Source organism: Agelaius phoeniceus, chromosome 2 (genome assembly GCF_051311805.1).
Source record: "Agelaius phoeniceus isolate bAgePho1 chromosome 2, bAgePho1.hap1, whole genome shotgun sequence".
Lineage (NCBI taxonomy): Eukaryota > Metazoa > Chordata > Aves > Passeriformes > Icteridae > Agelaius > Agelaius phoeniceus.
The window spans coordinates 49,035,775-49,179,953 of NC_135266.1; the positions used below are offsets into that span (position 1 = coordinate 49,035,775).

General features: G+C 37.2%; 1 protein-coding gene and 1 long non-coding RNA gene across 6 annotated transcripts; both read left to right on the forward strand.

Moving 5' to 3' along the window:
- The first annotated feature begins 26,954 nt into the window (after window positions 1–26,954).
- On the forward strand, window positions 26,955–75,168 carry RBM26 (RNA binding motif protein 26). Of its 5 annotated transcripts, none has more exons than XM_054628537.2 (22): window positions 26,955–27,084; window positions 37,727–37,845; window positions 38,544–38,680; window positions 39,604–39,692; window positions 40,259–40,497; window positions 42,339–42,599; window positions 44,742–44,981; window positions 46,462–46,629; window positions 46,985–47,125; window positions 48,164–48,275; window positions 49,053–49,212; window positions 50,598–50,762; window positions 54,233–54,364; window positions 55,352–55,423; window positions 58,547–58,675; window positions 60,821–60,895; window positions 61,547–61,717; window positions 62,386–62,490; window positions 65,003–65,212; window positions 66,845–66,931; window positions 69,635–69,748; window positions 72,985–75,168. In XM_054628537.2, exons 1-22 carry the CDS (start codon window positions 27,014–27,016, stop codon window positions 73,072–73,074), a joined length of 3,087 nt encoding a protein of 1,028 aa, XP_054484512.2. In that variant the 5' UTR covers window positions 26,955–27,013; the 3' UTR covers window positions 73,075–75,168. The 5 variants fall into 5 exon arrangements, with proteins under 5 accessions (XP_054484512.2, XP_054484514.2, XP_054484513.2 ...); XM_054628539.2 differs by having other exon boundaries at window positions 46,462–46,602; XM_054628538.2 differs by having other exon boundaries at window positions 40,259–40,470.
- A 3,328-nt stretch (window positions 75,169–78,496) lies between these two features.
- Window positions 78,497–87,523, forward strand: LOC143693340 (uncharacterized). Its single transcript, XR_013180898.1, has 2 exons — window positions 78,497–80,344; window positions 81,312–87,523. It is a non-coding gene; the product is annotated as an uncharacterized LOC143693340 (long non-coding RNA).
- The last annotated feature ends 56,656 nt before the right edge of the window (window positions 87,524–144,179 follow it).

Below are 144,179 nucleotides of genomic sequence, written 5' to 3' on the forward strand. Positions count from 1 at the left end.
TACTTATAAAGGAAAAGTGATAAAAACAAGGTTATTCTAGCAGCTAACTGTAAGGGAAACTATGTTTTCACTGGCTACCTCAGAGAGCTACTACATTGTCTGGCATTCCCCTGAAGCAGTGTCCTTGTCTGTACAGAGGCTGGATGAAAGGTCCTGCATTGCACTTTGTCAGAGGGAGGCACAAATGCTGACAATGTTGTGCCAAAGTACACATTGGTATTTGATTTTTTAAAAATGCCATTGTGTCCAAAGCTAAGGAACAAATACAATTTTATATTTTCCTGTATATTAGTACAGAAAAAAGCCTATGTTGTCACTTCAGCAAAGTATGAATAATTGATTCAGTGAGTCATCACAATTTGTTTTAAAATAAGTCTAGAATAAAATAATATTGCCTTTTGCACTAACAGTTAATACCGCAATAGTAGAACTTCCTATGTTTAAAATAAGCAAGGCTAAACTAAACATCTTTGAACATGAGGGCCAGATACTTTGCATGTCCTTAACTGCTTTCACATGCTCAAAATAAGGAAATAGCTTTAAAAACATGATTCATAAATCCCAAAGAAATAAACTCACGTGTTATCAATCTGCTGTTTTGCTCCAGAACTTTTTTTTTAAATATTATTTTCTGGAACGGAGTTGATTTCCCATGGAACAGAACACAGACTACTGGATTTTAAAAAAGCATAGCCGTGAAATAACTTGTGGCAGTGATTAGATTTGCCCCAATTCCTGGGAAAATAAGGCTGGATGACTGCAATTACTTCCTTTCATTGTCTCCCTTTGCTTAGTTGTGCTACACAAGTTACCAAATCAACTGGAAGTGCTAGATTAAAAACAGACAAACAAACAAAGAAAAAAACAAGCTACTCCCACTCCCACCATTTACCCATCATTTGAGGCTCTATGTGAGACTCATCTGAAATTCCCTGGGATAATCAAGACATCCTTATAGTACTGGCCAAACCTAGGAGATATCTCAGCTTCTAGAGGTGTCTGAAGTCATCTACCTCAGAAACCACAGGGCCTTTGAAATAGCAACTGAAAGTTAAAGCAACTGAACAAACCTTTCGGATTTTTTCTGTCTGATTATGTTCCTTCTGCCCACTCTGCTCAGTAAACCCACACAGCAGCCTCATGTGAAATTAAGATATTCACAATAGCAATTCATTTTTTTAAAAATCAATAACATGATCTTTCTGAAATATTTTTTTAAACTTCTCAAAGTTTATAAACAGATAGACTGGTTTAAATTTTCACAGAAACAAATCATTAGTAAGTGAAACAGAAACATGATGACAATAAAGGCACAGCAGATGAGTAAAATACTGTATAGATCTGGAACTGTATCCATTAACAATGTGCTATTATTATAAGAAAAATGCCCAGAAAAATAATGGGGATTTTAAATTATGCAGCTATTAAAGGAGGAAAAGCATGTAGATAGAAAGAATATCCTGAAAAAATAACTAGTTATGCCTGCCTTTTTCCCTGATCTAGCAGTTATCTATTAAATTAAAGTCTTTCCCCCACAGGTCTTGCCTAATTTCTATTCTTAGATGGACTGTCATGAAAATCTTAACACAATTTCCACACATATTTTACCAATGAAACAAACAGTAAATTCTAGAGAAGGGAAAGCAAGCAATCAAGAATACTGAGAACAGCCAGTACTTGAGCTGTCAGAGTCTCTTTTCTAGCAGTTATCTGACTCTGTTGGAAAATAGCATTTTTCCTGGATTTTTTTGGGTAATAAAGTATCATAGAAACATAGAATGGTTTTGGTTGAAGACACCTTAAACATAACATAGTTCCAACCCACTTGGCCTGGGTAAGGACACCTTCCACTAGATCAAATTGCTCAGAGCTCCATCCAACCTGGACTTGAACACTTCCACAGATGGGGTGCCCACAGCTTCTCTGCACACGTTCCAGTGTCTCTCCACCCTCACAGTAATCCATTGCTTCCAAATACCTAACCTTCCCTCTTTCATTTTGAAGCTGTTCACCCTTGTCCTGTCACTGCATGTTCTTGTAAGAAGACTCTCTCCAGCCTTCTTTTAGGCCCCCTTTAGGCACTGTAAGGCTGCCATAAGGTACCTGCAGAGGCTTCTTTTCTCCAGGCTGAGCAATCCCAGTTGTCTCAGCCTTTCCTCACGGGATATACAATTATGCTGCTGGCCCTCCTCTGGACTCACTCCAACAGGTCCATGTCCTCCCTGTGCTGGTAGCCCAAAGCTGATGCAGCCCTGCAGGTGGGGTCAGAGCAGAGGGGCAGAGTCCCCTCCCTGTCCCTGCTGCCCACGCTGCTTTGGATGCAGCCCAGGACACGTTTGGTTTCTGGGCTGTGAGTGCCCATGGCTGGGTCATGCCCAGCCTCTCACCCACCAGCACCCCCAAGCCCTTCTCAGCAGGGCTGCTCTGCATCTGTTCATCCCCAGCCTGTGTTGATGCCAGAGGTCGCCCTGATCCAGGTGCAACACCTTGCACTTGGTGTATAACAATCCTGTAATTGGTTCTATAATATTCCTTCCTGGAATCTGGCTGGGTTGCAATTAAGTATTGATGATAAATAAAAGCTATGGATAGCAATTACAGTGGCCTAATAGCCTCTACCTTCACAAGCATTTAATGTTTGAGGGATATCTGTAGCTTGCATTATTCATGACTTTTTTTTCTATATCAGTTATGTAGAAGTTATGGATATGCTTTACATTTTCAAAATGATGAGTTCATAAGATGCTTTAAAATATTATGATGTTAGCTGGTGGCAACTTTACTTTTTTTGGTCAGACTACTAATAAGGGAAGTTGACTACCTTGATCTGGCTCCCAAAAATCTGCCAGGTGCTCAGAGAGGGAAGTAAGAACAAGACAAGCACATAGTGACACATCACAGAATAATTGTCCAGCCTGTAGCTTGCAAAGTGTATGCACTGTCTTTGTGCCTAACAGTCCCCACAGAATTTCCTTCAATACATTTGTTCATTGCTTTTTGAATTCTTGTGACATTTTAATATTCCAGTGTGGCATGGCCAAAACTTCCACATTGTGTGAAAAAGTATTTCCTTTTCTGTTTGGGTTTTTTTTTCTCTCCTTTTTTAATCTGACCCTCACCACCTTTATTTGATACCACTAATTTATTTTTTTTTTCAAAAAGATAATCAGCAGTTGAATTCTATCGATACACTTCATCCTACTTATGTAGACTGCTTCCTTCTCCTTTTCAGACCTCCAAACCAGTGAAGAGCTGGCGGTAGAATCACTGGCTAAATAGATCTGAAGGAGATGAAATGGGACAGAGGGAAATATGGCAGACACTATCACTGAAGTGGAGAAGATCTGATGGAGAATGACAATGGATATCTTTTTATTTCAAAGAATACAGTTAGAGAAAAATGGAGAGAATGTTTGCATAAGCTTCTTAATTATCTCATAAGCAAACAGCTTTTTCTGGAAACTAATATGGCAAAAATATTTTTTTAATTAACAAAAGGAAATCAGACTGCTTGGAAACAGCAAAATGACATGCTGGTAAATCTCTTGATTAATTATAAAATGCAAAACAAAAGGACTTAATAAGCTAAGTTTAGAAGTCAGAGGATATCTCAGTGGAGCAGATGAACAGTTAGACATAACAACTTTGGAGAAAGTATGATTAGGTTAATTTGAAAGATTGTCTTAGCATCTCTATCATTAATACCATCTTCATCACACAGTCCCAAAAAATAAAGGAAAGGAGAAGGCAACATCAATAGGAGATTTAAAATAAAGCTACTCCTAAGGGATCAAATGTTTTATATTTGTCAGCTACTCAAGAAGAACATGGAAATTCATTGATTTTATAAAATCGGTGGCAAGGGGGAAGGCATATTGTGACATTTTGTAAAATAGCCTTGGGTTGTGATGAAAAATTAGTAATCTTAAAATACTTGAATGATAAAATTAGGTGCTAGAAGCTGAAAAATGTACTAGATAAAGAAGGAAGTCTCTTCAGTATATAAATTTAGGAGTATTCTGGGTTATACAGTGGCTTCTTCAAAATGAGTACTGAAATTTTTTTTAAAAACAATATAAAATTTTTAGAATATCCCAACTACAGAAGAGTTCCACCATCTTTTTAGATATGCTAATAATTTGGTTATGAAATAAGATACATAGATTGTGAGGGGGGAAAAAAAAGTTACTGGATTTAGACAAAATAATTTGAGATTAATACCAGCAACAAGTAGAAACTTATTATTGTAACCTGACAAATTACATTAGCCACCAGCCTGTAAACATAAATATTAGTAAGTTCAAGCAATTGAAATTACTACAAGCATTAACTAAGAATAATTTGGGGACAGAGTAAATGATGACCTGGGGACAAAAACAGAATGCTTATAATTATTCTTCAGATAGCATTTCAAAATTAATTGTTGCTATTGAAGTTTTCTCATATACAAGACTTTTAACAAGGGTTTTTTTGTTGTTATTTTTACAGATAGAACATTTGAATAAGAAAGACAATTCAATAGTGTTATCCTTGTATTGCAAAGCTCTCATACCTTCTGGGTGATTTCTCATGTGCAACTCCTTAGAGCACTGACTCCTTCTTCTTCACGGCACAACCAACAAACCCCAACTCACTCCTCACAACCACCTAACCCACTCTTTTGTAGCACTCATCCTCATTGGACACAGCTGTGGCCTGTTAAGGGCAGGCCTGTTCCTAATCTTTGGTGATTAGCACATCTGCAACTTCTCAGGTGTGAGTGAGATTGCCTTCTGCACTATCTTTATTTTCTTACATTCTATCCCTCCACACAATATATTATAAAATTAAGTACCAGTTTATATTTGGGTCAGTGAATTTAATTTTTTTGTAAATTTATAGAACATAATTTTCCTTTAAATCTTTAATCCCTTCTTCAAGAACACCTTGAAAGCATAAATAGGTTCAAAAGGAAGAGTACACTCAAATGTCATTTTATAGAAAATAAGCTGATTTTTTCACTTTCCCTAAAAAATTTTCTGCTTTGAGTTATTAAAGAATCATCACCTCATAAGGACCACTGAAGATTTCTGTTCTTTAACAGAATTAATTAATTGAGACAGTCATACCAACAGAAAAAAAGAAAGTTGAAGCATGTAACACATTGCTGTACAATACTGATGCCACTATTCTTCTCTAGTAAAGCAATCTGAGGATTGATGAACATCAAAATACTGAGTTGTAAGTTATCCCTTTGATATTTTCATGGTTCATTGAAGCCAAAAGAAGCTGTGCACTTCAAAGAGTGAAGTGTCTGTGCAATGTCTTTTTCTTCCAACTTTGAGCATTTAACATGAGGATATATTTTACGTATTTTCAGCCTGAAACTTGTTAGTTTATCAATTAGTTTTTAGGCATGACTTGTTAGAAGGTGCATTGCTGTAACAAAGACAATAAAGGAAGATAAGCAAATCAAGTCAAGTTATTAGCATTGCTGTTTTATTCACAACAATTTGCTGACCGTAACCTAAGTCTTTCTGTGTGCCTAAATTATAACAAATGGGCAATGGAGGGAGCATTTCTGGGCATTTACTGAGCAGCCAGAGGAGGGGAAAGCCAATACAGTGCTCAGAAGGAGTGATCCAGCTGGCAAGTGGCCTCTGGCATGTCTCCTAGCCATCAAGTTTCCTCCCGCATTAAGGAAAAACTCTTTGCCCTGTACTCATCCAGTTATTCAGGCCAAGGTATTTTTTAAAACAGGTCTATAATTAGGCCCTAAATCCATACATTCAACTTAAGCAATCGAACTTTCTAAATTATCAGGCACCTGGAAATTTCCACATCAGCTTGCTGGGCTATATTAAGAAATCAAATGTACCAAGGACTCCTTGCTGGCACTGAAGGCAATTGGCATGGAGCAGCCCTCACCCCCATAGCTATGTGAGAGGCTGTCCTGAGCAGGGTGTCCTGACCTAAATTGCCTGTTGGGAAAGGTCCCTTACCCATGCTGTTCCCCATACCATGCCTAGGAAATGTTAGATAGCTGGACAAACCCACACTTCTCCTAGGGATCATAGTTGCAGTTTAATGATACAAAGCATTAAATTAAAGTGCCTGAGGATTCTCTCCAGTATTCTGAAATTGCTAGCACAGTCATGGCTAGTAAGCACTCCTCGGTGCTCAGGATTTCTAAAAACAGAGCCTCTCATTTGGCTGGGTTTTGTACTATTTCACAGTTCCTGTTTGCTAAAGATTAGCCTAATCCACTTGGTTCATTCGTACTAATATCAGTGAGAAAAGACCTTCCCACTATATCCTTCTCACAATATCTTTCCCACTAGACTAGGATGTTCTTTCCAGCTTTTCAGCACCTCACTTTCTCAGATAGGATATTAAAATATTAACCTGTGAAAAGCAGACTTTGATTGCGCAATCCTTTGTGGATTCAGTCTTGTTCCTTGCATTGTATTTTTTAAGCAGGCAGACCATGATCCTCTTGCCTGTATTAAGAAGTATCTCACTCTGAGTAGTCCACTGGCACCAGTGTGATTACCTCTGCTGGAAATAAATCACAATGGTAAAAAACACAATGGTAAAAAAATGGTATATGTAGTTCTTGGGAGTCAATCCTCACTTTATTTTCCATGAATTTGTGATTTTTTTTCTGATATCTGCCACACAGTAGTTGAAACTTGGGCATTTCACAAGGTAATAAATCAATAAAGAAAAGGAAAAACAGATTGTGATGCTGGTTTAAAAGTAAAAAGTTTAAAATGTTCATGGTAAGACCAAAGCTATTTTAAAAGGAAGAAAGATTAGACAACTATTTGCATCTCTTCATGCTTGTTTAAGCTTTAGCAAAAAAAAAAAAATAGTTATTTGGTTTGAAAGGCAAAACATAATGAACTTTTCAGACAACTCTTACAAAGTTACCTTTGTGAATTGCTCTGTTTCACTGTTAAGCAGAAATATGTCCTTAGTTCCTCAAATATTTCCAGGCACTGCCCAGCACAAGTGAGTGGTGTGAGATGTACTGATGAGGCTGTGTCATGGAAGGACAGATGGACTAATCAGAAAGGAACTACGATCAGGATTACAGGAAAGGAAACTTAGAGACAGGACAATTCCATTATCCAGTGGGCATTAAAGAGTTGTATCAGAGTCTAATGACACGTTTTAAGAAAACAATATTCTCTCAGACCTCAGATTGCTTTGAGATTCCTTCTATTCAATATCTAGAAAGACTGAGAAAGAGAACAGTGGTCTACCTTACATAAGTCTAATTATGTGATAGCTGACAACTATAATCTGAAAGTTGATTCAAACTGAATTAAATAATCTTAAATCAAAATTTAATTAAGGAGATTTCCGATCTTCTGTTTGAATGAAAACTACAAGGAATCATAAAAGGAGCTGCTATTCCTCCTGGTTTGCTATTAAAAACAATGTATTTTGTCTAAAATGTTTACTTCTGGTATGATTTAAGGAGAGAATTATCTACACATGAGATGTTGAACCAATGTTTTTGGGTTCTACTGTAAAAGAGAGCAGCTAAATACTAACAAAAGCTAAGATTAAGGCTTCAATTTCCTCCATAAGTAAGCAAAAAGGCACTGCTTCCTATTGAGAAAGCCTTAGGATCTCTCAGAGAAAGGAAAAAAAATTCTTAACAGAACTTTGAGGAGAAGCTTTTAAGCATCTGGTACAATTATTAGAGTGGCTGCCTATTGTGCTCACGTCTCCAATTGAGCAGCCTCAATACATCAGCTGTACAAACACAGATGGAAAAGGAACTGGAAAATATTTACTGTATTTTTCTCCATTCTTCAGAGAGGTTTTTGGTCCTTTTCTTTTTTTCTTTTCTTTTCTTTTCTTTTCTTTTCTTTTCTTTTCTTTTCTTTTCTTTTCTTTTCTTTTCTTTTCTTTTCTTTTCTTTTTCTCTTTTCTTTTTCTTTTTTTTTTTTTTGCTCTGAAATGACATGCAGGGTAAAATTCATTCTTTCATTATGCCAGTGAAATAAGCAGAACTGAACCAGAGATTATTTTTCCCAAAGAAAATATAAAGCTCTAATTTGAATATGTTTTATAATTTACATTTATAATATTGAAAACTTCCTTATAGGTTATACTGTGATCAATCAGACTAATGAAGATAGTTCATGAAATGAGAACTACAGAAATCCTGATTCTCATTTTTTCACTTTCATGTTCAGACTGTGCAAAGGACTGTACATGGATTTTGAGACTCCAAATTCCATTTGAAATATTATGTAATACTCAAAATGCATTTTACTGTTACTGACAGCAGTAACATAATTACAAAAAGAGTAACACCTAGCAAAGTAGAAAGGCATTATTACAAATAGGGCGTAAAATGGTTACATATTCTCATATAACCATAATATTTTTTTATTTAGACTCATCAGAACACAAAATGGAAAATTAAGTGGCAAACCCAGTCACTAGCATTTGTTTTTCTAAAAAATAAAACAAGCAAGAATCTAGAATGGGGTTTTCATTCTTCATGGACACACAAAAAAATCTAGCTAATTACTCCAGCTTACTGTTTATCAAGTCTTTAGCAAGTCTGAAATCTGTGTTTCTAAACATCTTTTCTCTCTGAAATAGTCATAGGCATTCAAGTGAGAGTGCCTTAATCAAAGGTCACTTTCTATTTTATCACAGCATATTTTTTATGTGTGAGGCATAGGCATAGTTGCTTGCATATTTGAGCAACACCTTCTTTAATAAATAGACATGAATATCAGTTTTAACAATCAGGCCTTTAATGAAAAACATAGAAAGCTTGTATGAAAGCACATTTTAATAGCATTTATTTTAATTTCTGCCATTAAAGTAGGAGGTTGTTTGGCATATATTAACAAAAAAGTACTGGCTGGTTCAATGTAATGGAAAGAGAAACTGCAGAGTTCCATATCTAGAGACTGCTCGAACGAAATAATTGGACTGAGTTCAGTAAAAATCATGAATAAAGACAACAGAAGGCTGACATGTAAGTCTTGACTCTTTTTCCTGCAAATTTCTATTGGAAATACATTCAGTAATTTTACCTATCACAGCTGCAAGAAAAATACAAAGGAGAAAGAGAAGTCTTTTAATCCTAAATAGATAATGATAACAACACCAGCCTGAAAAAAGTAAACCTAGGCTAGTAAGATCTGTCCTAGGCCACTTATGGTCAAGAGCCAATATTTGAAAGAAAAATTCTGGTGACATAATGGTAATTAATTTTACTGAGTTCCCAAACTCAGTAAACTGCAGTTCCTAAAGAGAAAATGTGACTCTTCTGCAGTGGCCTTCAGGCAAATAACTGAAGCATGTTAGCAAAGAAAGATTCCTGTGTACAGCAGATGTTCCAATGAAGACCTTGCAACAGCATTTATGTTGTCAAGTAACAACAATAAAAAAGATTAGGTTAAGTTAGAGTTTTCTGTAATAGACTAGTACAAAATAAATCCGTCAATATATCTGAAGTCTACAGTCTGCAATAATTACAGGAGAAAACGTACATGTCTGTGAGTGAGATGCCAAAATAAAAGAACGGTAGCCAGTCCTTATTTCTGTGCTCAGGAATCCTGACTTGCACCCTGTTGTGAATTAGCAATGCAAACAAAGTTCAAAAGGAAGTACACATTCCCAAGGTTCAGTCACACATGTGCCTCAGGGTGCTAATGTTTGAAGACGAAATATACTGAAATATACCGCATAGAAGGAGGAGTTGTGTTAGGAAGATGGAAATTTTCAAATGCAGGATCACATTCTTGCTTTGAATTATTCTGAGCAGAGATGATGTTGCTCGGATCACAAAAGAAAACGGTAATAAATGCTAAGTGATAGAAGAAAAGCAACACAAAGTGCCTTGGTATAATGAATACATATGAAAACAAAGGTCATAAAGCACTGAACACTAAGAAGGCATGAAAAACCATGAGTATTATTAAGCTAAAGGCATGGTTTTGAGAAGCCTAGAAATCAAAGGGGCATTGACACTCCATGGAATTATGGACTCTGTAATAAAAACAGGCAAGAATGGCAAGGGCACTTCTAGCAAGCTTATCTTTGGGATATTTTTCTCCTGTGTAGTAGATCCATGCATTGAAATGGATGGAAAACTACTAATCTTTTTCATACAAATAACCTGAATAGAGTTTTCAGGGGAAAAATCAACAGTATTATCCTTATGATAATTTATTGATGTACTAAATTGTATTGTTTGTTGCCAACACATTATTAGCAACATAAATAAACATGTCACTGTTTTTATGTCTATATATAGAGCTACAAAATATATTAAAGAGTTCATGCTGAGTTAAAAGGACTGGTAAAAAGGACAAGATGCTGTGGTAACATGGATGTTATTTCTCTAGCCTATTGACAAATTACATGAAGAAAGATATTTTTAAATAATTCAATTTAAAAATCAGATTGTGTCCCTTTGCCATAAATCAAAGTCCCAGCAGAAGTAGCTAAATCAGCTATTTATAATTTTTCTGGTGCCAACAGAAGCTAGTTTTAGCAGCAGCCATAGCATTCCCTGAGCAACAGAACTGGCCCTGTGGCTGGTTCAGGAAGAAGCCATGCATCCATGGAAGAGAGGGACAGAGAGCATGGCCTTGTGCAAGGTGTAAGGGGCCAGAGATGGAAAAGTGAAAAAAATCAGACAGAATTAACAGAGATGGAAAATTCCATGCTCTACACATTTATTAGTTTGGTATCAAAATATAAGGATTTGAGGAATGCATTCCAGATTTCAGATATCTTTCTCTTGGAGGAAGTGTTTCAACTGCTCTAAGGCTGTACAGAAATAACTCCTTCCTTCCCTCCCTAGAATCTAATTGGGCCCTTCAGGGAGCACATACACCCAGATGGGATCCACCTGACCTAGTTTTGGACACTTAACATCTTGATAATTAGATCTGAGTTAGCTGTCTGTGCTGTTTTCATGGTGAAGAAACAGTTGTATAGCACCATTCCTCTCAGTTAAAATAAATACCCATAATAAATAGGTCCAAGTAATAATTTCCTAGAAATGTTGTTAATTATAAAGGGAGACCAAGGTGACTAACAGAGACACAGGGTTAGTTCATGCTGTAAAGGACTTCAATAAGTCTCCAGACCAACCTCCTGCTCACTGAAGCCAGACCAGGTTGCTCAGTGGGTGTCCAGTCAAGTCTTGACCACCTTCAAGGCCAGAGATGGAAAAGCCTCGCTGGACAGCCTGCTTCCCTACCTGATTTTCCTCGTGCGGAAAAAATTCTTTCTTATGCCCAGTCTGTCTCACTTTGTGCTTGTCATCTCTTCTCACCATGCACCACTGGGAAGAACAAGGCTTCAACTCCATGCTCACCTCTCCCCTGGCACTGTTAGGTGAGGGCTTCTACTAGATGCCCCCAAATCCATGATTTCTTCAGGCTGAACAAGCTCTTGTCCGCAGCATCTTTTCACAGGCCCCAAACACTGATGGTTTTCCACTGAACTCACTTCAATTTCCTGTACCAGAGAGTCCAAAACTGAATGCAGTTCTTTCAAAACCATTGAATGTTTTGAGTTGGAAGGGATCTTTAAAGACCATCTGGATCAACATGAGCAGCCCCCCTGCTGTGGGCAGGAACACCTTTCACTGATCATGTTGCTCAAAGCCCCATCAAGCCTGGCTTTGAACTCTTCTGGGGATGAAGCATCATAAATTTTCTGTGTAGCCCACCAATAAGTGTGTGCAGCAGGAAGGGGCTAAACACAGGCTAAAACTAGGGACTTGAGGAGTAACTGGTGGCAGGAAAAACCTCAAATCAAAAAGTTTTTCTGCTCAGGATAAGATCTAAAGAGTCATGTTAAGTCTCTGTGTCTACGTCTGGTCTGTCTGACCTGCTGGGGCCATGCTGTGCAGTCTTGAATGCAACAGAACAGACATGGAAGCACTGTGGGGCTCAGGTTTTTGTCTAGTCTTAGTACCTCTAAGCAGTGTGGGGCTCAGGTTTTTGTCTAGTCTTAGTACCTCTTTCTTTCCCTCACAAATGAATAAGAAATTGATGCCACAATCTGCCTGTGCCTTGTCGCTGGCTGTGCATCTTCCCTGAGAAATATGAAAATATTCCTGGGTTTGATAATGCAAACATTATTCTTGTGATCACACAATGCTCAAGCAGTGAAAATGGTTCACCCAGTTTGGTCAGAGAAAAGAAATCCCCTAGTACTGACTCCAGGTCTGTGTCATGGCCACTTCCAGCCAGGAATATACAACTGCTAGTCACAACCAGGGAACCTGGACCACTCATCAGCCAAATGATGGACAGAAGAATTGTCTTGCACAGAAATTGTGAAACAAAAGTTTAGGTCTTCTTGTATAATTTTGGGTGAGTGCTTCTTCTCACTTGGAAAATAGGGCTAATATTGCTATTTTCTGTTCAGCTTTTGAACTTTTCTACGACAATCTTTTACTAAGCATTGACATTCTGACTTCTCAGCATCAGCTGTGACTTGTAGGTATTTCAAAAAATAGGAACAGTCAAATAGAAAAACAGCAACGTAGCATTTTGCCATGTTGCTGGCAACAACAGTGTTTCAATACGCAAGATGAAATGCTGACTAAAGCAAAAAAACAACCATTTATCGTTATTTTGAATGCTTGCAAGAATCCTTTTCTGATCGACTTGTCCATTATACCAGAACCATGACCTTGGATTTTCCTCACCACTATAGGCTTACCTGGAGATCACTAGGTGGTAGCTGACCTTAATAGTTTGTCACAGACACAATCCCCACGCACTTCTCTTGATTTCCCTGACCCCTGCTTCATCCCCATGGACATGTCTAGTTGTCTGGATTGCTGGCTGACCTGGTTCCCATCACCACCTCTCCCCTTTTCCCCTTGTCTGGGTGATGGGAATTGCTGTCCTGCCAGCCCCTCCATCCCTCCCTGCTGCCACCCCACTGGCATTGTAGAGTATCCCAGGGCTGCTGCTTCCCGACAGAGCCTAGCTGTAAAGCAGGCAGCACACACAGCTGTGGATTGAGCACCAGGAGATGCAGATGGATAATTTTATTATAGGTTGTACTATGATATTCATGGAAGTGCTTGCAATGTTATGAACCAAATAACCCTTCTTCCTCATCCAACTCTCTCCTTACAACACCGTCTCTCTTCCCCCATGACGGCCTTGTACTTCACTGCTTTGTGTATGCCTCAAGGTATCAGTAGCTAATGCTTTGGATAATGTTTAGACATGAACACAGCTACTTTCTATGTATTTGCACAAACACAAACATGCATTTGAGGATCAATAAATAACAGAGAAATATGACCTCTACCTGTAGAAGATGCCAGAACTACAGTGTAAAAAGGCCAAGTATAGACAGTTTATCTGGCCGACAACTTTTTTATTGTCTAACTATATGAAAGTCCTTTGTCATTCTTCCTGTTCATTATCCTATAGTAGAACAATCATCCAGTATATATTGGATTATTTTGGTCACATAGATGTTGGTCTATATATAGCCCAAATAATCTTGGGCTATAACCTTGAGAAAATCAATAGAAAATGTCTGCAGCTTTTTTTTAATGCTAAAATGTTACTTGTTTAATTTCACTTATTAAAATAGTTTTTGTGTGTGTGTATGTGTGGGGAGATTAATTATACCCCACTTAAGTTAAAATTTATTAACTTTATAACTTTTGCCAAAGAAAAATGAGATTATCACTTCTAAAGTCATTTCATGCATTTAGCTGAAACTGCCCATTGACTCCATATAAAAATTGACTTTAATAGGGTCTTACATTAATTAATTTAACCCACTCAAATCTGGCTGGACTTCAAAGTCAGCTGGTATTTTCCTCGCATGGCTTAGCTGAGACCTCCTCAGTCAGCAGAGCTGGGTCTTCCTCTTACTTTCTCCTAATTTGACATGGTATCTACCCACAGGCTTTCAACAACCTCTTGAATAAATAGTGAGGAGCACTGTTTTTTAAACCAACAAGATTGTAACAAATGTAGACAGGAGTCAGATTCTGGAGCTGAAAGATATCCCTTTCTGTGTGTCTGTGTCTATGTTTCATTGCAAATAAATTTAAAGGAATTATTTCTGTAGAAGTGCTGTTGTAGCCTGTGACTGCGTTATTATCAATATTTTAAAAACTTCTGATAGAATTTTATGTTTGAGTTTTGCCAAAGCTCTTTGAGAATTAAGGAAACTTCTCTGTCTGACCATCTAGGAGTCACTCTGGCAGTCACATTCCCACCACCTGAGACTGTCACTGCTGGGACGGAGGTCCCTTCACAATGGGCAGCTTCAGAGAGCTGACAGCTGTTGGAGCTGTCTTGACACCCTACACAGCCCACTCTCACACACTCAGATCAGGTTTCCATACTGGCCCAACCCTTGGATTTCCACAGCAGAACCTCAGACATCTGGATCCCTAAAATAATTTAATCATGGTGCAATCACAGAATAGCAGGCCAAGCTGGTGCCTCTGAGGACAGACCCTGACCAAAGGACTCCTGGGCTTTCATGCCCTCACAATTGGTGCATGGTAAAGTCTGGGGTCTTCCAGCTGAGTGTCCCTGAGTTCGCGGTCACCTGGTTGGGCCACAGGCCCCTGTGTCCCTTGTTCTGCAAAGGGTCAGCAGTTCACATCCTCTTGGCTGGGGAAGCAACACCCAGAGCTCAGCCTGCACCTCGAACTGCAGCTGCACCCTGACCTACCGGCACTGAATGTATTCCTCACCGTGAATATCAAAGTGATTTCTAACCATGATTTCCTGATTACAGATCAACATGGAAACATAAAAAGAATATAGAAAAGAAGTAAATTATTCTTTTTAAAATGCTCTCATATCTCTAACTCCATGGCCTAAATTTTAAAATGCCATCAATTATTTTGCATGGGTTTTTGGGAACCTCACCTGAATTATAAATATGCCTGGTTTAGATAAAATGCCAAGTTTAGAAAACTAAGCAATCACCCTCTGAATACATCTCCATTTTCAAGTATCTCAGGTGGAAAATTTAAATACTTGAAACCACAGGCTGATATTTGTAGATGTAAGATAAATATAGAAGAAATACCATTACTGTTCAAATTCTTCCTAAAATTGATTGAATTATGTAGGGACAGTCATGTACAAGTTCTTAATGTAATAGTTGCACAACCTACAAGAAACCTTTTTGTTGCTTTTTTGTTTTTAATTAAGGCATAATATTAAGGAGTTTATCTAGCAGTTTCCCTTGAACTTCCTTTTCTTTTCATCCTACTTCCTCCATTCAAAGGAAGCTCTCCGTTGGTTTGTTTACATACACTTCATTAGATTAAACTAATCCACATGTATCTTAGTATATTTATAGTATATGTCATTCCCTCGTGGATACCCTTTGCCAGTGACAGTAATTTCTATTTTTAGTTGAACAACATATTTACTTAGTGCTGGTACAAGTGCTTGGCTTCAGATTTGTAACACAGTCAAGGTTTATTGAGCCAAGAATTTTGTGCACATATTAATATGGCTGATAATGAAGGCACAAATACTTTTGTACAAATTCTGTTTATTCTTACATTTACAAGAATTATATATCTAAAATTCTGCCAGCATCACTTCTCAGAATGTGCATAGGATTGTTGTTTTTTATTTTCTTTAAATTAAACCCCAGAAAATCCATACCTACATAACAGAAAAAAAAAAAAAAAAGAAGAAAAAGAAAAAGAAGAGCAAATACCATTACCCAGTTCTTTTTTTCCCCAAAAAAACCTGTCAGAAATTTCATTTCTTTACATTTCATTACATATCATTTCATTGCAGGGTAGACCTTACCATTAGACGTAAACATTCCTAAAAACGTTTGTTTAGAGTAGAAGAGTCAGTGGAACGGTCTCCCATGAGTATTTTGGGAGAGCCCTCCCTCTAGCGGGAAAAGAGGAGAGTTTTTGGAAGGGGTGTTTTTCTGTCACACCACATGACACAAACAGGAGATATACACGATTGGTCGATGTTGCAATATGGGAAAAAGTAAGAAAAAAAGGCATTAAGCTAAGAATCAGAAGTTGGATGCAGGAAACAAACCATTGTGGACCAGATCAGAGTGTTTTATAAATAAAAAACGGACTGTATAAATAGTGATTGTCATCTTCCACCTTTCCTAAAGGGAAAAAAACCCCGAACAAAATCAACAAAAAACTCCATACAAAACTAGTTTCCTTGTATCAGAAGTGCTGCATCTTTTATATAAAAATATATCTGAAAATCCTTCAGAACTTTGCATAAACAGCAGGTAGAAAATCCTTGTATACTTACTGATTATTCTAGGAAGTAGTCCACTCTTAGATTAGCTCCTGAGAAAATTCTGTGTTCTTATATCAGCATTTAACATAACTGTCTTCCCTTCATCCACTGTGATTCATCAATTTTGATAAGCTTCATCTGTTTTGATAAGCTTTACCTTCCTCAGAGGCTGCAGAAGAAAATGTAAACATACTCTGGAAAAGTTGTTAAGAATGGGAAACCTTCATTTACTTTGTGTTGCTATACCTCCTATTCACTACAATACTTTGAGCCCTTCCATTTAGGCAGTTCTTGACCCAGTGCACCATGTACTGCTCATCCCACAACTGCACAACCTTTCCAGAATGTTGCTGTAGGACGGTATCCAAAGCCTTACTAAAATGCAGAACTCTACATCCACTGCATTCTCTTCATCCATGAGGTGATGACCTTGTCATAGAACAGTATCAAATTATAGTTAAGTAGGAATTTCTCCTTGTGAGCCCATGTAGGTTGTGACTGATGATTACATTATTCTTTAAATGCCTTTCAGTAGTACCCAGTATAATCTTCTACAGTGTTTTTTACAGAAATTGAGGGTAGAATAAAATGTCTCTATCTTCCCTTGCTCCCATCCCAGAGTAAACTGGCTCCCTTAGCAACTAAAGGCTGGGAGCCTTTATATATATATATATTTATGAATGAGAATAACACTGGCCAATTTCCAGTCAGTAGGGACCCCCCCAGACATCCAAGGCCTTTGGTAGATGGTCAAGAGAGGTCCTGCCATAACATCCACCGGCACCTTGAGAACTCTAGGATGAATCCCATCAGGTCCCATGGACTTGTGAACACTCTGCTGATACAGCTGGTCCCTTAAAATTCTGGTGTCCACAAATGGAGAACCACTGTTCCTGCAGCCCTGTGACTCAGTGACTCAGCATCCCAAGACTTACCAGTAATACTAAAGACTGACACAAAAAAAAGCATTCAATGCCTCTGCCTTTTCTTTATCACTATTTGTCAGGTGCCCAGCTTCATCAGGTTTTGGTTCAGTATTTTCCTTAAACCTCTTCTTGCTATGAACATACTTTAAGAAGCCATTTTTATTGTCTTGACACAACACTGACCAATTTCAACTCTTAGCCTTTAGTGTTTTCTCCCTACCCACGAGAACTACAGCTCTATGATCCTCCTGCAAAGCCTGACCTTGCTTCCAGAGAACATACAATTTCTTCTTCCACCCAAGTTGCAAAAGGAGTTCCCAGTTCAGCTAAAATGGTCCTCTGTCCCACTTGTTTGACTTACAGTTCCATGGCATTACCTGCTCTGGGCTTGCAGAAGGCAGTTCTTCAAAATCAACCTGCTCTCACAGAAAGCCCTGCATCTTCAAAAGGCAGGGCACTGTAAACTGGCTGCCTCAGCAACTAAAGGCTTGCTCTCTTCTAGTCCAGGGTAGTGACTTCACTGACCTTTTCTCTCATTACACTGCAAATTTTAAACCCTACCATTTCGTGATCAGTGTGGCCAGATTATAATTTGTGTTACTACACCTATCATCACTTCTCCTAGGAGTCCTCTACACACAGATAAGAGGTGATAAGGTCCTATCTGTTGAGTATTTAAGCAACCATGGGAAGACACACAGAGCTATGAAGTGACCTGACATATTGCCTCATGTCTCTGAGGGAGAAGCCAGCCTCCTGCTCCCTGAGCACCTGGCTGGCTCTGGGATAGAGAGTTTGTGGCCCTGAATGCCAGAGCTGACCATCAGGACAACTGGCAGCCTTCACTCGGGCATTGCCTGACTTGCAAGATGTCATCCTTGTAATGCTGTCAATGCTTTTTGGACACAGATCTCAAACCAAAGACACGAGTGAATATTTTTTCAGTACTACAAAGCCATCTCACACATTATATATTTTTATTTTATTTAGGGAATTCTTACAAAAGCTTCACCCAAGTTCTGCCACAGGAAAGCAGTGCAAGCCTCCTATGTCAATTGATTAAGTAGTAGAAATTATTATCAGGGTGAAACAAGGCACTTTTGGATGGTTTTGTCTCTAAAGTCAGGAATATCTAAGTGGTATGAGAAATTATAACTGAGAAATTGAGGAAATTATAACAGAAGAGAGATATGGGAAATTCTAAGAATTGCTATTAAAAAGTTGGAAAGAATTTATGTACCCTTTGTGTCTTTAAAATAATCTTTTTAATACCTGAAAATTACTGAGTTTACATATAATCTGAAGTTAGGCTAAAACTATGAAAACACACTGAAAGACACTTTCTAACGTTAGACTGCAGTGAATCAAGTTTTTCTCCTATATTTGGATTCTCGTAAACTTCACCTTCCTCAGTGTCTACAGAATAAAATGCAAAAATACGCCTTAAAGTTTCTAAAATGTTAAAATACTATACCAGCCATTCATAAAAATTGCAGGGGTTTTTAATTTCCCCTAATTAAATATTATTCAAAAACTTGGGAGGAAAAAGAGTATAAAAAGAGGATTCCACAATGCCTCCTCTTAAGTTTAGTGATTTTCCTCTGGAAATAATCCAAATTACCTCTAAAAGCATTACCAAGAAGCGGCAATGTCTGTGCTCCCTCTCCTGGCTCTGCAGCAACATTGACCTGGGCAAATACTAACCAGGATAATATCAGGGCTGAAGCCTGTGCACAACAGAAAGAACAAAAATGTGAAGCACTGAACTGTTTCAGCTTCCTCAATGAGAAAAACAGAAGTTGCTTCAAATGGAAACTAAAATTATTTTAAAATATTTTCAAGCTTCTTGAAAGTTTTCCCCAATATCTGACAATTAAAAAATATAAAAATGCCTTGAACAAGGGACAACAGCAGTTTTCTCAGTTTGTAATACTGCAGGTAATTTTTAAGAATAGTTAGTTACAGATATCCTGACCTCCATGGTGGGCAATCTGAAATATTTAAAATAATAGTTTATCTAATAAATTGTTCACAAAGAAGATTTAAATAACTTTTTTAATGCTAAAATTAGATCCTTTTTCATTGTGTAATTGTAAACCCAGTAGCTCCCCAGAACCAAACAGTACCAGAAATAAAAAGAAGACAGCTTCATCCTCTCAGGTGCAATTTATTTCTATAGAGAGAACTCATAGGACCAACACCTTATTGCATCACCATACATGATTATGTATAGTCTACTACGAAGAAGAACAGGTGGTGTGAACAATACAACTTCTACCTCAAATATGACAGAAGGTATCCTTTAAAATTCTTTGGAGTGGTTCTACTACATTCAACACAGAGCTCTTTCATCTGTAGGATAAAGTCATCCTTGCTAGATTAGTCATGTGTCTTCTCAGCAGCCTTTAATAATGGCTGGTTATTTCAGTCTTAACTAAGAAAATATATTCATTTATGATTAAAAATAAATTAGTGGTTTCACAATAAACAGATAAAGTACATTCTGGCATTTGAGATTTCTTTTTCATTCATTACAATTTTATTATGCTCTTAGATAGCTGAGCCATCTCAGAGGCAATAAGGTTCATACTGTGACTCAGGAATCCCTTCTCTCTAGTGTGGTATACCCTAAACAAAACCTAGGAAAAACAATTTTCCTCTCCTCTGTGGAGGGATAGAATGTAAGAGAATAGTGCAGAAGGCAATCTCACACCCGAGGAGTTGCAGCTGTACTAATCACCAAATATTAGGAACAGGCCTGCCCTTAACAGGCCACAGCTGTGTCCAATAAGAAGACGAGTGCTACAAAAGAGTGGGTTAGCTGGGTGAGGGGAGAGTTGGAGTTTGTTGGCTGTACTGTGAAGAAGAAGGAGTCAGTGCTGGGACCTGCCCATGAGACATCACCAAGCAGGTATGGAACTTTGCAATAAGATGATAACACCCCTTTTGTTCAATTTAACAGGGAGGTGAGCTGGGCATGAGGGGTAGCAGGAAGGGCAAAATAAAGATCCTGCCTTCTTCCTCCTACATTTTTTGTGTTATTAACATCTGAAATGGAAAAGATACTTTTTTTTTTTTTTCATGAGATTTGGGAAGAAAAATACACTAGACACCCCTAAGCAAAAATCTGCCACTCCAGGAAACAACTGTCCACATACTGTGTAGTGTGACCAAAAACTGGGGCAGAACATTAGATGATGTCTAAGACACACTGCAGACGGGACTTAGAAAATAACATCTGGGATGGACCAAGTTAATGACTAGGGAGGCAGCCTCTCTTCTCTAGCAGTAAATCCCAACCACAGCATGTGTTCTCCATGACATGACAGCTGAGACCACAGCACCATCAACAGCGTCACAGTTGCCCCCAGCCTCAACCCCTCCTTCACAGTGTTTTGCCCAAGGGAATTGGGGAATGTGGGCAGCCTCTTACTCCACATGCAGGCATCAATTCAGGTGTGGCTCTGCCCCATAATCATTTGCTTGTGCAAACCAGAATGACACAGTAGCTTGAGACTCCATTAAGGTTTCTGGAAGAAGTTGTTCTGCTGGTTGGTGTCATAGGGGCAGAGTTATGAGCTATGTATTTCCTTTCCTGCTACTCTGCAACTTGGGAAGAAAAGGAAAGAGGTATTAATTACACCCTGGCCCTTTTTTCAGTCATCCTTCCCCATAGGCACAAGCAGGGGCTAAGGTTAATTTTGCTGCCATTGGCAAAGTGGAGCAATCCTGCCTCTGTGCTGAGGCAGGATGAGCAAGTCCACAATAAGCTATCCCTGCATTAATACAAGATGATGAGATTCTAAAACACCAGTATCTTGACTTACAAAACCAACACTTCCTACTTTTCAAAGCACAAAGCCATTTAGAGTTATACAATACACACTTAGAATAGTGTGACTATAGAAGTGTGATGTATTCTGCTAAATATCAACTAAATATCTCACTTCTGGTCTCTGTATTTAAACAATAATTAAACCCACAAAATTTGTAGGTTTGACTTCTGACAGTAGCAATTTGTTGCAACCTTGGCTTTCAAGAAAACCTGTCAAACGACTGTTAGGTCATTTCAAAAAAGCAATGCTTATTCAATGACTTGCAATCTCAAGCTAAATGCTACATGCACCAGCTATGAATACTTCAAACACTTGTGGCTTTGGGACACTCTTGCACAAAGTCTTTCCTAGAATTGTAGGGTGGTTTAGGTTGCAAGGCACCTCTGGAGTCCTACCCTGCTCAGCAGGGCCATGTAGATCCCTTTTCTCCAGCCATGTCACCTATGTGCTTCCTGTAGCGAGAGAAAGCCGGAGAGATATATAATCCCAAAGTTTAGGGCTGTTGTATAGAAAGACTACGGACAAGGAAGCTGTCTAATGTCCAGAGCTTATTTAATAATAAAATTTTGGTTTCAAGGTTAGAGGAGGATATTTACATCTTACAGACCATCTGCTCTGTGAGTTTCTACAGACCCTGCTTTTTAAGTAGCAATTGTACTGTTTGGTTAAATTCACTATTTAAGAGTCAATAGTAAAAAAAGCAAAGGACTAAACATTCCTATGAACATTGATCTTTTTGAACCACAATCAAGTGAAAGTATTACAAAGCTGACCTGCTTTGTTATACCTGTGGAATTGTTATACCTCTGGAAGCACTAGTAGGTGTATTCATGGAGAAAGGCAACAGTGCCTCAGCTTTCAGATGCTCAAGAACTGATAAACATTTTCTGTTTGTGAAGGATGGAAGGGGCAGTCTTCAGGTCTGGATCACTTCTGTGAAGTGATTCTCAAAACTCATATTGACACCTCCAGAAATGAAACTTACCATAGACAAGGAGCATCAGGAGAAATATCATTTGATCCTTTTACAGAGAGTAAAGGTAGTGCATGTACAGATATTTGTCTAGATAGCAACCAATGGCAAGCCCCAACACTCAATGACAATACAAACTAAAAATCTGAGCTACATACAAAATGGTTTAGCTCATTGACCCATGTTGATGCTGGCCAGTTTCAGCAGCCCTGCTTTTTAGCCTGTGTGTTGATGCTGGGGCTTGTGATAAATTTCAGGGACAAGGAACCCTTGATAACAGGTCTGATACACCTGAGGTCTATAATACTGAAATGCTTTTTCTGGGAAAAAACAGGAGCCCCTGTCTTCTCACAGAAATGCTCTTTCTGGGAGAAAACAGACACTAGGAGTCCCAAGTCTGGTGTGTTATACTCACTACACAAAACCAGAATCACGTTTAACACTAGAAGAAAACCTCCAGTCAGAGATGAATGTTTAAATGCAATTGCATTTTCCTAAATAAAAAGGTGAAGTGTTAGAAGCATAGATTGAAGAATTTTTTTAGTAACATAGACCAGTCTGGCTTGTCTTCAAAAGAAAATTAAACTCAATAAAGAAAAACCCAAGCCAAACCAAAACAATCAAACAATAGAGAAACAAATAAAAAAGAAGAATTAGCCTTTTTTTTTCCCTGTATGGCAGAAATAGGGACTAATGAAGGCAGTATAGGTTTGGCAAAAAGTTGGATGATGTGCCTGAAAGTTATTCTCTTCTACAGCTGCTTTTTGTATTTAAAAAAAGAGGGACAAATCTGGGTTAAAAAGACATCTATGGAAAGTTATGAAAATTTCACCTTTCAAATAAAAATCTTTAACACTTAAAAATTGCAGCTTTACACATTGACAAAGATTGCTTATGGGTGAAAGTTCAATGGCTTTGGAGAGGAGTCAGCAAAAAAAAACTCAAGAAATGTCAGGAAGGATTGATCTCTCTTAACTTCACTGGCCTCATTCAGCTCTCATGTTAGCAGGTGATCCAATAAAAATGTGAATAAATACAACCCATTGTTTTTAGACATCAAAGGTCACCACTTGAGTTAGATAAGATTATTTCAATCTAAGTGCACACCAAACCTATGAACTTGGGGAGTTATTACACATGAAAGCATCTATACTACTCTGAAGAACTTAAGAGTTTTCATAAGCCAAAAGGGCTGTTAGGAGTCTATGATGCATGAATTAAGAGAATTAGGCTTGTATTACTTTATTTTCATAACAGTTTATTTGTATTTTGGGTTTATTGATGTTAAAATGTAACATTTATATTAATCCACAGTATATATTAATTTTCAAAGATTTGAAATTATTAGGTAGTTATTTAGTTCCTAATAAATGTTTGGTACCCATATGATGTCACTATCATGTATCAACTGTAACTGATTTCTTAAATGAAAGCATTAAATTGTTGAAATCTAAGGATAGCTGTTCAGCCTGTTCTCTTTTCCTTCTTACTCCCTTCAGGGCTTTTTTTTGTACAGGTAGGGATGAAATTTAGGTTATGTTCTTTTTTCCCTTTAACAGTTTGTGAATTTTATATTGAACAGCAGCAGGAGAAATAAAAACTTATTTGTCTTACAGAATTATGACACTGTAGAAGTTAATTATTACTTTGACCCTTTGTACAGATTCTTATGTTGCCTTAAATGAAACATGATCTTTATGATTTTTGTTTTAGTTAAAGTACTGATTTCACACATGAATAAAGTTTAAGTCAAGTAAAAACTAGTCTTTTTTTGTGTGCTTTAAATACTATTAAGAACATAAAGGTATTTCTATCTTAAATAATAGTCACCTTATATATAGACACTTTATATTTCAGAGAAAATTATTTCCTCAGATCTACTAAATAATTTTGTGTTCTTGTAATTCCAGCTGTGAAATGAAATGATCATTGTCCAAAAGATAGTACAAAACATTGCAGTCACTTCTGAAGAGGTAGCCTGTAAATATTTATAAGGCTTTTGAGATTTTAAGTCTGCAAACTCTAGAACTGGGAATGTCAGCATTTATTTATTTATTACAGTTACTCTGAATATTACTACAGAAGTAGCATATTACTACAGCACATTTCTATAAACACAGAAATGTTCAGAAACTACCATATACAGACAAGACTTATCCTTGCACAAGTGCATAAAATGTATTTGTGAAAACCTTTTTGTGATCACTAATTTCATTTACTTTTGGGAGCACAGCATTGTGCTCCCAAATGGCTGAAAAAGCAGTTTAGAAAATTAAATATCAGGAAAGTTGCTACTGTGATTATATCCATATGTTTATGTGGGGAAGCCTTAGAGTCTCTGTTTTTTTGCTGGCTGCTGTATATCCAAGGATCAAAGGTAGTTGCAGTGCTTGTCTAAATTATTTTCACTAGACACTGGCTTTTGCAAAGGATTGAGGGGACAGATCCAAAACCAAATTAAGGTTCTTATCACAATGTCAAATCTCTATGTGCCTGTCCCTTCAGAGACCCATCAGAATCCCAAGGTTATTGACCCTTTTTACATGTTCACGGGAACTAAACCTACAAGTCAGTGACTGTGAGTCAAGGACTTTTTACATGTTTATAGAACAGTCTCCAGGAAATTTCAGGCTCTGGTGATTTTTCTGTCTACTGACAGGATGTGCTGTTCATTCTCCACTATGCAGAAAAACTGAAGTGTATCTTGTAATTAGGAGATCCTCACCAAAGTACCTACTAAGCTGGCAGCTTGTTTGGTTGACTTGCCACACTCTCCAGTCTTCAACAAACTTTCAAAGATGATAATCATGTCACAAATAATTGTGTGCAGGCATCCTTAGCCTCCAGCTTTCATTTAGCTGTCTTGGTGACAGTGAATTACCTGAAGTTCCTCTCCCTCTGAGAATGTCAGGCAGGCAGCTCAGGAGTCACCCCAAGAAAGGCAGAGTGAATGATTTCCATGAAACACTTGCCTTTGTGTGCTGCCTGTGCAGAACGCCTGACTCTGGAGCTCAGGTGGGATGCAGATCTTGGGAAAGCACAGATCAATCTGACTGAGGAACATCAAGCGGGAACATTTTCTTTCAGTGCTCGGTTAACCCTAGGTACCAGAGAAAGCAGCACATACATAACTTTCTATGGGAAGGTGCCACACTGGTGGCCAAGGTGTGCAGGGAGCTGTCCTACATTCTCCCACTGCTGCTGTCCATGGGGGTCAGAGCAGCAGCGTGGGCTGGGCTCTTGCCAGGTGTACCCTGACGAGCTGGGACCCCCCCCCCCCCCCAATCAGGAAATCAGGAAGACATGGAGCTTTGCTGCCAACTACTGTGTTTTCAAACAATTTTATTGTGGTCCTACATCTTCTTTAAAAAAAAAAAGTAAAAAAAAAATTTGAATGTTTTTCCTATTCCTGTCAGTTCCAAACATTTATGGGAATTTGCATGTGGGAAGCTGAGGGAGTACAGGCTGTGCCCCCCTTCCTGCTTGTCCAGGGTGCGGTTCCTTATTACAGAAACTCCCGGCTGCCCAGGAGACTGGGGGGCTGCTCTCTGCTGCACCCCAGAGCAGCAATTGTGTCCACCTTGTGGCTTATTACAAGGAATAACCCCAAGCACCAGAACAGATTGAGGGTGACCTGCTGGAAAGTGGCTCTGCTGAGGAAGACCTGGGGTTCCTGATGGACAACAAGTTGTCCATGGGCCAGCAGTGTGCCCTGGTGGCCAGGAAGGCCAATGGTATCCTGGGGTGCATCAGGAAAAGCATTGCCAGTAGGCTGTGGGAGATGATTCTGCCCTTCTGCTCAGGCCTGGTGAGGCCAAATCTGAAGTGCTGTGTCCAGTTCTGGGCTCCCCAGTAGAGGACAGACATGGAGCTCCCCTAGCAGATCCAGATGCTGTGGAGTAAGGGACTGGGGCATTTCTCTTACAAGGAAAGGCTAAGGGAGCTGGGCCTGTTCAACGTCAAGAAAAGACACAACTGAGAGGGGATCTCTCATCAATAATTATCTGAAGGGAGGGTGCCAAGAGCATGGAGCCAGGCTCTATTCAGTGGTGCTGAGCAATAGCACAAGAGGCAATGGGCAGAAACTGCTGCACAGGAAGTTCCACTAGAATCTGAGGAAGAACTTCTTGACTGTGCAGGTGACCCTGTACACGAACAGATTGTTCAGAGGTTGTGCTCCTCAAAGGAGTTATTCGAGAACGATCTGGAAGGAAGCCTGTTGAATGTGTTCTAGGATGACCCTGCCAGCGCAGGGAGGCTGGGCCAGGTGACCCAATGTTGTCCTTTCCAACCTCTCCCGTCTGTGATCATATTAGGTAAGGCCATCAGCGTTTCCAAGAAACAAAACAATGCGCATTTCAAACACCAGTCAGGAATACACAATGGTATTTCTTTTGCCCCTAGAGCACTATTCTGCCCAGCCAGGGCACCCTCACGCCTGTGGGCTCGGAAAGGTCCCCGACCCCTCAGACCGCCCTCTGCCCCCGCAGCGCGGTCCCCGCCCGGCCCCGCCTCCCGGCAGCCCCCGCGCGCTGCCCGGCCTCGCGAGACTCTGGGCTCTCGCGACAGCGGGGCGCCGCCATCTTACCCGCTCGCTCGGGCGCTCGCTGTGTCGGGCGCTGCGGCTCAGGGCGGCGGGGGGGCCGCCCGTCCCGTCCCGCTCCTCACCGCACCGCCCGTCCCGCTCCGCTCCGTCGCCACACTCGGCCGCGCCGCCCTCCGGCGGGGGGGACCCGCGCTGCGCCCGGGACGCGCTCCCCGGCAGAGGAGCGGCGAGAGCGGGGCCCGCGGAAAGCAGCCGCTGCTCGGCTGGTTCCGCCCCCTCCGTGTCGCTGGGCCTCCGGCCCCTGCCGGGCGGCTTCTGCTCAACCGGGAGGCGGCGGAGAGTGCGGGGAGGCGCGGCGGGAGCCGGGGTGCCGGCCGGCCGGCGGGCGGCGCGGACCCCGCCGCCGGGGCTGCTGCTGCTGTTGCTGCTGGTGGGGAGGCGGGGGGCCCGGGCCGCTCTGGATGGTGGTTAAAATGATCATAGAAAACTTCGAGGCGCTGAAATCCTGGCTCAGCAAAACCTTGGAGCCCATGTGAGTAACCGCGACCCTTCCTCGCCCTCTCGCCCCCTCGAAATAAACCTTCCCCTTGTAGAAGATGGGGATCCGCAGGGGCGGGAAACGTGGTGCCGGCGAGTCCCGGGAGGGCATCCCGGTAGATGCCCTCTCAGCACCCTTCTTCCCCGGCCGCCGTGTGTGAGGGGCTGCGTCGTTCTTGCGCTCTCCCGCTCTCCCGTCGCCGTCCTCGGCCGGGAGGTAGGACCATCTCCCTCCAGAGGATGCAGCTTCCCCCCCTAGCGACCGCGTTCCTCCTCCCTTTGTAGCCCAGGGAGAGCGGGAGCCGCTGTGTGTGCGTGTGCAGCTCGCCGTGCCCCGCGCTCAGCCCCCGGAGAGGCCGCGGTAATGAGCACGGCCCGCCGCCCTGTGCGGGGACCTTCTCCGAGAGAGCTCAGGTGCCGCTGGGACGTCCAGCGGGATCCTGGGATCTTCCCTGCAGACTCGTCGCACATCATTCTTGGTTATTTGGAGTGTTTGACGCTCTCTGGTTTCCCTTCCCCCAAATAAAAATTGCATCAGTAGAGGCCTTGGGAGTAGGAGCCCCAGAGAATAATTTGCCTGTTTGTGAATACGTGCGTGCCCTCTAAGGATAACATTCGTGTGAGTAAGTGGGGCTCTTCTGTAAATACATCTTCCTTTTCTGAGTGGTATTTTAGTGGAACTGAAGCGTGAACTTAGTTTTAAAGGTGTATCTTCTGGAAGTATGGTGTCTACAGATAAAAGCATGCACTTTTTTTTGTCATTCTGGACCACTATTTTAACATGTCTGAATTAAATTTGCTGGAGTTTGATTTGAGTTAAATGAACTAGAACTCCTGAATTCAGTCAGGTCTTAACTTTTGTGCTGAGGTGTTTGCCCACTGTAGCTTTTACTCTTGACGAGCTCAGATGGGGAAGCAAAATTTTCTTTATTGCTTCCATAACCATTAGTTATTTGTATGTACAGATACAGTTTGTAGGGCTTATGCTGTAATAACTTGAAAAAGTTGTAAGATGCTGGGACATTTTTAGGAGAACTTCACTTGGGTTGTTCTTTTGTTTGTTTGTGGCTTTTTTTTGAGGTGGTGGGGAGGAGGTAGTGGTTCTCCTTTATTCCATAGGGTCTAATCCAGACCACACTAAAATAGATGAACTGAGTTTACTTTCAGTGGTCTTTGAATTAGGCTTGCAACAAAATTACACTGAGTGTCTTTGTTATAAAAGGTTTGACGTTTAAGATTTTTATTTTGGGGGGAAAAAAAAGGCATAGTCTTGTAAAGCTGTAGTTTGGGAAAGGTGAATTACTTTTTATCTTGGGTTGGTATAATGCAATATGTTGTGTTCTGGGATAATAGACTTCTCTAGTCCTCTGCTGCATAATGCTCACTGGGTACTTTCTTGTATGAATATTTTGTTAAGGGCAATCAGGAGTTTGATGCCAGTATTTTAGAATGTGCTGGTTAAGAGGCTTAGAACAGATGCAGGTTGGTCCATGTTTCTTTGTTTGAATATTAAACCATGAGCTCTGTTAGCAATAGTCACCAGTTACAAGGGTAAAATTGAGATTTTCAGCTTTCATGATCTGTGCAATTTTCTGCCTTTTTCCACTTAGAAGACCAGCATGTATCTGTTAGGTTAAATGTGGTGTGTGAGGAGATCAAATGTGTTTGTCGTTTTGGAAAATTGTGGAGAGTTAGGGAGATGCTGGTCTGGAGGATGATGAGTTCTCTGCATTTTTAGCTTTGGGAGAAAACAAACCAGCAGTGACTGTCATTCAGTTTTCTGCAGTGTCCTGTGTAACTGCATTGTTGAATAGATATTAGAATTGGCGGAGACGTATTGCCCTTTCCGGGCATATAGTCGGATACTCCTGGAGGTGCTTTTGGTGTCAGCTATCTGAAGTGTGTGACTACGGCCGTAGCTCCTGGCTGTATGAAAATTTTAGTGTGCAGCTACTTCTAAAGAAGTAACTGTTGCACTACTAGTACAGTGAGGTGCTAACTGCTGATCCTCTGAAGGTGTTGCTGTAGCCCAGAAATGATTTTTGACTTGTCTTTTCCTGTTAATGAAACAAAAGTGCCAAATGTTGTGTAGTGCCTCTTTCAGAAACCTTTAGCTGCAAGATACATGGCTTAACCTCCTGACTGCACTAAGAAAGACACCACTGTACTAGGTCATTATGGAGGTGGTGTCTTGGTGGTTTCAAGAGGAGAAGTGCATTTAAGAAGAAGCATGAATAAATTTTATACAAACATGTCTAGATCTATATTTATGTGCTAGTTACCTAGAGCTGAATAGTTAGAACATGCTGCACTTTCCAAGTTGCCTTTTCCAAGGAGCTAGCCTTTTTTAATCAGGATGTATAACTTGTTCCAAAGGCCATAATGCATGTACCTCTAAAACATAATGTTTCAGAATTAAAACATCGCAATAGCCACAAAAATTGTCTCATTTCATCTTTAAACAGTTCTAAAAATGCTGACTTCCTAATATAAAGAAACAAGTGTGTTATGTAATTATATAGACTGGACAAGATTTGGTTGTTGGACTGCTTTCACATGGAGTCTCTGGGAAACAGTGTTCACAGACAAGAATGTTTGAAGGGGAGAGATGGTGGAGGATTTAAGATTTGGAATTTTGTTAGTGGTAGGTTGTTGGGTTTGTTTGTTTGTTTTGGACTACTCTAATGCCTTTGGCAAAGCCTTGGTGATCATCCATACAAAAAGGCCTTATGTGAGTTTTGTCTTGTTGCAGTGAGGCAGAAATTGCAAATGCTGCCATGCTGGAGCCTTTGCAAGTCCATCTCGGTTTAGGGGTAATAGGTCTGTAGGAGCTTTCTACAGCTCTTGAGGAAGAGGCTGCTTTTGTCATTTTGGAAGTAACTCTTCGTGCAGAATTGCTAAATATACGCTCAGAATCATTGCAGACACGGCCATGTAAATGTAGTACCAGTACAAATAAACTGGCAAGAGGCTTTTTGTGCTGTGGCTACTGTGTGTTTGGCTAGAATTATCTTGTATATTCAACTCCTGTCAGCTCTGTAAAGAAGGCATTTGTTACCAGTCATCCTCGTTGCTTGCAAACAGCAATGAGCTAAGTTTCTGGTGTTACACACTTTCTTGTTCGTGGCATGGTTTCTATCAAGTGTTGGAAAATGTTAAACTTGGAATATAACTGTCTGCCTGTCATTTTTGATTTCTATACTAACAAGGCACTCACTGAGCCTGTCAATTGTGATGAGTTTCTTTCCTGCAAGTCTGTTCCAGATACTCTGTAAACTGTACATAGTCCTTGCTGGAATATTAGGATCTGGCTTGGCAAAGTTCCAAGTAGGGATTTCTTTAATTTTTTTTTCTTGAATTTGTTTGAATCTCTACTTGTGAAAAAAAATAGCTTTTTGTACGAATGCTACACTCACAATTTCGCTTTTAAGACATTGTAATATTCTCCCCCTTGCCCTAATTCTCTACACTGGAAAGTTTCCTTGGTTTTAATTACTTTGTGTAAAATAAATTAAATTGAAATATTTGTGGCCTGCTGAATTTTACTTTCAATTTGATTAAGGCTCTCATATCTAATTTTTTTCCACTTCACTGTATTTACATTTTTGTGAAGGTTTGTTCCTGTGCTAAATCAAACTTGAAAAAAAGATGCAATGCCTACAACAACATTATGCACTATTTAGGCGTACCTCATTTAAATGGAAAGGTATTTTTCATTGGTGAATTCTGTAAGTGAATGGGGTGTTGTAATGACTTTCATCAGATGGAATAAAATGAAAATTGTTTAAAGAATATTTTGAGTATATTTATCATTGGAATATTTTTTGGCCAGTGATCTGTGTCCTCTGGTGTTATGCTCTCGCTATTCTTTGTTTGTCAGGCTTTTCAGCCCTTTTTTTTGGCTTCACAGGTTACTGAGAAAAGGTAGCAAATAAAAAAGGTTTAACAGTGTTGTAAGGAATATGCTAATAAGCCAGGACATTGAAAGCATGTCCTACCAATAACACTTATTGGGCCACCATGAGATTTCTCTGATTTTCCATGAAACTTCCTAAGAAGTTCAGAGGCAATAAGCATCTCTCTTTATTTCACTTAATTTTGTTAACACCTCGTGTGAAGCTCTTTGTAACTAAGACAAATCACAAATGCACATCAGTGGTATGTAGTTATTTTTCTACATCTGCTATGAAACTTGATAATTTTCATCTGACTCACAGAGAAGCTACTGTGTTTGAGAAATCAAGGTTCCTAGCTTAGGGTGCTGATACTGCTAAGCTTCTGAGTAAAAATATTATATTAGTATTAAAAAATTGGCACTATTAGGTATAGTTGAAAGCAGAAAATAAAAAGGAGAAAATTACTCCTGTTACAGGAAACCTTTTTTGTTCTTGCAGTGAATATCAGCAGTGAAGTGAAACCCCTTTGACTGCATTGCATGTGTCTCAATGTGAGACACTGTGATGAGTTTTGCTTTCTGCATTGAATGGGTGTTGGAGAGCCAGCAAGCTGACAGCTGTTCTGCCTCATGAGAGCTGTCTTGAATCTAGGGGTGGTATTCTAGGCTGCCAATTACTGGTTGCAGCTGTATGAACATGTCAGATCTGGGTATCAGAATAATTTAGAACTGATTTAATGGCATCATTAGCTTGAATAGCAGCTTTGGAGGCTGCAGCATTCCTCGATGTGTTTCTATTGCTTTAAGTACTGTTAGAGAGGTAATTAAAGTGAGGATCATAAGAGCAGTCCTCCTTAGCCACACTAGTGTCTCAGGATAAAAGTTGGATCTTGCTGAATGAGTTTGTAATTCATTTTACTTACTGAAGTAAGTTTGCACCATATTACTTTACATCACAGCTTTTTATGGATTTTTTTTTAGTAACAACAGAGTGGTGCAACTGCCTGAATTAAGCTGGCTGCACTGCCCAGCAGGCCATGTACATATTTCTGCACCCACTCGGCCCTGCAAGTAGAAAGCATTTCTCTCTGCCTTCAAACACAGCCATGTCCACCTTGGTTAATGTCAAGAACTGAGCAGTATTTTAGCAGTATTTTAGCAGTCTTCAGGCAACAAAACTAGACTCTGAAATTTAGGTTATTAACACAGGATCAGAGCATGGCAAATAGCATGCACCTACATGTCATTTCCTCTACAGCAGCACCATTTGTTGCCTGGAGGACTACAGACATGCTTCTGAGGTTTCACTGTGTTGTGGTAGTTTAAATTTGTCAGGGAACTAGTGTCAGGATTTGCAGCATCTTTTTGGTTTGTACATTAATTTTAAAACTGAAGAAAAAATCCCCTTGGTTAGTTCCTTTACAACTTAAAAAAAGTAGTGTGTGCGTACAGCGTAAGCTATGTGTTAATAAGGGCTTTTGAACGTACAGCTACACGACTAATGTGTTCTTGCTAACACCTTTTATATCTCTTCCACATATGCTGCATTTCTCACTTAATGCTAAGTCTGTAGTTGCCTGGTGATTAAAAAGTCAGAGTGGGTTCTCAGAACATATTTTATATTTAAAAAAATGTGAGTATTGGAAACAGGTTAAAAAGTGTTTAATGAATTGCAGAGTATTCAAATAAGAAGTAAATACTGTACTGAGAGGTGACTCAGCCAAATTACTTTTCCTTTTTCAAATATTATTTGCAACAAAAAAAATAGGACTTAAATTTACCCTGACAGTTTCATCTTTTCTGGTTTATCTTTATTTGAAATAGTAATTTCAAATAATGACCGCAAAACAACATGAGGTCAGAAACATGAGCTTTTTGAACTTTCCTGTGAGCTTTATTGAACTGTTCCTTCTGTGATTGAGCAAAATATTTGATTGGGAATTGCTTTCCTTTTTGAAGCTTCTATCTGTTGCATAGCAATTGGAAGTATCCGTATAATTCTCTGAAGAACATGTAGAGATCTAGCAAGAGAATTCTTCATCTATACCTGCATATCCAATACTGTTTATTAAAGCAGGATTACTTGAGCAGTCTCCCTTGTTTAAGAGAGAGGAGTAGGCACTGTGTATTTTCTGACTTAGCACAGACTGCAAAAAAGTATTACTAGAGGTAAAAACATTTAACGTTGCTAGGAACAATGATGCAGGTATATTTCTGAGTATATGATACATATTCAGAAACTGGGTGTAACAAGACATGCTATGGTATTTAATGGTAGCACACACTGGGATGTACTTGCTGCAGTGGAAATGAGTTCGGATTACTTGTGCCAGCTGGTGCTTGTTTGTTTGTTAAAGAAAACACAAGTGAAAACAGGAGGAGAAATTTGTGATTACAGATGTGTATTAGTGCTTGCAGCGCATGGCTGTGGTATATTGAGGGGATGAAGCTAGGGAAATCAGAGTTGAGAAATGTTTTTCTGCATGCTTCAATGAATGTGACCATTTTTCTAGTAGCCATGTGTTATAAGAATGAAGTTATGTATAAAGTTCTGTCACACTTGTAATGCATAAATTGTGTTTATGGTGAGGACTGATGTACCACACTATATTCAAGCTTATTAAATTCAAACCTGTATTTAATGACTGAAAATGTCTATCATTCAATGAGCAGTAGAATCAAATTACAAACTTTTTGTTCATTTTTAGAGCAACTTAAGAGTATTTGAAATGTGTTGGTGGTATTCTCATTTTTCTGAGATACCAGTTAAGGATCTTTGTTATCTTTCAATCTGCAAGAACATAGCATGATACATACATTGTATGCCAAATCCTTGTGCTACACTGTATATTTGCTGCCATCAGCATGGATGCCTTTACTGTTTTCTTTATTCTCACATTACTTGTTAACAAAACAAAGTCGATTATAAGAGCATAAAATGCAAGACAAAGAGGTTTAGAAAAACTGACAAAGCTAGCTGAAAATCAGTGAAAAATCCATGTATGCACAACAGAGCAGGCATATTGCGTATTATTCACACACAAAGGCTGCTATTCTCTAAGAAAATACTGTTAAACTAGAGAAACTCAAGGCCCCATAATCCAAACCAGCGGATTTTGACTAAACCAGTGGATGGAGAATTTATACAGAACATTTCAGAATTAAGTTTGAGTGAAAAAATGGAAAGGAACTCCTTTTTACAAAAGTTCCCCCCAAACAAAATTATTAAAGATTATGTCTAGAAGTCTTGATAGCTGTAAAGAAATTTTCAGACAGACTTCCTTTATCCAGTTTTGTAAACTTAATTTTTTTTTTTTTACTTTGTAAGACCAATTAGTCCTCTCTTCCACCACTTGAGGTTGCTAGCAATTTAATTTTAGCATCATCTTAAAAAAAGGCATTGCAAGAGTTTGAAAGCCGTATAAGATCATATTATAGACTTGACAGATTTATTTAAGATACTATCTAGAGAAACAGTCTTTGCCCTAGTGTGGGGAAAACAGATTAATTGTGGGGTTTTTTTAAGCTTTGAAGAACAGATACAGAGGAGACTTGTGTTTCAAGGCAGTAGCTAAAAAAGGATGTCAGCCCCTATCTGTGTAGAGATCATTTGCAGTTTCATTTTAAGAAATTAAAAGAAAGCACAGAAAATCCTAGTGCTGGTTTGTAAAAGCATCTTCATCTCCCTCTGCCACAAAACTCACTGTATTCATTATTGCTTAATTAGTGTCAATTTGAAATAATTTGCCTGTTAGTATTTAAAAAAAAATAGTATTTGTTAAGTAGCCAAAATTGAAAGCATGTAAATTCTTATTGTAGTAGAAATTCCCCTGTACATCCTGAATGATAATAATAGTAGAATTCAGTGCAATCGTTTTATTTTGCTTATATGTGGCTGTACAGGGTGACAAATGTTGAAAAATGTGCATGAGTGCATAGCAGAAGGTGATCCTGTGTTTTGCAAATTAAAAGTACATTTTCATTGAGAATATTTTCATAAGCATATCTTGGAGTTGGGTGGATGACTTCAAGTCCTGGGGTGGACAGGATTGCTAAGATTTCCAAAGTCATCATTGCAGGGAGGATAGAAGCGTTAACTGTTCATTATTTTTAAACATCATCTGTTTGTTTGGGTTTTGGGGTTTTGTTTGTTGGTTTTATGTGGTTTTGTGGGTTTTTTGGTTTGTTTTTTGGGGGATAATTTATGGTTTGTTTATTTTGTTATGGTCTAGGTGGCTTTCCAGAGAAGATTTTCTGGTTTTTATCCTGCTCATGAAAGGGGAATTGCTTTAAACTGAATATGAGGTTGCTGTATAGTCAGTGCTGTAGGAGCTGGAGAATTAAAACACATTGTAGTAGTTCAGAGCAGTAGATTTTTACCTTCTAGACTGACTTGGGTTTCCCCCCCGCCTTTTTCTCCTTCCCCCCCCCCCCCCACTAAATTTTGTGTGCGCGTGTCATTTAAGTAAGTTGTAGTGGATTTTGAACGACAGCTGACTGTTCATATTATTGAATGAGAACCAAATTTATGGAAATTGAAATTAAAAAAGGGAAACTGAGGATAATCATGTGAAAATTGTCTGCTCCTCTCCCCACCTATAATGATGAAAACAGCACATTAATTTTCCATTGCACAATTGAGCTTGAAACTGGGAAAGTATTGAAAATCTGAAGTGCCATTGAAGTTGTGTGAAGAAACAGTAATAAAAGTTAATAACTTTTCAAATTCAAGGATTGAGGTTATGAAATGCTGGTCTTAGTGCCTGCTGAAGGCTTAGAGAGAGCCATCGTTACAGACTGTGATGAATGCTGTTTGACACTGGGCTTTCAGATAATTTGCTTGGCTGATGTGCTCGGGTGCTTGCAGTGTTAGAGTCTTACTAGGAGGAGGTTGTGTCAGGTTGTGCATTGACTTGGTGCTTGGACTGTATTTTCTTCTGGATAAAGAATTGTTAGATCTGAATGGGGCAAACTAGATTTGAAAAATTTCTGAAGAATTTTTAGTTGGCGTACAGTCTCATTTTAGATTAGCAGTATATATTTTGTTCATTTAGTGTCCATGGGTTCTTTTGCAATGATTATGAACTCCCATTTCCTGTATCTATAAATAATGCAGACTAACATGGAATACAGTGGTACATCCACTAGCAGCCCAAGTTGCTTTTTCAGCATGAAATTCTAGTATTGCCTCCTTTCTAAAGGATGCTGGGTTACATCTGACCTTTAACTTCAGGGCTCTCTGTGCTGGGCCCAGGCTGTCCATAAGTAATGCTGACAGATTGGCTTCCTTTGCTTAGCAGATGTGTTTGCATGGGGGATGTTGCTTGCTGTGCAGGAGATAAGTTTCTCTGGTGAGAGAAATTAGGTTGTGTGATATGTTTGCTTAGGGATTTGGGTTCTTTTGCCCAGTGTCCAAAATAATGTCATTTCAATGATCAACATTTAGATTAATAATTAAGCTCCAGTATTTATATCTTACTCATTGTGGAGGGGATTTCAAACTTCTTATTCCTTTAGATGACTGTTGGACCTCTATGCTAGAGCAGTATTTGTGTAATGTTCATATTCAGTGCAACTCCCTGACCATTAATTTTTCTTATTGGTTATTTTTGCTAGAAAGCATGTACAGTCAGGATGCATCAGTGCAGTTTTTTTTTCTTGTTGTTATTCTTTAAAACATTAGTACAAACTTTGATGACCACCCAAATAAGTTGTCTGTATCATATGACTGGTATGCATCCATTCAATCTTGCATTGTTTTGTGGGGCCTGAAGTCTTTGGTATATGCTAAATAAGGAGATTAAGTTGTTTAAGACCAATGTCTCACTATTTCATTAGTTACTCTTTTTGAAATATGAATGGTTTTGTGCAGTAGTCTCACTTGCTTTGGCAGGCTTTACAAGACCACCACAAAGTTCATTGTAGATTGCTATTTGTGAAACATTGTAAAAAAATCTGTCACTTACATTAAATAATGGTCTACTGAATGTGGATACATGGCTTTCTTCATTCTGAGTTCTTTGTAGATATGCATAAGACCATCAACTTCTACATCGAGGTGCTCTGTATTTAATTGTAGGTTGAATTCTGAATTCAGATGCCAAATGGATAATGATCCCCTAAATTTCTCTCCATTTTCAGTGTACCTCTTATAGAAGTCTCTGTTACAATATATGAATTTAGGCGTTTGAAATTGAAAAAATCAGTTTCAGTTTTCATGGTGTTCATATGTAAGTAGTAATAAGAATGTTCAAAAGTGTATTTAATAGAATACTCAGGGGTCTGACCTTTTTTTTTTTTTTGTAGCATAGATCACTTCTACTGTATCACTATATTAATTTATAATTGGATAGACTGACTTTTTCCAGATAACAGTTACTCAGTGTTGCATTCAGAATTATTGACTCCATCTTTGGGAAGTTAGGGAAGTATTCATTGTCTTTGTTTTTAATGCAAAACAGTTAGGCAGTTGAAGCTGTTTCTTATGAAACTGTTCTAGTTAGCTCTGATGTTCTCTGTGCAGTATTGTTAGGAAATATTCTAGGCAATTGTTCTCTTGAAAGGAAAAGTGATACTTAGAACTGCTATCTATCTGGTCTCTGTTTTGAAAAATACACCTGAGTATTTTTCAATTGCTTTGGTAGGAAATTATTTTGCCCTATGTACGTATTGGTCATACCAGTTTCAGACATTAATTTCTGTAATTAATTTGCCTTTTTTTCCCTAACTAATCTATTTGCAGATGTGATGCAGATCCATCTGCCCTAGCTAAATATGTTCTGGCTTTGGTAAAGAAGGACAAAAGTGAAAAGGAACTGAAGGCACTGTGTGTTGATCAGCTGGATGTATTTCTTCAGAAAGGTATGGACTTTGTCATAACAATTAAGATTGAGTGAAAATTCTGTCTTGTTCAATTTATGCAAGCAATCGTTTACCACAGAGTTTGGCTTTGATCTCTTTATTAGCTTTGTTACTTGGTAGAATGTAATTCATTTTTCATAAAGTAATTTTAAAAAGCCCAGGTGTATAGGTTAGCACGCATATATTAGGTATATGTTTTGTTAGTACTCACAGAGGCCCAGAATCATAGAATAGTTTGGATTGAAAGGGACCATAAAGATCCTGTAGTTCCAGCCCCCTGTCCTGGGCAGGGACATCTCACACTAGACCAGGTTTATCAGGGCATGGTCTGACCTTGTCTTGCATGCTTCCAGGGTTAGGGCATCCACAACTTTTGGGCAAGTACTGAACCTCTGTATATATATATATGCCAGAAATATTTTTCCTGATGCTTTATTAAGAGACATTAAATAATTGAAGAATTGAAAACTTTTGTGAAACATTCTTCATTATTGACAGGTTTTTTTATTCTGTAAATGTCCTTTTAAAATATAAATTAGGGACACAATATTTAAAGAAAATACTCTTTGGTTTTTTTTTGCTGAATGTAGGTGTTGGTGGCTTGTCTGGGTTTTTTGAGTTTATTTATTTATTAATTTTTAAAGCAAATGTTAACCATGGTTTTGTATAATGGATATTTGTACACTGCTTACTTTTAGAAACTCAGATATTTGTGGAAAAACTGTTTGATGCTGTGAATACAAAAAGCTACCTACCTCCACCAGAACAGCCATCATCAGGAAGCCTGAAAGTAGAATTTTTTCAGCACCAAGAAAAGGAGACAAAAAAGGAGGAGGTGGGCATTGATTTTAATTTATTTACATGTGCATCTTTTTCCTCATTCATGTAATTTGCTTATGTGTTCAACTTCATAGTGTTTATTAGTAATAGTTACTAGCAATTTATTATAGTTCATATCAGTAATAATTTATGTTTATTAATAATATTATTAATAATTACATGACAGTATTAAAATAAGTCAGAAGATTTGTTCTTGGCTCATTGAGCACTGCTGCACAATTTTTCTAACACAAGTGGATGTTTCAAATGTAAACCAACGTGGTTTTGCTGAGGCAAAGGTAAATGAGATTATTTAGTAGTGTAGGAGCAGCAGTATAACCTGCATTAGTTCTCTGGTCAAAATTGCTGTTGTAGTTGTGCTGCACATTAATTCTTCTTAAATTCAGGCTGCCATTCTAAATTGCAATTCCCATTCCTTCAGCTGCTTGATGCAGATAATATCCTTTTGTCACATGTGTTTATGTTGTTCATTGAGCCAGAAGAGTAAGTTTTTGCTTTTCAATAGCAGCCCAAGTTTGCCTCTGTGAAAGTGTTTTAAGTGTGAACTGAACTAGATAAGCTGCTGATGAAAGAAAGACTTTCTTTATTGGTGTTGGTTGTTGAATATCCATGCTTTCTCAAATCTTCCCAAAGCCTTAATATGGTTTTTTGTCTACCTACAGTAAAAGCAGCTGTATTTTCAGTGCAGCACTATAAAGATTATTTTATTTCATCTCAAACAGGGATTTGGATATTCCTACAAAATAGAAATAAGCATGTTACAAAGATTGTCTTATTATGTTAGAGACTAAAAATATTTAATTTCAATGTTACTGCTGATTTCTCAGTGTTCAGAGTTTTTGGTTTTTATTTGGTTATGCAGAAGTCTGCATTTTAGTGTACTCATATTTTGATCTTATATATGTGCTTTGAATGCAGATCGTTAAAGAGGAAGAGCGAGAGAAAAAGTTCTCTAGAAGATTAAATCACAGCCCTCCTCAGTCAAGTTCTCGCTACAGAGACACCAGGTAAAAAATTTTGTTTAACCCCTTGTATTATATCAGTAATCAGATTTTTACTGAATTAAATACTTTGTTTCTTTATTGTCATCTAATAAGCCTGAAAAGAAGGTTTCTATTGCTTTTACGCATATGTAGTTAAGCGACGAGTGTATGTCCGTGTAACCTGTATCTCGAGTTGTGCACAGCTATTATCCTTGGAGTTTTAGGAGTAATTTTGGTGTTAGATTTGTGGTTTATATTGCAGTATTTATTCTGCTTGATATTGAGTTTGAATTTTGATTTAGAAGCGTTCCCTTCAATAAGTCTTGGTGTTTCCAACTTGGGGAATATGCAGTACTGGACAGAAACAGAAATCAATATATGTTTTAAAATCTTAAGTATGGTAAAAATAAAACAAATAAGCAAAATTAATTTTAAAATCCTTCTGAGAAGAAAGGAGTAGCCATAAGTTCCATACAATTTGTAGCTCTTCCCTAGTTTTCCACTGAGATTTCTTAAAGTTTTTAAGTAGTTAAGATTTCAAATTATGGCTTTGTAAGTCTTGTAATTAACCTCTAATATTTCATGTTTAGAAGCCGTGATGAAAGGAAAAAAGATGAACGTTCTCGGAAGAGGGATTATGACCGAAATCCTCCCAGAAGAGATTCCTACAGGGATCGATACAACAGACGGAGAGGGAGGAGTCGGAGCTACAGCAGGAGTCGAAGTAGGAGTTGGAGCAAAGAGAGATTGCGGGACCGTGATCGAGACCGGAGCAGAAGCCGGAGCAGAACGCGAAGCAGAGGTACCAACAGTTGGTCTCTAAAATACGGTGAATGTTTTCTACAAAATTTAGAAACTAAACTTGAAAACTGCGTTCAAAATGTACTAGAGTTTCCTCTATTGTTCTTGTTCCTTTATTCAGATTTAGCTTTGTTTCCTGTGGAAATGAGGCTTTTGTGATTGTGTTCTCAGTGCTTGTTTTCTTCCCTTACCCTCTGTTCTTCTTTAATATCTTTGTATTGAGGTGGCTGTGCTGGACAGTTTTAAGCATTGTTGCACGAGAGGCAGAAAAATGCAAGTTATTTCCATTTCATTAAGTTTTAGGAAACTCAGAATCTGGTTTAGGGAGATAGAGAAATTATTATTGATTTATAAAGGTGGAACTGGCAGAGAAGTTGCCTGTTTGGCAGTAAATGACTTGTCAAACAGAACAGTACAGCTCAGTTCTTTTGGTCTTGTCCCCTCTTTAGTGTCATAGGTGAAGGGCTGAAATTGTTACAATAAATACTTGCATTCGTGCACATATCCGTAAGACTTAAGACTTCAGTACAGTAGTTTGTAGAATTAAACTTCTTTGAAAAGGGGACTACTTTTTCAGCTGAAAAGAGTGTTTTTTTCCCTTAATAGTTTTGAATGGAAAATTGGAAAAGACCAAAGTAATTGAAAAGTGGAAATAATTTTATTTCTTTGTCATGTCTTTTGTCAATGTACAGGTAAAAAACAGTGTAGTAGAACTCTCCTTGGTGTTATTTTTTTTTTTTTTCTGTAAAACAGGCCTTGGTAACTCATCCTTAAAACTAGAATGCAGATTTCTGGAAAATATGAGAGCAGATATTTTCCAGACAACTTATTAACAAGCAAATTAAATGACATGCAGCAGTTTAACTAAAAGATGACAACATGATTAAATCTTAATTTAAAGATTATTTACACAAACTGAAATGACAGTACCTTATGAACAATATTTTATAGTGAAAGCTTTGTTTCTTAGAACATGAAGAAAAGCCTGTTTTACCCACACTGATGAGCCATCTTTAAGACATTTCATAATGTTCCTTTAATGTGGAGTTATTTAAGTCTGTTAACTTATGTCATGACATAATTAGTCTGTCTTCAATGGGGTACTTACTTTTTATTTGGTGGTAATACTAGCAAATGAAGAGAATAGTTTGTATGTATTCAGAATGAAAGGTCATTTTACTTGCTCTATCTGCCCAGGAGTGTTCCACACCTGTCAAGCATTATCATTTCACCTATTAAGGCAAAGCTTTGCATGCAATAAATACATGCATTTGAGTGCAACAGAAAATGAAGATCAACAAAATGAAGACACAACAATAACATTGTCTTGAAACATTAAAGATTTGTAACTTTTATAGTATTTTCAAGCTGTGGTTACCTTTTTCTTGCCATTGCTTCCCTTTATTCAAAAAAATTTTACATCTGAAGTTCTTACATCCATCACTAAAGAAGATGTGCTCTGCCTGAAGTTAAATTGGGTATCTGCTCTACTGTGGCTATATCTGTTATTAAAATTGCCCAGGGACTGACTATGTACTTCAGAGATTATTATTTTTCTGATTAAACCTTTGGAATGTAGAATCATGGAATAGCTGAGGTTAGTGGAGACCTCTGAAGGTGGTGTAGTCTAACACCCTTTATCAAAACAAATAAACTGGAGCAGATTGCTTAGGACCAACTGGGTTATAAATAACTCCAAGGGTGGAGACTCAACAGGCACTTTGGGCAACCTGTAAAACATTTCAATCATTGTGTATATGTATTGAGTTGATGTGGAGTAAAGATACTTAGAGAGTAGTGGCTGTTTCTGGTAAAAAGGTGGCTAAGGAATTATTGAGTATAATTTTTATTTTTATTTTTTTGTTACAGAAAGGGATTTAGGAAAGCCAAAATATGACATGGATAGAACAGATCCATTAGAGAACAATTATACTCCAGTTTCTTCTGTGACAAATATTTCATCTGGCCACTACCCTGTCCCTACACTGAGCAGTACTATTACTGTTATTGCTCCTGCTCATCATGGAAATAACACTACTGAAAGTTGGTCGGAGTTCCATGAAGAGCAGCTGGACCACAACTCCTATGGAAGACCTCCGCTGCCAAAGAAACGCTGTAGAGATTATGATGGTAAGTGCATTTTAATTTTTTAATTGCTTCCTGCAGCTATGATTATCCCCTTTATGAAAAGATTGAGGTAATTCACCCTTCTTTTTCTGATCTTCTCTAGTATAGCGGGGTTTTTCTATTGCACACTTCCTGATTGCAAATTTTACCATGTTACCACTTCTTACTGACTTCAGACAGCTTGCTCTTTTAGTGTTTGTCTATTTTTTTACTTGCTAAGACTATTTTGTATAAATTAGAAAGAGTATATTAGAAAAATCCATTTTTACCCAGGCTTTCTGTCTTAGGTCATGTTCCAACCAAATTCTGTGTGTGGTGGTTTTGACAATGGTTGGCACCTTACTGGTCTCATCCTATTTCATTCTATCCTAACTAACAGACAATTTTTAACTAGAAAGGTCTAGAGCTGAAACTTCCCAAGCTCATTTCTTTCTGTGTAGGTGTTTCTTAAAACTGGCTAGGTTTTCACTTATCTCTGTCTTAAGCTTTCATTTTAAATGTCTTGTGCCAAAACACACACAAGAGGCTGCTGCAGCTGGCAGTGCCTTAACTAAACTCAACCCGTCAACCTGTGAACTCAGGACAGTTGAAATCTTCCTGTAAAGTTGTTTCTGATGGATTTTGTTGTTGTTTTATTGCACACCACAATGAGAAGTTTAAGTTCTAGGCCAGTTTACATTCAGAACTCTGATTAGATTTTTTTTTAAAGTAAAAACAAAGGGAAACTGAGCTTTCAAGTGTTGGCAGAGTTGTACTGACAAAGAATAGCTTTGCCAGTGTACATCACAGCGATATGGAACAAGTGGAATTGTGAATGTGTCATTTTGTTTTGAAGTTTTCTATCTTCAGTGGCTACATGTTTCCATCATACAGTTCTTCCTATTTGCACTTTCAAGTTTTCAACTTTACCCTCTGCTGAAATTCTGGTTTTGTTCAACGTTTCAATTTAATGTGCTCTATAACTCTTCTTGAAGATGAGGTAATACATACTGCTTCCCCATATCATGTTTTGAGGAAGTGAGCACTCCTCTTTCTTCCTATTTACCAGAAGGTGTTTCAGCCTTTTCCCTGTATTGCATTGACTGGTATTTTGGTGTTGTTCCTGTGAACACTGTTGTTAAACAGATAATAATAGAAGAGTCTGGGCTAGAAAGGCCCTTTAAAGTCATCTAGTCTGGCATCCCTACAGTAGGCAAGGTCATCTTCAACGAGATCTTGTTGCTCAGAGCCCACTCCAGTATGACCTTGAATGTTTCCAGGGATGGGGCATCCACCGCTTTTCTGCGCAACCTCTTCCACTTTTTAACCACTCTCATTATAATAATTTCTTTTTCTTATATTTGCTTTGAATCTACCATTTTTTAGTTTAAAACTGTGACCCCTGGTCCTATCACTTCATGTCCCACCAGAAAGTTTGAAGTATAAAGGCTGCAGTGAGTACTTAAATTCGCTGCTCTGAGCCTTCTTTTCTCCAGTCTGAACAGCTCCAACTCTCAGCCCTTCCTCATAAGAGAGGTGCTTCAGGCTTTTGGTAGTTTTTGTGGCCCTCCTCTGACCTCCTTCTATGTTTGACTTGTATGTAAAAAAAAAGTGAATGTGTATTCATTTTTATTTATGTATATTTAATATTTACAAATGCATATGTTATTTGTAAATAACAAATTTTGTTCTTATGTAACCACATTGAACTATGGCAAATGTTTATAATGTTTTCTGAAATAATTGCAAAAAAGGAAAAAAGTGAGTGAATTTGCTCATGTTGGAATTTCATAATATTAACTTCTAACTTTTAATTTAATTGGGGTTTCTCAGTCCTAGCATCTGCACTTTTTGCTTAGAAACAAGTTGATTTTGTTAATGTGATGACATCTAGAGTTCATTCTTTGCTTTCACCATTTGTTATAATACAGTGCAGAATTAGTTCTTTAACAATAAATTAAAACACTTTTGTCCTAGCAAGTTTCTGCAATGTCTGTGTGTGCTGACTGTTTAGAATAAAGTTAAACAATTTCATTTTCTAATCTAAACTTCTGCTGGTATGTGGAGCTCTTAATTTACAAACTGCCACATTACACATTGAATGTCTTGTATCTACCCTGAATCAAGCTACACCTGAACTAACATCAGTTCTTTTTGATCTTTCAGAGAAGGGTTTCTGTATGAGAGGAGACATGTGCCCTTTTGATCATGGAAGCGATCCAGTAGTGGTAGAAGATGTGAATCTTCCTGGCATTCTGCCTTTTCCAGCACAACCCCCTGTTGTCGAAGGACCACCTCCTCCTGGACTTCCTCCCCCTCCACCAATTCTCAGTCCTCCTCCTGTTAACCTTAGACCTCCAGTACCACCACCAGGCCCCTTACCACCTAGCCTTCCACCTGTAACAGGTAATTACAAAAGATTAAACCCAGGGGTTTTTTTTAGGAAAGCCTGGATCTTACTTGACTTGTATGCAGTGCAAAAATCTGTTTTGAAGAATCCCAGCTGTATTATGTAAAGTTGAACTGTGTTCTACTATGGCATAGCTTACCTCAAAATTATTCTGTCTGATGATAATGATTGCAGAGTTGGTTATTGTAAAATGCTCCATGCTAAATATGACTACTCTTTAATATGGAATAATATTTTCATTGTATTTAAGCAAAAGCATGATATGGCAAAATACAGTTCCTTGAGTATTATAGGAGAAGTTGTCCAAAATTGACTACGATCAAAGTGAAAATCCTGGAAACAACTGATCCTTACTGTTTCATTCACAGTAATAGAAGTAAAGATAATTCATCACCACATCAAATTTATACCTGAAAATACCATTTGAGATTAATTTTAAAACTAAACTTGTTACTAAGAAAAAGTCTCAGCTTTGTTTACTGTTTCACTGGAAGGTACTTCAGCTGAAGCACTAAGAATTACATGAAAACTTATGTGCCTGGCTGTCATTTATAAAGTAGTTAAAGTTTAGTACTCAGTTGCCTTGTGTGGTTTAAAAGCTGTTATGTTAGGTTTTTGTGATTATTCCTTTCTCTATTTTTTTCCTAACTTGGGTGTGTCCCACTTCCTAAAATTATTCAGGAGTAATTGATATTTGATATTGCTTAGAGGTTTCTTTAACTGTTTTAATTTCCTGTTGATAGTATATTTAAGAAAGATATGAATGAATGTATTTATTTCAGTTAATATAGAATGTAACTTCCTCTGGTTTGTGCAGTTCTGCCTTACATGCTATTTTCAGATCTGGTTCCCAAGTTCAGATATATCACTTTATAACTATTCCCAAAACCTACTCTTGTCAATGATTAAACTGAAGATCAGGCTTGACTGCTTAGCTTTGAAGGAGTCACATTACCTGTTTTAAAAAAAGTCAAACCAACCAAACAAAAAAACTCCCTCAATTTTAAGAAGAGTTCATTAGAGTTGAAGGTTTCTTCTTGATTGTTTGGAAAAATAATTTCAGTCAAGTTAGTTATTGTCATCATGGCATATTTTTGTAATATTAGAAAATACTTTTTTACTTCAAAAATAGAATTTGTTTCTTTGATCAGCTTTTATTGAGCATTTTAAAATGCTTCATTTGGTAAAGATGAATACTGGTCTAGCGATTAAATTTTACTTGTAGAAAGAAGGTGTTTGGAGAAATGTTAAATGATTCAAATGCTTTTCTGTCTAATCCAAGTTCTGAGTCATTTGCTGTTGGGGGTGGTTTCATGTGAATTTGTGGTACAGCATCAAGTCTACAGATGTGCCCTCTCAGCCCCTTTTTTCTTAAATAACCTTAAAAGCATTTCACATCAGTTTCCTTATGAGGGGAGTGTAATGCAAGTGTAGTGGATAATAAATGAATGCAGCGTTTTCCATTGTTTTTGACAGGACCACCCCCTCCCCTTCCACCATTGCAGCCTGCTGGCATGGATGCCCCCCCAAACTCAGCAACCAGCTCAGTTCCTACTGTTGTTACCACGGGTATTCATCACCAGCCGCCTCCTGCTCCACCCTCTCTTTTTACAGCAGGTGTAGTACTGAGGCTTTGCCCACAAGGTTTGCTAAATAGAATAACATTGATTCATATTATACTGTACTTTATAGAGATTATAATGTCATAGTTTGGGAGAATAAGTTTGTATCGTATCGATTGTGACTGTAAATTAACATTCTTCTTTTCAGACTTAATTCAAGATGTAAAGTAAAATTTGCCTATAAAGCGTGAATTTTGTCTGCAGAGTAATATTTTCATTGTGTTAAAGCAGAAAACTTGGCATGATGGTTTTTTATGATAGTGGTTATACAAGTCTTTTATTGTAACTCTATATTGTAATTAAATTAAATATTATATCTGAAAGCTTAAGGGTTTTAACTGCAATTTATTTTAATTAGACAATTTCTTTGTTACCAGAAACGTATGACACAGATGGCTATAATCCAGAAGCTCCAAGTATAACAAATACTTCAAGACCTATGTATAGACATAGAGTACATGCCCAAAGACCAAATTTGATAGGACTCACATCAGGTGATATGGATCTACCACCCAGAGGTATGCTCTCAAAGCTATACTTAGTTTAGCTGATTTTCTTACATTAATGCAGGTTGAGGAACTTTGCAGAGAATACTGGAAAATACAGCATTTTCCTAAAATCTTCTGGAATTAAGAGATGTTTAGTTGAATAGGGAACTATGTCTATAATTGCTTTGTGTGTGCATTTTTACAGGTAGAATGAAATCTCTTGCTAGAGTACTTTTGGTAGAATGAAATCTCTTGCTACAGCTACAGTTTAGCTGTAGTAACTGGTCACTTTGTATATCTTTTGTACAGAAAAATGTTAATGTTTCTGTAGTAGAATCTCAGGATGATTTTTGCTTATAGAGGAGGGAGTCATTTTTATCTGGTAGCAGTTTTATGCATGAATAATCTTAACATCACAGTTCCTGTGGTCCTGAGAAGAAGCAGCAGCACACAAAATAAGAATGGAAGAGGGATAAAACCATTTTTAATGTGGTTTTTATTTGCATTTGTATGTATTTCTATTTAATCTTACTATGTTTCTGTTGGTGTATTTTCAGTGAGGAGTCCCCCAGTGTGATTCCTGTTCTTCAGCAAAAGTGACTCCTTTCCCAGTCCATCCATAAATCTTGCTCCTAGGTGCTATTGCCCTGGAGTAATGTGCATTTCCTATCATGACCATTTTTGTGTGTGCCATCTAATAGTAGAATGGAGGTGTTAGCTGGAGTGGTGTGAGCCTCAGAGTATTGCATGGGACATTGTGAATCATTGTGAATCAGAGCACAGTCATCTCAAGGCAGATGCCTTCTGTCACACCTCTTTTGTTTTCTGTATGTGTGATGTTACTGTGACAAAATGAGTGCTATTAGCTATTTTGATCTGTCACAACATCTGTTGATAGTTAAGAAGTCTGTGACCAAGGTTTGATTCAGTCAGAACAATAATCATAGTAATTTCAAAATAAACAATTGTGCTTTTCAGTGCAAATTCAATGTGAGCAGAATATTTTTTTACAATCAAATGCACAGAAAATAAATTATAAAAAAGTAAAATCTTCTCATCTATTTACAGAAAAACCTCCTAATAAAAGTAGTATGAGAATAGTGGTAGATGCTGAATCCAGGAAAAGGACAATTGGTGCAGGGGATGGTGGAGTTCCTACAAAGAAGACTTGGTTTGACAAGTGAGTGACTGTTAACACAGTGTTGGCTTAAGAGCTGGAATTTCATTAACTGCTTTACTGAAATCTGAAACATGTATATATGTATATATTTAAATTGCAAGCAAGTGAAACTGAGTACACTGGTGGTACTAAAGTAAGTCATACTATAGTGTGAGCTGTATTTATTTGACTGTCTTCTATCAAATGTAGTATACAGATAGATGAAGTTTCTTTGAATGATACTAAGATCTGTTCCTTGAAAGTTGGCACAATATAAGAAACAGGGAAGCTGCAGTGTGATAGTTGTTAGAGATGACTGATTTTAGTTATGAAATGTGAATTTTATCACTGCTATTTGGATTTGAGTTGCCAGGTATGTTACTGAGAAAAAAACAGAGGGTGCAAGGTTGGAAGGGATTTTAAGAGATTGCTGGGAGTGAGGAAAGCCTTGAAGTAATAGTTATTTGAAACAGTAGTGGGAAAGTTTCATGGAATAACTAAGAAATAGTTTTTGGAAAGAAGCAATGTAAAAGTCAGGAATTACACTGACATGAGCAAATAAATATGAATTATTTCACAGATTTATGTGCTGAGGTGGGCTGAGAATATCAGTGGGGAAGATAGCAGTTGTATGGTGTGTGTCCTGTACTCTCCTTCACTCTTCTAAAATTGCATTATTTTTTAAGTCTGCAGATCTTTGTGTCTCATACACACATGCTTCTGTGTAAGCATATAGAATTTAACATTGTGTTTGCTAGTTTGCTATGGATTTCTGGCTTGATTTTTTATTTGTTGCAGGCAAAATTTTAACAGAACAAATAGTCCAGGTTTCCAGAAGAAAGTGCAGTTTGGAAATGAAAATACAAAACTTGAATTGAGAAAAGTTCCACCAGAACTTAACAACATCAGCAAACTTAATGAGCACTTCAGTAAGTTTGGAAACTTAGTCAACTTACAGGTAAGAGTCAACAAAGAGAAAGCAATACATTTTGATGTAAAGGTAGTGGTAGTTGCTGAAAGAAGAATGCCATTTTTTTTCCTGGTTCCCTGAAACCCTTAATTATTTTCCTAACATGTTTCTTAAACAAGATCTCATTGGTTTTAATGATATTGCCATTGAAGAAGCAGAAATAAAATGTTCTAGTCATCTTTTAGATTTTGAACAAATTTGTTCCTCAGAGATAAGACTTTTAAGAGATATTGTTTAAAACATTGAAAATTGATTGCACATGGGTTTTTCTCACACATTTTATCAAGTTTGGCTATGCTCTCATAAACACTGTATATTCAGAGATAAATTGTAAATACAGAAAACCTGCATTTCTCGTCCAGAAGGCAGTCCCTGTGACATAATTGCTTTCCATGGTAATGACAGTTTGTCTCTTAAAATTACTTTGTGATTTATTGGAGTCACCCAATAAGCAATTGAAGAGAGAGGAAAGCAGTGAACTAGGGCCTGACTTAGGCTGATGTTACATATATATTGCAGGCTGCACGTGTAATGTCAATATTTCATACCCAGTCTCTGAGCTACTCAGTGTGACCTTTCACTGTGCTTCATTATCAACAAGTTTCAGGTGCTACCATGCATTTTTCTAGGCCCTTTCTTGTTTGTACTGAGGGCTGGAATGAAGAAGTGCAGCAATATTTTTGTACATACTGATACAGTACAGAATAAACACTCTGTGCCTGTCTGAACACTGGAGGGATTTTAAATCTCTCTTAATTGCTATTAAATATTTCTTAAGCTTTTCTGTAGTTAACCTAAGAATATGGTGTATTAGCAGGCAATATTATTCATTAAGGCAAGTAAAACATGGATGTGTATGGAGAGACAGATATGTATATGGAGATTGCAAGCTATGCTCTTCTTGCAGAGTATAATCTTGGCTTTGGAAGCTAAAATGATGTGTTAATGCTCAAAGGAGGGAAATCAACATGAACTTTGCTGTCTAGCTCTAATATTAGATAGGACATTTACTATCTGACCCCTGCATTTTTCATAGTAATTTTCTTTACTTTGCTGATGCTTCCTTTTGTCTTTCAAACAACTGCTCATATTTGCAAACAGAAATACTGGTTGACTGGGGGTTTTGCTTTACTTTGTTAGTTTGAGGTTTTTTAAACTATTCTTAAAGTTTATTAGCATAAACTCAAGGTTGATTTTGACATCAGGCCTTTCAAACGGGCTCATGAATGGGAAGTATTTATCTAATGACACGTACTGGGATTTGGGTGTAAATTGTGAGCTTCTAAGCCTAAAAGCTAATGATTTAATGATAATTTAGACACAAATGAGAATCCTCTGTGTGGTAAGTTTTGTTCTTCTGTTTTAAATCTTAGGTTGCATATCAGGGTGATCCAGAAGGTGCCCTTATTCAGTTTGCCACCCATGAGGAAGCAAAGAAAGCTATATCAAGTACAGAAGCAGTATTAAATAATCGTTTTATTAAAGTTTATTGGCATCGAGAAGGCAGCGCACCGCAAATCCAGACTACCACACAGAAGGTAAAGGATCTAAGTCTGTTTTAGCATATTATGTAAAAAAGAATCTTCAAAACATTTTTAAGAGACTGTTTATATCAAGTAAACTAAGTCCTTTTGAAATAATGACTACTTCATGTAATTAATTTCCAAAGTCACTCTTCAGTTGTAAATTCTTTGACCTGATATACAACGTTCAGCAGTTGATTAGCAAGATGAGACTGAAGTTATTTAAGGAAAGCTCTTCTGTGACTTTCCATGTATTCCACTCTGTTATCATGTCAAGCAAGATTTGATGAAGCTCTCTGCTGAATAATGTCTATTTTGCTTTAATTAATATAGGCTTTTTGATTTTTTTTTGGTGAGGATAAGAAAGGCAGCAGAGCTATATTTCTTTTCATGAAAGATGATGTCCATTTTCTTCCATTAGACTCTGGTCTTTCCCTTTCCCTTCCTGTTGAGCATGCGTATTGTTGTACAAAGTAACAGAAGAATTGGTTTACACATAGGTGTCTCTGTGTATACACACGTAGATCTAAGGACTTGCAAACAGCAGTGGAAAAGAACTGCATTACAGAGACTGATTTTCTAGGAAGGGATCAGGGATGTTTTTAAGTAGGGAGGTAGTGGATGATCTCTATGATATCCAGGGATAGAATGTCTGGGAATGGATTGGAGGTGTATCACAAGAGGTCCAGAGTGGGCATGAAGCATTTCTTTGCTGAGAGAGTGGTCAGACAATAAAACCAGTTTTCTAGAGGGGTGGCTGATGGCCCCAAGCCTGTCACTCTTTTTAAGAGGTATTTGGACAGTATCCTTAACAATGTGCTTTAAACTTCTGGTCAACCCTGAACTTTTGGTCGGCCCTGACCAGACAGTTGGACTAGATGATTGTTGCAGGTCCCTTACAACTGAAATACTCTGATCTACATTTTTTTATTGAATTGCAGAGACACATTTGGAAGTTGTCATGTTCGTAGCAGCATTGGCAACATTAAAAACAATAAAACAGCAATTACTGTTGTGAAGGGTAGATTTGTAACCTGTGTCAGGCCAAATCAGACTTGTCAGCAGTACAGCAGTGGCTGTTCTCAAGCAGAAGAGGAACCTTGGGTTTGCATGGCTCTCTGGGTTATTGAGTTGAGTCTTCTCAGTTAGCGGCTGGTGTAACAAGTCCTTCAAAATATCTGTGTATCCTGCTCTATTGGATTTGCCATCAGTGTGGAGCAGCACATTCTGCACTTCAAAAATACGAGACAGGCTCTGTAGAAGAAATGGTCACTTAATTATATATGCTGATCTGATATGTGAATGACTTTAGTTAGGGGATTCTTTCAGTTGCTGCTCTGAGTTGAGAATTCCTACTTCCTCTTGATGGTGCGTGTCATCTTCATTTAGAATCAGTGACCTGATTTTCCATGGCAATTCTGCTGTACAGCATTTTAGCAGTTTTCTTTCTCTCTTTCTTTGTAAGAAATGCCCTCATTTTTATCTTCAAAAATTCGGTTTTAATGACATCTATCTCACTGTCTTCCCTGTTATTATCCTTTAGATTTTATCAGTATCTTTAATACTTTGTCTAAAGTAGTGCTGCTCAAAAAGGGTATTTATTTTCTAAGTTTGATTTTCGTCTCAGCCAGAAGAGGGCAGTGGAGTACGTCATTTGCATTCCTGTAGACATTCCCTCTTACTCAAAGGATAGCTTGCACTATGCTATCAGCTTATTTGCTGATTATGCTGTTCAGAGTATTATTGAAGTATTAACTCTATATTTCCAAACAAGCATTCAATCTATATAGGTCTTATTTGTAGTAGTCCCATAATTTTTAGTAGTGTTAACAGCTTCCAATCACACCACCTTTAGCAAGTTAACTTTGCTGGTTTGAGAATGAATTCCCCTTAGTCCTGGGGACAGTATTAGATGTTCCTGCCTCACCCAGAACAGCCATTTAGCACATGTCAGCAGACTGCATTTTGAAGTCTGTTATCAGCAACAGAAGGCACACAGTAACAAGAAAAACTTTTAACAGAAAATTAAAATTTTACGTACAATGCTTCTATGTTCTTCTACTCCAAGATACAACATTTAACAAATTATTGAGTCAGTAAACACGTGTTTTTTGTTCGTAAGTATTTCAGGAGCATGAATATTTACTTCTCTTTTTGTTGAAATTAATATTTGGTATCATATCTGTGAGTAGTATGGAAGCTTTATACTTCTTCATATACTATAAATACTTATATTTTTGTCAAGATTTCTGTTACATTAATTATTTATGGATTAATTAATTTCACCTGTATTTGTAATGGCTTCCAACCAGGTTTTGTCTATCAGGCACCAAGACAGGCTTTTGAATTTTGTTCAGTGTAAAGTCAGTTGACTTAAATTGTCCCTTCAGTAATATCTGTTCCAGCACAATTGCTTAACCATTGCTATTTTATCAGCAAGATTACTTTGGAAATTCTTTGCTGTAGAATTTCGAGAGAGGTGGAAGTACTTAGGTAATGATGGTGGGAGTCAACTATAATAAATCATCAAATAAAAGGCTTCTGCCAAGAAGCAGAAAATAATATGCTTTCCACATCTGAGGCAGATAAAACAGGAAGTTCTAGGCCTAAAAGGCAGCACAAAGAGATTTAGGTTAAATATTAAAAAAACATTTTCTAATGCCAAAGTATCCTGAAGCACTTCTGCTTAGAGAGGTGACAGGACCTGTTTCATCTGAAATTTGTAAGAATGAGATAGATAGATACTGTCAGTAATGGCATAACTGACTTTGCCCTGCAGTGGAGAGAAATGGATTAGGTGACCTTCTGAGAGCTATAAATATGACAATAAGCTTGCTTGGAAGCATATTTTTTGGTCTTAACCATTGAATGTTTTTGTCGAAGAAAAAAAAAAGGAAAGGTGTTAGCTTGTCAGGGTATATCCATTGTAGATTCACAGATTATCTGCTCTCTTTTCTTATTCTTCAGTCCCATGACTGCATGTTTCTTTTTTTTCTATTTTCTCCAAGTTAAACAGAGAGGAGATGAAAAGTGTGACCTATCACTGTAAAAAGTGAGAGTCTTTGTAATACAAGTTTGTATTCTGTTTTTTCGTAACTACACAGTTGATGGTGAAAGAGTTGTGAGAGGAATCAGAAGACCTCTTTATTACATTTTAATTTGTTCTAACAGGTAGAATTTAAGTTAAATGTATTCTATTAAATTCTATTAAATGTAAATAATAGAAGTAAATCAGTTGTTTGGTCACTTCTGTAAGTTGTAAGTATAGAATGAATGTTATTGCAACTCACGCTACACAGATATTCAGTATAACATAATAAATTTCATGAAGTGCTTGTTTATCCCATCAGGTGAATGGTAGAAGGGAAGAAGTGTAAACATAAATTCCATTGTAATTTCATTGTGTGCTAACTGAATGACACGTGTAGCAGCCTTCTGTTGTTAATCTTGTGCTGTGCTTTTTGGGGGCTGGGGCGGTGTTGCAGGTGATCCAGCCCTTAGTGCAGCAGCCCACGTTGCCTGTAGTGAAGCAGTCGGTGAAGGAGCGGCTCGGCCCGGTACCTGCGAGCACTATTGAACCTGCAGAAGCACAGGGTGCCAACGCAGAAGTCGCTCAGGTTTGTATCCTAGTGAGGAATTCAGTTGCCTGTTCTTTCTGAAATAGGTTCTGTAGTGTATGAATGTACCAGTTAGTTCTGTGGTGCAAGTACACATTTACTACTTCAAAGTGCTTCTGCTTACATTGTTAGTGGTGTTTTCCTATTAAAGTTTTCCTCAGTGCAATGATATTTGGCTTTTTTACCTGAGCCTGGTACTTAATTTTTTAGTATTGTAGCTTTTTACATAGTTCAGAAAGAAAAACTGAAAGGCCTTCAGACTGTTTCAGGATTGTTGTGTTATATTGCTGGTGTCAGATTTCAAAATAAAGTGAATCTCTATCCGAAGAACTAAAAGCTAATTTTTTTCTTTATATTTGTATTTTATCTGTTAAACACCTAAAACCATTAGAGAATGAAGCTCTGTATCTGGAAGAGTTTTTAGAATTTGTTCCTCTCCCCTAATAAAAGGAAGAATGTAACCACAGTACCAGTGTGAATAATGACAGAACCTGGTGTGTTACTCCCATTAGAAATAGTCTTTAATGTTTTATTATATTTGCAACATTTCCTTATTAGCATTATGCCACTGCTTTGGTTTTACCTCTGGAAAGGAAGACCGGCACAAATCAGAACACATTTGTAATTTAAATTCAAGCAACTTTCTGCATTTGATACAGATGTAATCTGCAAATAGCAGATTACAGAGCACAAGAGCTGTAGTGTATTTAAAGGGCCTGTGCAGATAATCCTCTGCCAGATAGCATGTCTGGAACTTCTTGCAAAAAATATGTAGGATAATCTTTGATTCCAAATTGGCTTTGTATTTGTCTTACCCAATTATAGACTTATATTAACTGAAAAATCAAATATCTAAAATGAATTGTATTGTTTGAATATTTTTCTTCTGTTGTTGCTTAAAAGTCTATGATTTTATTAAATATTTTTTTCTAAATTGCTAGTGCTTGTAGTGTACATTTGAACTATAATTATGCTTTGTTTTCTTAGAATGTGACTAAATTATCTGTGAAGGATAGACTGGGTTTTGTGTCAAAGCCAGTTACTCCAACAACTGAAAAGGTAAGAAAATGTTTCATATTCTCTCATATTTCTTTTCCGTAGAATTAATTTTTTTATCAAACCCCTTGTGTCAATATTGTTTCATAACTATGAATAAAACAATTTGTGAAGGATTAGTATTAGGAAGTATAATAAGTCAAAACTCAGCAGATGGCTGAATGATTATAAGAAGGACAAAAGCTGCTATTTTGTGGATTTTGTTTAATCTATCAGGTTCCTTTTATTCAGTCATACAAAGAACTGGATATGTTTCATAATCCTGACTTGTTTAGAAGTATACAAAAAAAATTAAAAAATAAATAAATTTTTGACATTACATATGATACTGTAGAACACAGTTCTATAAAATGTTTCTGGTCTTCTGTGACCTTTAAAAGATGATGCTGTAAACATTTACCGTTTTATTTGGTTTTACAATTTGCAGTACTTGTGAAAAGATAAAGGTGGAAATTAATCAGTATAGAAAGGACGAAGGTAAGGGGGGAGAGGTGCATCTGAATTGTGGTTATGAGCTATGTATTTTGGCCAGTGTTTCCAATTTTCAGAATACAAAGTGGTTGATGTGTTTACTATAGCAGCAAAGTTTGTAATGCATGTTTCCAGATCTATTTAGGACTTCAGGGGATAGGCTTCCCCAATGTTCTTAACATTGATTTGAGAAAACTTGAAGTAGAAACACAGAAAGTTTTACCTCGTAACAGGATTCCTCTGTCTAGGTATCTGTCTTTTCTATTGGGAGTTAGCTTGACCTGAAATAAATGAAGCATCCACTATATTTCCCCACACACATCCCCTCCCACCCCTTTTCAGTATGGCAGTTGATGGATTAAGTGGCACCTAACAGGTAAAATTCACTTACATAGAGTGATACTTAACATAGAAAGGCAACAATACTTGAAGTTGATAATATTAGTTGTCATATTAGAGAATGTGTCTTTGATTCATTTCAAGCCAAGCAGTCCTTCTAAATGCATGGATCAAGGCTTCTTGCCTGTATTTTGTTGTTAGTTTGATTAGTTCCATTCTTGGTACTCTAAATTAGTTGCAGATAAATACCTTGCTGTATATTCCTGCTCTACATTTTACATACATAGTACATGGTTACTTTATAAATAGGAAGTCTGCTTCATCTTGCAGCTTGAATGGAAATACTTTTCCTCATTGTTTAAGAATTGAATTATCCTGAAACACTTTTCTACAAAGAGTAAATTTTATGCTAGAATGTTTTTCTGTTCTATTGTCTTATAGCACAGATGTGATTTTGCTAAGCGGCTGTTCGCTGGATGTGTTGTGAAACAGCAGTTTCCTTTGACATTTTTAGTAGGATTCTAGAACCTGATTTGACTTATTTTTACCTACTACTGCCTCTTTACAAAGAAATACCTTCCTTGTTTGTAGTCATTGTATTCTATAACCATTAGAGATAAAATTATTGACAGCTGTCAAAAAATAGAGGTGTCATGTTGTAGATGATTTTTTTGTGCCTGATGGAGTGCACAGTTTGACAAGAACTTTACAATGAGAAAAGAGGTGGCTGTTCTTCCCAAAGAGCAGGACGAAAAGGTGCTGAAACAGTCATTGTGAGACTTTGTAGGATCTGTATAGGGACTTATAATTTGTGGACTTGTGAAGAGATGCACGCTATTCACATATTGCTTCTCTTGAATAGTATTAAGCGATTTAGAAGACCTTAGTGTTGCATTTGACTTGTCTGTGTTGGTGCTGTGGCTTCTTTCCTTACATCTCCTACATAAAAGAGATGAGGAGATGTAGTTCACTCTGCCCTGAAGACAGTTCAGGCCGAGAGGAATGTGTCAATATTTTTGTCTTTGCTTGATCCTCTGTTTGTTTGTCTTGTAGCCTGTCCTAAAGCTACTTTGTAATAGAAACTGTATGATTCACATATGCATACTTAAATGTTCTTTAATAGATTTATAAAAAAATCCTTCATCTTTGTAATGGCCTGCTTAGAGCGTTTTGTACCACCTTCTATAGTAGCTCATAACATGTGTTGGTTTCTTTTTGCTGTTGTTTTCTATGCACTGTGTACTCTTGAAAACACTTTACTGTGGGAAGAAATAATATAATATCACACTGAAGTGCAAAGGGTTTATATGAACTGTTCCTGTTGTGAATTCTTCTGAGCTCTTGGTCTTTTCTTCCTTTCTGTTTCTTGTCTGTCTCTTTTTTTCTCCCCTTCCTGTTGGTGGGCATTTTGCTATTTTATGGAGTGCATGGTGACTAATAGAATCTGCATGCATCTTTTAATTTTCCACATAAATAGAAAGTATTTTTAAACTCCTGGAAATCATACTGATTACAGAAATTTTTCTATTTTCTAACAAGGTGGACAAGATCATATTACCTATATTATCTCAATGACTTAGCTGTGTATTTTTCAATAGTAGCATGCTAAAAACACTCTTTAAGGAACAGGCTCAGAAAACAGTTCAAATCTTCAGATATTGTGGAGAAATGCATAGTATGTTTTAGGGAGATTGTAAAGCAGTTCTCAGTGTTCTCAGTAAGTCATGGAGAAATTTCATACCTCATTACAAATGTAGGAAAGAGAACACAGGAGTCTCTTCCTGTGCTGTATAATGTTGAAGACTTCCTTGTTCTTGAGTTACTTCTTGCTGATTGTGCAAGCTCTACTTTGCACCAACTGCATATGAAAAGAAACTGTTGTCTCAATGTTGGACCTTAGTCTCTAAAATTATGTTGAACTTTTGTTTGGAAAATTCATGCAGCCATGAAATACTGTATTTTAGACTTCAAAACACAAAAGCAACAGTTACTCTTGCAAAAATCTCAATCTTCTCTTTCCTTAGTTATGCTCAAATACATAATATTTATATATTTGAAACTTGGAAGGGCATACAAAATCTCAGTGCAGAGGATTTATAAGCTGATGTTGATAGCTTACATATCTGATGTAGTGCTGCCTCTTCAGAAATTGTTTAACTTCAACAACTCCAAATATAATAGCTACACCAAATTTTTAGATTCTGTATCATCAAAGGAGACAAAAGAAAATACGCTTATATATTTTTAAGCACTCATGTGGGTTTTTTAAAAGATTGAAATTCACTGGCAAAAAAATAAAATGATTTCCTCCTATAGGTTTTATCTACTTCTACTGGCTTGACAAAAACTGTGTACAACCCTGCTGCTTTGAAGGCAGCACAGAAATCTTTGCCTGTTGTTTCCACTTCCGTGCTAGACTCTAATGAAGCACAGAAGAAAAAACAGGTAAATTAAATATGCTTCTTTTTAAAATGGACCTAGGTTGGGAACTTGTGGCCTAGAGATAGAGCACTATGTATATTCATCTCAAGAACGTAGATGAAACTTGTTGCAAGATTAAATTCACTATAATGTTTTTTTCCCCTCCCCACATATTACAAGAAAATTCAGCATTGTTTTGTTATTTTTCAGTGTATGTTCAGGCAGTGTAAGCAGGTTTAAAACTGTAGAAATTCAAAATGTGAAACACTTTTTCCTGGAATCAGAATCTACATGTTGAGGTATGAATTGTTGCGAGTGAAAGGGAGTATAGTATAGTCACTGTTCTTCTCTCTTAAACTATTCTGGAACTGGCCTCTATTATCAGTGCATTTTGTACATGTGACCAAAATGGTTTCTTCAAGAGAACTGAGAATTTTATGACTGCATTTTGTTGTTTCTAAGCTATAGTTCTTCTGCACCCACTTTTATTTTTACATAGTGCTAGGCTTTCTCTTTTTTATATATGTTAGAAGGGAAATGCAATAAAAATGTGTTTGGACTTAATAAGTCACTTAGTTATAGTTTAGCTTGCTTATCATTTTCAGGAGAGCACAGCAAAGCTCCTTCTTCAGGTTTATTCTTATCATTTAGAGAAACTGAATACAGGACATTGTTTGCCTTACTGTTTTTTAACCACAAATTACAAATTACAATAGTAAGGTTACATCCAAATGTAATTGTTGAAATCAGTATAATTGTTAAAGATTTTGGTCAAGTACTGCTAAAGTTCTGTAATTTATGTCTAATGTCATTTGAACTAGCAGTTTGTACCTGCACGTGAATTTTGCCACTGGTCCAGAATTTATAGAATGCAGTTCTGATTTTGAGATTTCATTTAATGTTTGTCCCCTAACACGTTTTTAGAATTAGAGCCTTTACTTTTTAAGTTAAGATGCTAAATGCCTGTAAAATGGCAAAAAACTTGTAATAAAATTGTTGACTCATCATAACATTTGTAGAGGGTTTTTTGAGAGAAGACAATGAAGTTGTACCTAAGTGATTGGCTCCTTTTTCATGTGATCTTGTGCTCCTTCCTGCCTTCAGAGATTTCTGTTACAATATACCAGTACTTGTGGAAAAACATTATTTTGTGGGACTGACTCCCTTCTTTTCCTCCTGTCTCCCTAGCTTTTTTTCACATTCATCCCATTATCTTACCTTCCCTTTCCCTTCAGAAAAATGATTGCACACTGTATTGAAAAACAAACATTTCATGCAGCAGAATTTGTCAGTATTTGGGAAGACATACAGAAACTTGACTGCTATTTATTTTTCTATGGCTGCTGTGGATTTACAATCTTTGTATAAGATATTCCACTTGCAATTGATCCCAGTTGATCATCTTCTGCCTCTCCTCTACTACTCCATGAAATATGTTGATATCAAAGCTCTTAAGGGTTTTCTACTGTCTAGGGCTTCTGTATCTGAGAACAAGAAGCAACAGCTTTCTTACAAGCACCATTAGTAGGCTCTGAGCACAGCAGGGGTGGCATCTCATCCTGCTTCTCATTTGGAGTTCAGTGTTGGCACTTACTGATCAGTTTCAGTTCATTTTGATTTGCCCATTGCCTGGTCAAGGTTCTGTTGTTGGCAGATGGAGTAGCTGTACTGTTGGTTCCCAGTTAGAGTGCTCATACACAAGAGGTGCTTTTCCCTGGGTGACGCTTCATGTTTAGGGGGGAAAAAAAGGGTTTTTTTACTTGTAAAAGTTCTGGACCCTGTGTTTTAATTGATGGGCTTGATTTACAGTTGCTTTCAAAATAATTGTGCTCACGCATTTAAAACTTGCATGCTGTACCTCTTGAGGTAGTGTAATATGTTGCCTTTCAGCTTTCAGTGGAGTTATGTAAAGTGTTACTTTTTATGTGAGCAATAATAAAAGTCTTCCCAGCACAGATCTAACTAAAAAAGATAATTAGATCTTTCTTTAATTTGGTGTTGTGTTATATTCTAAAACATAGTTGGAATTATCAGTACCTTGCATTTCCTGTTGCTATTTTTTTCCCTGTTATTGTATGTTACTACTGTGTAGTTGTCAGTCATAGTATATTATTCTGGCATTAATGCTTCAAAGTCTAGAAACTTTCTGTAATCTTTTTATGCTTCTAGGAAGCACTGCGACTTCAACAAGATGTGAGGAAAAAGAAACAAGAAATCTTGGAGAAGCACATTGAAACACAGAAGGTAAAATACTGGTATTAAAGACAGTCACCAATTCAGTTACAAAATCTCAGTTCAGTTTAAAATATTTCAGAATTTGTAAGAATGAACAAAAAAAAAGTCAATAAAATAAGCATTCTCTTAGAATGGCATTATCGTACTATTTCAAGTTTATAGTTTTAATCTAACTTGTCCTGTTAGTTCACTTAAATAAAACCCTATAAGCTCATTCAATTTTATGTCAAATTTAATTGATATTGCCTAATTTGGGAGCAACGTGTATATGTTTGGGAGAAGGGAAAGCCTAAGTTCTGTTTGACAAGAGCAGGAGAGAATGACGTAGAAAATGATGCATGACTGCACTTAGGCTTAGGAAGAGAAAAAAAGCCAAAGTGTCATTTAAGTTGAATAAAATTTTGAAATAATTCAAGTGTTAAGTGAAGCAAATCTGTCCAAGTGAATTGGAAATATCAGATGTTCATTTGGAAATGAATCAGAGATTCAGACAAAGATTTTCATTTATACAAACTGTTAAAAGTACTATGTGTTGATTTGTAGGTCAAAGCAAAAGAAATGCAGTATTAGTTTTTTCCATTAGTTATAATGACCACTGGAAAACAGGTCTGCATTAGTAGTTGCTGAGTAAAAAGACTTTTCTTTTTCTGAACTGGACAGATGCTGATTTCAAAGCTGGAGAAGAATAAAGCCATGAAGTCAGAAGACAAGGCAGAAATAATGAAAACACTGGAAATTTTGACTAATAGCATTACCAAGTTAAAGGATGAATTAAAAGGTGTATCACCAGGAGGAGGGACTCCTTTAAAAAGCATGAAAACTAAAACTCAGGTACTCAAGTTTTGGTCAGCTTTTTAATAGATGTATTCACATGTTTGTTTCAGAAGAATAAAACTAAGTAGTCCCATCAGCAGTTTTTAAAACCCAAACTGGTTTAGTTTTTAGGTCCTCTTTGAAGTGAGGTTTATTTTGCCTTCTTATCAAAGGAGCATAGTATAGTTAGGCAGCACAAACATCTTCTGGTCAGGCTTTATACACAAAACAAACTACTGGTATGTAATTTCCTGTGACTCTTTGTGTCACGGAAATTTGTTAATATGGTAATATTTTAAGATTGAAGATTATACTGCTCAATTTTCCTTTGATCTAGATGCCCATATTTAGATTTTACCTGTGAGAAGTACTTTTCCCTCAGCTTTTTTTAGTTCATCTCATCACCATAACATCTTGAATTTTTATTGTATGCATCTTTAGAAAAAATTCCATTAGCTTTGGCTTTGCTTGGTAGTCTAAAAGGTTTGACATCACAAAGCTCAGATGAAGTTTTACCTTGCCATGAAGGCTCCTAAGCTTGTGCTTTGTTTGTTTTTGGAGGTGGCAACCCAGTGTAAGCAGTATAAACAGTATACCTGCAATGTTACAGCTTTTTACTGAACAATTGTTACCTTAGTACAGAATGTGAACTGTGGAACTAATAATTTGCCATAACAATTTCTTAGATGCAGAAGGAGTTACTAGATACTGAACTGGATTTATACAAGAAGATGCAAGCTGGGGAGGAAGTTACTGAATTAAGACGAAAATATACAGAGCTGCAGCTGGAAGTATGTTTGTGTTTCTTTTGTAGCAATTAACTTTTAATCAAATATTTTCCTTTATGTTTATTAGCTTGCATATTGTATCATGAACTCTTTTATCCAGAGTGCACTATTAAGTTGCATGTAGATGGAGACATTTAGCAATAATGTTTTAAAAAAACACTTTATTGCAGTGGAATTGAGAAATAGTATTGTCTCTAATTGCAATTGCTGATCTGTTTAAATTCTGTAACTATTTAGATGACATGATATTTTATAGATTTGTGGGTATTAATGCTTTCTTGAGAATGTGGAGTGTTTTTAAATTGACGTTTAACAAACGACCTTGTTGCCTGAAGGTCGTTTTGTGTTTGACCCAGACAAGTTAAGAAATAGTGCCTAATCTTTTGTTCCTAAGTGTTAGCATCCTTTTAATGAGATTATCAAAAAGCCTGAGATGCCAAAAGTAATATTATTACAGTGTTGGTTTCAAGAGGAGAACTTAACAGAAGCAAATAGAGTGTTTGAAGAAGTATTCCATATGTAAACACACATTTTTTTCTTCAAGTATTTAATTTGAAAAAAAATTGAGATGGCTGTACAAAATTCTTCATATGTGTGTCTAGTTTTGAGAAACTATGAATACTGTGAGTGTTATTCAGTGTTACATTGCACTTTCTTGCAATATATTCTTGAATCACTTGATAATCTTATTTTTTTTACTGTTAAGCAGGGCTGCTGTGTCATTTAAATTGCTCTTGTCTTAGTGAAGTTTAGTCATGTCTTATGTATAACTTCACGCAAATACAGTGCACATACATGTGGCCAAGTTGCACTAAATCCTTACTTTAAAACTAAGTTATGCAGCTTTGGTAATTGTGAAAATAGTTTTGCTAATAGATCAAGTCAATTGAATAGAGATGATACAAAAGCTTCTGTTAACAGTATATTTTCTGATGGTGAGTAATACTGTCTGAGTGTACTGAAAGCTTGTATATAAATTCTGCATCTCATAAAACAAGTGAATTGTAAAATGTGACATGTACAAGTGACATGTAAAATAGGAAAAGTAGGTGCACATTTAAGATAAAGTTGCATCATAGCTGAGTGCACTATTCCTACTCCATCTCTAAGTCTGTATTTTAATTTAGGTAAAAAAGAGCTCTTTCAGGAAAGTAATACTTAAATGAATTTTCTGAAGCCTTTAGCAAATACCAGCAGAAGTAGATGGAGAAAAACAGGGTCATCAGTAATGCACACTTATGTTTCAGGGAACAGCATGAAATATATCCCTTGCCCAGATTACAAGAGGCGTATGAGGTTTTTTTCCCTTGATGTTTGTTTGATTCTTCAGTATTCTTAAAAATTCTTCTAAAAACTTTTATTTACACATTGTGCTTGTGGCTTTGACTCCCACAATATTTAATGTGTTGTTTCTTTGACTCATAACCTGTTTTTCTGTTCCAGGTGACCCTGATTTACTGAAAGAAAATCCACGTAGTTTACAGCTTGTTTGTTGAGTCAGCATGCCCTGAATTACTCACTTAAACATTTTAAAGTGCTTAAAAAACCCCAAACAAAGAACAAAACTGAAAAAACCCAAACGCCTCAGGATTATGTTTATAAAAAACTAAAAAGCAAACTATATACTATTATAAAATTATCTGAATAATTTAATGAATAAAGCCATAAGAAAATTATCTCCTCATGGGTGGCATCACTGACATGGATTAAAGTAATGCCATCACTGCTTGAGTTTGTAAACACTGTAGGATTTATTAAAAGTGTGATGATTTCATTTAACATTTGAGTCCTATGGCAGATGTATTTGGGTTCAAAAAGATGTATTTTCTTGCTGTAAACATTGAAATTATATACCTGAAAGTGGTCTTTCAAAGCTTAAAGTAACTTTTTGAAATTATTTTTTAAATGACTGTCCGTGTCATTGGCCTTTTTTATAGTTCTTGAAGAGCATATGCTAGTTCTTTAGAAGGGGTACACAGGTACTGTGGAAATGGAAATTTTTGAGTACCTAGAGCCAAGTGTTCATTGAATACTTTGTCCTTGGAGGTGCTCCTTTAGAAGCCTTTGTTTTGTATCTCAAAATTCTGTAGGCAAAATAATTCTGGTCAGAATAAAGGTCCTGCCTAAACTTCAGAGACAAATGCATAAGTAAAGAGACTATTTTAGTATTTAGACACCATATCAAGAAATTTTGATAATGAAATTTCAGTTATACAGCAGTTGTTTTTTCCTGTGAGGAGTTAATCTTCACAGATAAAGGCTCTTTTGATACCTGGTTCTTGTTTCCTATTTCTATCCTATTATTGGTCTGGTAATAATTGACCTTTAGATAATTAGCTTTTGAATGTTAATTAAATGTTCACCTTCTGTTATTTTAAGACTTGCAAACTGTTCTTTCTGGGGCTTTCTTAGGGATGTGTTTTTAGAAAACATCAGTATATGTGTTTGTTAATTCTATCTAAACATGTAGACTGTGAATTTTAACCTATCAATATGTTACGTGTAAACACCGTAGGCTGCCAAGCGGGGGATTCTCTCTTCAGTGCGCGGCAGAGGGGTTCACGCCAGGGGCCGGGGCGCAGCGCGCAGCAGAGGCAGAGGGATCCGGGGCCGGGGCAGAGGCAGAGGAGTTCCTGTGCACGCCGTGGTGGATCATCGGCCCAGGGCGCTGGAGATCTCCGCCTTCACCGAGAGCGACAGAGAAGATCTTCTGCCGCATTTTGCGGTATGTCATAATTGCGCTCTTTTTTTTCTCCTTTGGATAACATCTTTCCATTGAATCACTTATTTTCACCGAATTCAGTTCATCTGGAAATATTGTCTAGGAATGAATCTTTAGCATGATATGCAGAGGAAGCAGTAGGAGAAGGTAAAACAGGTAATACACTATTGCTTCAACTAGTTATAGCTCTAATCACATAGCATTTACGAGGCTTTTTTTTTTCTTACAAAGACAAACGGCTTGTAATATTTATTTGCTCAGAACAAATGTAAATTTTTTATATTTTTTTAGGTACAAAAAGATGAAATAATTGAAGGGGATGGTGAGAACAAAGATTTATTGCCAAACTTTCAGTACCTGAAGTCAGTCTGTCTTTGTTGAAGTACCTTAATAGGTGCTTAATGGAAATTTTCTTCAAACATTTTCCATGCTTTTGCCCAACTTTCTGAATTTAAGAGTCAGAGTAAAAATTGTGTACATCTTGAAAAGGCATCCAAACATTTCTGTCTAATCATATACTTGAGCTTAAGAATTCAGGTATTTTCCTACTTTTTTTTTCTATTTTCAGTCTAAAAAATTATAAAATGACATACATAATTTTTAGCAAATTTTTGTTTGCAAATGTAATAGTGAAAAATCAACATAAATTTATAAAACCACTTATCCTCCAATTTAAAAAAAAGAGTACAATAAAAGCAAATTTGTTTATTTTGTGGAATAAATGCTAAGAATATAATGAGAATCTCCATCTGTGCAACCCTCTTTATTTGTTTGGGGTTTTTTCCCCAGCATTCGATTGCAGTGGTCTTTTCTGAAGGGAGAAGTCTAGGAGCCAGTTCGTCCACTAAATTCTACTCCAGTCAGTGTACTTAATATTTCTTGTCAGGCAGTCATGCAAGAAGCTTTAAAAAAAGAATCAAACAAGGACCTGTCTCTCTTTGTATAGGAAACTGACTATCTTTAACAAGCAAAAATATTAATCAAAAAGAATCTTAGTAACATGAACAAAGACAAATCCATTCACAGTGTTAGTAGGATAACTGAGAAAAAAAATTATTATTCAATTTTGCAGGTTGCAAGTTTGATGTTTTAAACTTGCTTCAAATTCCGTTGGAAATGCTCTGAGCTGTATTGCTGGTTTTGTGATGTGATACCACAGTCCCCTGCACGTCAGCAGTGCAGTCCATTTGCACAGATGTGGTTTTTTGCTTTAATAGCTAACTCATATTATTAAGATGCTGAAATACAGTAAAGTTTTCAAACTTTTTCTGCGGCTCCTGTAGAAATATTTCTGTGGAAGAATTTCATAATAGACTAATGTAATCATTTCAAGATCCCATCTTTCTAATCAGAAGAGAAATACTGAAGCAGAGAGCAGCCTGTTTCTATAATATTTTTACCTCATACCTATAGGAATTGGGAAATCCAGAGACGAGAGCAATTTGATGGTTTAGAAGTGCAAGCATGAGTAACTGTATTCTTTGCTAGGACTAGTACTCTGGCATTTAGACTGAAGTATACACTGTTCTAGTTTTCTACTTTTTTTTTTTAATGATGTTTTATTTAGGACTGCATTTTTAGGGGTGGGAGAACTATTTTACTAAACTTTTTTTGTTGTTGTTTATTTATCAAAAGCAATATGGTGAAATTGAAGATTGCCAGATAGATGACTCTTCTCTCCATGCGGTGATTACTTTTAAAACAAGAGCAGAAGCTGAAGCTGTGAGTATAGTCTTTCTTGATAATACACTGCAGCATTCAGATACTTTATGTTACATTTCTGTATTTGATTAAATGTAATGCTGTTAACTATTTTAAAACTATTGACACAAAAGTGTAAATTAAACACAAATGTCTGAACTGTATGGCACTGAAGTACTTAAGAAATTTAATTTATAGCAAAGCGAGGTGCAGGATGTAAGAGGAAAATTAAGAGAAACACTTAGGAATTTATATTTAGATGTCTTGGTTTATCTTCATTTAATTGCCAGGTTTTTTCACCTGAAGACTTGGTACCCTCATAGTCTACCTGTAATTTTCACTGACATCCTGCAGAGTCAACCTATATATTTATTTGGGGATCAGTTTGGTTTACCTTTGTCTGAAAACCTCTCGTGCTGTAAATGGGATTTGATCTGATATTTTTTCCCCCCTTTTAGCGTATTTTTAGAAATATATGGACTTACAGAAGCATAGAGTCGCAGAACTAACTTTTAGAAACTAAAATCTAGAGTTGACTTAGATTATAATTTGCTATCATTACATACGGATCATTAGAATTTAATACATTTGGCTCAGCAGGCCTCCTGCCTTCCTTGGTCCATGGTGTAGGCATATAATATAGGTATATTATGTGATCCTGAACAAATTAATGAACATAGTTGTTCTACAAAAGCTTTTTTTCCTTCAAAATCCTTGTGTCACTGTTGGGATGGAGTAATCCTGAAAATAGTTGGGACTACAGAAAGAGTGGATTCATATTTGCAGTATTGCTGTATGAAAAGATTTCAGTATATTTTTATATTTTGCACAAATTTTATCTTGTGGAGTTTACCTGAACACAGTTTTCATACCTGGCCAGACTATTCTCTTTTCATCTTGAGACACCGGTGAGGTGATTGACAGAAAAAACTGCTATTTACAATGCACATTAACCACTGGGGACAATAGCTTTGAACACTCAGAGTATCATTTATGGTTAGAAATTTTGATATCCATGTGCCAAAGATGTTTTAGAAAAACACAGAGTTAGTTTTGTTTGTGAAACTCTTAGCTATAGGAATGATGAGCACTAACTGTATGGAGATAGTATTTATTCTGTAAAAAAGCAGGTAAAATTAATGGTACATGGTGGATACTGACTGATAGGGGAAAGCTAGTATTGTACAGCTGTATTGTAGGAACACAGTTCAACAGTGAACAAAAGTTCTGTTCAAAGATAAAAGCTGCTGTAATTAGTATATTCATAAATTAATGGAATTAAACTTGGGATTTTAGTTCTGGTGCTTCCTGGTATTGGGTACTTCCTTTTGCAGTTTCATATTCTTTGACATTGTAGTTTACATAAGAAATACTTTTAAGTGTGGAGAGAAAGTTCTGCTTCCCTGAAAATAAAAATAGGTCACCTAGAACAATAATCTGTTTTTGTGGACTATCCAAATAAAGTCTTTACTTCTCCCAGATGGAGTATGATTCAGTGCAAGGATCAGGATTCATGATCAGTGTTTGAGATCTCCATGTTTTAGTGAGCATTAAAACATTTAACTGTCAACTTTGTGTTTGATTAGACTTTGTGTCTAATTTCACCTTCATTTTTAAAGGAAGATTTTATGAAAACTGGATTCAATCAAACCTAGGCTGGTAATTTGGGAAGTTGTAGAAGGTAATCATTAAAAACATCTGCTGAGGCAAATTGTGAAGTAAATGCACCTAATATTTTACCTTCTTAAATGAAAATAGACCTAGACTTTATGATCATGTATGTTCTAGCCTAGAAGGAAGATTCTCTGTTGTAAAACATTGCATTTTTATGTAGTAGTAATTTCTTGCAAAGATTACAAGTTATTTCTGGACCTAAATGTCACTTATAAGTACTTCTAAAAATTCCAGTTCTGTGACATTGTGATGAGACCATGGACAAAAAACTCCTGAGCTGCATTTTAATAAGCATAGAATCTTTTAAATTTATCATAAATTTATATGTACAGATTTAAAATTTATACCTGGGGACTTTAATATCACACAATTCATGTTCAGATGTCATTGAACATGTAATTGTTTCTACATTTCACATTATGCTGTACTTTCAGATTGTACTATAAATCTTTTGTGACCATGACGGTTATTTCGGAATGTTGCTAACACTGATTTATGCTCATTCATGTTACTTTAATTTGAACATACTATTTCTAAAGGAGACACTTAATGCAGCTGGTACTTAGAAAGACATGAATATCCCATAAGTTAAAATTTTTTACATTTAAATTACAACAGCTTTACAGGAAGTGGAACGTTTTCCAGTAGATTAAATTGTAATCACAAAGGGGCTTTTTTTCAGTTGTTTGGTTGTTGGGTTTTTAAAAATATGTTAAATCATTTGTAGGGATGTCTTACTTCTTCCAGTAAATTATGCATTAACAGTTTTGTGTCTGTCTTTGAAAGGTGAGGAACCCAGCAAAATAATACTTGAAAACCAGGAAGGTGTTGGTTCAGTATGTTACCCACATTATGAAATGATTTATGGTTTTCCAAGCTTATTTTCTTCTGAATGTATTTTCATCATTTTCCTCAAAGGATGTATGAATTGCATGTGCAGTGAATCAAGTTGTTTCATTTAACCTAGTAACAGTACTTCAGTATGAACATATTGCAACTTAGACTTTCTTTTGTAGTCACGCGTAACTAAGATAGTTAAACTTGTTTTAGGCTGCAATTCATGGATCTCGTTTCAAAGGACAAGAGCTAAAGTTGGCATGGAACAAGCCTGTTGCTAGTATGTCAGCTGTTGAAACAGAAGAAGCTGAACCTGATGAAGAAGAAGTAAGCTTGCTTTTTCTTTATTTTCTATTTTAATTTTTCTTTTTTAAGATGAAATAATACAACTTTTTCAAAAAGAAAATTTATCTGTGGATTCATACTTGTATTTTTTAATCTAACTCACATTTTGATATCTGAAAATAGATTTCTGTATATTCCTTGGGGTTTAGGGTGTTGGAAGTCTAGATACTTTGCTTTTGCTTGCAGAAATATTTCATTTCTTACATAACAAAAAACTTTGAAGGATATAGCTAGAAAATGAAAGGCGCAGGTTTGAACTTACACGAGATTGATTATTTTGTCCAAAACGTGGGTTTGTGCCATCTGCTTTTAGCACTAATTTCTTAGAGGATCATATTTTGGACTCTAATTTTACTTTATGGATATGGCTCAGAGGATACAGGTGAAGGAGTAATTCAGAGCATTTTCTGACTTCACTGAAAGTGATCTTAAGTACCTTTGCTGAATGTTCATCTTCATCATGGTCCATAAGAGATACTAAAGCCTTTTCCAAATAATCCTAATTGAGTAATGTAGGAATAGTGGGGCAATATGTATTGATGCAATCTAACTCATTACACTCAAAATACCTATGTTTGTGAATTCAGAAAAGTAAATGTCACCTGGGTATAAAGTCAAGCAATCTTTTCCCAAATTTATTTACTGTCAGTTAACTGTATCCACGTAATTGGCATAGAAAAGTTGAAGTAGAAGCACACCTTAACTTACTTGATGACAATATTTTGTCCGCATCTTTTTACTGTGGCCTTTTGGTGGATCTACCATAGAAGCAGCTTCAAAGGTTTGCTTTGATACAACCAAATTTGGTTAATTTTCTTACATTGGTGGTGTTTATTTTCTGGTTTTTTCCCGAAGAAAGCCACTTTGTCTGCTGGCTTCCTGTCTCCAAAAATGCCAATTTGTTTTTTGTGTGCCAGTTGAAGATAGGTACCTCTCATATTAGACATTTGTGCATTCCCGTTTACTGAGTGCTGCTTTCCTCATGTACACAAACCTCAAGCATTGTCAGATGGTCATGAGCTGTGAGTGAACAAGAGACTATATTATGGAATCTTCAGAGCATTGTAGGTATTTTGTCACATCTCCTTCAGGGAAGTACTGCCTTGGAAGATCAACAGCAGTGTGTTGATGCAACGAGTCTCCATTTTTGAGAGGTCTCTTTTAGTAACCACTTCACTGAGACTTTTTGTGTAGTGAAGGAAGGGCATGATGGGATAGGCAATCATTTCAGCAGAGTAAAGCAAGGAATGTACAGATTCATTGGTATGTTAACTACAGAGAGATCTGTCTTTTAACTGCCTTAGCTAATTATTCTAGTGGAAAATACCTAGGAGTTGAACTTGGATCAAAACCCTTAGCTCTGTGGGTTTTGTCTGCTTGCTACTTACTTAATTTGTTTTATAGCAGCAGTTGTAAGCACATAAAAAGTTTTTCTTCAATATTCCATATCTATAATGCCATGTTAGTTCAGCTGAGTACTATGCTAGAGAAGGTAGCAGGTTTAAGACTTAAATAAAAGTGAGTACTTTGTCTCAAAAAAAGAAAAAAAGCTATATAGTTCAACTGAGTGAGATTCTTAATAACGAAACAGGTTTCCCATTCCATTATGTGAATAAGAGCAAAGTCTTTTGGACTTGAGCACTTTAGAAAATCCCTGGTGAGTAGGCAGCTAATTATAAAAGCGTCTGGTATTCCTAGATGCCTTATGTTCTACACCTGGGTGCCTAACAAAAAAGTTGACTCTGCTGAGTCAACAGTTGATCCCTAAGAGTATAAAGTGTAAGTAGAGATAAGCTTTTAATCATCAGGGGTTTGCAGTTGAGGGACCTCTTGAGTCAGAGATATGATGTCTTTAGTTAAAAGGCCCTGATATGTGTTTATTGTATTAATTTAGCTGGTTTCTTTAGAATCTGAGTATCATCTGTAATGTCCTGTATCAAGGGATGCTAGTGTTCAACTATGTGTACCCACATGTACTCTCTTCACTTTCTTTAAGATACTTAATGTGCAGGGACACTGTCATAGTTCCCCTCAGTTATTTATCTCCCTGTAGTTGTTCCCCTCTATGGAAGCCTGGCTTTTTGATCATCTGTACTACCACTCAGTCTTGTGCTCTGTAGAGTTCTGCGCTGTGCACTGCCCAGGACTACTTCTCTTTGACTGTTGCAGTGTTGTATTTTAGCTCACTGAACATCAGAGAATACCGGGAAAGAATCTTAAGTCCTCAGAAAGCTTCTGTGTTTTAGTCAGGGTCAGACTATGCAGGCATACATTGATAGACAGGTAAGATGTCAACAGAGCTCCTTTTGAAACAGTGTTTTCCATATGCAAGAGTAATGAAGATAGTAGTTTCTCTCTCAGAAGACTTCATAATTTTGCAAATCAACCTTCACACCTCTTGCTGAATTTGGAAATTCTGTAGCAAAAAACCTACCATTCCTTAGACACAAAGAATAAATAAGAACGCAGCAGCTATCTAACAGCTGGGCATTTTTGCTAAGGAAAAACAGCCTTGTGTTTTATTCCTTTCTTTAGCAATAGCAGAGTGCTGTGTTAGGGGGGATCATCAAAAAATTTCCAAGATAGGTTAGTTTATATGCACCTCTGTGCCTATATGTAGATAGAAATTAAATCAACTTAGATTCAATGGCTTTGAATTCTGTCAAGTTACTATGTTACAGAACAGAATTGAGAATATACTAATACAGTTTGTCTGAATTTCTCTAAATACCTGTCTCCCTGCCTAGTTTAAATTTTTATATTGATTTCAATCTTGATTAAGCTGTCAAAATCAAAAAATCCCAGATTCAGCCTTTTTGATATTGTGGAACATGTGGATTTAAGCTCTTGGATGAAAACAGATGTAGATACTGTGAACATGCAAAAAAACATTAGTTTTCAGTATAGCATATTAAGTTTCATGGGAATATAGCAGCTTGGGCATGAATGATATGCTGAAGAATCAGAAGAGCTGTTTAAGGATAAGGTTCATGTGTCATGGTGATCTGGAAGTCTATTGAAAAAAAGTTTCATTTGCCATTTAGTGATATATCTGTATAAGACATATATATCCAGTGTACTTTATTGAAAACATTAATGTTTACCTATTCACAACCAAATTTTCTTCTGTATTAAAGTGCAAGTGCCAGAGATTTTTATTTTGCCTTTTGATTTTTAACATTTTTTGATATAACGGTTATCACATTTTTCTCTTGAAGTTCCAGGAAGAATCTTTGGTGGATGACTCACTGCTTCAAGATGATGATGAAGAGGAAGAGGAGAATGAATCTCGTTCATGGAGAAGATGATTCAACTGATCAATGACAATGCTAGAGCTGCACCTGTGTTGCATTAGTATTACCTAATGTACTTCTGCATCTTTGTATTAAAAGGGGTTTTGTGATGAAGTTGGATTCAGATATAGATTAAAAAGCAGCTGGTCGGTTACACATTTTGAGAGATTGATGTTTGAGTTACATTTCAGTAAATGATTGCTAAAGACATCATACTAGGAACATATGCAATGTTTTTATTACATAGTTCTACAGAAAGTTACAGAATTCTTTGGGTTCTTTGTAATTTACTGAATTGGTCAAACACAAATGACCAAAAGTTGTTATAACATAGATAATTTTTGTTCTATTCCAGATACGGAATGAAAATTTGCATTTAAAATCTTTGTGAATGTTTTCAGAAATGAATAGATAACAGTACTAAACTGAAGTCTCTAAAGTTATGTATTCATAATATTGCATAGTAGTATGCTTAGGCTTTACTATGTACTAGCCTTTTGTTGGATTTGTGTACGTATTTTACCTATGGGTTTTAATGATAAAGTGTATGACTGCTTTGCATATAAGTCCTTATGACTTTAAGATGTTAAAAAAATAAAGAAATGGAATGGTCTTAAAAAAAAAAAAAAAGAAAAAGAAAAAAAAAGCAATAACCAAAAAAGCTAAGGCAATGGTCCTTCATGATGGAAAAAAAAAAAAAAAGAAAAAAAAGAGAAAAGACCATTCCAGATGGCAACCCCCACCCCCATGTTCACAAAAGGAGCTTGAATCACTATCACTTACACTAAAATAATACTGAATATATGAAACCAATCTCAATCGTGTTTTATCTACATTAACACATGGTGTACTCTTCATAAAAACTTCTGGATGTTCTGAATTTGAAGCGATGCAAGTCAAATCTTAAATAGAATAATATTCTCAACAATAAGGAATTTTTTTATATATATCTTGCACTGGGCAACTCTAGAAGAAAGTTTGATGCCACAAAAATTACATGCAGTACTGAAATATAATTTAGAAAAAATATGTGAGGAGAATTACTTAGTAGGTAATAGTCTAAACATTTGAGTACACAACTAATGCATTTTTTTATATTCTTGTGTTTTTATGATTACTTTTTTTCATTTCAAATGAAACACTTGGAAAATCCTGTGTTCACACTATAGCACATATTCACCATTCAAAAATAGGTGAAATGTTAGTGTACTCTACAGAAAGTCTTCATTGGCTTTTTCTAGCTGGTCTTTCTGGTATATGAGGTCTGAAATTGCTTCTTAGGAAGGGAAACTGCCTGCTCCTTTGCAGTGAAGGACTTCTCAGAAAGACTTGGTTTTATTTCTACTTAGTGGCATTTTACTGGACTGGTTTCAAAAGAAAACCCATGTTAAGTATTAAATTCTTGGGTTTTGTTTTTTTCTGAAGGGAGTGGGTGTGGTGTTGTTTTGATTTAGTATTTTCCCCCCATTAATTCATTAACGAGTGCATCATAAAACCACTGTCTTACTTATCAGATAGATGGATATGAGCCTGTACCACCATTCACTTAAATGTTGGACTTGATGATACTTGTGAATCCCTTCCAACTTGGAATATTCTGTGATTTTGTGGTAGTACTTCAGTTAATAGGGTGTTTTCTTTAGTCCATGTTTTTGTCTTTTGCTGGAAAGAGGGGCAGAACGGGTATAAGTCATGTCCCTGTTTTGTTTTTTTTTTCAATTCCAAAGTAGGAATGGAGGAAAGTAGAAGTAGTAGCATTCTAGAGAGAAGAGCTCCAGCTGTAGAATTTTTGTTTGTGCTTTTCAGTTATTTGAAGGGATTTCAAGAACTGGATCCTGGTTTGGTTTTTTTTTTTTTGGTTTTTTTTTTTTTTTTTGGTTGAGCTTTTTGTTTGATTTTCCCCTCTGTCCTGATGTGTATGCATATCTTGTTGCAAAAAACATGCACTTAAATTTTTGTACAGTCCTAGTTTCACATTGAAATGTCACAATTGACTGCCATGCTTGTTACACTAAGTTCTAAATTTTGCCATAAGGAATTGTATTTGGGATATTGATTTCCTTTTACACTGAATTTCAGGCAAAATAAAATATTTTAAGAACCTTTTTATCCAGTGCTCTCAATGAGCTGTTCTAATTCACTGAATTAAGTGCAAGCTTTCCTACTTATTTAATTAATTTAGTATATTTGAAGGGTGCCAAATTGACAATCCACGATGTGGAGATTTTTTCGTGTGTTGTCTTACAGAACAGGTACAGCACTGTAAAACACTGTCCACGCTCCATAAAGTGTTTGTGTGGCATGCTTTGCTGTTCAAACCTGCCTTTTCACTGCAGTCACTCAACACAAGCTACCGCCAACTATAAGTGTATTTATTATACAGGTGCTTCTTACAAATCATCTGAAATTGCTGTATCATATAATTCGAAAACTTGGGTTCCAAGTTTGCCTGCTTGTTTTGAATTCAACCTGGTAATGCATCCATCCAAGATTCATTTCATTGAAACTTTGCACCCTGCAAAGGAGGAAACCTTTTAAAATTCTTTTTATCACCTTCCTTCTGCAAACTTTCTACTGGTGTGTATTTTGTTCCCTGCTGTTACCTTGTGACATTCTGAATGGTTGAAAAACACCTGGATCAGAATGGCTTGATTTATTCTCATTTTAAAACCAACTCCAGTCAAAAACCAATCTGTGGCTGTGTGTCATTCAGTATAAGAAAACAGTGTCCCAGTTACAGTCTGAATGGATTCTATACAGATTTCTGTCATTGTCAAATTATTTTCTTCATTTGATTTCTTGTTGGCTTGCTCTGTCTTCCTGCTCTTCTCTCCATCTTTTTGCTGCTACCTTAGCCAATGCTTGTCACTTCAGTTCAGTCAGATCCTTATTAACATAGCTTACAGTGAAATCTTTTGTCACCTGGAGCAGCATCCTTGTTTCAGTCAACAAACCAAACATCCTGCTGGCTTGGTTTTCCTCAATACGGCTTTTCAAAAATTTCCATGGAATAAAAGGTAACATTTAAGAAGGTATGTTATTTTCCACTTGGATGCTAAAGGACTTGGAGTAAGATGTGAGCTGACATGCAGTTCAGTGGCAATATTGTTTAAAACTAGATTTGGTTGAACTACAAAACATTTGAAGTAAAGAGAATCAGTAATTCAGACTATATTACAATCTCTACAAAACAGTAGATTAACAAGAATAAATCTTTGAAACAATGTTTATGGCCAGAACTGTTCATATTTTTCCTTCTCTTAAGACCAGTCATACACTACATTTGTACAAACACACCAAATAATATAAAGGGGTAGAGACCTTCAATGAAACACCTCATTGACGAATTCAAATTTGTTTTTAATTTTATGTTGCAACTAATGAAGAAATAGTCAGATTTAATCCTGTATTACTTTTATTACAACAAAGACGGTAAGTTGCAATGAAAAAATTTAAATTTAGAGCAACCGGAACAAATAACAGAAATTTGACGGGTTTCTGGGAAAACAAGTGAAATTTGAAAAAAATTTTATTATTCATCACAGTGTTCTGACTGGAGCTGTATCTTACTGTATTGGTGTTACAGCACTTGATTACTTTCAAATGAACTTGTTAAGTCAGACAAAGTAAAAGTTCTTGATCAAGATAAATGAAGAAAGCTTCATCTTTCTCTAATGAGCCAATATAGCTGTAAACTTATCCTTGGGGAAGATGAACCTTTAGTTTTTGTGGACTCTGTAAAGAGGTCAATGTAAACCTTTTTAAATGCACTAGTGTGCTTGTTACACAGGTTTCTAAATACTGCAGTCTTATAAGGTTTTTTAATTTAAATATGCCTCCGCATGTTTTTACTCTGAGGACATCAAAAATACAACAAAAATAGACTTCTGTGATTTCAATCTTTATTTGAATTCTGTTGAGATCTAGTAGGAACCTCTAATGAGAAGGATTTCAAGAACATACCACCTATACCACCCATACAATCTATTTTTCCTAACAGATAATTATTTAAAAAATCCTTCTATATGTGTTAATGCTAAAACTTAATGATTGTTCTTTGTTCTTGGTTTGAGTGAAGATTAACATCTTTTTCTTCTTCTTGCAGTAAGCTTGTAATCAATCCTGAGACCACTTGATGTCTTTGAAAATCATCTCATCTGACCCTGTGGTATAGTGTAGTAATTTTGATATTATAGTTTTAATTCTTGAATTCCAATATTCTTCTTGCTTTGTTAGCAGAACAGATTAATTCAGTTTCTCACCTCTCTCTGCCAAAGACTGGAATACCAGATTTAGCAAATCTGTCTGGTCTAGTTGATGAACTGGGTTTTAGTATTTTCTTATCAGCAAATAAAAGAAAAAAGTTTGAGACATATACTCTTCAAAATTCATTTTTCTGAAAAACATCTACAGTAGACCTGTTTGTTTAGTTTTGACCTCTGGGAAACAGAGAGGGTAGAATAGCCTTTTTACTCTTTTACACTATTTTATTTTTTCTGTGTTGCAGATGTACATAAATTTTTTGGTAGTAATTTGATGGGTAAAAATTTTCTTTAAAAAGTCAGATCTTCTGATATCATCTAATGTACACTCTTTATCTGCAAAGAAAAGGGAGAAAAGTACTTTCTTTCCCAGGAGAAAGTAATCTCCTGACAAACTCAGAAGATTACTAGAAATCAGAAATGTTGTTTACAGGCCTGAAAACTTCAACAGTGCAGATGTTCTTTTCCTAGTTGCTGAAGAATGGCTTCTGTTTCTTAAACCTAGTTTAAAAGGAACAGAAACACTAGCTTCTCAAAAATGTTTTTATGATAGTCTACAGCCAGACAGGATATGTCCCAGCTCCAAGACCTATGAACTCTTCTCTAAGCAATAATTTGCTCTAGGGAAATGACAAAAGTTTCTTAGCTCTTAAAGGTCATAATTTATTCTTTGTCTTGCACAAAATTTTGTGTAATAAAGATATTTGAGCCAAAGAGAAAAAAAGACTTCACAAAAATGTGTGTTGATCTATGCAGGTAAGAATCTATATCCTTTTGCTAAAGTCAGTTGCATGTTGCTAGTGCTTGTATAGTGTAGCTGAGATCTACTGAGGCACAGAAATGCCTTTAGGGTAAAACCCTTCATTTTTATAGAGCTTCATTTTTATAGAGCTTCTGAGTTCTGCAGAGCTCTGCTATATAGAAGCCAAGATAAGTGTCCTTTCCATTAAAGTACCTGGTTTTACATGAAGCAATGTTCTTCCTCTCATTTGCAAACTGTCCTTTTTCTGCTTAAAAAAAAAAAAAAAAAAAGATAAAAACCCAAAAAATGGAAAATCAAAATCACTTCTGATTCCGTGTGTGGGGTTTTTTTTTGGTTTTTTTTTTTTTTGGATTTTTTTCTCGAGGTAAAGCCTTGTATTTTCTCTTTCGGCTGCTAGAGGGCACTATGGCTACACAAGTGAAACAAAAGCTGGGAAGTGCTCCCATTTTAACACTTCAGTGATATTTTTCCCGTTTCAGTTCTCATGCTAATATTTGCATTTCTTGCAAAAACCTGTATACATCTCTACTATGTCAGCAGAAATCCTATGTGTGTGAACTGAAACAAAGTATCTCTCTGGATTTAGGTACCAATGATAAAACATGACTCCAGGTGTTTAAATCTGAATAAAACAGAAGAATGTTTCTGTGTTGCAAAAGGCATGTATCTGTTGCCTTTTCTGCTCTGGGGATTGAACTAGGTTTGATAGACTACACTTGAACTTATAGAAAACTTTGAGTAGCTTCATCCTGTTTGTCAAACCTTTTTGTAAGAATTAATCTTTTAAACGTGTTTGTGCTCTGGCATAGGGAAAGCTAAAACTTATTGCTGGAAAGTGAAGGTGGACAGAAATGGCACACAACATTGAGTTTTCATACAAACTACACAAGAAATCACCAGCCTAACATAGTTTGAATAAACTCCACCACTGTAGCCAGTTATATTTGCTTTATGATAGACTCAAATACATCAAATAATTACTACTGTAGCTCCTCCAACTGGTGCACTGTAATTACACAAAACAAGTTTTCAGCTATGATGTGGAATACTTGCTGATCCTTCTACACCCATTCACTGTCTCCTGCAGACTTGCCTAGGTGCACCAGGAAGCTGCTGATAGTCCATGCATTGGAACACTGAGTGTGCAGTGGAGCACTTGGAGCTCAGAGTGCAGTGCCCATGCACACAAATCATATATAGGCCAACACCATGCAGGACATGTGTGTAACTCATTCTGTGTTGTTTTCTATTCCCTTTCAGTCATTAGTGCAATGTCAAAAATGCTGAGGCACCACAGATTTTTTTACAGTCTCCTAACTCACAAAATCAGCTATGTGCAGATTACTATATTCTCTCCTTTTTTCTTGAAAGGGGCCGCTGTATAAGCACCTGTGGATTAACATCACAAAATGCTGCAAGACTTCCAAGGAGTCAGTGTTTTTGAATTCACCTAAAGAAGGAAACCTTACTTACCAGAAGTGATTGTGAGAAGAGGAATTCTGGTTGTAAAAATTACTTGGTTTTATTTATTATGAATATTTCTTTGCTTTCCGATCTGATAGATTATTAACATTTATCCACTGCTGCTCTGAGAGAGATATTAGGTAATGTTTAAGATCATACGTCCCCTGTGTGATCTTTCTACCCATTAAATAGGAAATCAAAGAGTATTTTTAATACAGTTTTAAATTATATTTTTCTATCTGCTTTCTCTGTGATAATAATTTACCTTAGAAAACTTTTATTGTTTAGGATTTGGAATTTTTTGTTCCCAGAAGCAACATCCTGTGTATTGTGTATTTAGATGTATTAATGTGATGTAGCCAAATTTATCTGTGAGAGTATTCTGTTTCTGAAAATGTGAGATTAAAGAGCAAAAAGCAATAGCTGTAGCCTTTATGGTGGAATAAGCAAAGTGCTGGTCAGCAGACTTGGTGCCTGACCTGAATTACAAAATAAGTTTTCTATTAGAAGTAATGTAAGGATGTTGGCAGTACAACAGAATGATATAGAGCACTTTTTCCTGTCAATATATAATGAAAAATTAAGGAATGTAAGTCATATTAGACCTTGTTAAGTTTCAATAGGTTATTTCTCTCTGTACATGCAGTTTTGTACCGGTGAATTCTCACAATATTATTTGCATGTCTTCACTAAATTCATGTTCTAATAACTAGAATATTCAAATAATTTAAAATATATTTATTTCTTCAGTTTCTGTGTTGAGCTGTCTCCAAACATCCTTTCAAGTGAATTTAAAGTAAGTACTATTTCTTTTCCATCCTTGTTTTCTGTAATTCTTTCTCTACTAAAAAGGACTGAGGTCTTTGAGTCTCTGAGCAAAGACCTGAGGTCTTTGCTCTTTACTGGCTCTTCTCTGCAACTCTACCATATATTGAATTTTTTGAAGACAGTTTACCAGGAAAACACAGAATAAATAGAGAGTGAGTTACAGAAATTTGAATCTGAAATAACTATAAGATTAACCAGGAGAATTCCGTACACTACCATTTTTAAGATGGCAGTATATCATGCTACAATACTATCTGTAGATAAGCTTTTGTTAAACTTTTAAAGTAATTTGAGTAGGTAATTACTAGTGTGTTAGTAGTCTAAGGCACGATTGATGGCACCTTGATTGGCTGTAGCAGTTACTAAAGTTCACATTTTATGACCTCCTTAAAAATATTAATTTAGAAGCTTATGAATTACTCTCTGGAGTCACCCTGAATTAACAAATACTGAGCTAGTTTTTAGCATTTGAATCTTTCTGTGAAATAATTTCTGCCCACTGTTGAACTTTATAGTGTTTTTCAAGAATTAATTTTCTATGTAAGTATTAACTCTTTGATGGCCAGGACTAAGTTGTGAAAAATGTTCTCATAAATAGTCTTGTTCTGCGCCAGGATCAGAGAGGACCATGGCTGATCTCTCCTGCCCGTGCTCTGTGCTTGACACAGCAGGTTACTTAAGTGATAATGTAGCAATTTAAAATGGGACAGTACAAATGAATTACCTTCCAAGTCTATCTAATGACTGAAAAGATGTTACTGGTGGGGGATGCTGGGACAGGAGTGAGGAGGTGATATCAGTAGACCTCTTCATCCCATGATTCTGTTTCAAGCCATGCTACATTCACTGAAAAAACCCACACCACTGTGCTCTTCTTGGTTGTATGTGTTTGGCTTCAACTCTTGGCTTGTCTCTTCTCTTCCCCTGATTTACAGGAGCCAGAACAAAACATTTAATAAAACCTCTAGTGAGCAGAATGTGGAAGCTGAAGTGCTTCCACAGAAGATCAGAAGAGCAGTTGAGAACAGAAGACTTGAACTTTGCACAGGACTCAGGACAAGCACAGAACATGCTGTGTATCAGCTGTGACCCACTAAATTGAAAGCTGCATAGCCCTGCATTTGAGCTGGCTCTCTGGACCCATTTGGTTCTTCATAGCCTTACAAACTGGGACTTTGCTGTAGGAGCTCTGACTCCTTTTGGCACATCCTTCAGTGATTCTGATGTGGGGAAGGCAGTCTCAGATCAGTCAACGATCACCTCCAAAAGAGATGTGAGAAACCTTGATTTTTGTCTGATTTTTAGGACCTTCATTTAGCTATTGTGAGTATGGTAGCTTTGTGTAAAAGGCTGTGTGGCTCTATGTTAGTGCAGTGCTAATGCAGCAGCAGCAGGGTTTCCTCCTCTACTCACCATGGTGCAGCAGAACCAATGTGCTTGCACTTGCACTTCCTAGAACTCAGCTTTGCCAGCTGGGTGAAGCAGCCTTGAGGCTAGGTTGGAGCAGGAAGAGATCATTTTCTCGAATGGATCAGTGTAGAAAAGCTAAGTGATCGGGAGGGAACAAAGGCAATTCTGACAGCAATTAGGGACCTTAGTCAGGGAACCCAGAAGGTGAGAAGAAAACTAATTGTAGGCCTGTACCATGCATTGTAGAACTTGAAATTAGGTTAGATGGTAGAAAGGCTGGCTTTGTTTAAATTTGTTAGGTGTTGATGAAATAAACTACCAATATTAAAATTCTAGAAGGAGGTGCTTATCGCCGGCAGGGGGGCTATTTGCAGACCACAAACAGGATGGGACTGCTGTGGAACGTGCCTTGAGCTGTTTTATTTTTCAGCATCAGTCTCATTACATGATTATGACAATGGGAAGATGCCAGCAGCTCACATTCTAGGCAGCAGACAAAGAACTTAATGCTACAACTTACTTTATAAGTTTCTTAACCAATCACACAAAGCAAAAGCATATTGACAGTAGTTCTAGCCAATCACCATAAGCACACGTACCTTTGGTTAAACAATGCTTGCTTATTTCGAATACAATACCTACTTGTAAGCCTTAAAACACAACGCACAGAGCTCCATTATTAAATTTTAACCTTCCTAATATCTTGCTAGATAAACTTTTCTGTAGCTTAGAGAGCTATTCTAGACAAGCGTTAATACACAGATCATTGTTCTATTTGTCCTTGCTTTTCTACAGTAAAAATAATTTTTTTGCTGACCTATCTCATGGCCGCTGCTTAGCTCTAATTGCAGTTCTGCTGTCTTTGGGGCCTGTATTTTGCAGCTTTCTTAAAACCCTCTAATTTTGTGAATTCCCACAGTGCTGAGGCAGATGGAAGCTGAGGTTTCAAGTTCTTGGCCAAAGAATTGTTTACTGCAGGTTTCCTTTCCTGCAATCTACCCTCTCTCTGCCAGACCTGTGGGTAGCCTAGTTTGTTGCAGACAAGCCATGCTATGAAAGATTTGGCAAATACTGCTAAATCCGGACAATAGGGCCAGGAAATACTGATTCTGACTAGTACTTTCAAAGAAGCTTTCATTTGGCACTTTAGAGTAACATCCAAGATTCCTAGAAGTAAAGAGAAGCCTCACTTTAGTGATTACCTCTGCATGGCAGAGTGATTGCAGAACTTAGTGTTCCTTGTTATGAGTCCCTGTGGAGTATGTTGTGTCAACAGTCAGTTACTCTTTTGAAAGACTACTTATCCAGTCAATGGGTGTTTGTGTGTTCAAACCTGTTCATCCAAGTTAGGTAGGATAACATCAACAAGTCAGGTAATGGAACTTTCCTGTTTGTTAAGCTGTTTAACTTGTTGGCTGAGTGAACAAATGGTACGATGTTGAGTTATTGTCATGGAACAAGGGAATCCTCTTTCATTATCCTGGCGGCAGAGTAAAATGAAAGGTACTGGTCTAAGCTCTTGTGGTTACATTAACAGAAACTTGTCAATTCAGCCTTCAAAGTGGACGCTCTTGCAGTGCAAAGAATTTCAGTACCTAACTCCTTTCAGATATCTCTCCAGTTGCACAAAGAACAAATGGTCTTGTCATGACCATCTTTCTCTGAACTGCTTTGTAAATGTTCTGAACCTTAAAACTGTTAGGAGCCATCCCTAGAGTATTGTCTTATCTGAGAGAGGTTGTGTGTGCTGTGATGTCTGCTTTCTAAAATCAGATAATCAAAACCATTCAAAATTAAAATATTTATGTGAAAGGAAAGGTAGACTGTAATTTTCAGTCATAATCGGAGTCCAAAACCACAATGAAAAGTAATTATCTACTTTTATCTCCATGGATCCACATTCAAATCTCTAAAATATCCCCAAATACTGTATATACTGTTACTTGCAAAAGTACACATTGGCTTTTGAAGAACTCAGTATTTTGTTTGTTTTCCTCCAAATGTCTGAACAAAGAATGAATAGTCTTCTCTAACCACTCTGTTTAGTATTGGTTAGTGGTTATGGGAACAATGTGTTAGGAATCCTCTTCATGAATTTTAAATGGTATTTTAGATTGATGTGGGACTTTCTGAATTTTTCTTCCACCCCAACAACCACATGAATGGTGAGAAAAGCCCATGAATGTACTTGCAACACCAACTTCTGTCTATAGTAGCTTGCCTAAAGATCTTGCAAGGTGGTAGACTCTGGTGGCTTCCAAATAATTTCATGTCATGGAATAATGCTGTGGTTTAGTTGCTGCATATCCAGCACTATCACATTTCAGTATGTTTTCATAGCTTTTGCTTTTAGTAGAACTCACTAGAGACATAGGTTATTTCAGTGTCTTGTTCCCTGTCGGAATGCTGGTACTCAGCCTCCTGGTCTACATAAATACTAGTAAATTAAACATGGCTGGGACCATTCTCTGACACTGAGGCCAACTGGCATGGAACAAGTCTCACACACACTATTAGGTTTCAAAACAGGACAACCATATCCATGTTCTCTGCTAGAAAAGGTCTGACTTGGGATAGCTAATCTGGGTCTCTGAGGTACTATGGCCTAATAACATAATAGATGTGGATCCCACAACAGGGTTCCGGTGCCTATGATGTATGCTGGACCTATTTGTTTCACTAAATATGTCAAGATTCAGATGTGTGATTGAGTTGCCAAGCTTAGTCTAACAGTAGGTAATATGATTTGTTTCCACTGGTAGATGAAGGAGCCTTAAGGAAAATCTGTTATTTTCAAAAGCAGTGACAATTTTTAACAATGTTCTTCAAGGAATCCATCCTCTCCAGAGATAAATGTCACTAACTGAAACAGGGAATGGGTACTAAAAAAATAAAAATCCTAGTACTTTAGCTAATGGACAAATGCAATTAACAATTAAAATTTTGTAGACCATAACTACTGGATTTAATGAAAGGTATAAAATGGCGGTCTTGTGAGATACAAAATTAGAAAAAACCTTATTAAAGAAAATTAATAATAATCTTCAAGCTGAAATTCATGTAGGTGATTTTATTCAAACTTTCCTGTCATTAGTAAGGTTTGAAGGTCTCTTGAACAATCTCTGAGAATTACCAACAGCCTTGAAAATTAACCTAATAATAATGCAGTGGTGTAGTCAAAGGGGCAAGCTGCAATACTTTTCTGGCACACCTTCCTCTAGAATTTCAGTTTCCTATATACTGGCAGAGGGGGAGCTCTACACAGATAATTTTTCCTTTAGCCCTTCATGTGTAAGTATGCTTTTGGCACAATACATCACCTTAAGTATTATACCTTCTGCAGTAGGATGGAATTCTCTGACCTGATAATTTCTGCTGCCAAATTACTTGCAAGTACATTGTAAAAATATTTTCTGTGTCTATGCATGTATTTCATCAGCCATGCTCCCATCTGTCAAAGTAGATTGAATTATTTAATTGCCTAATCAGCTTTCCAAGTCTCCCATGCAAGCACAAAAACATCACTGTGAGTTGTAGAGTTACGAGGTTGGTGTATAAGCAATTATTAGAGATACCTATTAGAGTTTTCCCAAGTTCCTTATTGTGGTAGGCAACAAGCATGTTGGATTTAGCTAGATTATAAGTATGGTTATTTACTAGCAGACGCTGATGTTTTTATCTCCTCTATTTTTACATTTGAGAATAAAATGCAATTTATATTCTGGGCATCATCCTGTGGAAGTTCTAAATCACTTCATGAAGCTTTCAGCCTAGGTTATGTCATTTATCCATCAGCGTTCAGTCCATTTAATCCAGACCTCTCAGCTGTACAGACCCAGCTCCTGTTGTGAGTGATCGGCCTGCTTGAGTGCTCCCAGCTTCTCCTGTCACATCACATTTGCATAAAAGAGGACGGATAACCAAATTTGAGCACACAAATGAAAATGCTAAGCGCTGAACCTGTCACAGTTGTTGTTCAACTAATTGTGAAAAATTTGATTTGCTGGCTTTTCACTGTTTATCATGTGGACCCCCTTCTCAAATTTGCCTTGGCTTCTGCTTCTGTACATGTAGCTTTTAAACTCTCTACACAAGCAGCCCACCCTGGGGATTACTTACCTCTCCTACCAGCTTTTAATGTTGGCTCATCTCCTTGACTAAATTAGGCCACCATGGCAAACAAACACATAATTAAAAACCTGGGAAAGACAACTGCAGTTGCACTTCTTAAATTGATTTTGCAGTCTATTACTGGTATATGCCTTTGCATTTTGCCATTTTTATCTTGTCCTTCTGCAAACCTGGAAAATGTCTTTTCTTTTGATTGTATAGAGGAGGGAGATGTATTATTTCAAAATGAAAGCTAATATTTTCTCCTGAAATTGAAATAGTAAAAAACCCCACAATCTTATTTCTGGGTACTTTATGGCAGCTTATTACAGAGGTTCTGTATTCATTTGAAATTAAGACGCATTTTTGAACTCCCATTGAAAGATCATGGATGAAGTATTGTTCAAATTATTATGATTTTTCAAAATTCTGGGGTTTGACTTTGCTTTCCAAATGTACTTACAACTGCTGTTGTATTTCTAATTCAGAATACTTTCTCTTTATTTAGCTGTAAGCGCTTCTTATGATTTATACCAAGAGATCACCAATTAAAACAGTTGAATATCATGTTGCTTTTTTGTGAGGGGAGAGCCAAACAATTCTCCTTTAAAAAACCAGAATCATCTACAAAACCAAATCATCCATCCCTTTGGTACTGTCATTGGTTGGTTGTACTCTGAATGCCCATAACTGTCATCACTTAAGAAGGTGGATGATAACATGGGCATAGTGAATATAAATGTATCAGGACCATTGAAGGCTTCTAAAAACAACTTAGTAAGAAAAACTGGTATTTAGATGTATAACAAAAATCTATATTTTTCTAGAAGTTCTAAAATATCAAAATAATTGTTTTCAATTGAAAAAATATTTATCAGCAGCTATGGCTGAAATGCTGTTGAAGAAAATAAAATTCAAATTATTTTGCTTAAAATCCTTTTTATTTTCATTTTATTGTGACTGTGAAAGGGTAGGAGTCCCTATAGTGTCTTTCATGTCAAGTGAATTTCACTGAAAACAGTTGTAGTAGTAGGATGTAATCTATAACTGATCAAGGATATATCTTAAAACTGTAAGATATTCCCAACTGTTTCTCTGGTAAGTTTGTACCTAAACTGACTTTCATCCAGGTTATCTGCAATTAGGTGTTGTTTGTTTTAAATGGCTTTTCTCCCTTCCTGATGTTTACTTCCTTGATATGTTCGTCCAAAGCTGTCACATTGTCGCAGCCTTCATTTCACAAGGCTAAATGGACTGAACTCTTAAAGACCTTTGACAAAGCTCAGTGTATTTAACTGCAGCAATATCAGATTGTAGCATTCACAAATCAGTGTGTTGGAGAACACTGTCCCTCTCCTCATTTTTGAGACTGAATTCTATTGTAATTAAAAATGTACCTGCAGAAATTACTTGTGCTGTACTCTGTGCTCCTACATTTGGTGTGTGATCACTGGAATACTATCAGTTTCCTTTTCTCATCCTTCCTCCACATCATTCTACTTTATCCCCTTCCTTGTTAACAGCTTTTTACAGTTGACCTCCTTTCCTGCCCTTTTTCTCGTTTGCCAATGAGTTACACTAAATGCATAAATCATATTTGCAAAATAAAATTTTTGGAAAAGAGGGATACAGATGTTTGGAAGAGGCTATTTATTAACATATCAAACCCACAGCATCTAACTCAGAAACACCAAAAATTCAAGCAACTAATTTAAGTTAATTAACAAAAAACTTCATTCTGTACTTGAAAAACTGCATATATGCTGCCAACAGGTTTGATTCTGAAAATCAATGAAGTAGCAGCTCCTGGTCCAGAACAAAAAGATTGCTGGCAAATTTCCAGAATGTTGTTGCATCTTTTAAGTTACTCTGAGTAACCTTCAACAAGATATTCCAGAGTGAGCCTAATATTCCCTCCCAGCTTCCTCCCATTTACAAAATACATTCCAATAGCTGAAATATCCTGAGATATCTTTGCGACCAAAGAGGCAGAAGAAAATTTATCTACTCAAGGGAATAGGTTGTGTTTTTAAAGTAAATTTTCTTCATATAAAGAGAAGAATAAAAAATTTTGTTCCCCTATTCCTCAGCAGCAGGGCTAATGTTTATTGCTAAACTGTTATCTCATCTTACCATGCAATGACTTGATCTGAAAATCCCATAGATATGTTAAACCTGGTAGAACTGAATTAAGTATAAAAAACTATGCATAGGGATAAGATTCCTTTCTCAGTTTTTAACCAGAAAATAACACAAAATAATGTCTTTCTTTGTTTCCGATGGAACTTCTTGAGGCATGGAAATTTTATTGCTAAATCCTGGAATTTTTGTGTTCATTAAAAAAAATAATCCTCATCCCTTGTTTTACGTCCTCTGCCTTTCTCTGAACTTAGTTATGTGTTTTATTATATTTATTCTAAAGTAGTGTGAGAAACAGAGAATGGAAGGGAGCAAATGAAACAGCCAGAAAACAAAATATCACCTCTGAGGGTGAGTTTTACAGTCAAAATACCTATGACAGTAGGCTTAAAGGCAGTTTCTGAAAAGGGAAATTAGGTTCTGAACTTCCTTCATTATGTTAATCGGTCTCCTAAGTAAATGGGAGTATGCAGGTCTTCGAACTTGGTTCTTGGTGTATATGTCTGATTTATCATTTCAGAAACTAATTTACAGATTTTCTTTAAGTTCTATATCCATCAATATCCTTATCCTTAAAATGTTTTGCTAGGCAAGTGAGAAAAATGTGAAAGAGTGAGGGAAATAAATGTGTTTAAACTTTTGAACAAGTACTAGTGAAAGATGTTTTGCCATATTCCCTCAGCTGTAATAAAATGTGCACTTTTCATTTATCCTTCTGCTAGATATCTATTGATACTTGATTAAAAACAGTCTTCCCTGCTTCTCTAAGTACCTTTGTGTAATTCATGGGGATTTTCTCATTTTCCCAGGTCTGCTTGGGTAAATAAAGGTTTCTCCTTGGCTCAGTCTCTTAGGTTGGATGTTAGAATAAACAAACTTCCATTAACTTGCTTTTTGTTTTGCTTTAGATTGCAAGTAACTTCATCAGCATGTAAGAGAGACAACTGGTCCATCTTTCTGTATATATTTTATTATACAAGGATGATCCCCTTCCCCTGAGCTCAGCTCTTGACCATAGCTAAATGCAAAAGAATAAGCACAGACAGACATGATTAGCAGGTTACACATCTCTGTGGTCTGGGGCACATACAAGGAAAGACATATATTAAATTGCCTGTTATTTTTATATAAAAAAGTAAACTTATTTACCCTATGGGTAAAATGTGTGTTGACCTACTGCATTACAGAATAAGCACGAACAAGGTTACTTTTTCCCCCTTTCTGCTAAATAATAAGGCAACTCATGCTGAGGGTGCACTTAAACTAGACCTATAACTCTTGGAAATTCATAGATCGTAAGGCCAAATGGGACCATTATGATCATCTTGCCTGACCTCCTCTATAGCACAAGCCATAGGGTTTCGACAACATAACAGTATTTGTAACTTCATATCCATTAGAGTGCTATTTATAGGACATATATTGTATTGAAATGGCAGAATATTCATTGCTCTGAAATTCTGCTGGATAATTTTCCTACTGTAGTGTTATCTACAGGGTTCTCTGTTGGTACATATTAATAACAAAAAAAAATCATACAAAATTTCAAGGAATTTGCTAAAAATGTCACCTCATCCAATAAGCAAATTGCTTTTGACATCAACTGCAAAACCATATATTAATGTAAAAACAAAGTTGATATAAGGAATCTAAATAATTTATTAATTGCCATGTACTGTAGAATCTGAGGTCCAACATTAAGAAAAGAAAAATAATTTCCAACTGGTCCATTGCACCAACAGGAGTATTTTAACAAAAATAGAGATAACTAAGCCTAAATCTGTATAGCTTTCACAAGGCTTCTCTTGTCTTGTGTTGAAGATCTTATCTCTTTGGATTGATATCAAGAACTGTGGTGTATAATTTTAATTTTTATGGAACCCCTTCTATATGAAATCTGATTTTAAATGGTGAGTAGGGCAGAAGTAGGCACTGGACTGTTATATATGTAAAGAAAACTGAATTAAATTCTCTGCCTTGCTTTGTAAAACTATTGTTAGCTCTCAGTTTCATTTCCTATCTACCTGAAAAGTTGGAAAATGTTCTCTGCCTTTTCTGTAGGAGTCAGTAATGGAATGTACTACACTGAGCAGTTCTAGAAGTCCTCAACAAACCAAACCAGCTTCATTGCTCAAATCTTTGAATCAGACATAGGCCTTATTTTTAAAGTTAAGAATCCAGATATCAAGCAGACTTGTATTTGCTGCCGGAAGAGAGTAATGAAAGAGCAATTAGCATTCCTACTGGTCATTGGTTAAAATTATTTAACCAATATTTTAGCAAAGTAGTAAAGGCTCTCAAAGTAATTATATCTTTTTGTTAAATGTTAAGAATGACGAGATAAAACAGCTTGAATGCTATTGGTCAAGGATATTTATCTGTGTGTATTAAAGGATTTTACACATTATCTTCTAGAAAAGCCTGTGCCATTCAGATCAGACCCTTCCTCTCCCAGTCTTCTCTAAAATTATACAAATTTAAAGGCATGCAAACAAGTATGCCTTAGAAAACTAGATAGATTACTAAATGTATCACTTAACAGAAACCTCCAGAAATGCAGTAAAAGAATCAGTAAAATATTAGTAAAATAACCAGATTTAGTAACATCTGAAATGCTTTGTTCAGGGAGTCTCCTTGCTATGCAGGAGCTTTGAAAAACTCTTGTGACAATTGCAGAAAGGCTGTGTCTCAAGGTTTGCATTTTGATCTGTTCACTAGTAAATTCTCCAAAAGCATAAATAATGACATCATTTAGCTAACAAAGGTTAGTTTAAAAGCAATTTTAAAATATATTTCAATGGAGGGAAAGAGAGAAGGGATGAAGAGACCAATTAACCAATTTTTCTTGGCCTTTCTCTCACACGCAGACACATTCTGTACAAACCCCTGTTTTGATGTATTATTTTAATTAATCCCAGTCTTTTGATTTCTACAAAAAAGAAGGTTAGCAAATGTAACAATGCTCGAGAGTTTCTTTATCGTAAAAGACACATAATTTCAAGCATTTAATAAGGTAGATTTATTCTGGGTAGTTTAGTTTGCACATTCACTCAAACAGCCCTCCCCAAAGACAACATTAAAAATGTGATTAGTTAGCTGCCATCAATAACACAAAATAGGAAAACACTCTCTGAAGGGACAGCTTTGTGGAGGGCACTGCACAGTGTGTAGTAAAAATATATGGCCTAATAAGTTTACATTTGCAGGCTCATTTGTTAAAACTCTTGAATTTCTAATTTGTGTCGGAAAGATAAATGGATGGGGCCTCAGTAAAGTGTGAGATTAATACTGATGGATGGGGATTCAGATTTTTGCTAGCCTCTTACTTCTGTACAACCCAGTAGGCAGTTTATGGGGAAAACCAAATGTAAATAAAAAAAGAGGACATTATTTACCTTGGTCAAGGCCAATTACCAGTTATATTGTTCTTTTCAACTTTATTGTTTGGATGTAAATTATCCTTATCTAATTATTGTTTAATGCATTTTGGTAATCAAGCCCTTACAAAGTGTAATTAGATGCTAAAAAGGACAGGCACCCCATGGTTACTTTGAAACACTGCAAATAGTCAAATGGTAGAAATGGAGGCCTCTGGGAACTTTCAGGGTGTAAGGTAGAAGAATAACAATAAAACATATTATATAATAAAAAATTGCTTTATACCTGAATCAAAACTCTCACATAAAATTAAAATGAACTGAGCTTAATATGAATAATAAAATAGGTGGGATCTGTGTATGTAGTACGCAGCTGATTTCAACAGCTTTCCTTCCACATGCAGTGCCACCACTGTGCTGCAAAGAGACAGACACCAGCAGTGACAGCAGAATTTCTTACCTATCTGGCAGAAGATAACTCTGAACTTGGATCAGCTTTACCAACATCGAGAAATAAGTTCTTCTATTCTTAAAGAGTAAGTTGACAGATGCCTTTTCAAAGTAAAATACATAGTTATGGCAGAAGGGCATGCATTAGTAAAGGGATAAATGAAAAGGAGCCTTTCAACATGAACAAAACAATAGTTGCTGGTATGCTTCTGTGTGTGTAGTATCTTTAAATCTAAGTTAGTCCAGAAGTCTTCAATATTTGTAAAACACATGTAAAAATGTCAGTAGAGGTTCATAGAGGTTGCCAGATCTGAGGTTCCCAAAGAGACACAGCTTCAGGAGCCCAGCTCTGATCAGTGATGAGGCTGGAATGTATTCCCAGTAGGCAGGTGCACAAATGTGTGTGTACAATACATGTGTATAAATAAACATATCTGTCCTACCACACAGATCAGCGCAGGCAGACACACATAAATACAAATGGCATTTGTGACTTCATCCTTTTTTCTGTCTGATCAAGATGAAGGCTTGCTTGTGGGAAAATTACAGATGTGTATGTTATGTGGATCTCCAGTAGCTGGGCTTGGACATGCCAGTAAATTGCCCCTGGATCCTGTTTTCTGCAGGTGTCTCATGTACACACACACTCTCAGCCAACCTACAAGATCTGTCCAGCAGTTGGATAGGACTCTTGTGGTGCTTCTAGCTTTTCCCATGGTCTTATCCTTAGATACCCCCTGGCTCCTGGCCCACTCTGCCTACTCACAAGCTAGTTCCTACCCTGACTATCCCACAGCAGGTCCTGAGAAATCCCAAACCACTCTTCCTTTGCATCCTATAACATGCGCCATGTCCCTAGGAGGTGATGTCCCTCAGTCCAAAAGGTGTTCTGGAGATCTGCTTCCCTTGACTGGTTGTGATGGTCTTCATCCCTGGGGCTGACATCTCTTCTGTGATGGGGCTGGAGGTTGCTATGCAGGGCTTTAGTTTGGTTACCCCCGCTTACCATTGCTCATTTGTGCACCTTTGTGCCTGTACAGATGAGATTTTTATTACATAACCTAGCACAGACTAGTACCTTGATGAGCCATATACTTAAGGAATTTGAACAGATATTTTTAAGGAAGCAGGCAGAGATAGAGACATGACTTGCAGGTAAAAATGGTGTCCTTCCCAAAAAAAAAGAAAAGGGGACAAAGGATCAAGAATTCTCTTAAAACCATCTTAAAATGTAGTTGCAATCAGAAAGTTATTAATATATTTTTCCCTTTACTGAGGTGTAATGGAATAGATGCCTTCTTGATCTATACTCTTCCTCCAATATTAGTGATATTTCATTATTTTTTATTCTTTGTTGCAGAAGAAATGTAATTGTCAAAATTTGGAGGCAGGTTCTTCTTCATCTTCAGTATCATCCATATATAAAATATGTATATATGTGTATAATATATATGTATATATAATAATAAATATTATAATAATACATATAAAGTATATATATAATATACTGCCAAAATAAACATAAAACTGAAGAATATATCCTAATGGACATATGTAAGTAGTTCTTACTTTAGTTTTTAAAAAAAGATGAGGTGGTGATTTAACATATTCTACATAAACAGAAAGCCCTTCAAACTATTGTAGTAAATTTTAACAAGGATAATTTAGACAATAATTCACTCTTTTATGGCATTCTTAAATTAAGATTTGATGTCTTCTTAAGAACAAGGCTGAGCCAGTTCTCTGTCCAGTGAATGTCTGCGTCCATGCTTCTCTCTTGCACATTTTCAGCTCCTGAGCCTGCAGCTTTGGAACAACCTGCCTCATTGCCTGTTTTGCATTGAGAACATAAAAGAGCAGGATACATCCTCTTTCTGCAACTCTTTCCTAAGTGCTGTGCTCTAATTCAACCATAAATTACTATACATAATGCAGAAACTACTGACTGAAATTCTACAGCTCGTGTTAATATAGAGGTCAGAATAGATATGCTCATGCCACTCCTTACTAGGTTTGCAAACTCTGAATTTTTTAAAATAGATACTTATGTCTTGTACTGAAATAATAACTGAAGAAAACTGATGGCTGTTATTACTATACAAGTTTAGCTCTAGTTTCGCTATTACTCATGCATTGATATGAGTGCATGCTTAAATGCATGTTTATTTGAAAAGGTCACACAATAATCATAGCACTAATGCCTGAACAGCCCTTTTGCAGTGAATAAAGATATTGCCTTATTTGTAACTGGCTGCAGCTCTACATTCTGGCTAGATAAAGAATCCATTTGTATACAGAAGCTTATGGCTTGAAATTTGAATTTCATCACTGGAAGCAATTACAGTATCAGTGCAGTCTCTGCACGTAATCCCTTATTTAGTAATTTAATTAAAAACAAGTAGTACCATAAGTACCAGAACTAATGAAGCTTAGTTTCCAATAGAACTGTGTCACATGGTTGATTGACTTTCAACTGAGCTGTGAGGAAGCTTCTGTGTGAGTGCCTCTTCTATTTCCATAATTCAGGAAAATCTCCTTTTTCTAGTTTAACAGCATTAAACATTTTGTATGTCTATTGCTCCTGATATTGCTCCTGACAGCATTGCAGGAAGGAAGCAAGTTTGGCTGGGGCAGCTGTAGCAAGAAAAGGATTCTCAGAACTGAGCACACAAAATCCAAACACCCACTGCTTCATGTATAACAAGCTTGCTTCCTTCTTGCAACTCTGAACCATGGATTCTGTACAGCCTAAGCCCAGGCAAGAAAACCAGTAACAATCAGTCATTCAAAAATTCCATTTAGAAGTAACAGTTTCTACAGAGCCCATATGCTGGGCTGCATTTTTCCAGAGTTCATTAGTTTCCCAGCACTTGTGTACACAGAACTGGTGAGCATACTTGTCTCATTTGTAAGGTTCTCTGGCTGCAGAAGCTCAGCTCTTTTAGGGAACTCAAACGTGGCTCTAGGAAACTCGGTTTAGGCCCCTGCTTTAAAAATGTATTACCATACGAAGTTTCAGAGCTGTATTAGAAATGTAACACAAAAAGATTGACCTGCTGAAATGAGTCCAGAAAAAGCTGCTAAGTTGATCACAGGGCTGGAGCACTTCACCTATGAAGACAGGCTGAGAGACTTGGGGTTTTTCAGCCTGGAGAAGAGAAGTCTCCAGGGAGAGATGGAGCACATTCCAGTACCTGAATGTGACTTACAAGAAGGCCCGCGAGGGTCTTTTCACACGGGCATGTAAGTGTCAGAACAAGAGGGAATGGAAAGTGAAAGAGAGCAGGTTTAGATTAGATATTGGGAAGAAATTCTTTACTGTGAGGGCGGTGAGATACTAAAACTAGTTTTCCAGAGAAGCTGTGGACACCCCATCCCTGGAGGTGTTCAAAGCTAGGTTGGATGGGGCTTGGAGCAGTCTGGTCTAGTGGAAGGTGTCCCTGCCTATGTCAAGGGAATTGAACTAGATGACCTTTAGAGCCCCTTCCAACTCAAAACTTTTTATGATTCTATGATTCTAAATGTGAGATATGGGCTGTATGCTCAAAAGTTTCAGCAACAAAAGGGTCAGGAGGGGGCAGGTACGATGACTCTGGCTTTACTGAATGCACACCTTACACCATGCACACCTGAATGAATGTTAGCTAAAAAGTGTGTATTCTTCTCAAAAGTTAAACCAATTAAGTAGCAGAACTGGGGCTGGTTGGTTACATTGTTCTTCATGAATTTTATGCAGAACAGGTATAAATTCTGTAGTGAATCCATGTGCAATTGCTTTCAACTCTTCTCCAAGTGCATGACAGTGCTGTGTATGTTCATCCACAATTGCAGCTCAGATAGATCACTATGTTTGACATTTCAAAGACTAAAAATGATCTAAAAAATAAACACACTGCAATAATTTTGAAGGCTGATCAGCCTTTTAATGTGGTGTCAGTTGACTGTATTTTGTAAATTAGGCAGTGATTTGATTTGTTATCAATTTTTAGTGGTGTTTAACATCCCCTAACTCATGAACAAGGCAGCATTGGTAGCCTGAAATGTAATGATGCTTTAATCTACTTGAGAAACAATGACAAGTCTTTTAAAAATTTGGGATGACTTAAGAACTCATAAAAGAGATGCTAACACAGATACCATGCCAGGGTGCCTTGTGAGCTTCCAGGCGGTGCTCTGACAAGTCCCCTCCATCTCCAGCAGCTGTTTTAGTAAGGGGTATCTGATTGAGCAGTGAATCTTGTTGAATAAGGGAGAATTCAAAACCAAAGAGGTGATACTGATACAGAGTTCTCCTGGATTTGGGACTTACTTGTTTTGTGTCTCCAGCAATGGAAAGTAAGTACACTCCCAAAACCACTTAATAGAGAAGTGGCTTTGGTGGTTTCAGCAGAGGGGAACCCCTTAAGCATCAGTTTTGAGAAATTAGTATAGTTTTATTAATGTGACTCAGGCAATGTTACTGGTAATCAGAATTGAAACAGGTGTTGTTTCATTGGGTTGAGGTTGTTTGTTTTTTGGGTTTTTTTGTGGTTTTTTTTATGATTTACACATGCCACAGACTTTTTAGAGGATTTTTTTTTATTTTATTTTTGAGAGATTCCAGATCCTAACACAAAAACATAAGAGGCATCATACTGTAGGATGTATCTACAGAAAGGAATTTTGCTTAGAGGAGATGCCTGTATCATAGAATCATAGGACATCCTGAGTAGAAAGGTATCTACAAGGATCACTAAGTCCAGCTCCCAGCCCTCTAAATGACCACCCCAAGAGTCACACCATGTGCCTGAAAACATTGTCCAAACACTTCTGGAGCTCTGTCAGGTTCATACTCTGACCACTTTCCTGGGAAGCTGTTCTAGAACCCAACCACTCTGGGTAAAGAGTCTTTTCCTGATAGCCAGCCTAAACCTCTCCTGACACAACTTCAGGCCATTCCTTTGTGTCCTGTCACTGCTCGCCACAGAGAGGAGATCAGTGCCTGCTCCCCCTCTTCTCCTCCCAAGGAAGTTGTAACTTCAATGAGGTCTCCCCTGAGTCTCATTTTCTCCTGGCTGAACAGACCAAGTGACCTCAGCAACTCCTCATATGGCTTCCCCTCTAGGCCTTTCACCACCTCTGTAGCCCTCCTTTGGATGACATTACTTAACATGGTAAGAAATTGTAAAATATTCTGCAGAAGACCTTTGCTCACAGAGATATTGAATGCTTCAGTCAAGGCCACCCTTGAAATTATATTATTTACTTCTAAATGCTTTTGTCAGAGACAAAAACAACTTCATAAATAGCTTTCAGCACAACACATAAACAGTGAAATTGCTGTCCTGGTATTTTTCTTTCCAGTCTTGCTTTCATGGAGGTAAATAGAGTGTTTTGGATTAATTTAATTTACAGTTAAATATGCCATTTAAATTACTTGACCATAAAAGAACAGCTCTGTGTGTGGCAGACAGATCTGTGGTAGTGTGGAAACAATTTGAGTTGCCTGTATTGACTATAATTTGAAAGTGAAAAGGTGGATTTGAGGTCTCTGGAGTGGAAAAGCAAATAGAATATGGATTTGATTAGAAGTAAAGTGCAGTCTACTCTGCATGTAAGTTACCAGAGATGCATGGTTGGTTATCCTCCAGTAAAATTATTAACACCAGCCATCACCAGGTGAGTTAGGTTTTTCTAAAAAGGGAAGCGGACAATCCTCCTTATTTTTACAATATCTTCCAAAAAGTAGGGCGTTTAAACTCTTTATACTTATGGCATCAAAATGGCTTCATGACCTGTCTTTCAGCCTTTGAGTTCTACCTTAAGACAGAAAATTTAATCTTGTGGGAGTTCTTACCATATTAATTAAGAGAATCAGTCTGACTGAAGAAGTCAGCTTCACCAAAACAGGTTTTATGAACCAAAAGCCTCACAGGTGTTTGATGGAGACATAGAGGCATTTAGGACAAAAATTCTGGCCTCTCTTACACCTGTGCGAACCCAGAGCAAATGCAATGAGTTCATCATGGATGAGGAAGCAATGCCATGCAGGTAAGGATTCTTCTGGATTGCAATGCTGAGACAATGGCTGGCTCATTGTGTGTACAGCTCCTAAAAGTGATAGCTAATAGTTTCAAATGTACTCTCTCTTTAAAATGGTGAAATAATTACCTGTGGGTAGTGACTATTAGGAAGTATATGAGCAGCAAATAATTTACTGCTGGCATTATCTAATAATTATCTCTAGATGAAATTGCAAGACTGCAGTGGGTTTAGAGCCCATTTGTGACCCATAAAATATGGGTTAAAACCTCACATTCCATCACTTGCTTTTGCAATTATTACTGCAAATGGTGGGAAAGTACAAAGCAATCACCAGTAGAAGAGATCTTTTAACTACTATCATTTCTAAAACTATTAAAAAAGATAGAACTTACCCAAAAACTTGATCGCTAATTTCATTATATTCACTAGCGAGACAACATAAATGTAACTTGTAGTATTAGTTTAGATAACTTTCCATATTAATCTTCTTCTAAGTGATAATATAATTTTTCTGTCATAAGAGACAATTAGACAGTCTAAGCCTACATTTAGAATGGAAATTAAGGCAGTAAAGCAAGGTCCAGAAGCCTATCAGGCCACTTATGGGGGAAATCAGAGAGTTTCAGCCATGTCATAAAATAAGTTTTTCTCATAATAAACATACATGACAGATGACAATAGTTTCTTCTATTGATTACAGCAACAATAAGAAAGCTTTCCCACATGAAAAATGGGGACACAGGCCCTGAAGGAACAGTTTTAATGTAGAGTATGTCAAATTCATGACAGAGACAATATATTCTACCCGTCTCATCAGTAATATTGAATTGGATTTCTAAATTTTTGTAATGAAAATAAAACCTACAGTCAGGGAATATAATGCAAGGGAAACCTTATCACTAGCGGTGCCTCCTACAAGGGATATTCATGCTCTTGGAAAGCTCACAAATGTAAAATTTAGAGAATGTATCTTGGGACTTGATACAATCAAGAGAAATTTAGGAGCCCAGTTCTTGTGCCCTAGTTCTGAGGCTAATTTTCATTTTATTAGATCAGATTCAACAAGCTACATCTCAGGTCCAACTTTAAACACAAAATAGGCTGCAGGCAAAACATGAGAGAGAGATGTCTGAAACGTTGAAGAGGATGTGTAAATATACAATATACAAGTGAAAGGCTCTAACCTTAGAGGCATGTTGACTTCAACCAGTAATAACCTTATAAACTCTGATGACTGGAAGCAAAAAGTTATTTCCAAACTATCTATGTTAAAAACCAAACCAAATCCAGCTGAAACCAAACAAATCCCTGTGCTCCCGCCCCCAGCAGAGTGAAAATAAAGAGCTGGTTTATGGCAGATGTCTGCCCTTTCATGGAGTCTGGGTTCCTCTCCCTCGCCATGCTGCATCCCTATCACTGAGTGGCACTGTTTTAAAGGAGATCCACGGGCACACCACAAGTGTGTGCTTGCAAAGCTCCACAATCCAAAATGGTTACATGCCAGTGTCGACTTTCCCTGACTCCACACAAAAGTACTGACCTACTGATGTAAGAAAAAAGTTTCCCATGTCTCCACCTCTTGAGATCAAAAGTAGGTAGAAATAAACTGGCTGTGAAGTACAGTGACTTTGCAAATGAATTCATGCTTCTTTCTTTTCTTTCACAGGAATGTTTGGAAGAGGTGTTACTGGGAAGTACTGAAACAGTAGAAACAGCAAAATTACTTGGAAGTTACTGTAAACTCATACTGACTTCACTGGGAGTGTATTTTATGATAGCATCCCAAGCTACTCAGGTAGGATGAGCCAGGCAGACTCAGCAGGGACCAACATAGTCTGGGTAGCTGTGGCATCTGCAGAAGAGTCTTGAGCCAACCTGTGGTAGAAACCATCTCCCCAAGACTCTGAAGACAACATGTTAGCATATAGCCAGTGTTTCACTGGTGAAGTGTACTGAGATAGGTACAAGCCAAGTCACACATTATGGATTTGGATTTTTTTTTTTTGAAAGGTACCTGACCCTCTCTATTAAGAAAGGAGCCCAGTTCTAATTGAAACATCCTTGAGTTTTCCACAATTTCTCATTTGATCATTACTGCTACATCCTTTCTTGAACCTCTTTGCTTTGAGCCATAGCTCAAAGGAAAGACACTTTTGTTATACAGTTCAGTGAATGAAAGTTTGACAGAGTAATGCCCATCTGCAGCATTAGATACCAGAAACAGTGGATAAAGTGTCTTCAACAAGGAATTTTGGTAGGCAGCAAAGAAGAGGAAAGAAGAAAGGAGAAGGAGGGAATTGGGATCCCACAATTTTGTCTGAGCCATTGATGAATCATGAGCAGGAATCTCCAGTGTGTCACCTCAGCATCACACATGCTTTACAAAGATCCGTGCTGGGATAAACCTGCCCAAAACACATTACAATAGACGCTGTCTCTAGTGTCATCAACTACTCAGTTTCTCTTAAAAGCATAAGAGGATTGATATTACCTACTTTAACTCCATCAAAAGAGAGTGAGGTGAGGTCAGGTGTTCCTTATCTCTGACACTGTTATGATGAATGCAATGAAAACACAATATCATTATCCATGCATCATGGTCCTCAACTGCTGATTCTCAAAAGACAATTTCTGGTAATTTAAAAATTACTTAGTGTCAATTTGCTAGCATTTTTCAACTTTCATATCCATAGGTTCAATAAGATAGGAAAAACTCCCAGTTAAGCTTTGTGAATGAAATATAAACATTTAAAAACAACACAACCCGAGGACTGCTGAAACAGAAACAAACAGAGAAAAAACAGAGAAAACGGATGCTCTCTCTTTGCAAGTGAAAGTGACACTTGACTAAACATACTTCCATCATGGAGGAGACAGGGAGGGAGGAAATGACCCTGACACGTATAACAGGGGCTTCATAGTCACCTATTCCACCCCCATCTCCTGCAATACTTTTTTGTCTTTCTCTGTCCAGTCTAGCTCTCACAGGAGGAATGCGTTCTAGGATCTGAGTAACAGTTTCAGCAGCTCCCACAGCTATCAGGCACAAATTCCCACAGATGCTGTTTGTCTCCACGCTCACTTCAGGGAAAGGAAATGGGGAAAATCCTTTCTCCAGAAATGATGCTGCCTTGTCCATCTAATTGAGAGGACATTGGAAGGCTGCATCATCTGTTCCACCTCTCTGACAGAAAGGTATCCTGATCTCCCAGAGACTCTAAGTGCCACAGACTGGAATGGGAGAGAGAAAATATTGTCTAGAAACCTGCATCCATAGATAAGGTTCCTTTTCTTTTTTTTTTTTTGTTAGGGAGGGTTTGGGGTGTGTGGTTTTTTTCAGATTTACATTTAATTTTTACACTGGAGTTTTGGAATGGGCTGAGAATACAAACTTGGCAATACTAAGGTAGTCTTGCAAATACTTTGGGGAAAAAGAAAGTCTGAATATATTAAAATATCTAGTTAATTTCCAAAATTCTTCATTTATTACAACATTATTGCTACTTTTCAAACAGCTAGAACTCTCAGGCTTTCCGAACAACAAACATAATTATTTTCTTTGGAATGAAATACTATAATTCATCTGGTTTCCCAAGGATATGAAACTCACATGATTGTGCTCTATCATTTATGTATGTTGACATTGTCAGATAGGTATGTATGCATACCTATCTGCACTCTTCATGATAATAGTTAACAAATATGTTACCCAATTTTGATGGTATTTGATAAGTTGCTATCATTTTACGAGTGTTGTAGAAAGTGGTTATAGAAATCTGCAGGAGTTCTATTCCTTCCCCAGAGGACTGAAAGGCTGCAATGCAAGTACTGACACTACAGGTAATTCTCACAGGAGATGAGCCTGTAGATGTAAATTCTTAAAAAATGAGATATCATCTACTCTGCTGGTTTTAGAATGACAAGAAAACCAATTGATAACTTCTTTGAGAAGCAAGTCCCTGCTATAAAGTACCTTAAGACAATTTTGTCTTTCCTGAACCTGGCCATCTTTTCCATCCAGAACCCTGAATGGCACTTGGGTTTGGCTTCCTTTTAGAGCTAGTAACACATCCTTTAACATAGGACAAAAAGATCCCATTAGCAATGCTGAAGGGATCACTCATTCTATATTCCCCTAAGACCCTGTCCCTTACCCCAGTTCAACCCCCAGATGGACTTCTTAAGGGACAGGGTTATTCATTTGCCAAATGGTAGCATCAAAGAATATTAGTTCCTGGTGGAGTTCTGTGCTGGAGCTCTGCCTTCTACTTTGGTTCCCCTTTATCTGTAGCATTGGTTTTATCTGAAGCACTGCCTGCTCTGTACCAATATTCCCACACTGCATTTGCACAAGCACCACAACATTGACTGTATTTTTCTGTGGCCACATCTCAGCAGAAAGCAGCTGATGCTTCAGACTAGGGAGTCCTTGAGAGCAGAAAGGAGATTCATGGTACTGAAATAAATAGTTTATTTGGGGGGTGAGGGACAGTGTTGACCACAGATCTCTGTCTGAAATGTTTCAACACACTGTCTAGAGAGAGAAATTTTCTACCCTGTATTTCTGACATTTCTACCAATTCCTTTACTTCACATGCTGTCCTCACCTTCCATCAGTTGACCTTTTCCCATTCGCCTCCCTATTTAACAAGTCTCTCTCCCTCCTTTTTGCCATCGAAGGATGTACTGCCACTTGGCAAACTGCTTGACATCAAAGCTGTGCGTGTGACATAGGGAGATCTGATTTTTGGCTCCATTAGGTCAGCACAGACCCCTTCAATATTCTTCAGATACCAAGCTGGCTCACTCTTCTGCATAGAGCTGGCAAAGAAATGTTCCCTCCCTCTCCTCTCCATTTTATGTGCACATTAAAAGCATCCATGACCAAATCAAAAATTGTGCAGCTGTTTCAATAGCTGCAAAACTGCTTAGAACAGAGAGCCCAGAGTATAGAGAAAGAGACCTTTGTGAATTGAACACTCTCTGAACTAACTTGTTTGTGAAAACCCATGTATAATTAAAGCCTCTCTTGTTAGTGAAACGGAGCCATACTTAAATACACACAATGTATATCTTTATTTCCAGCTCAAATTTTTTATGGGACATTTTCCAGCAATGCGTATTATGTGGCTTTGGCAACTGCAGTGCATCATCATCATCATCATTCAAACAGTGGAGCTCCCTGCTTCATTATGAGCATCTTTCCCCTAAAATACTTTTTGATGGACTGCAGTATAGGCGGTCTAGACCTGAACTGCATAATAAATGGCTGCTATGATTCCTCTAATGGCAAGGTCCTTTTTCCCACTGCAAATGGAGATGTAATTCAGATGCACACTATCTCACCCTTTGCATGCTGAGAGACAAAATAAACAGCAGCATTCATTTGTCTGTTTCCATTTCCCTTACCAAAAAGTCAACTTCCAAAGAAAATGTTTACCAAAATATTTCCCTGAACAATCTGAATAATATTTTAATGGACCACTTACTTAGTTAGTATCTAATTAAATTTTGCATCATGAAGAGCATAGTCAAATCACTGTGGTATTGTGAATAAGGTTTCAATAAAAAATACAGAATAAAAGAAATCTGCAAAATAACCACCATTAAACTAATGAGTAAAAATTCAGCAGCTATAATAAAATCCACCAGAGAACAAATAAACTGCAAACAACCATATTACCAAACAATATTAGTCAGGTTTCATCTTGTTCCCTCATGCACCCCAGCTCAGAACAGGAAAAAAAGAAATACTCAGAGGAGAACATTTTGATGGAAGGGCCAAACACACGTACACAGGGAGATGCAGTAAACACTAGCAGCTGCATGGCTTAAGGTGCAAAATAGTATAACATCTCTTAATTAAAAAATGAATTAATTGTTGTGAGTATATTTCTCCTGACAAAGCACATTTTCTCTTCTGTAGAATGCAATTGTTAACGCATTAAAAAATAAACTCAGTTATTTGGACCGTTATACTTGTAATGCAAGGGCATAAAATTAAGGAAGAAAGGAATCAGTCTTCCTCTTTCTCTTGAACTTGGGCTTATCACACCCCACCTGGATCCTATAAATATTTTCCTAAAGGTTGCTTGCTTTCTGCTCCTCTCCACAACCCAATTCAGCCATAGACATCCATAATACTAAGCTTGAGCTGCGACACTGAAATCGATCCTCACGTGCCTAAGTGCTTTGCTGTGAAGGGGACTGCTATAAGGCCATTGCCCTGTCACTCCATGTAGAGTGATTTCCCTGCTGTGCAGTATAACTCTGTAAATGTAATCTGTTCAGTGCTCCAAATAAATACCTCCATTGGAACATTCACCTAGGGCTTATTTGTGACGTGTGTGGATGTTATTTATTAGAAAATTTAAACATTATTGCAGCCAATTAGAAAAGCACTTTTTATTACTTGCAGCCTTTGCTGCTGCCAGTGCCCCACGTCCTCCCCCTTGACACCACCATTATATACTGGCTCACTTAAAAGGCACAGCCAGCGAGTGTGCCCAGCTCTGCAAAAGACTTCTGTCACCTGAGCCCCAGGCGTGCTGGTAGCCTGATTTCAGCTGTGCTGCTGGTGCTTAAAATCAAGCAGGCAAGAGCACAAGTATTTGCAGGATCCAAATTTCTATAGGTTTGTAAATTAGGAGTTCAACCAGCATAAGAGAGTCATTCCCTCCTCTGAGCTGTAGTTCCAAATACAGAAGGTATTTCTGACAGAGTAACGTCCTGTACTCCATGCTCCCAAATTTTGGGATGCTTTCCAGTGCACTTCCTCTTGGCCAATGTTTGGGCAAAATCCAAACTACAGCTATCAGAAACCCCTTAATGTATATTGGTTTTCTGCATGTAAAGCAGTACTTCCTGAAGAATTTCACTTTTATTGCTGTTTGCCCAAGCTTTCTTTATGTGTCTACTCATTGAGGAGGTAGGGGAGGCTGCCAGTTTGTAGAAGCACTGTTGCAAAGTCCCATAAAAAATGGCAGATCATACCTAAAATTTAAATACACAAAACATATATTTTCTTTTGCATAAACATCCTTAGTTGTATAAACAAAAAGTGTATTTACATGGTGGATTTCTGAGAAAAAAAATCTCAAAATCAAGTAATTTGGATGAATGTTTGACCTAAAGAAGATAATTTTCATGCCATCTTCATGCATATTTATAGTCTCCTCTGAAAAGTATTGTGATAGCAAAATGCAGACAGCTTTGACTCCAGCTGTCAGTCCGCAAAATCAAAAGTAATTATGTGGTAAAACTGTGTATATTTGTATCCTAGACTCTACCTGCAGAAGCTGTAGAGACAAAACATTAAAAAGAATCTGCTTAACATAGACACTTTTCCTGAAACCATAGTGTGAGCAGCTTAATCCTACAGCCACAGCAGCTTCATTTCTCAGTACTGTCAGTGGAGATGTTTTCAAATGATCCCAAAGGAAAGAAGCTTAAATTTACCCAGATTTGGGCATAATCTTCTTTTTGAGACCTTGCAATACACCCACTGCTTTCCACTGAGGGAACAGTGCACCCAACTCCTCCAACAGGCTGGGAACAGCTGCCTAACTTAAGGGAACTTCTTTCTCTGCACCCTGCTATTAAGTCAAGGTTAGGTGATTTCTGCCTCAGGATCTGAGTGAGGTTCTGAGCAGTTTGCTTCTGTTGGGTTTTGAAGTCTCAGTGTCTGAGACAAAGGAGTCAAATGTAGTTTAGGGAGGTAGCAAGTAGGAGAAGGATTGCTGTGGGTACACTCAAACCAATTGATCACGTCTGTTTTTAAGTCTAAATATGTACATTATTTTTTTTTGTTCATTACAATCCTGCTTGATAATACAGAACAGAATATGCTGCATATAAGAGAAAGACATTCTAAAACTAAAAATATTTTCTACTGGTGAAAAACTTAACAGAAAAAGAAAAATAACCATAGCTGAAAGCATATATGGGCCATAAAATACATAGAAATATATACATACAGGTACACATATTTATACAGAAGAATGGATGAATGCTTATCATTCCTAAATTCTAAATTAATAATGCTTTTAGTTATTTTGCCGGTATTCTGTCTAATTGAGTTTTTTAAAGAGATTTAATTAAATTTAGCTGAGATCTTTCCAACTATTTTCAACTAATTTTCCATGAAACATACAGTACTAATTTGAATCTCAATGGTGTTATTTTTGTTATAATGTGTCTACACACCTCTGAAAACTCTCCCTAGCAGTACTGAGCACTGGCAGAGGTAATGTTGTAAACCTTGTATATTATTTTTCATTAATTCTTTGTCAGATGTGTAGGTCTCATTCTTCAACCATTCTCCTGACCTTTCAGCTTGCAGTAAACAAGGGTGAAGAAAGAGAGTTGGTAAACTTTGGTGGGATATGTCAGCAGAAAAGATGTCCCTCCTTTACTCAGTAACCTGACATTTAGGACCTGTCAGGGTATAAGAGCCCTAGGTTCAATTCACTCTTCTGTGTGGCAATATTTGACTGTCAGTCTCCCATTGCCCCAGGGTCTGTCTTGCCTCTGCAATCGTGCCAGGTTCTTAATTTCTCTTTAGCTGCTTCTTCTTTCTGTATAATTATTAAATATTAATGGAAGAAGGAGCTGGTGTCCAGATCTCTCACACTCTGGATGCATGCCCTAATCAATAGGTTACCACAAAAAAGTACAGATTCTTTCTCTGCAAGTGTATCTTTTCATGTCCTTGTTTTTCTCCTAAGCTCCTAAAATCAAGGTATTTTATTGTATTCAACATAAAATCGAGTTCTTACACTATTCTTTAATGGAAAACTTAAATTAAACTTCAAGCTTAGTTTAATTTAAATTTTTATTCTTGCCACCACAAAGAACCTCACCTTCCCCCATACCTCAAATCAGGGTCAACTCAAGACGAGAGAGTAGACACAAACAGAATGGAAAATGAGGGGCAGCATCATAAATGAAGCAGCTGTGAACAGAGCTCCTGCCCAGACTTGTGTCTGCATGTATGATATTTCCTAATTAAAAAGTACAGTTTCTATCCTCTGCCACTCACAGTAAGAGGAATGTTTCTCTGCCATTGGCTAACAGGAACTGACAGAAGGATTGCTGTCACTGTCACCGGACCAAGGCATCCTTTGAGGAGTTCTACAGCCTCAGCTGAATACTCTTCTCAAGTAAACTCTGCTCCCAGGCTGGCATATGTCCCTTTGACAACATGGCTGTTCCACTTTAATAAAAAACCACTTACTCTTTAAGCCAAAATCAAGCACAAATAGTACCTGCCAAAAAACAGTTGGAAAGAGTCCTGGGCAACAGGAAAAGAGGCAGAACTGCCACCAAACTAACTTTGCTATCATCATGTTAGATTTTCTGTATGCATGTATAACTGTTAGATTAGTGATGCTCTCTAGGTGATTTCCTTATTTGCTGTTCCATTGCTTTATGTTTTCATGTATTCAGCTAAAGAATTTTTCCACAAAGTGTGCCCTTGAGCATGTCACCCATCTTTACTGGATAGTAATCTCTGCAAAGACAAAGTGATAATTACAATATGGACGGTGGAACCCCGGTCTTATAGAAAATCTGAAATTTTTTGAAATGTCAAAGCAAGTGAGTGGTAACAAGAAGATATCTTTAATAGAAATCACTCTTACTGTACAACCACCATAAGAGATTCATCTCTAACTAGTTGTTTGAGATATAAGCTGTTGAGAGGAGGATGTCACAGTCCAACACAGTTTCAAAGATCTGTTTATTGTCTTTGTGATGGAGAGGAAACAGAATTTTCAGACTCTCACAGATTTGACTACACCAGCCCCAGCTGAAATCTTTTCCCCATTCTGAGTAAAACTCTGCTAGTGTCTTTAAGGACTAAGTGGCTTCTTCATCATCCACTTTGTCACCAGTATCTACACAGTCCAACCCAGTAGTAGAAACCCTGCATATCACCAATACTGAAATTGGCAAGAAAGGTATTTGGGGCCTTTTTCTACCCTTGCCCAGGTTTTGAAGGCTTAAAATGTATTCACCTATGTCTGAAGATATTTTGGCATTAATTCCAAATCATATAAAGTTTAATTTGCAATGTAAGTTGATATAATACGTGAGCAACAGCCAAACTGAAGAGTTAACATAATTTTTGCTCAATATAGTTTTTTAGGGACATATATATGGATTGTTTCCTCAGAAAGGTGTTTCAGTGGGAGGACAGAAAATGTAGTGGATCTGTTTGAGCCCTTACAGTTTCTCTCATGCAAGAAAAGATAAAGAATCTCAGTTTTAATGTGCATCAACACAAACTCCGACTTTTTACTTCCACTTAGCAACCATATTGTAATTAGAATGATGTAAAATCCTAATAAAGATAAAAAAGAGAGCTTGCCATTTTCACATGCTAGCAGATAAAACCTTTCTGGAATATGGCCAATTTATCTCAGTGTACTCCAAGACCAGAGAAGCTAAGACCTTGTCCCAAACAAATAATGTATTTTATAAATACAAACATATATTCTACTAGAGTTGAAAATAATTTAACTTGTGGTGACCAGTCATGGATTTGCATTGCTTCACATAGAAGAAAATAGCACTAAGAATTTGTTTCCCCACTTGGATCCTAGTCACAGAAGAGAGCTAGTATCACCCAGTAAGCAAAATTCTATTAAGAGCAATTGATGGAAATGCTTACTCTCTGTTTTTGAAAATGCACTAATATCCATCAACACTGATTCCGTTTTGTAGCCTAGATGACATGTACATGCTTTGCAGCATTTAATTTAAAATATTCTCACCCTAATGGTGGGAAGAAGGCCCTAATTTATAGAAGGACCTCCAGGGGGTACTTGATTGTTCATCTAAAGAAATGAATTCAACTACTGACTGATTTACAAGGAACCTCAAAATATTGAATTGATTAGAAAACAATGGAACCACCTATAAAAGGGTATTTAGCTGTGTGAAGAAAAAATCTGGCAACTTACAAAGAAATATTGAAATACTTATGAGTTAGAACATTTTATTTTAAATGGCTCTTCAGAAGATTTGATCCTGCATCAGAATATTTTATTCTGCAATTATTTTAAAATATGAAACAGCTCTCTCTCATATACACACGCACAAATCAGCCATCACAGTAAACCACCAAATTATTGTCTACTCAGTAAGACCTAAGACTTCTACCTTCCAAGCCACCCCAGTGGATAAAGATAACTTTTCCTCTGTTCATTATAAGCATTAGCAATATTGAAAGTTATTTTCAAATGGAGCATTTTCAAGAACAACCGGTCATAACTGCCTGGCTTTGGAGGTCACCTCACCCTTTTAACATCATTTTATATGAGACTTTGCACAAAGCTTTGCTTCCTTCTTTTAATATGTCTACACTAACCAGGTAGAAGCTGTAATAAACAGCAGCTGCTTGTTCATGCTGCCATCACACCTTCTCTTACTGCACAAGGAGAGACCTAAGGAATCCAGCTTAAAAAATTGCTTCTGCAGTTCATGAAAACCAAAGGGATCAGTTCATGTGTCAAGGTGAACTATCTACAAAAAAAAAAAAAAAGACCCAAACCCAGAAAAAATCCTCCCCAGTGTATATCCTTAGTAACAACAGTATGAAATTAGGAAATAATAATGTGCAGGACATTTAAAATGAGATGGTAAAACTTGCTTTGATAACCTACCACCACCCAGGCTACATCATGAATTTGCCAGGTTGAGATCCATTCTGTCTATTAAAAACTGAAAAATTATAAAGCAATACTAATACAATCCAACACAGATTAATATTTTTAAACATGGAAAGGAGTTGAAAACTACTGAGACACAAATAAGAGTCAGAAGCTGAGAATATGCTTGTTTTTCCACAGAAATAGGTCCCTTTTGGAATGGGAAAAACCTTATAGACAAGATTGACTTTGCAATACTTAACAGTATGCATACTCCAAGAAAAGAAAGAATTTGAAAGAATTTTCATGATTTATTAGTTACTTTGTGAACACTATAATGAAAATGAATCCAGTGAGATCTTTTGAATCTTATCAATCTTTGTTAAAAATTATTCGATTTTTTAGAATAACATATATGCCTCACATAATCTATAATTAAATGAATTCCATTAGTTAAATGAAATTTCATACATAAATTGAATTTGAAAAATTATGAGCCAATTATAATGAAACAGTTAGTAATACCCACTCTATTAATGGTTACAATCACCAGATTCAGGTAACTCAAAAATGAATCTTTGAGACATGAGCAGTAACACAATAAAATATTGTCTTCCCTTGTAGTTAACATAGATAGAAGTATTTTACTAAACTCAGTCAGCACAGACTCAACTTGTTTGCCCAGTAGTTCCATTTTCTCCCCTCTTTCTGCTCTTTAAATGATCTGCTTACAGGGCTACTGGCAATTAAAGACACATTTAGGGCACCTGTGGACTCTCAGGTTGTTTATTCCCAGGAAATAGCGCAGGTGGGTGAAAAGAGAAAGAGCCAAAAGTGGTCAATGTGAAAAAGTTAGTGTGTTTTCAAACTCCCATTTCTAAGAGTACTGGTTTTGGAACATTGTCTCCCAGAAAAAATAGTACAGTGAAAAGTGCAGCCTAGAGGTATTACTTTTTTTGGCAGAATGCACCAATGCAGTGTCACAGGTGCTTTTTGATTGGCCAATATACTCCAGGTGCTTGTTAATGATATTTTGAGATCCAAAAGAATCCTTTAAGGCACTGCTTGATTCCCAGGCCGCTGGCTCTCAAGCTAAAGTGTGAGGTGACAATTTTTTTTTTGTTATCTCTCAGAAAAAATTAATTACAAAAGAAGGTCTTGCAACTAGAAATAGGAAGATGCTGCTGGACATTCAGTAATTTCCAAAACATGAGGCAATGATTTCAGAAATTGCTTCCTTAACACTGTATGGTGTGTCTCACTCACACTGTCACTATTTCACAGTGCTCCTTTGCATTAACTGTATACTCATCCTCTATATTCAGGAATTGTTCTCTAGGAGTTTCCCTCACATATATTTTTGGCTGCTTTTCCCATAGTTCTTAGATTTGCCTATATAACCACAGCTCACTTTAGAATCAAAATTAAAAGTTATGTGCAGGGTTTCCCTGGTGAAAAGTTGTCATTTCCCTCACATCTCTGAACCCACAATGCGAAAGAGAGAGAGAAGTCCTTCCTTCCATTCAGAAGTCTCACCAGACACCCTGGCTCAAAACCATCACTAATGCATTCAGGTAGGAAGGATGGAACTTTGTTCACTAATTTTGATCAGGTGGGTCATAACCTTTTCTTCCCTCAGAAGCATTTTTGATTGCTGTGGAAACTCCCACAGCAGCTTTCAACACCTGATTGTGATCCACTGACTGCAGTGGACAGGTTTGCAAGGAAAAGAAAATTCACTACTTATTTATTCCCAAACTTAAAGGGAAGTTTTCCTTTTCCATTTTATTTTCTGCAAGGTGAGTGCTCTTGTTGTAGTAGTGAGCTGTGCAGGCTTGTGTTTGAGTTGAAAAGCCTGGTAAGGATGGAGGGGGAACCTGCACGTCTGCCTCTTCCTCCTGTTGCTGCTGCAGCCAGGCATGTGCTGATTTATTCAAATTACAGCAGACGATCAGCAGTGAGCCACTAATGGAGTAATTTACGTCTCCCTTCATTCCCCTGATGTTTGTAGCAGGAGAAAGCATTGAGACAATGCAACAATAAAGAAAAGAAGTGGGGGAAGCAGAAAAGCAAATGGAAAGTGAAATCCTGACTGAGGAACAGACTGACTCCTCTAGTACGTGTACCAAAACTTCTGATATATTTGCTGGGCTTCTGAGAGGAACAGAATGTATGTTGTTCCTAATGCAAACATCATTCTGAGGCTGTTCGTTTTCATATTTAGTCATATCACAGCAAAGCTAAGGGGGTGTCAATCACACTCGGTACATCTGACTGGGAGAGCACTCCCTTCACAGCTGCATCTGGCAGAACACACTCCATATTTATTATATTTTTAGTGAGGCATGCTATCTTGTTCATGTGTGAGAAACTGTAATGCATCTTTCACATTTAAAGTGCCCTCTGAAGCTTTCTGCCTCACAACCTCCTGCCTACTTTCACTGTTACCACTAAATTTTTTATATTGTCTTGAGCATCTCTGAAAGAATTGCAAATTCCAGCTAGAACATGATTAATTTAGCACTATCGTCTCCTACAATATAGTGTACAGCCGTCCATCCTGCTTCTGTGCGCCTGTGTCTTATCTCGGCTCTTAGTGAGAAACTAAATTAAGGCAAAGGCTGAAGTCACTCATGTGTACTACTTTTAAAATTAATTTTTGCTGACAGCACCACAGAGTCAAAAGCATGTAGTTGCATTATGAAAGCCAGAAGAGAGATTAAAATATATGTGTATTTTTGTTATTCCAGGAAAGAGAGTCTTTTGCTCCTTCTACATTAGTCATTTTCCCAAAGGACTCTACATCCTTCCTTATTTGGGGTGTAAAAGTTGAAACACCACTCTTCTTTCCATTTGCTAAAGATTTTTTGCTTTTTATTGTGTTTAACTCCTTATACTTGCTATCTTCTTTGTAAGATACAAGTGAAGTTTTATGATGGGCAATTTGGGTGAGGGAGATGAAGGACAATTTTAAGGTACTAAAATTGTTTGCAATGTGCCTCATTTTCAAAAAATGATTTAATTTGAGAGGAATCCTCCTTGGTCTCTAAAAGCTTAAATGTTCAGTTCCCTGCACTTGAAACAATCTTCTCCCTAAAATTGACTTTTATTTTAACTTTAAAGCTGTAAAATGTTCAGAAATGAAACATTGACTTTCTAACTGAACTTCACATTTTCTCAACTTTTTGACTATCTGGAATAGTCAAAAAGCAATTCTCTCTTATCTTGTCCTAAAGCAAGTCCAGCACTGTAGTTTTTAAAACTGTGTCAAACCCCAAATCTGTATTTATCTGGATTTATTTCCTTTTTCTTCTCTGCTATTACCAGAAGCCACTTTTCACCTCCATGATGCAGAGATGAAACTGAAAGAAAAGCAATGGGGAAGCTAATATGTTTTCTATGCTGCAGCTGCTTCCCCGAACCTACATCATCCCCGTTCCAGCTGACATGAAGAGCAGCACAGGCAGAGTCTGCCATTCCTTGTTTATTGCTCTCTGAAGCAGGGTGAAGTGTATGTTCACTATTTTCCAGATTACCAGTGAGGTTTAGTTGGTGCTTCTTAGATTGAAGATGGAGAGAATGGAGACAAGCTCAGCAGCAGCCTTGCCCATCCAGCACTCCCTTACAACACAACTAACATTAGGCAACAGTGTGGCTTTTCTCACAGTGACCACACTTACAACGAGCCTTTGCAACAGCTCTGAAGAGCGTCTCTGCCAGGATGGTACAGCAGGAACAGCCCCTTTGAAAACATGTTTGAAAGCAGAGAGTGATGTGCCATCAAGCTGAGCTCCTCACAATCCAGGCATCAAAGGGAGCAGTTAGAGCAGCAAGAAGACAGCATTGTGAAGGCTTAACATGACTGCATGGACTCCCCACGCTGCAGTTGCACTTGTCAAGGGACATGAAAAATTGTATCCTGGTATATGAGACCCTGCCTGTGACTTTACTGCAGAAAAAGTCTTTCAGGAATGAGTAAGGAATCAGAATTATTTTGATGAATAAGAGCAACATTCTGCATAAGATCTAAAAAACTACATAGAAACTAGGATTTGTAATAGAGCACAAACTAAATGTGATTGAAAATATCTTTCAGAGAGACAAAGCTCACAATGTGATATATCAATAGGAACACAGCTTTCAAGACACATCAGCACATCCTTCTGGTCTTGACAGCCTTGAAAACACCTCTACTGTAAACTTTTTCTACTTCCAGGCACTGTATTGCAAGGCAGATGTGGGCTAAGGCAAGAAGTACAGCAAGTGTCAAGAATTAAAGGAGATTTAGAGAACTTTTTGACTTCTATAATTGGGATGGTTCAGTCTAAAGAACAGAAATTCAAGTAGGGACATGGTAGGAATTCCCAAGAATGTAAATTTTATTCTCATATATTTTCCAGAAAGGGATTTTGAAGCACTGGGATAGTCTGTGTGCATCTGTTGTGGATTATTTCTCATTGCAGAGCATATGAGAGAAAAAGTGGTCAGGATTGATGTGAACAGAGCTGTACTGCAACAATGCAGTGGACAAGATAAAGTCTCCAGACCTTTTCCTATCTACTTTTTATTGTATTAGTCCCTGAGAGACAGACTCTGAATATTAGGGTTTAATATTACATTGAGCCGCTTCCAGTGGGTACCTGTACCCACTGGTCAAAAGTGACCAGGAAAAGTCTGCTGACAGGAAGCTTAAAGTGGTATTTTGGATGAGATTCTTTTCCACTTTGTTCTAAATGCATATCAGATTATGTCCTGGCCCCTAATGGATAAAACCATCGTCCTTGGATAACAGATGGATAAAAGGCTTCCCTGAAAAATGAATTTTTTTCCATCTCTTAGAACAGTAAGACATTAGGTAACACATGCAGAGAAGGACAGATCAGTGGCAAAGGCCTAGATTTTTCTTTTAATAACACCCAGAAAGCCTTGAGCAAAGCATGCAGGTAGCTTGAAGCAATCAAGACACTGAAAACCCTGTGTGACAAAGGGCTCATCCTGGCAGATGCCTATCCCTGCACAGCCACCTGGCTTCTGCCAAGTCCATGAATGGATGTCTTCCAGACCTAGACATAAAGGAAAGAAACAACTCAAGCCAGAATTATTATGGCTGAAACCTTGCATTGAGTAGGTATGGGCAAAAGGTGCTCAACTCATGTTGATCTCTATGACAACTGGAATCAAAACAAGACAGAAGAATATTTTGAAAAAAACCTTAACTTTTTACTAATTAATCTTTGGGAATTCCCTAAAGGATGATTCTTTTTTAACTTCTAATATCTCAGTGGAGGACTGAAAACACTGAAATAAACAGAACATCAGAACTGTAATGTAACTAATTCCATTAAAATGTGATCTGGAACTGTAGCACTTTTTTTTGTGGACTTCTTTCTTCCATTAAAAATTATCCACAAAAATATGTTGGATTGTTTTGTAATAATTGGACAATTTTGCCAAGATACCTACATGATTTAGGAGTCAAACTCTCATCTTCAAATGCAGTGAAGCAGTAATTTAAAAAAATTAGTCTCAGCTTATCAGCTCATCAGGCCATATTTATATCTACTTGATTAAGACTCAGAGGGGTGATCAAATATCTTGCTTATGGAAAGGAATTTGGTATTGTAGTTAGGATTTAGGAGGTTTGATTCAGCTCTTAATTTTACCTCCAAATTGACAGTAAGACAAGAAGTACATAATGAAACTTAAGGGTCCACAGTTAACTTTTACATGCCTGAGGGGTCATTCTTCATGAGGAAACAGACTCACATAATTACTTGGAATAACCATGTTGCTGCAGTGATTATAGTTTCAACATTGGATGTACAAATATTGGGAAAAAGAGAAATGATTTAGAAAATAAAATCATAGCAAAATTAATGGAATAAGTGTGAATCACAGGGTTTTAGTATGCCAAATAAGTGGGGAGGGGAAAAAAAGAGCTAAAAACCTCTTATTTTTCTTCATGTTGAAAAATAAAACCAAGACATTTCCTTACAGGTAGACTTGAAAAGATCTTTCACTAAAAAGATTCAAATTAAGAAGCCAAAATATTTCATCCCAAAAACCACTGAAAACTTCTCACTTGATAATTTATTTACTGACTGCATCATTTTTCTATTTACATCACAGCTGTTTGTCAAATTCTCAACCACACTATACTGTCTATTGAACTACATCTTTTGTCGGTTTTACAAAGCCACAATTAAGGTAACTTATTCCTAAATTTCTGGCCGTATATTTGTTAGCTCTAATGTGCACAGCTTTCATTACCTCCCAAAAAAACCCTTTATCCATAAATTTCCTTGGAAAAAATAGCTTAAAATATAGCTTCTCTGAAAGTCAATAAGACTTAAAGAGTCTATGTCACTTCATTTTAGTAAATTGCCCTCCAAACTCCTATACATACATGTGTGTACAGATTTCTCTATACTGAATTTATTATAAAGGTATTAATATTAAAACAACATTATGGGGAAAAAGAAATTAGAAGAAATTTTTGAGATTTACCTATCATATATATGAGCTTTAAAAGGAAATTAAATATACAAATGAGAGGAAAATGCTACCATTAGTACCTCAGTGTTAACTTTTAGGGTTCCAGATAATTTTTAATTAGCTCATTACAACCCCCTGCCCATGTTCCCATTCTCCTCCCCGGGCAAGCAACTAAACAAGAGAAATAGCAGCAGTTTACCCCCTGAGTTTGTGATTTCACAGACTCTAAAGAAAATATTATAAACGACAAATTGTCTGGAGTGAATTAAGAGAATTAAGAGTAGTATTTGCACATTTTTCTGCATGGCTGAGCTCATACTGTTTCTTTGGGAATAAGCTATCAGTTTTTAACATTTCCTTTGCCTTATTCCCCTAGCACAGCATCACTCGCCTTTTACATTTTCTGCTGTTTTATCTCTGTGAGAAAGAGGTGTAAGTTAATTTTGCTCTTGGGATAGAGATGTGTAAGAAGCAAAATTTCCAAACTTCTGATTAATGGCTGGAGGCAACCAAAGGATCGTCTTTGTCCCGAGATTAAAGGACTGTTTCATGCTGAGTGAGGCTTTCAGGCACTTGGAGTTTGCACCCAAAGCTTATCATTTAAATTACTGGCACCAAATAGGTTGCTTGAAAGAGAAAGGCCTGCACTGCTTCCCCACCCTTCACTTAAATTTGTAAAGAAATCCCTCAGTGTCTGCAGAAAAGTGCTGTGCCATGGGTTTCAGTATGACCTTTTCCTGTATAGGGCAGTTGCAACGTCCAGTCCTGTAAGTATGTGAAAGCTGTTTGGTGCCTCCTAAATTTACAGAATCCTTTCACTTCTGTCATCCTTTCCACTAATAATTGTGGTTTTTGGATGACATCGAAGAAATTGTAGCACGCATGGCTCAGACAGGGAGCCTTCCCACTACTGGGTGTGACAGGAGATGTACTATTCTTAGATAAATGTGATAATCTCCACAGAGCGGAGGATCACTTGGGAAGAACACAATGCCTTTTTACTTCTCTGCTTATAGAATCACGCACTTTCCTAAGGCGTTTTCCTTTTTGGGAACTTCACATGAGTAGCGCAGCAAGGCACGAGATGTTTCCCAAGCTCAAGCATGAGTTATTTCCCAAGTTCATTCTTTCAAAACACCTTTTGTTTGAAGTGAGGGGTGAAAGGGTCCAAAGTCTTTGTGCTCTTCCTCAATTCTCACACCAGCAAAAGCATCCAGCCTTTTCAGGCCCAGGGTAGCCAGCAGAGATATTAAGGCAAAGCCACATCAGGTCTTGGCATGCTTCTAGCACAGCCAAATGTCAGAGGAGGAATTCTGTGCTGAATTCCAATCACAGGGACTGAAACTCTCACACAAGGCACCATCACATGCTCTTCCTGAGCAACAGGAAGATAGCACACAAAGATGATTTTGCTCAGCTCATGTTTTAAAAATTAACCTATATGTAATAGCTTTCAGCTTACTGCTGGAGGAAATGCAGGGTCCTCAGCTGGATAGGCAGAAGAAGCCAAACCCTCAACAAACTTGAGGCATTGTGCCAGAGAGGGCACCCTCTCTCCACACAGGTCTGTTATCACCACAAAAGGCTCTGAAAGCCCTTGTTCAACTCCAAGCAGCAAAATGTGAAGTATTTTAAGGACTTCTTCACTCTGTCCTGTGCTGCAGGGGCAGCCTGTGCTTTTTGACCCTCTAGCAGAATTTGTGGGTGACAATGTCAGGATTTTGGCTGAGGGTCCTTGTGAGAAACATGCTAGAAAAGCAACCCTCTGATACCTGAGTAGCTCCCCTTGTCACTCACTAGCTTCTCAACATTTTATGCCTCAGAAGTCTTCAGGTCTGTAACAGGACCTGTTGTGAAGGCAATGTCTAAAAAATCCTCTTAAAAATCTCACAAAAACAATTGGTGTTATGAAAAGCTTACTGTCAGCTTAATGACAAAGAAACAGATGTGTGAGACAGAAAGCCACACATAAGAATGATGACAAAACTACAGCTCCCACAGTAACAAGCAGACATTTCTCTGCAGGCAACCCCAAAAGAAACTCCAGAAGCCTTAGACTGTGTAAGTAAAAAAGGTTAATGGAATTTTTTCAATGCCTTTCAATAGGACATGCATGGAGAATATAGAAATACATAGGTGAAATCTAGGTCAGTGAACAGTATAGGATAAGCATTCAGTGGTGCTGCCTGTGAGGTTGTGGTAATGGCCAATAAAACCCCACCACATTAAAACTTACAGTTTTCGTATGAACATATACCTAAAAATCTTAGGAAAGAAATCAAGAAAAATAAGTATATCCCTGTGACTTAAACTAACACTACAAGGCACTTTCTATAAAACCTAATGTTTGCTGAAACACTGTATTTAATTTTACATGGTTGTGTCTTTTTAAGAGAAAAAGAAACCCGTCTCTCTATGATGTAAAGAAAACCATTTTAGTAACTGCAAGCACCAAGTTGTATTTTCAATACAGATACTACCAGATGTAAAACTGCTTGGAGCACATAGTGGGAGTTTGCTGCAGTTAAAGCTAATATGTACTGTTTAATTTGCCTAGTAAAATTTAGTGCAATTGAAGATGCTGTGTAGTGACTAATGTGATAATATAAAGGAATTTTATTATCTGTTTAATATGGTCTGTAGGAAGGTGATTGATTTATACAGACAAAAACGTAGAGTTGTCCGCAAGCAGCCAACTTTTCACAGTTGTTCTCCTCTGGCAAGGTCTGACAAACCAGAGTCTTCTTTCTATAGCTTCTGGAAGTGTATGCAGCAAAAGAAAGTCTGTTACAACACCATCTAATCCCACCTTTCCCCTAGGATCTACAGATTTAAAGCTAATGGTTTCCATAAAGCCTAAACTGTGCATCCCCAAAATAAGTTTGGCCTCTTTGAAATGAAGGAGTTTGTTCAGAAATTTGCCCCCCAAACTCTGAAAGCATGATAAGATTTTTGTGTTACAAATGCAATCACACAAGGAAATCATCAATGACATTATACAGAAGACATGTTCTTGCAGCCTGAGAAGTTCAAGTAATCTTCTTTGAGTTGGCTGTAGGTTCCCAGAAGGGAGAAGTGTAGAGCTTTAACTGTACAGGGATTTGATAAGAGGAAGTATAGTGCTGCCTGTTATCAAATCCCTGTTAGACCAAGGGGACAGATGTAGAAAGATTCTCCTCATTGTTACAGGGAAGAAGTGATCACCTCGGCTGCACCTTGTGTGCCCAGCTCTGGGTCTTCAGCACAAGAAAGACACAGACCAGTTGGAGTGTTGCCATCTTATTGTAAAAGTTCCATACCTTTCTCAGCAATTTCTCATGGGCATCTCCTCACAGCACTGGCTCCTTCTTCTTCACAGCACAGCCAACAAACTCCATCTCTCTCCTCACCCAGCTAACCCACTCTTCTGTAGCACTCATCTTATTGGACACAGCTGTGGCCTGTAAAGGGCAGGCCTGCTCCTAATCTTTGGTGATTAGTGCAGCTGCAACTCCTCAGGTGTGAGACTACCTTCTGCATATCTTTATTTTCTTACATTCTATCCCTCCACATTGGACCAAGTCCAGAGGAGGACCATCAAGATGATTAGAGGGATGGAGTACTTCTCATAAGACTGAGAGAATTGTGATTGTTCAGCCTGGAAAACAGAAGGCTTCAGGGAGACATAACTGCAGCCTTCCAGTAACTGAGGAGAGCCCACAGGAAGACAGACTTTTTTTACAAGAATGACAGGACAAAGGATTCAAATTAAAAGAAAATAGGTTTAGATTAGGAGGAAGCTCTTTACTGTGAGGGTGGTGAGACACTGGCACAGGTTCTCTGGAGAAGTTGTGGATTCCTCATCCCCCAAGGTGTTCAAAGGCCAGGCTGGATGGATCTCTAACTTACCTGGTCTAGTAAAGGTCTTTCTGCCCATGTCAAGGGAGTTGATCTAGATGATCTTTAAGGTCACTCCAAAATCAAACCATTCTGTGTTCTGTACATCAGATGCTGCTAAGATGCACAGTGCTGTTGTCACCCCAAAAGCAGGTGATTTGAGGCTTTCTAGATGAACACACATCTAGCTTGGGCACTAAAGGTTAATTCTCTTTGTGGAACTTTCAGTTGCATTCTTGCATGGCCTAGATATGGAACTCCTGCATCTCTGAGTGAGGACAACTGAGATGCAAATCAGGTATCCCAGTTCATCCAGGGAGTCACAGGCTTTGCCTCTTGCAGCTTGTATGAAACGCTTTGGGACCTGTCACTGCCAAGTGCAGTAAAAAGCAGGAGACCTTACCAGGATTGACTGCCAACCCAAATGTCATCTGTGCTGGCAACCTGCTGATTCTTCTTTGATTTGAGGATAGCCTTCCAAGGCCTGTTCCTCCAGTTAAGCAGAAATCCCAGTCTAGCATTTTAAATTAAATTTCTTTCAAAAAAGGTTGCCTTTACAACCCAATTAAAATACTATTCAAACACCACTTACACATTATGTTATACTTTTGAGGCAGCTAATCATCATTCCTTGAGTCAGGTGATTCATGAAAGAGCAGATGGATCCATTGTCTAACATTTCTCACTGAGAGAGTGTCATAACCTTGATTATACCCCAGAGCTTCCAACCTCACAACTGCCAACATCTAGCATCTTCATGCCCACTCTCCCATCACTCATACTGCTCAGCTGTATCACATGCACTTGGTTTTACAACCTTATAAAAGGTTGTAAAGCCAGCCAAGGGCAAAATCAGTTTTTCTTTGTACATAGCAAAGGCTTTCCAAACCAAAGTAGCCCAGAGAGGAAGAGTCAAGGTTGATCTTATGACTTACTGAATACCCATGGGACCCCACAGAGGAGAAATGTCCTGACCAGCCAACAAAGAGAAAACTTTAAAATGGGGTTATATTTTGCAAAATACCTGAATTCAAATCTACTGCCCCATTTAGTAGCAAGCCTGGATTTCTTTTTAAGGAGTCCCCATAGAAAAGATGGTTATTTTTTCTTAATAATAATAGTTTAAAAATTAATTGACTGATTATGCTTGGAAAGAAAAGTTTGAAGAACCAAGTCTGAAAGTTAAAAAGCCATGAAGGAAACAAAAGACACTTGTTTTTGGTGGGAAAACCCTTACAATCTGTATGCCTGCTTTATAGTTTTACCTGCTTGCTTGAAAAACTTGGACTGCCAGCACAATGTCATTGATCATTTCTCATGCTACTTCTTAATTAGATTAAATGAAAGACAAAGTAATTTGCTTTGCCTCTGTTGCAGTACTGAAGAGGACTTTTGTGCCACTTCATTGAGAAGAGGTACAGATCGTCGTCAATTTTTTTCCTGAAATTTCAAGTTCAAAGTCTTGCTAGCACATTTCTAGACCAGGCCCTAATTTCTGAGGAAATTAAAAAAAATTGGATGTTTCTAGAAGTCTCTTGAAATTTTTTATGCCTTTTCAACTCCACAAGTAAACTGATTTTAAGTATGAGTAAGATTAAGATATGGCCCTTTGTACATGCCAATAATTTCTAGTGTTAAAAAAATTTATATTCTCAATTTACAATATTCAGGGCTGGAAACAAAAGAGGGAAAGAGAGCTAAGGCTATTACATTTTTAAAACTAAAAAACTACCAAACTAGTTTATAACAAAATTATATGGTATCAGAAATATCATCATCTTATTGCAGGGGGTTCCATAGTATTGTCGCCTTATCACAAAAGTTTCATACCTTCTTGGTGTTTTTTTTTGTGGGCTGTTCCTCCACATACTACCTCTTTCCTCTTCACAAAGCAGTCAACTAACTCCTGTCCCCTTCTCAACCAGCCACCCCACACTTTTATAGCACTCTGCTTCTCATTGGTTACAGCTGTGGCCTGTTAAAGCCAGGCCTGTTCCTAATATTTGATGATTGGCCCAGCTGCAACTCCTTAGGGGTGAGATTACTTTCTATACTATCTTTATTTTCTTATATTCTATCCCCCTACAAAGAAATAACTGCTCAGCAAGCATGCCAAGTCCACAATGATTTTTACCTCAGAGTGATTCCCCACGGACTTCTTATCCATTTATCTTTAAATGCTTAAAGAAATTTTTCAGAGAGTTTTAAATTCTTTCCACCGCGAAACGTGTCACCAGTGGTCATAACTTTACCCTAGCATGTCAGGTCCCACTGCAATAACCATGGCAGAATTTTTTTAGAACATGTTATTACTACATCCTAGAAATATTTTGTTGATCCAGCATCTTTTATAGTGAATAGTGTTTTGAATAGTGTTTTGCAGGGAAACAAGAATCAGAATCTCTTAGGCTAGTTTTGGAAAGAAAATATCACCAATGACCACATGGCTTTTACGTAACTTTTGGATTCCTCAGAAATAAAATCAAACAAACAAAATATATGCAGTCTTAAAATTCATTGTTTTAGGGAATCTTGCATTGCCGCCATTGTTAGTTCTGGCTCAGCAGAATTGATTTCAAACTAAATGTTCAGTTTGTTTTTATTGGTATTGGTCTTGTGCTGACAATAGATATTTGATTTCAGTTGTCTTTTCCTTTGTTTTGGTTCATGAATACCTGTCACAAGTAACTCCCCAGGCACTTTGTTTATCTGTCTTCTGCTGATTAAATGTACCATTACTCTAGATTTTAAAAGATCACTTTCCAAGCAGAGGTCAGCAGCAAGACAGAGAATTTTCTTCTAGCATCTTTCTGCCTGTTTTAAAAATCAGAGCTGGATGTCTTTATTAGGGATGTGCTATCCCCCACAGGAGTAATCTACTCTTTATAGAGTTTAATGAGTAAAGCACTTAAGCCTGTATTAATCCAAATTCCATTTCATGGTTATAATAGTCTTTTTTTCAATTTTGAAGGTGTGCAGTTTAATTTTCAGTAGCAAAGAAAGACCTCTCAGTCTTTAGTCTCAGGCTGATTTTGCCTCAGTTTCGCCAAAAGAAGTCCAGCAGCGCAGTCTGTATCAGCAGGTGAGTCCAGACCACAACGTTCCCTCCTTAGCTGTGTGTCCATCACTCAATTATAAATGAAAGTGACCCCAGAAAGGTGTTGCCAAACATTTAATGTACAGCTATTTCCTCTGTTTAATGCAAAATCACTTCTTAAAAAGTGTGAATTTCTACGTCTGGTTTGAATCTCAATAGACAGAGATGAAGAGTTTAGTAGATAAAAGAACATTTACCTGGGTGGTTATTTAACTTTTCAGGCTCATTAATCAAGTAGGACAAACCTCATTCAACAAACAGGTGTTTAATTGAATAGGTTTTTTCATCCATCCAATTTATGTTAAAATACCCTGTACTAATTAGTTCACAGTTACTCCCAAGTTGATTCACAATCAATTCATGTTATTCACAAACATTGCTGCCGGTTTTAGGTGAGAAGTAGTATTTTGAACAGACCTAAGATATTGCCAGTGTGCTGGAAGTGTTGAGGCAAAATGCTAATCACATAGTGACAGCAGAGAGCAAAACCAGGCAGAACGAGCAATATAGATTCAGTTGCAGAAGGGGGAATGTCCTGCTTCACTGATACCTCTCTAAAACCATGTGGGCTTTTAGCAGGGAGCAAGGAAATTGATTTGAATGGTCAATTTGATAAGAAAGGGAATGAAAAGGGATTTTGAGATGAAGGCTGAACACAATCAATGATAGTCTTCAGTACAGTAAGTCCCAAACTATCAGTGAGAGGACAGAAGCGTTATGGAAGACCCTGGAAAGACTGAACTTTAGCAATCAAAGGACAAAGGGAAAAGGGCTGGCATGTGTATAAAGGACATATAAGTGACTAGCTTTTGGGAATTTGTATTGCAGGTGGGGGTACTCAGCATTCCTGCCACCTCATCCAAACCACCATCACGCAAATTCCGTTCTTTGTTTTTGGTTTTGGGAAGGTTGCTATGAGCTCTGCCATGAAAATATTCCTGGTGTTTGCATATCTCTCATATCTTAGAGTTTTTAGAGGAAAATCAATGAGCTCTTCAGGGAAAGGCCAGCTGCCTCAGTATTCTGGTTTTGAGGGTTTGGTGGATGGTAGCTCACTGCTAATGGTTTCTGGCTGAACATGGCAAAACTCACAATACTTCCTTGCAAAATGGTTTTGAGTACAAGCTTATGGAAAGAATATATTTTTGGACCTTTATTCTTTTTGGCTATTAAGATGCCAGCATCTGATTTAACCATGGTAGAAAAATCTGTAAGTATGGAATAAGTCAGTTTCCTACTTTTGGGAATGACACCTGAATCCCAGGTACATAACCACTCTTTAGAGGTGAACTGTATAGAAAGTGCATACTAAAGAACACTGTGCAAAAACAAGGAATATGAAAGCCTGGTGTGGTGGATGGGGAGGATCTGGAACATCAGAAAGAGTGGTTTTTAGCTTTTAACTTGATTTTAGTTTAATTTAATAGTTTTAAATACTTTGAGATCTCATCTGCCTTAGACAGAGTGTTAGGTGAGCAGAGGAGGGAAGCCAGGAGGATGAGTTTTCAATGTCAGCTTTATCTTAAGTTTTTTGTGACACAGCCCTTCAAGAGTGAACACACATGATGAGGATTTCTGAACTCTAAAATGGAAAATAAAACTGAGAGATGTTGTTTTAAGATACTAAAGGCCTCAGCTTAACACATGCTTTTGGAGTTGCTTTTTCAGCTCTGTAAATAAGAAATTATCTATGCCAAGAGACAAGGAGACAAGTCTTCTTTTCAAAGGAGCAGATGGCAGAAGCATTGGAGGCATCCTACTTCTTTCTTCTTCTGTGCAAATAAATAAATTTTAAAATGCTGAACCTGATATGAAGTTTATTTCAATAATTAATGTAAGTGGTATGCACTTGGAGTCTAGGAATTCCCATCACTTCTGGGCAGTGTCCACAGAGAGCTCTTAGAACAGAAGAATCCTTTGTCCTTCAAACTGTCACAGATTTTTTTTTTTCACACAGAATGCATTCATTTGTTCTATCAGCATATTTGTGGAGATGTTAGAAAAATGTTTAATATAAAACAAAAAAGTATAAAAGCAACCTTTTCTATTTTGAAACCTAAGAATCCCCTCAAGTTTTGGCTGTTGCTTTAATCCCCCCAGCCCAACCCCCAACCCAGCTGCTCTTTGATCTGTCTCTTCTTAAGCAGATAAATATATTTTAAATTATTGCTAGCCCCAGGAGACCTGAACTGGTGTTAGCTAGCAACGAGATGTTTTAGGAAATGTCACTAATGTAGGTGGTGAAAATGGCAAGGAACTGTTCAGGATGCAACATCTCAGCTGCTTCTGAGCTAAAATTAGGCTGAAATAAATGAGTGCAATGTTTGGTGTCTTCTTTGGGATATTCAGTCACTAAACATCTCAGAAATTCCCTGATTGCTCTGTCTTCTCATTAGGAATTGAAGAACAGGAGCTTCTAAGGAGAGCAGTTTACTCTCATATTCAGCTTTTGTTTGAAATACATCAGGCTCACTGAAAGTTGGGCTCTGTGGAAATGTGCAGACTTGGGGCTCCATTTTCTACTGCCTTTCATCACCCATAAAATAGCAGTAAGCTGTGATCATTCTGATTTGTTGACTACTCCTGTCAATTAGGCTAGTTATGCCTAATTAGTGCCAAGGTTTTAAAAGAAATCCAACAACTCCTTGGGCTGGAGGCATAGGGACAGCTTCAGTGGCCTATGTAGAAACATATGCATCCTATTACAGACATCAAGAGTGGATTTTTGGTCCTTGTACTGATTAAGACCTTCTGAATGAAAAGTCTAGGTAGCTTACAGGGTTAAAAGAGGGAGCTAATGTTTCTGAAAACTAGTTAAGGGGCAGAAATCCAGAACTCTACTCCTTTGCATCAGCCACAGAGGGATGCACCTCTGCAAGAGGGACTCAGTGTCAGGAGACTGCATCTGGAACAGCCTGGATGTTACTTTCAGGCATGAGCAGATCAAAGACCAATCTGGATGCATGTCACAGAGGCATCCTCACCTGCTGGGATGCAGAAAGTTGATGGAAGATGCCTCTCAAGATGGAGAGAAAAGGTTCCTTCCTCCACATAAAGTTCATTCACAGAAAATAGGCTTGTTTTTCCTGCTTCAGGTTTTGAATCTAGAAGCAGTGGCCAGCTCAGTGCTCTTTGAGGAATTTGCTTGCTTATCAAGCTATTGTCTCTCTGTTTTTGCTCTTCTCACCTACCTTTGCAAATCCCATATGCCATTCTGCACATCAGAATCAGAATGAAGAATGAAGATGCATCCTTTTAAGGTGACATTCATCTTGTCCTGCAGTTGTATGCAGCTTGGTGAGTGAGGTATAGTCCTGGTATACAGAGAGAAGGGCTGAAAAAGTCCCCTGGACAAGAACAAAAAGTGAACCATAGCACCGGTTATGCTTTTTGAGATCAACACAGTACTCTTTCACTAATTTACACAGAATCTAATTACACTGAATGAATCAAACCCTCCTGTAAAGTGAAGTTTCCCTCTTCCCAACTGCAGGCATAAGTGAGCATGCACAACAACCTTTTCCAACAATATGTAAAAAAAATTTAAGACTATCTTAAATATAGGGTGAACAACATTGTTCATTTTTCTTCCATTCTGCCCTCAGTACCAGCAAAAGTGGCAAAAACTTTACCTGCCCTAGTTTCCCTGTGGGAAGAGAGCGCACAGATCAAGGCTGGCAGTGTGTAGGGCTGCTTATTTGATATACAAAATGCTCTATGATACAGACAGCTGTGCCACAGTTCTGGAGAACTGCTGTAGCTTTTTGCTAAAAACAAATTGTTTATCTCCCTTGCAAATTTTATTTTGGCTATATGAAGAGCTTTGTAATGCTCTATGGAGTACTTCACTGGTTTTCTTGAAAATATATGTGACAGGTGGTGATTCATCTTGCAGAGGATAATTAATTGGCATCTTCAAGTGATCAATCTAGAATGATGTGATTGGAATTATTTGCTTTAAAATAGTATTTCACTTCTTGATGGTGTGTGGTTTTTGTTGTTATTTTGATCTGTAGTGGCAGAATGCTCCAAATAAATACAGCTGAAGCTGCCTTACAGACAACAGGAAAAGATCTGTATTCTTTTGAAACCATGGGATGGTTTTCATTGAGGTCTCGCAATGGACTCCTGGACATAATTAAACAACATGTGGAATTCATAAGCTCACAAAGCTCCCTTCACAAAGCCATTGCCCTAAAATGTGTAGTCTTAAACCTCTATAATGAAATCCTTAGAGCAACAAGTAACTCCCTCTCCCTACAAGTGGATTATTACAGTCTTCACAGCCTTGTGGAAGTTTTAATTGAAGGGCACTACTTAAAGAGATGGTGTGGGATGACTCTAAGGTAAGATTGATCAGTACAGGCAGAATTTTATTACAAGTGTCAATTAGATTGAAAAGTGTTATAAAAAAAGATCATTTGCATAGCTTTAGGGGACAAGGAGACACATTATTCTGAAATCTCCTTTGCTGATTGTTTAGTGATTCTCTAAGGGTAACAGGGAGGAAATATTCCCTCCTGCAAGTGGAGATAGTAGCCACTTTCTGACTGGCTTTGATTTAAAGCTCATTAATGAGATATGTGCAGCTAATTAAGAGCAGGGAGAATTTAGCTATATACCACAGTGGAGAAGAGCATTTATCAGAGAGGATTGGACTATTGCCCTATGGAAGTTCAGGGCTGTGCTACCGGGAACAATTCAGTTCCAGTGCTGCAGAGAAGGGCAATATAGCAAATAGCTAAAACTGGTTTAAGATATGTTTTTCCCCCTAGAAAAATAAAGTTGCACTGACAATGCATTCTTTTAGTGAAAACCCTCATTTTTATTAATTCAACATAGTAAGAACAAGATCTTTCTTTTAATTTTCACCCTTTTTTACCTCTGGAGGGAAGGGACAAATTAGAAGACAGAAAGCCTTTGGCTGCTGCAAGTAGATATTTTTTGGAACTTGAGATACATAACATGAGTAGCATTTTAGTTGGAGCATCCTACCAAATCAGAGCTTGCTGCAGCCCCCCGCTTTCTCTACTTCTGTTTCCATCACAAAAAATGAAAATGTAATCACAGAAATGATTGTGCATGAATTAGATCTCTTTTCAGATTGAAACATGTCGGAAAGATGAGCTCCAGACATGCACCTTGTCTGCTCCAGCTGCTAGTGAGCATCCAGGCCCTTCAATACATAAACATAGGCATCTGTGTATATTTGTAAGCTTGTTATTTATATTGCACTAAAGTCAGTGGAAATAGATGACCTAAATATTGTGCCATTTTTGGACATCCTGAGCACCTACCTGGCCTCCAGGACACCTGTTCTGTCAGCTAGTACACGTGGTATGGAGATCACACGTGGTACAGAGTAAACGAAGGTGCTGAATCCCACCTTGACACAATAGAGCCAGTGGAGCCCAGAGAGACATTCAGTTCACCTGAAAGTAGACATGTGAGAGGCTGGAATGAACTGAGACCTGTGTTAGGCAATGGTCACAGACAGTGCAGCACACTGTGGAAACAAGGATAATACATTTTGTCATTTGTTCTGTCACTTCCTGCTTCGCGCCAAACCCAGCCATCCAAAATTTTCCTCATTCTGGGAAAGTTCTTGAATATTCATTGCCAGATGGAAAACGTGAGAAAGTGAAATATTCTGGGGAAAGTATTCACAACAAATATCAAACTTCTGCCTTCAGGTCCTTTTCTTTCTGTGTATTTTCCAACAGATGACTTCCCATCAAGACCAAAATGTATGTTAAGAAAAAGTAAGTTTTTCAGTATTGTGTGACTTTAGAACTCCTCTATGCAAGGGACAGCTGGCACATCACAAACTCCTAGTCTAGAATATGAATATCATCTCCTGGCTGTATTTTTGTCCACAGATTTGGCATAGTGTTTCTTTAGGAGGATGAGATCATCTTCTTGAGGGAAATTAAAACTAGAGATCTATATTAAAATTTTTCCAATACAGTGCATATTTGATTTATTCAATTTAAAAATTTATTTTATTCATTTTTCTGTGGTAATATTGTATTTTATGGTGAATACCTCTATTGTCAGAAGAAACTGATTTGTTATTAATATTTGCAGTTTCTAAATTATTCTTTTGGCTGCTTACCTAACCTCAAACAGTCATTCCTTTTTCATGTGAAATGAAACTCTAAAACTTCATTAAAAAGTAAACTGAGGTTAATTTGAAATAGTACACTTGATATTGGTAGGTAATAGAGTGATATAGTCACAATGTGGGCAGTTGCTACATACAGATGTCTCACTTCTGCCATTTCTAGCTACCAAATTTATAAGTGTTAGAGCAGTTCCTCTTCACCTCGCAGTGCATCACTTTGCACTTTGTAAAATTAATTTGTAATCAATTTCCTTTATTAAAATGTCCAGAATAATTTACCCATTTCTAGAAAATATTTCAACATTTCTTTTTATTGATGTGTGATGCAACTTCATGTCACCAGCAAATGTCTTCCTAATGCAAGTAAATCTTTTGCCTAACTCAGATATTATAAAATTAAATAAGTTTGGTCTCAAAATTTTGGGAAAGCCTAGAAAGATTCCCCTTCTATTCCAGTAAAAGTCCTTGTAGCACAATCCTAGACTTGTCAGTATTTTATCAAATACATACTGTTTGTTTTCTGTGAAAAGGTACTCTTTTGTCAATTTTTTCCCCTAGTAATGAACATAGTACAAAAATAAATAGCTACTCAGTGACATATTTGCCTCTTAAAATGCAAGAATTTGTATTGCTTTTCTCTCAAACATGGCAACTTCTTCAATTGCCAAAATAATGGAAAAATATTGTTCTGATGGGACAGCTTGTGTAGGTAGCTTGTCAGCTCAGAGTGACTTGCTAGTGGTCAAACTAAGTGTGCTGTTCTGAGAAATTTAGCTATGCATATTCCCCTGCTGTTGGCTTTGATCATTGACTAGAATGTAACACAGAGATCAGTGTTGGGTTTTGTGGATGTGGATTTGCATACTTTCTTGTGTGGAAATCAGCTGCAGAACCACAGAATCATGCAACCATAAAAGTGTTGGTTGGGAGACGATCTGGGCCAGCTCCCTGCTTGAAATGGGATTATGGTCACTGCTGGATTGGGTCAGACATGTCTCTGCCTGGTCTTTGGTGGATACAATTTCACATGTATTTGCTTGAGTGCTTTAACGTTCAAGGAAAGCAAAAACAAATGGGTCATGAGAAAGGGTGATGTGGAATTCAGATTTGCATTTGAATGAATATTCTCAGATCTCTTTCATATTATTCCCTTGGGCCATGAAAAGTACAGACACAGATTGCTGAGAAGTCTCTAGACTGACTGATTGATATGGTTTGTATTTGCCATGTAAATGTATAATGTTTAATACTGTATCTATACAAATATAATGCTGATTGACAAACTTGCCCAGAAACAGTCATCTCCTAGGAGGAGGAAGTCATTAACATTTTAAAAAGCAAAATCCTAAAGGAAGGCTGTTCAGGCACTGCAAAGGAAGGTGCTACTTTGAAATGTGCAAAGGTATGAGCAGTCAATATTAAGGATTCCTTTGTTTTTATTGGAACAAAATTCAAGGATTTTTTTTTTCCAGTAGGAGAAACACTTGATATGCAAACTAGAAGAATTCAAAAAGGATTGTGGAATAATTAATTTTATGATATATATTGGAACATAAAAACAGAATTGTAAATTGCATATTTAAATTTTTAAAAATGAGAAAATGTGCATCATGTTAAAGAAGCCTTTAGCATTCAAGCTCCACAGAGGACTTCTAAAGGGGAAGGACACTAGCTCTAAACATAGCCTACTTGCTCACAAGTTTCCAGAGAGCAATCCTTTAAGTCAAACAGTATGCTGCTGTTCAGTGGAAAAAAGCTAGGCACAATTATTAGGTAAGGGATTTTTTGGCCAAGGTAACTTACAGCACATGAGTAAAATACCAGCTGAGATAGTCACCATTTATCCTAGTGCCCTGCCTTGAAAAATGGGAAACTTAGTTTCCATTTTAATGAGGATGGATGTAAAGGAGGATGTTAGTTCATACAGCATCAGGGACAGAATTGCTGATGGCATGAGCAAGAACTATAATGAGTTTTGTTTTTATCAGCAAAGTTTGCTGCATCCTTCAGTTTCCTTTTCAGTTCCAGTGCATCATCTTTTCAGAAAGGGTTGTGGAACTTTTCTGGATGTCCTCAATCTACCTTGTCGCTTATGATCCTATCTACCATCCTTTTGCTTTGGCTTTTTGATTCCCTTCAACCTTTGTCTTTTTGCTGTTTGCCTTCCCAATCACTGCTTCCTCTCCTGATGGCTAAAATGGTGTGTGGAGTGTTGTCTTCTCCAAGGGCATCCCAGACACCATAAATTTTAAACCAATGGAGTTTGTGAACATCTTTCCTGGGTTTTGCAAGTAAAAACAGAGCACAAGTCTTATGACAGGAGGTCTTATGATGAGTGGCTGAGGGAGCTGGCATTGTTTATCTTGGAGAAAAGGAGGCTCAGGGGAGACCTTATTGCACTTTACTACCTGAAAAGAGGCTATAGTGAAGTGAGGACTGGTCTTTTCTCCTGGGTAACAAGGTATAGGACAAGAAGAACTGACCCCATCTTGCACCAGAGGGCATTTAGACTGAATATTAGGAAGAAATTCTTCACTGAAATGGTGGTCAAGCACTGGAACAAGCTATGTAGAGAAGTGGTGAAATCACAATCCCTGGAAATTTTCAAAAGGTGTGCGGACGTACCATGGTTTCATGGCAGACCTGTCAGTGTTAGGTTAATGGTCAGATCCTATGATCTAAAAGGACTTTTACAAATTTAATGAGTCTATGATTCTATGAAAATGAAAAGACCAGCCCAACTGTTTCGATCAACTGTACAGAACACTTTCATCTTCCACAAAACACTGAGGAGGATGATCAATAGCACATCAAAAGCTGTGCTTGATTTAATCTGCTGCATGATCACACAAACCTATAACACACATCATTTATTGCAGGGCTTGTAATTAGCTTTTAAAATTGTAACTTTGTGAGACTGTATGAGCCAGACATGAAGCTCCAATAAAGGTACAAAGTTGGTTAAGGGATGGGAGCTTCTCTTTTAGGAGGAAAAGCTGAGGGAACTGGGCCTGTTCAGCCTCAAGAAGAGATGACTGAGAGAGGACCTCATCAATTTATGCAAGTATCTGAAGGGAAGGTGCTAAGACAACGGACCCAGGCTCTTCTCAGTGCTGCCAAGCAATAGGACAAGCAACAAGGAGAAACTGGAACACAGGAAGTCCCACCTGAATGTGAGGAGGAACTTTATGGTGCAGTTGAACCTGCTCTGGAAAACATTGCCTAGAGTGGTTAGGGTTATTCAAGAACCCTCTGAACACAGTCCTGTGACTCGTGCTCTAGGGTGGCCCTCCTTGAGCAGAGAGGTTGGACCAAATGCCCCACTGTGGTCCTTTTGAACCTTACTCATTCTGTGTTTCTGTGATAAGTCAGTTCCTCACTTTGCTGTGGCACATCTGAAAGAGAACACAAATGCCATGCAACAGGCCTGCTACATATGATGCCTGCAAGATCCATTTCCTTTACGAAAGCAGGAGGTGGGCCTGTGAGCCTCCCACACTAGATCTCTGCAGGGTGGCCAGAAACAGGTAGAGCATGGCATCAAAGGCCACAGAGGTTGTGCTTGAAGGCAAGCTGCTGTCCTTGTAGTTCAGTAACAGTTAAAAGTTGTTTTGAAACACACCAGCCCAGGAAACTGGAAATGCAGTGTCTAGAAGGCAACATCATCACTTTTTCTTTCTAGAAACAGTAGCATTTTTCTGTAGCACAAGGACTTCTTTATTTTCAGTGTAATCAATGTGCTGACTTGTTGACAAGATTGATAATTCTGCTTCTCAGTCGATAAATTTCCTAAAAATTTTAGCCTTCTTACCAGGAAATCACTGAAGGTGCAGTTTTGCTTCGTGATTTCTCTGATAGGCACAGAATTTCCAGAGGCCATTTGCTCTTCTTCTGCACTTGCTATGAGTTATGGCATAAGCAGTAGTATTTTTTCAGCTGCTCATGCAGTTATGACTTAAAAGGGGTCACTGTAGTGAACATATGTTTTACAAGCCTTCCAAAAGAATGGGGCATGATGCCAAAGCTGGTTTCTCAGCATTGGTGACTAGCACATTTATTCAAAGCCCATTCATTCAATATTATTTGATACTTGCAATATTCTAGGCCTAATGCCAAACAGCTGCTTGCTGGTTCCAGACTCGCATAAATGCTTGTAAAGTTTTTTGCTCTACTCCTGTTTAATCCTTCAGCCTCCCGTCCTTATCTTCTTATCTTATGCCCTTCTCCTTATCTTCTCATCTGCTTTTAATACACATATTAAAATCTATTCAAGAAGGTATTCAAGAAGGTATTCAAGAAGGAGATATACACATATCTCCTTCTTGAATTTCAGGTCCTCTACTTTACACTCTTTGGTCAATTATATGAGGCTGGCACAGGAAAAAACAAGCAAAATATTTTCCCGCAGGCAAGGCTGAATTCACAAAGTAGAGTGCAACTTCTTTTTCCACCAGGATAATGGTCCTTGACAGCTGACATCCCTACTCATTTCTTACATATGGCAGACTGTTTTTTAAGAGTGGCATTTATTGTTACGTGTAGAGCAATTGATCAGGATGCGAATCAGTGAAATATCCCACTGGCTTAAGACAGACAGAGCTCCCCAGTGATCTGTGGGAGGAACACAAAGTTTCTCCAAGGACCACTTCGTGCCTGGCTCTAAGTCCACTGGGGGCAGCTGGAATCTTTCAATAGGTGTGGGATCAGTTATGGCAGAGAACAAACCTTTGCTCCCCTCGGTCTAGCTGCTCTACTTATACATACAATTCCAGAAACAAAGGGCCGGCCTTGCAGTGTTTGATTAGTTATTGCAAAGATAGGTATTTTAAATCTGTGGGTGAAAGTATTAATCTCATACCAGGTAATCTTGTTTATTGTGATTCAAAATTACTGAAAGTAAAAAGAAATAAGTAATTAAGTTGATATTTGTACTGCAATAATTAACTACCCAGAGACAGAAGTTTTCTTAGGATCTATTTGCTGCAAGAAGCTTAGTATAGCAGGTCTAATGCTGTTTAATGGGATACTCACAGATATACCCAACATATTTTAAATACAAAATGACTACCAACTGAAATATGAAATCTATTGCTTCTTCCTTGCAATTTCAGTCAATCATATAATTGAATCTCAATATCTGCATTTATAATAACATTGTGGGTTTTGTCTCAGTCCTTCCCTAAGAGTACCGGCATTATAGATGCTTTGAAACCAAAAAATCTTAATAGATTTTGGTGGCACCAATTGATATAATTGAATTTTGCAGAAAAATTAATTAATATTTATCTTATTTAAGTGAACTCCCAATGAGTTTTATTTGTTATGAGCAGAATACACATATTTTTATATGCTAGAATCGTCACATTTTGCAAGCGTAAAAAGTGCTTAACAAATAATTTTAATTATTTTTAAAGAAAAAATTGATTTTGTATTTTTGCTCGCTGCCTTAGAATATTATGCTCCTTTCTATGAGGCAGATATTCTAACAGCTCTTCCCTAATAAGGTGAAAGTTGTAAAAAACATGCATTTGAGATTTTGTAATTAAGTACTCAATTTGAGCACACTTACAAGTGCCAGAGGTAATGATTCTTTGAAGTTTATCGTTCATAGTAATCTTTTCATACTACAAAAAAAGGCAAGTAGTACTGTGACCAAACAAAATTAGAACCATAAATCAGATCAGCCCCTTGCTTAGTTTTTCACCAAACAACCAGTTCAATAAATCACTCTGCATGGTCTATACATTATGCTTACTGCTTTTCCTGTATCTACATCAGCATGACAGTGGGCCACAGTTATTTGATATCTGCAAAGTGAGTTAATGGGTATTTTTAAGAGAAAAAAAAATATAAGAGAGAGACTATTTGTCACTATTTTAAAAGCAGCACAGTTTTCAGATGATATTGGGTTGGAGAATATGAACTGGCTGTAGCTGTGCAGCAGGAGCACACAATAAATCTCTTCACTGCCATGCTTCTGCAGATATGGTCAGTGACTGGCTTCTACCCTAAGCAATAGGGCCAACTTCACCTTCTCTGTGAAGGTTAAATTCTGTGATTCCTATAGGTACACCTGGAATGGAACATCTACATATTCCTTTAGGGATTTTTTGTATGTGGAATGTTCCTGTCGATCTTTGGTTCCACTGGTAGAGCCTGTCCATGACTATACACCCCTTCTTCCATTCTGCAGTCTTTTACAAATGATTAGCATTTCCCCTGTCCTTTGAACACAGCCCTGCATAAAATCCTGCATGTTTCAGCTCACACTTTTTACAAAATGCAATACATCTATGCATGTGTTTTCCTGGTATGGTCTAGAGACAGCAGGAGTGATCTGCAATGCTCAGTTGTAGAGAGCTTTTTGGATAATTGGTTAGCTGAGAAAGGACATTTCGATGTGATACCGATGGATAAGGATAGGGGAAACAAGCTGGGAACTGAGCAACCAGTGTCCAATCACTGACAAAGGTCACAGTGACCTTCTCTGAAACGGGAAGACGGGGGAGAAAATCGCTTGCCAGAAAATGTAGATATCTTAGGTAGAGAAGGTAGAAGAATGCAAACATAGAAGCAAAACAATTACTAGAAGATAGAAGTAGGTGTGGTTGATCTAAGTGTGCTTTAACCAATAATGAGCTCAGCTTTTGCAATATGTATAAGCTTCATTAACACCAATATAAATACATGTGAGTTTTCAAAAAACTTCGGGATTTGCTATTCACACATATGGTGTATCGCATTTCTCCCGCCGTTCACGACACTCAGTGAAAGAGAGAGGTTGGTTAGTGTTGGAAATGGTAGTTGGGAGTTGCAGTCAAAATCAAAGATCCATTTTCTGTTCTCCATGCTTCTAACAGCAAACAAATTCCAAAGACTCAAATTTAACTGGCAATAAGGAGAGTTGAAGAATTAGTCTTAAAACCATTCCAAGGTAATAATAATAATGGATAAACAAATAAATAAAGAGATAAGAATCGGTCCTTGATGCATTGTTGATTAGATCCCTTGTTTCCTGACTATTCCTATGCTTTTTGTGTTATCTAGTTGGCATCTCTAAATGGTTAGAAACAACAGTAGACACAACCTAAGTCCAAACTGAACTGATGAATACCTCAGTGTTGCAAATTAACATTCCTGCTTTTTGAAGCTGAGTCATTAAAACTGCTTAGCATGGACTACTTTATTTATTTATAAGCACTTATTTTTATGTGGCTATTTTTTTGAAGTCGAAATTCTTATGAACAATGACTGTGACATGGCTTTTTTCAGAAGGGAACCAAGGTGGAGCTTGAGACCATGCAGCAGCTTAGCACTTGCAGGCTAGCAAATACTAATGATATGAGCTATAGCTCACACTGTCAGTCACTACTAAGGACAATGGTAAATTTTTTATTTAGATCACAGGAGATCCTTAATCTGCATTTGTCAAAGCAAGGATTTACATGGTGATTTTGCTTTTCTTGGTTTAAGGTCTTTGGATTACAGAGGATTTTTTTGTTTTACATGCTTTCACAAATGTTTGTGAACAGATCTAGATTTCATTCTGTATAATTTTTTAAACATTTATTTTTAGAAATATTTTTAGAAATACTTTTAGAAATACATTTAATTCTAGAAAAACAAAATTCAGCTTATGTTTTCCTGTTACATTTATCTGTAAAATGTCTCAAGAAAGAGACATTAGAGACACTGTGAGAAAGTGGAACATATTCTCCTCTCCAATATGCATTTTACTTATTGAAGATATTTATAAGCAGAGATTAGAGTATCAAACAGCTTGAACACCCTCCGTTTTGTAAAATGCCTTTTGTTAACTATGCTACTTTTATAACTAAGCCTTTTTATGAACTACTCAGTTGTCTTCCCTTTGTTTTAGAAATGAGGCAGCCAGGAAGTCACTTACTCTTGGTTTGGTCCTGGCTGGAAACAGAAGCCAAGACTGTGAAAGAGCTGACCTGTGCTTCATAATGAGTCTTCTTGTGTTGTGCTAGGTATACTACATCTTGATATTATTCATAAACATTTTTTAACCTTGAACTTCAGAATGCTCAGAGTGAAGCCTAAACAGATTCTTCTTCTGTCTCACAGCAGTTTCCCATAAACTGATTCCTCAAAGACTACATGATCCCAGTCAACAGCTGTCCTGTGATATCCTTTGCTAAAGTGGAAGAGCTGAACCTATCAACAATCATCACTTGCATTACATTATTTTAACCTTTTTAATACAACACATAATATAAATGTTCATTTACAAGTCTCCTTGTTGGTGCTTACTTGGGAAACATGGATTTGTTGACATTTACTGATTAATGTAAACTAATTTTTACAGTCCTTTTGTTCCTTCATGACCAGAAGGTAACTCAGTCATTTGAGATGTGAAATTAATCATTTCTAATGAGACTTTGATCACTGTGACCTCTTCAGGAAAAAATTTGCTGGCTTTAGATTTTAGGTGTGTGTCCTAAATGCACTACTGTGGCTGAGATGTTTGGGATAGTGCTGCTCCATACAAAACCAATCAAGTTCATTTACCAGGGTGTCTGTCTCACCTCTTTCTCTAATGTTAGATTTTTTTCTTTAAATAGCAGATGTTTATAGGCAGGGTTTTTTAAAATATAGTACAATATTTAACAATGAGAGCCCCAAAATATGTGAGCCATGGGAATGAACAAATCACAAATTTACAGTGTAGCAAATTCTTAGTGGCATGGTATATTCCTGCTAGGATTATAATGTACTAGGTGGGTTGGGCATAAAAATGTCTGAATATGGAAAGGATTATTTATCCTTATCTTCATGTTTTTGTCTATTTGTATAAGGCAAAAGACTACCAATTATATAATAATTGGAATATATATATATATATATATATATATATATATATATATAAAATATGAATATTGTTAGTGAAATAATTTTAAAACCAAGAGATTTTGTTGTCTAATATTGCCTAGATTCCTAGGTACTTGACTTTTTATCTCCCAGTCAGTCAACATGAGCCAAAAGTGGCCTAAAGGCTTAGATGTTCCAGTGGTTACTCCAGCACAATCTAATCTGTGACCTCTATCCCTTTGGTTTTTATAATGTCCTTATAAAAACATAATACATTTAAGTATGCTTAAAGTGCTACTGGCTATAATTAAAGTTCTGTCAGCCTTTCCATTATAAATCCCTCTTTTCAAGGTTTAATATCTCAGCGGTTTCAATTCCCACTGGGCTAAACTTGATACAGAAGCTGTCAGCATGAATGCAAATCCCTCCTACCTTCAAAAATATTTTCAATTCATAAAGTTGCTGGTTTTTATTGTTACAATCCTACAGATTGCAAGAGCATTTCTGATAAGATCCCCTCCCAAAGTCTCTCACACTGCCCTGTCTCATCTCACACAAATCAAGACAGAAATGTGTCCTAACTTTGAAATGCACAAACAGAATGATGGAGTTTCCTTTTTCCACGTTTTATGCTATAGGTTGAGTGCAGCTTCTACCCATTTTGAAAACTACTGACTTCAGGTTAGATCCCCAGACTCCTCCAGACTTTGTCTGCCAGGATGTGGAAAGCAAAGTCTATGACCTTTGCCATAAAGCAGTATATCACACATCTACCATTCCCATCTTTATTTCGAAATATTAGACTGCATTTGCTAAACTATTGATTAAAGGGAAATAGGTGGCTCTTGAAGAAATTAGCATATATCCTCCTTAATGAATTTTTCAGTCTGGGGATAAGTCTAGAGCTGTTCAGCTCCACTCTGCCACACTATCTTCAACATTATATTGCAAGTTGTATTGCTAGACAAGAATCATGATTCTTGATCTTCAGTATCTTTGAAACTGAAGTACCTCATGCAGAGTACCTTGCAACTGACCTAGACCAGAAATAAAACAATTGTCAACAGTTCAATTACCTTTTAATTTTATTGATGTCCACTTGTCAAATTGTTGTAGAATATTATAAATAAAAAGCATTGGAGTTGCACAGTATCTTGGAGATGAAGCATATTCATTCTCTTTTAGGTTTGAACTCCTCCACAGGCTCTCAAAGAATTGATGCTATAATCAAAAAAAATTGCATCACAATTTCTTGTTCTCTTCCATTCTGGATCCATGAATATTACATTTCTAAACAACAAATGTACTTCAGCTTCTCTCTTTCTCCACTCCAGGCTTGTGACTAGAGTATGTTTCTGGTAGTGGAGGTGATTTACGGGACTAAAGACCTCAGAAATAGGAGAATTTTGGTCATCCTGTTTTGGGTGACTGCTCAAATTTTGGGATCTTAATAGAAAGGACCTGTCAGTGTGGAGGAGATCAGGGTTTGGAGCTCAGTTTCACAAGCAGAAATCTCTCACTGAATCTTCAGTATGTCAGCACACACTCCGATTTTGAAACTGAATTTTTCTCTTGTGTCTAATTGGCCTCCCTTGGCATGCCAGTCATCATGAGCTCTGGTGCTCTGAACCCCATTCTAGGCAGTGTGTCCAGAGACACACCAAAGAACAGGATTAATGGCTATCTTTTTAAATTTAAATTTTAACATTGCAAAAGAAAGAAAAATGCCCTTTTTTTTGGTGTGTGTATATATATATATATATATATATATATATATATATATAAATATATATACTTGTGAATGCACCTTGATATGCACTTACATGCTAATACATATGTACTTTGAAGCATACTTTGCTTTAGAGTTTTTTTTATGCTGTGGCCGATTTGAAAAGGGAAAACTCAGTCAAAATAACTCAAATATTTCTTTTTTATGTCTGTGTTAGATCTAATAAGGACCTGCAACTTTGACTAAAACTATGGACTAAAATGAAAAGACTACTTGTTTGCAAAAGAACCCCTAAATTTTCTTGCATTGAAAGTCAGGGTATTTTCACCAATTATAATTTACTGGCCAAACCATGTACATTGTGTGTTGTAGTAAAAATTATCTCTGAAAAATAATAGAATATTCTGTTAGAATCCAAAGATACCTGACATTCCTGAATAAGATCTTGAACTAGGCTCATATGTGGAGCCCAAATTAGCTGGAGAGTAGCAGTGGTAAGAGAAAAAGATGCAAGAGATGAAAAGGCATGCACCATAAAATAGTAAGGAGTGAAAATGAGTCAGAGAGACGGTCAGGCCAGTTAGAACTAATGCTTGTTAAATCTCAGATAAAATGTGCAATCAAGAAAAGTTCAGCGTCCTACTTTTGTGAAAGAAAAGTTGAATGCAAAGTGTTGCTTTTGGTGGAGCACAGCCCAGTGCCAGAATACACAGGCACATTGCCTGCTCAGAAGCCTACAGCTGTTGTGCTTTTCACTTTGGTTCACTTGAGTTCCTTTGTCATTCAGGTGCATTGCCTTATTGAACTAAATCCCCATGTATTTGGAAGTCACTGAAAAGAGGCTACATTTGTAGGCATTCTAACTGTGCTTGTTATTGTTTGTGACTTGAAATGGGTTCATAAGATGGTGGAATAAAATATTAATGAAAATGCATTGGAAATGTGTTAAAGCAACCATTTCTGAAATATCTAAAAAGAGAGCTTTTTTTTGAGGGGAAGGAAGCAATTTAGTTTCAGTTTTTAAATATATTTATATACATATAAATATGAACATAGACACATACAAACAGATGCACAGCTTTCTAAACAATTATACTTTTTAATGTATCCTTAGAAATCCAGCTGCAATCATAAATATTTGTTAAAAATGATATAATTTTATTTGATGGATAGATTAATTTTGTGATCTGAAAATAATTTAGTAATCATCATAATAGTGTAAGGAATATACTACACCAAACACATTGGATTTTTGTAAATCTCTTTCATATTGGCAAGAACTAACAAAGATGCATGCTCCTATTACAGGATTTACACAATGCTAAATATTTTTAGATTGATTTCAGTAGAAGTACTCAGAAACAACTCTCAAAAGAGTCTCAAGAGGATCTAGTTTAGCAGTAATTTTACACAAGTGAAAAAAATACAAGAAATGTAATAGAATTTGAGGATTTAATCTCTTTGCCTTTTAACCTTAATGAAATGTTAGACCTTGCATTTTCAGTGTGTAATAAATGATTTGAAGGAACGTAAATCTAATCTTTTTTCTTATAACAATTGATTCTGCTTTAGTCATTTCGAATCCCCCTCATACAAATGGTGGAAAGAGGAGTAACATGAAGGAAATGATCAAATGATTGTGCACATATTATTGTTGCAACTAGTTTTTCTGTTACCTGCAAATATAAGTGTGTTAAACTAGAATAAAGCACATCAAAGTGACCCAGAGCTCAGCTCTATCCAGCCTTTTTACTTCAGCAAAGATCTAAACATTTGTCTCCTATGAGATAAAATACACAGTAAGACAAGGACATGCCAGCTCATACAAAACCTAGCAGGAGAAGCTCTCTTTTCTTTTATGAGGCTTTTGTATTTGAAGGAAAGTAGCTGGTAGCCAGTAAATGTTATATTTCTCCCATGCTGTCTTTTCTCATATCTGTATTTTCACAGCACAATCTTCATTTACTAGAAAATACAACAGAAAGTTGTTTTGCAGGGAGCAGAAAATGAGGCTAAGAATTTAATTTTAGAGCTTGGATCTAAACTCAGATGTGTTCCCCAATTCAGCTCTTACCCACATTAATAAATGTCTTTGCCAGGACTATGTGATGCCCATCTGGGCTCTTGGCCCTCCTGTGGGCGGAGAAAAGCTGGGCTAAAGTTGTGACTGTTAACTTTATTTTTTCTGGAACATAACTAGATCAACGTGAAGTCAAGGCCTCTGGTGTTTCAAGAAATAGGAAAAAGAATAAAGTTTTTACTTCTCCTGTTTCAGCTCTCTTTGAGCTGTTGGGGACAGATGAACTAGCTCACAATTACTGAGAAGATAAAGTTACCAGCTGAGATAAAGCTGTTTGCTCAAAGCTTTTCACTCAGCTGTGCTTTTTCTGTGGGCACATATGGTCACTCTGCAAGGACATCTATGTACCTTACCCCCTCTAGTCCTTTCATATTTGTATTTTATATGTGGCTGAAGAGGCTCTGATATTATAACATTTCTATAAGTAAACCAGTCACATTAGGGCATGAGCTTGCCTGCTCTGTATAGAAATTTATTGTGATTAGGATTTTTCTAGAGAATAAAGTTTGTAGGACTGTGCTTCTAATATTTCATTTCTGCTGATCCTGTGCAGTGTGGGAAACTTGAATGCTACTTGATTCCCAAATAACCTGAAAGTGTATCCAGTGCTCTTAAATCTTGCAGCAATCATTGTGTTTATCACCAGGATGGCACTTGTCTTACCAGAGTGTGTGTTCAGAAGATCACTGTGATCATAATTCTGGATCAGATGTTCATTTGTTCCCAAGATTTCTGACATTTTCCAGATAAGATAAGATAAGATAAGAGATAATAAACCTTCTTTATATATCCTCTGAAGGCAATTTGGTTTTTCAAATGACATTTATGATAACACTGAACAAAAAAGGAGACGATGAATTTTAGCACTGTTACTAGAAACAGAAAACAATTTTTTGTTGTTCTAACTCCATGATGGAAAAGAATCAGCCAACTTGTTTTGTTTGCCCTGAGGTCATGGTAAAGTGTTTCAAGGCTCACAATATAAAACCAGCAATGAATAACAACTGAGCAGTTTCTTTCATGCTTCCAGAAATTAAAAGTGGTTTATTTTCACCAGCCTAAATTTACCCTCCATTTGTTCACTTAAATTACTCTCTGAAAGAGAGTGCTTCATAGCTTCATAGATATGGCTGCATTTTCTGAGAGACTATAGAAAACTGCATCTGCAATTTTTATTGTAAACTACTGTGAAGCATAAGGTTTGGCTTACTAATGAGACTGCTCACAGTTTGCTAAGGCATAAAGAGGCAAAAAGCACAAGGAAAAACAAAGTTGTCTGGAGACAGACTCTCTGCCTGGATTGAAAAAAAAGAGTAACAAAAGAATAAGAAAATGTTTTCAAGAGAAAACAAAGGAAAAAGCATAAAAATTCAAAGGAAAATATAAGGTATAAGTTATACAAGAGAGAAGGGCTCAGGTCATTTTTCAAACAAGTAAACACTTCACAGAGTGGAATCAGTTTTCATCACACAAAATTTTTTTCAAAACAAAAGATATTTTTCCTTAAACCAAAAGATAGACTGCTCCAAGTGAAAGTTACCTCTCATGATTCTGCTGGACACCAGAGTGCAACAAGATCAAGGATTTAATGTAACATTACATAGATATAATTAAATAAGACCTTTTTTACAAATTTGTTTTTTCAGGTAGGAAAATCACACTGGCATTATTTAGTCACCAAGATTGTACAACTTTACATTGCATTTCCCAACAAAATAATTAAAAAATACAGTAGTGTGAAGAGTCAGATTTCTTGGGTTTTTTGTAAAATATTTTGCAGCTCCTTTCAAGTCTATACTATATGCTTAAGATCAATTTTATATGGTCTGAAAATTAGGAAAAATATTTTGTTGGCATAAAATTCTTTATTCTCCGAGAATCACAGCAATAATGAGAGATATGGTATCTTAAATACTAATTTCTCATCATGTCCTTCTGCACAACCTTGATGTAGTACCTGGACTCTCCAATTCCATTCTCTCCAGACCAACTGATCTTCCTCAGAGGAAGCAGCAGTAGATAGAAGAATTCAAGTTTTTTTTTTTCCCTGCATTTAATGTTCTTACCTTGACCTTGCTACAATTTTGAGGGTATGAACAGAAATGCAAATTATCACAGAGTTACAAATGCATTTATGACACCTCCACTTTCCCATGGTGCACGGGTTATGTACATTCAATCACGGCTTAGCTAACTAAGCTGTGCTTACTGTTGAGAGAAGGTACAAGCACAAAAAGTTACCATGACGTACCTGATGCATGGAGAAACATTTGCTTTCTATAATTTTTCACTGGATTGTTATTTGTAAGCACTTACAATGGAGACATCTCTGCCATTGCTCCTTTGAAAGGGACTAACCAAAGATCCAGGGTCTTTCAGGTTGCTCTTATAAGAAGGCTGTTAATC

What these genes read in the sequence shown, in the direction of transcription:
- RBM26 (XM_054628537.2), top strand. Translation starts at nt 27,014, where the DNA reads ATGGTGGTTAAAATGATCATAGAAAACTTCGAGGCGCTGAAATCCTGG. An exon ending in AAGCACAGAAGAAAAAACAG is followed by an intron (nt 58,676 to 60,820) that starts GTAAATTAAATA and finishes TTATGCTTCTAG; the next exon opens with GAAGCACTGCGACTTCAACA. An exon ending in CTGAACCTGATGAAGAAGAA is followed by an intron (nt 69,749 to 72,984) that starts GTAAGCTTGCTT and finishes TTTCTCTTGAAG; the next exon opens with TTCCAGGAAGAATCTTTGGT.